Genomic DNA, 144,179 nt, shown 5'->3' on the forward strand with positions numbered 1-144,179 from the left:
AGAAATTTAACATATCATGCGAGGCTTTTATGAACAACTATATGCCACCAAGCTAGAGAACCTGGAAGAAATGGATGATTTCCTAGATACCTACCAACTTCCAAAACTAAGTAAAGAGGAAGTGGATAACCCCATCACAGCTAATGAAATTGAAACAGTTATCAAAAATCTCCCCAAAAATAAAAAGTCCTGGACCAGATGGTTTTACAAGTGAATTCTACAAAACCTTCAAAGAAGAACTAATACCTCTACTTTTAAAAGTCTTCCAGAAGATTGAAGACACTGGAATACTCCCTGCCAGCTTCTATGAAGCCAACATCACCCTGATACCAAAAGCAGACAGGGACACAACCAAAAAAGAAAACCACAGACCAATATCTCTGATGAACATAGATGCTAAAATATTGAACAAAATTCTAGCCAACCGGATACAGCAGTATATCAAAAAGATTGTACATCATGACCAAGTGGTGACTATCCCAGGCATGCAAGGTTGGTTTAATATGTGTAAATCAATCAATGTGATCCACCACATCAACAAAAGCAAGACCAAAAACTACATGGTCATATCAATAGATGCAGAGAAAGCCTTTGACAAAATACAACATCCTTTATGATCAAAACACTACAAAAAATGGGAATAGATGGAAAATTCCTGAAGATAGTGGAGTCTATATATAGCAAACCTACAGGCAACATCATACTCAATGGTGAAAAACTGGAAGCATTTCAACTCAGATCTAGACAGGGCTGCCCACTATCACCATTACTATTCAACATAGTGTTGGAAGTTCTTGCCATAGCAATCAGGCAGGAGCAAGGAATTAAAGAGATATAGATTGGAAGAGAAGAAGTCAAACTCTACTTATTTGCAGATGACATGATAGTATACATGGAAAAACCTAAGGAATCCAGCAAGAAGCTTTTAGAAATCATCAGGCAATACAGTAAGGTGTCAGGCTACAAAATTAACATTCAAAAGTCAGTGGCATTCCTCTATGCAAACACTAAGCTAGAAGAAATTGAAATCCAGAAATCAATTCCTTTTACTATAGCAACAAAAACAATAAAATAGCTAGGAGTAAATCTAACCAAAGAAGTGAGAGACTTGTATACTGAAAATTATGAGTCACTACTCAAAGAAATTGAAAAAGACACAAAGAAGTGGAAAGATATTCCTTGTTCATGAGTTGGAAGAATTAACATCATCAAAATGAATATACTACCCAGAGCCATCTACAAATTTAATGCTATCCCCATCAAGAGCCCAAGCACATTTTTTAGGAGAATAGAACAAATGCTACAAATGTTTATCTGGAACCAGAAAAGACCTAGAATTGCCAAAACAATCTTGAGAAAAAAGAACAGAACTGGAGGCATCACACTCCCAGATCTCAAACTGTATTATAGGGCCATTGTCATCAAAACTGCTTGGTGGTGGAACATGAATAGACACACTGACCAGTGGAATAGAATTGAGAGCCCAGAAGTGAGCCCCCACACCTATGGACATCTAATCTTTGACAAAGGGGCTCAGACTTTTAAGTGGGGAAAGCAGAGTCTCTTCAACAAATGGTGTTGGAAACAATGGGTTGAAACATGCAGAAGAATGAAACTGAACCACTGTATTTCACCAAATACAAATACAAAAGTAAATTCCAAGTGGATCAAGGACTTGGATGTTAGACCACAAACTATCAGATACTTAGAAGAAAATATTGGCAGAACTCTTTTCCGCATAAATTTTAAAGACATCTTCCATGAAACGAATCCAATTACAAAGAAGACTAAGGCAAGTATAAACCTATGGGACTACATCAAATTAAAAACAAGACAACAAATAACCCCATCCAAAAATGGGGGGAGGACTTGGACAGAATATTCACCACAGAAGAGATCCAAAAGGCCAAGAAACACATGAAAAAATGCTCCAAGTCTCTGATTGTCAGAGAAATGCAAATAAAGACAACAATGAGATATCACTTCACTCCCGTGAGAATGTCATACATCAGAAAAGGTAACAGCAGCAAATGCTGGAGAGGGTGTGGGGTCAAAGGAATCCTCCTACACTGCTGGTGGGAATGTCAATTGGTCCAGCCTCTGTGGAGAACAGTCTGGAGAACTCTCAGAAGGCTAGAAATAGACCTACCCTATGACCCTGCAATTCCTCTCCTGGGGATATATCCTAAGGAACTTAACACATCCATCCAAAAATATCTGTGTACACATATGTTCTTGGCAGCACAATTTGTAATAGCCAAAACCTGGAAGCAACCCAGGTGTCCAACAACAGATGAGTGGCTCAGCAAGTTGTGGTATATATACACAATGGAATACTACTCAGCTGTAAAAAATGGTGACTTCACCGTTTTCAGCCGATCTTGGACGGACCTTGAAAAAATCATGTTGAGTGAAATAAGTCAGAAACAGAAGGATGAATATGGGATGATCTCACTCTCAGGCAGAAGTTGAAAAACAAGATCAGAAAAGAAAACACAAGTAGAACCTGAAATGGAATTGGCATATTGCACCCAAGTAAAAGACTCTGGGTTGGGTGGGTGGGGAGAATACAGGTCCATGAAGGATGATAAATGACATAGTGGGGTTGTATTGTTAAATGGGAAACTGGGGAATGTTATGCATGTACAAACTATTGTATTTACTGTTGAATGTAAAACATTATTTCCCCAATAAAGAAATAAATTAAAAATAAATAAATAAAATAAATAAATCCTAGTTGTATTTGGTGAGTTTTAAGGTGATTTTTTAAAATTGTTTTTCCTAGTTTATCAGGAGAATGATGTGCAAAGGCTCCTACTCCATAGCCACACTTCTGGACCATCAGGAGGGTAATATTTATCCTCAGTTATCTGGCCAGTTCTGTGCCCTCGATATTGACAGGTTTTCTCTGCTGCCATTCCAACCTCTGAGGGGCAACAGCAAAGGAGACTAAAGAATCCACACATATAAATTGGTGAGTTTTAGGTGATTTTTTCCTCCTTTTAAAGTCTTTTTGTTGCTAGAATTCAGACCTGGAAGTGGTATGTCTCCTCTGGAAAACTTCCAGACTGGAATTAGCCATTCCTGAGTATGGCCTTTTAGCCCCAGGAATCTCTCCCTCATCCCCTTTTCGTCCATGAGCCACATGGGTTTGTACTCACCTGTGACCTGGTAGGTTTTTAAAGAGATCCTGGTCCTATCTTGTTGACTTTTCAGGTGATCTTAACTGCTTTTCCTAGTTTATCAGGGAAAGCCTAGAACTGATTTCTATATTTCTTCTTCTTATACTTTGGTATTTGCATAGAAGAATGTCACTGATATTTTTATGTTGATTTTGTAGTCTGCTGCCTTACTGTAGTGCTTAATAGTTACCAGTAGTTTCCTACAAGAATCTCTTGAATTTTCTTCTCCTTTTTATTTTATTTTATTAGTAATTTAATAATTATTTCAAAGATTGTGGGATAAGAAGGGTACAATTCCATACAATTTCTACCACCAGAGTTCTATATCCCTCCCCCCCACCAATGGAGGTTTCTCTCTCTGGGAGTATGGACCAAAGATCTTTATGAGGAGCGGAAAATGGAAGGTCTGGCTTCTATAATTGCTTCTCTAGTGTGCATTGGTGTTGGCAGTTTGATATATACCTCCAGTCTCTTTCCATCTTCCCCTAATGAGGTAGGGCTGTTGGGAGATGGGGTTCCAGGACACATTGGTGAGGGCATCTGCCAAAGGAAATCAGGTTGGCATCATAGTAGCATCTGCAAGTTGGTGGCTGAAAAGCAGTAAGATATATAAAACAGAACAAATCAGGAACCCAAAGGTAAGAGTATAACTAATAGACAAAATTTGGGGTCTTCATGTTAGAAGAAGATAGAAAGTCTATTTTAGGCAATTTGTAATAGCCAAAACCTGGAAACAACCCAGGTGTCCAACTATAGATGAGTGGCTAAGGAAGTTATGAAATATACACAATGGAATACTACTCAATATTAAGAATAATGAACTCACCTTCTCTGAGCCAGCTTGGATGGACCTAAAAGGAATTATGCTATGTGAAATAAGCAAAAAAAGAAAGATGAGTATGGGATGATCTCATTCATTAACAGAAGTTGAGAAAGTAGAACAAAAAGGGAAATGCAAAGCAGAATTTGACTGAGTTTGCAGTATTGCACCAAAGGAGGAAGGTAGATTTTCAGCTCCACTGTAGGAAGTTTGGGGTAGGGGACACAGACCCTGGGCACCTGGAATGGTGTCAAAATATAATCCTATTAACTTATAGTCTAATAAACAACTACTTAATCAATATGAGAGGGAAAAAATAGCTTGAATGTCTTAAGCTTTTTACTGCACAGACTTCAGTTCTGAGTATATATTCTTTCAAGCTAAGCACTTAAGATTTCAAATTAGTAAACTGATTGAAGTTTAACATTGAGCTTAAATTGTTAATGCATTTCTAATAATAGTCTTTTGGGTTTTCTATGTATACTGTCATATTATCTGTGAGTAGTGACAGTGTGACTTCTCTTTCAATCTGTATGCCTTTTAATTTCTTTCTCTTGCCTAATTCCTATGGCTGGGACTTCCAAAAATATGTTGAATAGCAATGGAGACAGTGAGCAGCAGCCTTGTGTTGTACCTAACCATAGAGGGAAAGATTTTTGTTTTTTCTCCATTAAGTATGATGTTATCCACTAGTTCGAGGAATTTTTCATCTATCTTCATTCTTTGTAATGTTTTGATCATGAAGGCATATTGGATCTTGTCAAAGGCTTTTTTTTTTTGCATCAATTGAGATATGCAAACTATGATATTTCCATTTGCTGGAAATTTTCATTTCTCTTTTCCAGCTAAAATGTATTCCCTTTTTCTATATACTATCACCTTCTCAGAGCTTCAATTCACAATGGCAAGCTCACTTACATACTTCTCTAGTTAGTCATAGAAGCCATACTTACCACTACCAATAAAAAGTAAATGAACTTGTCCACCTCATCATTTGTTAATTTTAAGTATTTCAGATGTTCTTATGAGGCATTATTTTCACATCCAGTTTTAAAGGAGTTACTGGAGAAATATGGCCAAGAATAACTCCCTTCTTCACAATGATTCATAATCAAGACTTTCTTAGTCCCTTTTAGAGAAACAAAATCAATAATTCATAGTTAATTAGAACTTACTGTTATTCCTTAAGTGTCTCTATTTATTCTGTCATTCTTACATAGTGCCACAAATTTCCCTCCTATGACACAAAAGAATGTTATGGAGAAATACAGAAGATGCTATATAATTTCATATTTTGGCTCTTTAATTCTTGACTTACTGTAGTTTTCTCCTTATTTATATTTGACTTACTGTAGTTTTATATTTGACTTACTGTAGTTTTCTCCTTATTCAGACAAGTGTTACATTTTAAGTATATATTTTCCTAATTTCAAAATATATATACATGTCATAAACTCAGGAAATATGAAAAATTTCTATGAAGAGACATACAATAAATCTTTAAGTTTATTATTAACTAGTTTACACCTTTCTAGCCCCTCTTTTAATTTTTTTATTTCTTAAATTTCTTTATTGGGGAATTAATGTTTTACATTTGACAGTAAATACAATAGTTTGTACATGCATAACATTTCTCAGTTTTCCATACAACAATGCAACCCCCACTAAGGCCCCTCTTTTTACATATGAGCACAATTTGTATCATATTATAGAAACTGTATTTTGTTTATGTTTAACTCATCACTATTGTTTTCTCACAGTAATAAGTATTCTACTATATCAGGATTATTAATGATTGCATAAAGTACAATATTTCTTTTTTTAATTTTTTAATTTATTTTATTGATTCCCTTTTATTGCCCTTGTTGTTTCATTGTTGTAGTTATTGATGTCATCGTTGTTGGATAGGACAGAGAGAAATGGAGAGAGGAGGGGAAAACAGAGAGGGGGAGAGAAAGACAGACACCTGCAGACCTGCTTCACCACCTGTGAAGGGACTCCCCTGCAGGTGGGGGAGCTAGGGGCTCGAACCGGGAACCTTACGCCGGTCCTTGTGCTTTGCGCCACCTGCGCTTAACCCGCTGCGCTACAGCCCAACTCCCAAAGTACAATATTTCTTAAGTTAGTATACCAAATCCCTGATGAAGATACTGATCAAATCATATGGTAAATTGTTTTTAAATATATATGTATATCAAATCATATCACATTGTACATTCTAGTATGTATATATATATTTATTAATTATACCTTAACAAAGTTGAAAGAAGAAAAAGAGCAAAGCAACAAAAGAAACCAAATCCTCTATGTTGGACATCCAGGTTGTTTCCAGAGTATTGACATTACAGAAAGTGCTTCAAGTTGCAGCTCTAACCATGCATTTCTGTTTTCATCATTAGTCTCATCAATCGCACTATTTTACCGTGGTGTCAGATCCATGCTGTCCTTTTAATTGTCCCTATTCTAGCTAGCTGGACACTATTTTGGTACTTAGTATTTATCTTCTTCAAACAAGGCTTGGCTATTTTTGGTCATACCCTCAGGTTTTTTTTAAATAGTCTCCAGGATTTCCTACAAATGTCCCTGACATCTATCTTTATAATTTACTTGTCCAAAATCAGGCAACTAGATGAATTATTTAAGTTTTTGCCTCATTAGAGTTTGATGATCATGATTTAAAAGTGGTTTACTTAGGAAGTCTGCCTACACCAATTCCTGTCAAATATTTAGTTAAGTACAAGATTTGTCTTTTTTACCACATGTTTTCAAATAGCACTTGCACCAGGGGCTATAACATACTCTATCCAAACCTCATGTCCACAGTTTGTATCCATGATTGGCTTTGCCAGTTTGGATGTGAGTTACTGGTCCCAAGCCAATTTTACAGCCTCCTAAATGTCATTAGTGTTTCCAGATCTGTCTTGAAATTTTTACTCACAGGTTTATAGGGTGATATATCTTCATGCATACCCTATTTTTATTGTTTTAGTGTGAAATCTACCTAAGGAAATCCTATAATAATATCATTATCTCACCAGACATCAAGTTTTGACCTTGTACTGTGTACAAAATGCTATGCTCCTTTTTCAGTCTATAAATAAGCTAGTGAAGGGACAGAATATTAAAGATGGCTGTGGTGATACAAGTGTGTACTTAATGTTACTCTGCTTCCAACCGTCTTCTGAACATTAGATTTGCTGAATTTTTGCTCCCTCTCAACTGGTCTTCTACTTCTTTGACAATTAAAGGTGCTTTCTAGTTCCTTCCCCCACTTTTTTATATTAAAAAACATTTTAATATAAAACACTGCTCAGTTATGGCTTGAAGTGATGCTAGGGTTTGAAACTGGAAACTTCAGACATGAAAGTCTATTACATAACCATTACATTATCTCCCTGGTTCTATAGTAGTTTTTTTTTTTAGTTCTTTTTTAAAAAATATTTATTTATTTTCCCTTTTTTGTTGCCCTTGTTGTTTAACACTGTTGTGGTTACTGATGTTGTTGTTGTTGAAAAGGACAGAGAGAAATGGAGAGAGGAAGGGAAGACAAAAAAGGGGAGAGAAAGACAGACACCTGCAGACCTGCTTCACCGCTTGTGAAGTGACTTTTCCTGCAGGTGGGGAGCTGGGCGCTCAAATCGGGATCCCAGTCCTTGCACTTCGCACCACTTGCACTTAACCTGCTGCGCCACTGCCCGACTCCCCTATAGTAGTTCTTAATGTGGATGCATATATCAACTAAGATTTAAAGTATTTAAAAGCCTGGGCCCTCTTTATTATTATTAGCCTATTAAATCAGAAGTTCTAGGAATAAACCCTTGACAGTGTTATTTAAATGCTCTCCAGAAAATTCTGATATTCAGTATTCTGAAGCACTTTGAATCTGTTCCTCCATGGCCACAAAAGAATCACTACCTGGGGCAGGGATAAAGCTCAATGGTAGAGCACAGAATTAGCATTCAACCTCATGCTAACTTTGATCCTTGGCAGCACATATGCCAAAACTAAGTTGTACTTTGGTTTCCCCCTTATAAGAAAAATAAATAAATAAATAAGTAAAAAAAATCAATCAGAGAGATAGCTTGGCTCTGAAACTTTGGTGAAGATTGGAAACAATGGTGAGATTTAATTTTTCATTATTTTAATTAATTTATTTTTTTGCTACTGGAGTAATTACTAGGGCTTGGTACCTGCAGAACTCGACTGTTTCTACTGGAAATTTTTCCTTTGCTTCTGATAAAGGATGAGGGATGGAGAAATGGAGAGAGATAGGAATAGGGAGAGAAAGACACAGAGAAGGAGAGACACCTGCAGTACTGCTCCATCATAAGTAACATTTCCCTTTTGCAAGTGGGAGCCAACCAAGAACTTAAACCTGGGCCCATAGACATGGTAATATGTGTACTCTGCAGTGTATGCCACCATCTGGCCCTGCTTTTAAAAAAAATGATGTCAGAGATCCAAAAGGATAGAAAACACATGAAAAACTGCTCCAGGTCACTGACTGTCAGAGAAATATAAATCAAGACAACACTAAGATACCACCTTACCCCTGTGAGAATGGCATACATCAAAAAGGACAGCAGCAACAAATGCTGGAGAGGCTATGGGGACAAAGGAACCCTTCTACACTGCTGATGGGAAAGTAAATTGGTCCAACCTCTGTGGAGAGCAGTCTGGATAACTCTCACTAGGCTAGACATGAACCTTCCATATGACCCAGTAATTCTTTTCCTAGGGATATACCTCAAGGACTCCGTAACACCCAATCAAAAAGATATGTGTACACCTATGTTTATAGCAGCACAATTAATAGCTACAACCTGGAAGCAACCCAGGTGCCTAACAACAAGTGAATGACTGAGAAAGCTGTGGTATATATACACAATGGATTACTACGCAGCTACGAAGAACAATGAACCCACCTTCTCTGACCCATCTTGGATGGAGGTAGAAGGAATTACGTTAAGTGAGCTAAATCAGAAAGACAAAGACAAGTATGAGATGATCCTATTTATAAACAGAAGTTGAGAAAAAAGAACAGAAAGGGAAACTCATAGCAGGATTTGAATGAGTTTTGAATAGGGCACCAAAGTAAAAATCTATAGGTTGATGGTGAGGGTGGATGTTCAGCTTCACTGGAGAGGGGGTGTGGGGTGGTGGTGGGTGGGACACAGTCTTTTGATGGTGGGAATGGTGTTTATGTACACTCCTATTAACTTGTAGTCATATAAATTACTATTTAATTAATATTAGGGGGAAAATTGATTGTCTAAAACTTTTTTTAAATATTTATTTATTTATTCCCCTTTGTTGCCCTTGTTGTTTTCTTGTTGTAGTTATTGCTGTTCTTGATGTCATCATTGTCAGATAGGACAGAGACAGAGAGAAATGGAGAGAGGAGGGGAAGACAGAGAGAGGGAGAGAAAGACAGACACCTGCAGACCTGCTTCACCACCTGTGAAGCGACTCCCCTGCAGGTGGGGAACCGTTGGCTCTAACCAGGATCCTTACGCTGGTTCTTGCACTTTGCGCCATGTGCGCTTAGTCCACTGCGCTGCCGCCCGACTCTCTGTCTAAAACTTTTTAAAGCACTAACCATAGGCTGAGTCTTTGAAATGCTGACTCTCTTAAAAACTTAGACCAGGGGAGTCCGGCAGTGGCGCAGCGGGTAAAGCACATGTGGCGCAAAGCGGAAAGGCCGGGCTTAAGGATCCAGGTTCAACCCCCCCCCCCCCACTTGCAGAGTGGTTGCTTCACAGACGGTGAAACCCGTCTGCAGGTGTCTGTCTTCCCCTCCTCTCTCCATTTCTCTCTGTCCTATCCAACAATGAGATGACATCAAAAGCAACAATAACAACTACAACAATAAAACAACAAGGGCAACAAAAGTTAATAAATAAATGTTAAAAAATTTTAAAAAAAACAAAAAACTTATACCAGGGAGAACAGAAGCAACTGGAGGCATTACTCTATAAGACACAGCTATATACAAATAATGTCAAAGGACATAAATTATGTTGACGTTGTGTATGATACAACAAATCCTAACAATAAGATTTTCAAAGTTAACTCAACTGACAAATAATTTGATTATAGCAATAGCTATCTATTGCCTTCTTAAACCCTAAGACAGCAGAAACCTCCCGCTTCTTCTATAGAGCCTATATTTCCCCCAGTCCTGGAACCTCTAGTGTGGGTCTCACTTTCCTGCATGTATCTCTCAATTCATACTAAATGATATCACATTTTCTAATCCCAACCTAATCAGTGCAATGAGTACCAGCTCAGCATGCTTTTACTTCAGACTGTCCAGAGACTTCAGCCATGAACTGTCAACACTTCAGCCTTATTACCCAGGTGAGACTTTTTCTTTCATAGGATTCTCTAATTCAATTTCAGGTGGTTTACTTCCTAACAAAGTCCCAAAACCTAGATATAGACCACATCCCTTGAGATAGGGCATATGTTCACATGTATCCATAAAATAAGGCAAAATATATACCTTAGTCAGTATATGCAGCAAGCAAGTAGAAAGACCTAAAAAGACACCATAAAGTTCATAATGAAATACTGTCTACTTAGACTTACATACCCTCCTCATCTACTTCTTGTTATACTTCCCTCAGTCACTCCAAAGCTAACCTTATCAAAGTAAGGACTACAAAAGCTGAATAAGGGCAAGAGACTGGCATACTTTAACAATGACTCTTTGGTCACTATCAGGCCACCCCATCAGCTGGGGCCCTAGTCAGGGAGTCCTGAGATTCCCAAACAGACATGATGGGCCTAGCTCTTGAAAAGATTCCTCTCTCCATTGTTACTGGTCATCTCTATAAGGAACAAAACAATAGACCCTGCTGTGAGCCCCCATAGGACCTTGCCCTCAACATGGATCAACAGTGGTAGATAATGTTCCATCCTCCAAAGAGAGGCTGGACAACATACTCCATGTTCCACCTGAGAAAGATGGGTCCTGAAATTAGGGCAGCTGGGAACATTCCTACTCATGACCACAGAATGTGAGCTCAGATCTACAGGGATGCAGAGGCTCCTAAGCTAAATATGGGTCCCAGATGAGATAAAATTGGGGTTTACAGTCAACAATATTTATATACCTTTCCCATATTTGGGAGCTATTCTCTTCCCTGATCCAGATTTCTGGTCCTTTTTCCAGCCATGACATCATCTCCCCAGACAATAACTTAGATCTACCTGCATATCAGATGTCAGGGTCAGGAAAAAAAAATAATTTGTATAGGTTCTTTGGAATATAACTAAAATATGCCTACTAGCTATCTACAAAATGGAGACACCCCCCCCCCCCCCACTCTTCATCTCCACTATTCCAGCCTTTAGGTTCATGATTAGTCGACAATTTGTTTGGCTTTATATGTTAACTCTTTTTTTCAGCCACCAGATTCCAGATGCTAACATGATGCCAAGTGAACTTCCCTGGGCTGATGACCCCAGCATTGTGTCCTGGAGCCCAGCTTACCCAGAACCCCACCCCACTAGTGAACAAGAGAGACAGGCTGGGAGTATGGATCGACTTGCCAACACCCATGTTCAGCGGGGAAGCAATTACAGAAGCCAGACCTTCCACCTTTTGCACCCCATAATGACCTTGGGTCCAGAGGGATAAAGAATAGGAATGCTATCAGGGGAGGGGATGGGATACAGAGTTCTGGTGGTGGGAATTCTGTGGAGTTGTACCCCTCTTATCCTATGTTTTTTGTCAGTGTTTCCTTTTTATAAATAAAAATTTAAAAAATGCTGTCATACCATACTAAAGTAAAAAATATTTATTTGAGGAGTATCAGTCCCCCAGAGTCTTTTACTTTGGTGCAATACACCAACTAGTTTATCTTTTTAATTCATTTCATTCAAAGAAAAAAAATAACAACAAAACAAGGAGGTCCCAATGATTTGTTTAATAATAGTTTGGGGCCTTTTTAAATGAGTTAGGTATCTCCCTGGCATCCTCTTGACGGTTCCATTGTAAAGTTGTTTTTTTTTTGTTTGTTTGTTTTTTGCTGGTTGTTTACCTCTTTTTTTTTTTTCTGTTTTGCACATGGTTGATGACTACCAGAGTCTAAGGATATCAAAGATGTTCAATAAAGCATCCTTTCTTGTCTTTTTAGTTGATTTAAGGTTTGCCTCAGGCATTTATTGGAATAATTAGTACATAAGTTTGAACATTCTCTTCCATGTCCTTTTATGTTCTGATGAGTTCATTAGGTGAGGCTGGCTTCCTTCTGAAAGTCTAACCCAAGGCCTTTACAAGAAGGTTAGCATATTTCCTTTCCTTGTAAGATAAGAAAACATCAACAGTCACAGCAAAGATAGAAGGCTATCTCTGTCTGAGTTGTGGAAAGGAATTCAGTATCAAACTTCCTAGTAAAAATGACTTCAACACTCACTGACTTAATTCTTCCCAACTGTGATTTACAGCTGAGACAATTTATCCTCAGAGGGGGGAACTGGTCAAGTTCTTCATTTATTTTAAAAAGGGTATTTTTTTGATTGTTTGCTTCAGTAGATAAGACACTGATTGTGGAAGAGAGCCATAGGCATCTCTAAATTTTTTACTTGGATAAAAGTAAAGGTAATGTTTTTCATGTGTTTTCAGGGAAACAACTACTAAAAGAAAGTCTTTCATACATGAAAAGTAAGATATGAGAAAAAGTCAGGGATTGAATTTTGGATATGTTGAGTTTAAGACATCTAATATATCATTCATATATATATATATATATATGATAAAGTTCAGGGAGTTGTCATCATGTACCTAATTTAAGTCCTATGAGAAAGAGAAGATAAAGATGAAAAGTTCTCTATTGCTTTCAACAGAGTCAAATTATTATTATTATTATTATTATTATTGGATTCAGGTTCTTGAACATGTGCACTTTTCAATTTTATCTTTCTAAGGCCCTTTATCATACACAAGACAGAGCCAGAGAAGGAGAGAGAACACAGTACCATAGCTCTCTCTGTTGTCATCATACTTCCTATGTGGTGCAGTGTTAGAACCTGGGCTGTGCATGTATGGTATGGGCCCTATCCATTGAAGTATTTCTCCAACTCAGTGTTCTTTTAAAGACCAGGTTAAAATGCTTTAGGCTTTGGAGATTATATAGATTGTGCTTGAACTACTCAACCATGATTTTTGTAGTAAAAATAGCCACCTTCAATATGGAAAAGAATGGGTGCAGCTCTGCCAGGCTAGTATGGGGGTGCCCTCTTCCCAGGCGTGTACTCTCTGGGTTGGAGAGAACTCGACCGGAGCCAGCCTGGGCTGTTGCTTACTCAGCAACACGGGAGAGAGACCAGAAACTAGTGGCAGAGTGAGAACTCAATGTGTCTTTATTGATCAGAGACAGCACTTTTATAAGATAGAACCGGAAGTGGCAAGTCGGAAAAGGAAATGGCTAGGAAAGGGGATGGAGTAAAGGAAAAAGCTGGCTAAGGTAGAAACTTCCTTAGCAACTGTTGCAAAAGTTTTAACCAGTGGGATTAATGTTACCCTGCAGGCAGGGCGGGTCTCAAGGTAGAAAGAAGATAGATCAAAGGTATGGAATTGGGTGGGGGTCTTTCAGGCAAAACAATGATTATGTAAATAGGCCATAGTATCAGGAATTCAGGGGAGCTGGCTTAATGCCTGACACAACTCTTTTCCAATAAAACTTTATTTATAGAAAACACAATAAATAATAGGACCCAATAAATTTGTCCCATGTGTTATAGCTTTCTGATGCTCAGTTGGGGTTCAGACTTAATATACTCATAAAAAGAAGCCACCAAAAATCTAAAAACTTTCTTTAATCTCTGCAAACAATGCAAATGTGTGTTTGTCATATATATCATATATCTGAGTTAAAAACAAGATAAATATCACTCTGAAGCAGAAACAGAATAAAAACCTAGAGCTATAAAATGAAGCATATGTATTGAAATATACATGCAAAAGGTGACAGAGGCTGCCAGGGTTCTTTAATCATGAGGTGATAAGAGAAGAGAGTTCCCCATACATAATAAAAGACTTAGGCTGGACTTGCAGTACAAAACCAAAGACTGAACAGGACTTTCCTCTGACTTGAATTAACTAAAAGCTATGATGGCAATGACAAACAGAAAATGCTATTCAAATTGCTTAGCATCTGGATAAAATAGCAACTGCTCCTTTTCCTCCTCCTCTCCTCCCCCTCCTCCTCCACCAAAAGACTGCACAGATGTGCCTTATAGAGGTTCAGTGACACTGAACCTGGGACTTTTACAGACATGAAAGTCTTGCATAACCTTTATGTTATCTTTCCATGACCAATCTTTTGATTAAAAACATTCAAAATCTAAAAATCATTCTTAGTGTACAAGCTATATAAAAATAGATGGTGGAAAAGCTTCCAATGGAGGGGATGGCATGTGGAACTCTATTGCTGGGAATGGTGTGGAACTGTACCCTACTATCCAACGGACTTGTCAGTCATTATTAAATCAGATGGGATGCATTGGATCGACCTTCCCGTGGTGCATCCCGTGAGTACCACCCATTCATTGGGGAAACTGACGATCCCTCCTAGCCAATTGAATCCACATGGATCCCAGTCACTTTCAAAGCCAGCAACAAGCAGCTCCTGACAGCTTTCAAGCTGTTGGTCCTGCTCTTCGAGTCCTCCAACTTAATGTTGAGGGGCTGTCCTTTGCCAAACGCGTTCTTATTGGTCAATTGGTGATACAGCATCAGGCAGATGTTATCTGCCTACAAGAAACACATATAGCAGTCGATGAAGCTGCTCGATTCACCATCAGTGGATTAAATTTAATATGCTATAATCTCAATCCAAAACACGGCCGAGCCATCTACGCCAAATCGTGTCTTGCGGACGTTTACCATACGGCCTCTTCGACCTTCTACGACTCCATTACTATTGGAACTATTCAGCTCGTCAACGTATATAAGCCTCCCAGTGCCTCATGGGATAATGAGGTCCTGCCTAGCCCGAATCACCCAGCCGTTTACGTTGGAGACTTTAATAGTCATCACCAAGACTGGGGATATTCCTCCACTCGTGCTGACGGCTCTATCTTAGCCAACTGGGCTTCAGCGAATGACCTCTCCCTATTATACGATCCCAAACAGCCAGGCTCTTTTCACAGTGCTAGACGGAATAAAGACTCGTCACCCGACCTGTGCTGGATTAGCACAGTCAACGGCCAAGCCTTTCCTGCTACGAGACACGTTCTCAAGATCTTCCCGCAGAGTCATCACCGCCCAGCTATCATCCACATTGGTCTCCAGCTCCCACTGATTCTGTGCTCAGAGAAACTAAGATGGAACTTTCAGAAAGCAAACTGGCATCTGTTCAGTGATCTTACCAACAAATCTATTCCTGCAATTCCAATTAACTCTATCCCCTCTAAAGATTCCTACAGGTGCTTCCACCAAGCCATCTTCAAAGAAGCTTCCCAAGCCATTCCTCGTGGGAGACGTGCTAACTATACGCCTTGTCTTGATGCTGAATGCGAGCAACTACTAAAGCAGTATGAAGAGTCGGGCGACCCAGATGTGGCTGACCATCTCATTGCCTCCCTGGATGCAGCACGCCAAGCCCACTGGAAACAACTCAAGGAAAGTCTGAACTTCACCCACTCAAGTAGGAAGGCCTGGAAGCTTCTTCATAGTCTGGGTGCCGGTAGCCAACCCCCTCCCATCTCCCATACTCCTGTATCCCCAAACTCAGTGGCCAGTCACCTAACTCAAGTTGGACGTGCTAAGATCGACCCAGTCTGGAAAAGAGAAATTTCCCATGAGTGGTCATCCCACTTCCGTTTATCTTGTCCATCTCCAAAACTCTCTCCCTTTACACTGTCTGAACTGGAAGATGCTTTGAAGAGGGTTAAACTGGGAACAGCTGCTGGCTATGATAACATCACCCCAGAACTCATTCTTAACCTGGGCCCCGCAGCAAAGAAGTGGCCCGCTTCATTCCTGTCCCACATCTTGGAATTTGAGTCTATGCCCAAAGTTTGGCGTCGTGCGAAGATAATAGCGGTTTTGAAACCAAAGAAAGACCCAACACTGGCCGCCAGCTATAGACCAATTTCTCTCCTTTCCATGTGTTACAAACTCCTTGAGAGGCTGCTTCTGTCACGTATTTCTCCTCGTACAGAGAAATTCCTATCACCTGCCCAAGCTGGTTTCCGCCCAGGAAGATCTACCTGTGAACAAGCCCTGGCCCTCTCAACTTACATTGAAAATGGATTCAAGAAGAATTTAAAGACAGGTGCTGTCTTTGTTGATCTCACAGCAGCCTATGACACGGTCTGGCACCGTGGTCTCCTAGTCAAGATCTCAAGATGCCTACCTCCATGGGTGGCCAACACTATATAGTTTCTTCTCCAAAACAGAAGATTCCAGGTGCATCTGGGTGACAAGTCTAGCAGATGGAGACTTGTCTCAAGTGGCCTCCCCCAGGGCTCTGTTCTGGCTCCTACGCTATTTAATATTTACATCAATGACCTCCTATAAACTTCTTCAAGGAAGTTCATCTACGCCGATGACATCTGCTGTGCAACTCAGGCATCCAAGTTTGACATCCTCGAGGAAACACTCATGAAAGACATGTCTCTGATATCTGATTATTGTAAAAAATGGCGACTAATCCCTAGCACTGCAAAAACGGTATCATCGGTTTTCCGTCTACACCATGCCTCGGCCTCGCGTGAGCTTAATGTGCAGCTTGGCGGTACGAGAATCCGGCATGAAGCCCAGCCAGTCTATCTTGGCGTTACTCTCGATCACACTCTGTCATTTCACAAACATCTCATAAAAACTGCAGCAAAGGTGGGCGCGAGGAATAACATCATTGCAAGACTGGCCAGCTCCTCATGGGGCGCGAGCGCTTCCACACTACGATTGGTCATCATCTCTGGCATTATGCTACTCCACTGCAGAATACTGTGCCCCAGTATGGTTCCGTAGCCCCCATGTCCACTTGGTTGATTCCAAATTATATTCCTCCATGAGGATAATTTCTGGAACCATCCGTTCCACCCCGGTTCCATGGCTGCCAGTTCTTAGCAACATCGCCCTGCCAGATATTCGTCGGGATGCAGCATCATCTAAGTTCATTTCCCATGTCTACACTCGACCAGACCTGTCAATATACGCGGATATCTTCACCTACCCTGTCCAACGCTTGACATCTCGTCACCCAATCTGGTCCCCTACGCCTACACTGAACTTCTCTGTTCCAGACTCTTAGAAACAGAGTTGGCAGTCAGCTGAGGTAAAGAACAAACACCTCATCACAGACCCCTGCAAGCGTCAACCCGGCTTTGACCTAGCACGTTATGATTGGGCCCTCCTCAATCGCTATCGAACAGGCCATGGCCGGTGTGCCACTATGTTCCATCACTGGGGAGCCAGAGACGACCCGAACTTCCCCTGTGGCTACAGACTATGACCCACATAGTCAATGACTGCCACCTCTCCAGATTCAAAGGAGGTCTCGAAACTTTACATCAGGCTCAACCTGACGCTGTTGACTGGCTACGGAAGAAGAATTGCTAGAAGAAGAATTAAATTAGATAAAAATATAATAATAAAAATAGGTAGTGGTGGTCAGCCAGTCCCTCACCTTGTTGAGCGTACATGTTTTTACACATAAGAACCCAGGTTCTAACCCTGGTCCCCACCTAAATGGGGAAGTGTCACAAGCAGTGAAATGGAGCTACAGGTCTCTCTCTCTTCCCCCTACTCTCAATTTATGTCCTATCAAAATTAAATTAAATTAAAAAGAACAACCGATACAGTTATTAAGCACAAGTTGGTCTTCAGACTGTAGTTTTCAGATTAATTTTTTTTTTCTCACTAGATTTATCCCTGGGGCTTGGGGCCTGCCTGACTCTACCATCTTGCTACCATCTGACAAAGGGTGAGAGGCAGAGAGAGATAGGGTTAGAGGGGTCTGGGTGGTGGTACACCTAGTTGAGTGCACATGCTATAATGCAGAAAGACCAGGGTTTGAGTCCCCACCTGCTGGTGGAAAGCTTCATAAGTGGTGAAGCAAGTCTGCAGGTGCCTCTCTGTCTGTCTTCCTCTCTGTTTTCCCCTTCCTCTCAATTTCTGACTGTCTCTATTCAATAAATAAATAAAGATAATAATTTTTTTAAAAGAGAAAGAGAGGGGGGAAGAATGAGTGAGAGAGAGAAGGAAATACAGCTGCAGGACTGTTCTATCATTGCATCCCTCTCACCTACCCTGTAGTTGGGACCAGGAACTTGTACCTGGATCCTTTCACATGGAAATGTGTGAGCCTTACTGTGTGAGCCACCACCCAGTCCCCAGATACTTTTGTAGACAAAAATAACAATAAAAATGGACAGTCTGATGGTTAGAGAAGAGATTACTTAATTGGCTGTTTTTGGAAAATAGAGATGTTAAATATCTGTAACTGCTATTAGAAGAATCTTAAAAGCAGCCACTGAAGTAATAAGAATACAATCTACCACTACAGAATCAGCAGAGAAAAAATAAAAATACATATTTAAAAAAAATTTTATTTATTCCCTTTTTGTTGGGATAGCGTTGAGGGAGGGAGAGATAACTCAGGAACCAAGTTTGTGGCAGTAGCAATACAAATACAAATGTGGGCACCCCAGAGTCCTGCCTGTAGGCACCTGGTTAAAACCATATGGAGCCAAAAACCGCAATGGCCTGCATCCACCTCCCCCTGCATGTCTGCCCTTCTCCTGTGGGGACACGGATGAGAGAAGACAGAAATGGAAGTGGCTTTATAATCATATTTAGGAGAAGGGCAGAGAAAAATGGGAGGGGCTGGAAAGGTAGAACCTCCCTAGCAACTGTTGCCAACATTTTAACTGGTGGGATTAATGTTACCCTGCAGGCAGGGCAGGTCTCAAAGAAGATAGATCAAAGGAATGGAATGGGTGGGGAATCTTTCAGACAAAACAATAATTCTGTAAATAGGCTATAGTATCAGCAATGCAGGGTGGGGCAGGGGGAGTTGGCTTAATGCCGGACACCTTTTGTTGCCCTTGTTGTTTTATTGTTGTAGTTATTATTGATGTCGTTGTTGCTAGATAGGACAGAGAGAAATGGAGAGAAGAGGGGAAGACAGAAACTGGGAGAGAGAGAAAGACACCTGCAGACTTGCTTCACTGCCTGTGAATCGATTCCCCTACAGATGGGGAACTAAGGGCTTGAACCGGGATCCCTAATGCTGATCCTTGCGCTTTGCGCCATGGTCGCTTAACCCACTGCACTACTGCCTGACTCCCCAAAATGCAGATTTTTAAAAAGGTAAGAAATTAGATAAAAAAGACAAAAACATACAGTTGTTGAGATGACTCAAGGGTAGGGTAAAGAACTTGCAGGCATAAAGTTCAAATTTACATCCTAAGTCCTGTGTATGTCCAAGCAGGTATTCTGGACTTCCACCCATCAATAAATAAATAGATATATATAGAGAAATAAATGATTTTTTAAAGTTAAAAGCAGGACTGAGGGAGAGCTTACTACATAGGGTGCATATCTTGCCATGTGTGTAGCCTAAATAAGAGTTCTGACACCACATGAGTATAATAGCATTGGGGGAAATACTGGTGCCATAGTATGTCTTTCTTTGCGTCTTTTTCTCTCTTTGTTTGATTAACAGAAAAAAGCAGCCCAGACTGATGAAATCATTCATGGATGAGGCTCCACCTCCATAAAATAAATAAATAAATAAAAAGGAAAAAAGTGCTTAACCAGTATAGAGAATATAAACAAGGGGAAATGTAGAAGGAAGTACACAATCAAGATAATAATAGAAGTTAATGAGATCACAAAGTCAATCAAGAATAATAAAAGGATAGAAACAAGTAGAGTCAGACAAAAATAACCAACTTAAAGGAATGAAAATGTGGGCATAAGCAACATGTAGTAAAGAGAAAAATATATCAATTTAGAAAACTCCAAAACTTGAATCCAGGAAGTTGGGAAACAAACACTAAACATTTTTTTTCCATTAGAAAACTAAATTATTAGTCTCAGAATGGAATAAGAAAACATATTGACCACAGGTCTTTAAGGACATTTATTATACATAGCATCATGAAATTATCTCAAATAATTATTGTTACATTAAAAAAATAAAGTACTGAATATCATGTAGAGTATTATACTCTAAAGTTGATTTTTAAATGAGATATAATTAACATATACATTTTAGTTTCAGGCGAACAACGTAATAACTCCTTATTTGTACATGTCCTAAAATATTTACAATATATATATATCTGTCACTATATGTATTCAATAGTTATAAAATGTTTTTTGTGATCAGAACTTTTAAGTTTTTCTTTATCAGAGATATTCAAATATGAAATACTTCATTACTATTATTGCCATGTTGCATGTCATATCATGTGACTTATTTTATTACTGGAAGGTTATACCTTTTGATTCCACTCACCATTTTCACCACTGACCCATCCACCACTCACGTCCTTAACAACCAGTCTGTTCTTCGAGTGAGAGGTAGGTGGGTGGGTGGTAAAAATGATGAGTATTGCTTTGCATTGCTCTCAGTTATTTAAAATATTCAGAATTGTATATCTCCCATAGGGTCTAACTCTGACTCCTTTAGCAATGAGAAAATATATAAGTTTCTATTAAAGCAGCTTTTCTCTGCATAACCCTGGTCAAATGTTAACATTCATTCATTCAATTTGTAAGTAGATGTGTCTATGTTACATAATTTAAGCACTTTTCTTTATTTAAAGATAATTCACATTTTCAAACTGAAAGGAAAAATATCTTTACCACAATTACCCACCCCACCCTCTAACCCAGATTCTAAAAATTTTCAATCTATAGATGTGGGGATTGACCTAGAGATTTGAAATTTTTTAACTAACCCAAGCTATTCTGATATACAACCAAGTTTAAGCACTTCTCATAAGATAGTAACTAACTTTCTTCCTGAGTCTGAAATTCATTTGTGCCCTTGCTCCATAGTTTGGGAAGAGTGAGATTTAGGACTATTTTAGGTAAGGGCTAGTGAGAGAAATGCTTTGAAGACTCATATGGACAATAACATTCATCATCTCATTCTGTGGGAGGCACATGGTAAGAGCCAGGCTTGTTTTGCTTTGTTTTTCAGTAGACAAACTTATTATTCCCACAGAGCAGAATTAGGACAATACTTACGCAAAACAATGTTGAAGCAGGTCTATTGATTGTTCTGCACCTTTTTCCTCATAAATAAAGATAATGATATGTGTCCTGCCTACCTCAGAGGGCTACTATGAGAATGTATTTGGGATCACTTTATCAGTTGTAAAGTGCTATGCAACTTAAAAAGTTACAGATGCTTATAATTTCAACAAAACATTTATACACAGATAATTAGAGATTACACTATATATAGGCAGAATTATAAAAGGGGGGAGGTCTTTCCTATCAGCACAGAAGGATATTTGAAAAAAAAAATCTATCAAAACTTGTGAGTCATGAATTGACCTTTAGGTAATAGGTCTGGTCAACTTAAGGATCCAATGTTGTAAACAAGATAGTAATTTATACTGAAATAGAGTTGGGGTCAACTAGAACTGGATGGAAAAACTGTGCTTTTGATGGGAATTGCTCACCATAAGAGTTGGATTGCTCACCATAAGAGTTAAAATTGTTTAAATAGGGGACCCTGAAATTGCTTTGTAGGTCAGATTGACCCAAGAGTTTTTATGAGAAAAAAACAAGTATAAGCCACCATCAAAAAAAAAAAAAAAAAAAAGACTGTATTCACTGAACTCATCTCTATGGTTATCAGCAATCTACTTATTTTCTAGAGACACTTTCTTAGTCTTTGGATCTCATTTTGACTTTCCACTGTAGCTCATAACTCTTTCTCCCTCCTTTGAACTCCAAGCAACACATATGTCATCATTACTCATATGGCCTTTTACTTACATTCCATTATTTATCTATCACAGACATTGCCAGTCCTTATTACATATTTTATTTCATATTCTATAGATGATAAGCAACCTAAGGTAAAGAGCAATGCAGTCAGTATACATTGTAGGATCTCCACTTCAGTATTTCACACAAAAAAACTACAGGCTATGAAAACATCTCTGAATTATGAATCAATTGATCAAGGCTACAGAAACATTCAATCCTGTATTGAGAGTGGATGAAGCTCATATTGTCAAGGTTTATGGCATAGATTGATTTCAAATATTCAATAAAAATTTTAAATTCTAAGAAAATCTTATTACTGATGTAAGTGGATGGACTTTCAAAAACAGTTAAAAAAAAAAGAGAAAAAGTCTAGAGATTCAACAGTCTGGACTGTTATCTCTCTCTTTGTCAGTATTTATAGATGAGAGTGAAAAGAGGAGAGAAAGAGGTCTCAAGTTTAATCCCTGACAGCACAGTTAGCAGAGTGATGTTTGGATGTCTTAAAAAAGACAAATAATATATACTTTAATGTAAAAGTGCACAATGTTTTCAGTGATTACAGCAAGCAAGTAGAAAGACTTAAAAAAAAGACACTTTTTGTATTTAATACCATAAAGTAATTAATTAAACATTTTCTATTTAGACCTAGATACCATCCTTACCTCCTACTTTCTGTTTCACTTCCTTCAATCAGTCCAAGGCTAACTTTGTCAGACAAGGTAAGGACTACAAAAGCTGGATAGGGGAAAGATACTGGCATATTTTTAAAATTTATTTTAATTTTTTATTTTAATGTATTTATTTATAAAATGGAAACACTGAGAAGACCATAGGATAAGAGGGGTACAATTCCCACCACCAGAGCTCCGTATCCCATCCCCTCCCCTGATAGCTTTCCTATTCTTTATTCCTCTGGAAGTATGGACCCAGGGTCATTATGGGGTGCTGAAAGTGGAAGGTCTGTCTGGCTTCTGTAATTGCTTCCATGCTGAACATGGGTGTTGACAGGAGGGTTTCTTTATCCCACAACCTCTTTGATATATGACTTTCTCACAGGGGTGAAGTGGCATCTCACTGTTCTCTCTCTCTCTCTCTCTTTTGCCTCCAAAATTATCCCTGGGGCTCAGTGCCAGAATTACAAATCAGCTGCTCCCAATAGCCATTATAGTTCTCACAAAGTGTTATTGACTATCTTTATACTATATAAGGTAAGTTCTGAAGAAGCTGAGATTTTTATGTTTCATATACTAATGTATCCTGAGCACTTTGAACAATTTCTAATATGTAATAGGTACTTAATGTAATATTTATCTATTTTTTTCTTTCTTTTATTAGACTGGAAAGAGAGATAGAGGGAAGATAGAAAGATAGACACCTGCAGACCTGCTTAACCACTTGTGAAGTGGATTCCTGCAGGTGGGGAACAGGGGCTTGAACTCAGGGTCCTTGAACGTGATAATAGGTTCACTTAACCAGGTGTGCCACCACCTGGACCCCATTAATATTATATTTATTCACAGAGGGAGATGAAAAGAGAAAAAAGGAATGGAAGAAGAAAAAATGTATATGTATAGAAAGCATAAACCTCAAGAATTAGCGCTGTATCAATGTGATTTAAAATTGCTATAAGTGTTGGGTGGGGGAGACAGCATAATGGTTATGCAAACAGACTCTCATGCCTGAGGCTCCTAAGTCCCAGGTTCAATCCCCCGCACCACCATAAGCTAGAGCTGATCAGTGCTCTGGTGTTTCTCTCTCTCTGTGTGTGTGTGTGTCTCTCTCTCTCTACATCTCTCTCAAAAATAAAATTAATTAAAAAATTTTTTAAAAAATTGTTATGAGTGTTATGAAGAAAAAAGGGGGGGCTGGATGGTGGGGCATCTGTTTGAGTGCACATGTTACAATGCACAAGGACCTGGGGTCAAGCCTCCAGTCCCCACTTGCAGGGGAAAAGCTTTACAAGTGGTGAAGCAGCGCTGCAAGTGTCTCTCTATCTTTCTACCTTGCTATCTTCCCCTACCCTCTCGATTGCTTGCTGTCTCTATCCAAAAAGTAAAGATAATAAAAAAAAATTAAAAAGAAATAAAAACACCCAAAAACAAAACACTTGCTAGAATAAGATTTTCTCCAAAACTTGAAATATAGTGATATACTGAAGCAATAAGAAAAAAAAATGTAAAAAAAAATAACTTGGCCATATGAGTGGGCAAAAAAATGGCAAATAAGCTGAATGTAGACTGATGTAAGATGATAACACATTATGGGAAAATGGCACAAATGTGCCTATACGATAATGGTTTCTAACTATCAGATCTGAACCAGGAGAAAAACTGAAGAGTTGCTGAATGAAACCTACTTTATGCCTAGAGGTGACTCTGTGACTTCAATTCAGTGAAAGTAATAAGTACCACATTATTTTAATTATGCATCTCTGGTATTGGGTGGAAAAATGGTTGTAGAAAATAGATTCTTCTCTAATGGTTGTGTCACAATTTTCCCTCCATTCTTCTTATATGCTATGTTCTAGCCTGTTTTCTATGGATGTAGGCCTGTTTCTTTTTAATATGCACAGAATAACATCAGTTCAGGCAACACTCCTTAAGTGCCCACTCTGCAAAGAGGACCACAGCAAAGATTGTTATGGTAGGTTAAACGCTCTGAATAAGATGAATTCATCACTCTCCTGGATAAAGTTAACTAGAGTCTGATCAGCATTTGCTATGCATATTTGCTTACCTATACCCTGTGTGAATCTGGTTTACTTAAAGTTGGCTTGAATAGCTTTCTATATGAAATGTCATATATGAAATGTCAGATAGCAGATGAAAATCTATTTGAAAAGTGAAAAAAAAATCCTTTATCCTGTCCTGAATAAAACTCATTACAAACCAATTCAATTGGTAAAGAGGCTTGGAAGCAGATTTTGGAAAGAACTGAATACTTTACTCAGATTGGAAGCAGTCCCAATTTGAATATGTTTTGGCCTATATCTAGAGAGCCTTTGTTTAGTATTCATTTTTAACTTGGTGAGGTTGGAGAGGAACTCCTGGCCAGTTCTCCCAAATGCTATCTAAACATTAGTGTGGAAAGCAGAATTACTTCTGTGTTAATAGATCTACAAAGCTAGGTCTCTGTATGATTTTATTATTTTACATTGTTGGTTTTTATACTAGTCATGTTTCTCCAGAAAAACAAGCCAAATAAAACAATAGCTACTTTATTTTTCTATCTTGATATAAAGGGATTTGTTATAAGACACTGGCTCATGTGGAGTCTGAGAAATCCCATGATCCAGATCTACAAGCTGAAAACCTAGTAAAATTGATGGTACAGTTGAATATCTGAGAGTCAGAGTGCTGATAGAGCATAAATGTTAGTCCATGTATGAAGGCCTGAGAATCAGGAGTGCAGAGGGCAGGGCAGGAGACTGATGTCCTAACTCTGCCTTTTCACTTTATCCAGAACCTCAGTGGATTAGATGATGTCTACCTACATTGAAGAGAGCCATTTTCTTTATTCAGTTTACCAATTCAAATACTAATCTCCTCTGGAAATACCTTCATAGATACATCCTTAAATAATATTTAACCAGCTATCTAGGTGTTCCTTGACTCTACCACATTGGTATATAAAATTAATCATAGAACCGGGTGGTGGTACAGCTAATTGAGCTTCATGTTATATGTTACAGTGCACAGGGACTGGGGTTTGAGCCCCACATCCCCAAATGCAGGGGAAAAGCTTTGAGAGTGGTGAAGCAGGGCTGCAGGTGTCCTTCTGTCTCTCTTCCTCTCTATTACTCCCTTCCATCTTGATTTCTAGCTGTTTCTACCCAATAAATGAATAAGGATAATTTTTAAAAATTATAAAATTAATCACCATAGTTTTCCTGGTAAATATTTGTTTTTTAAAATATGATATTTCATTTAGCTTAGTTCTGGTCTGTGCAGCTCAGGAATAACAATATAGACTCTAAGAATAAAAAGCAGTCAGAATGACTAGAGGCATTGATAGTCTTCCACACTGATTTTTAAAATTTAAATTAAGTCATAATATAGGAAGCAAATGTTAAAGGACTTGTTATGAAAAGTAATAAAGTAATCATGGTATGTAATTTGTATCTAATGTTAATATATATTTTAATTTATTTAACCCTAATAGTAATAATAATAAGAACAATTATTATTTTAAATATTCATTGCTTCTCACTCTTGAAAATATTTTGATAAGACACACACACACCACCACCACTACCACCACCACTGGCAGCAAAGCACTGCTCAGGTCTTGCTAATGGTGATGCTGGAGACTAAAGTTGGGACCTCAGAGCCTCAGGCATGTAAGTTATTTGCATAACCATTATGCTGTCTCTCCAGCCCCATAAGAACAATTAGTATCCACATTTTACATATGGGAGATAAAGTAATTTGACTAAAACTCCACAGTGGCCAGTCTGGGTTTTGATTCTAGACAGTCTGACACCAGAATTTATGAATTTTAACCACTACAAATTGTCTTTGACATATTTGAAATAAACTCAACTATTGAAATACTTATAAAACTTGAAGAATTCTTTTTACCAACATGTGCCAATGGATACAGTTTTGAATTTATGAATGTTAAATCCATAATGTTACATGAAAGGGTAGCATAATGGGGGTGCTAGACCTAGGCATTCTGGTGAACTGGAAATAAACAAAGTCTTTCTAAACTGCTGAAGAGATTCTCCTTTACATAAACCAAAGAGAAATGTGTAAAATAGGTCTGATCCAGAGCAGAGTTTCATGTTCCAATTACATGTCATAATATGAAAGAAAAAATATTTAATGATGCTTAAAAGTCCTCCTGTAGTCAGTCACTCCCATGGTTGGTGATGAAAAGTACAAAATAGTAGTCAATAGACATGATCCTGGTGATGTTCTCACATATGCACTCATGCTGAACATCTACCCTATACTTCACCTCTTTGCGGAATGAATAGATGTTTGCTCATGTCTCGATTTTTACACATAGATTTATTTATATTTGTCATCTTCATAACAAAAATTAAAATGGTTAAATCTTTTTAAAAAGAACATTTTCTTGATACATCTTATTTGATTGTCAGGTGTGGTGCTCTCATAATACAAAATTAATGGTATATTAGTGGGCCTTATGTATCTCTATATTAAAGGAGCTATCCTACAAATGTGAATGTCCACCACTAAATATAAGTGAGAAATATAAGTGCAGTTAATAATTTTTAAAAACCTCTTTACTCACCCAAATATGTTGATGTAAAACACTAAGAATAAAATCACTAAGGTGTGATTTGGGGGGAAAGAGAGCTATTGGAAAAGATTTCACTCAGTGACTATTAACAATAGAAACAGTTTACGACTTGCTCAAAATATTGGTTCTTAAAGAAGACAGGAGTGGCAAACAAAATAAGCCAACAAATGGAAAAAACAGTGATTTGGCATTAGAAACTATCAAATATTTTTTGTGTGTGTGCATTTGAGAAGAGGGTATTTTCTTGGTGAGAGGGGGCAGCATGGAGATACACAAAATGCAGTGACTTATTTTCTTTCAGAGAATAGAGAGTACTATTTAGATAGGAGGAAAATGAGAGTCTCCTCATCTGCCATATTGTACTTCAACACTCACTGCCACTTCATGGTAAACCTTAAGATTGAGCAAAACTCAGGTAGAGCATATATGTCACCATGGGCAAGGATCTAGTTTCAAGACTCGGACTTCATTTACAAGCTTCACAAGAGGTGAAGCAGTGCTGCAGGTGGCACTTTTTCTCCTTCTGTAACCATCTTCTTCCTATCAATAAAAGAAAGAAAAATTAATAAAAGAAAAACAAGCCACTGAGAGCAGCAGATTAATCGTGCAAGCACTAACAATATATTACCCTGATAGCAATTTAAAAAATCATCATAAACCTCTACTATAAATCTTTCTTTACTTTTTCATTCTACAGAACCACTTTGCAGGCATTCAGTATGTTTGTTGACTGACTTTTTTTTTTTTTTTTACTTATTTTAATAAGTGTAATCACCTCCAATTTCACCCATTTTACTCCAAAGGACAGAATATCTTTTTTTTTTTTTTTACTATAGAGTAGTATTTCCTGAAATATAGGTATCCTATTCTTTAGCCAGTCACCTGTTGATGGGCATTTAGGCCGATTCCACTCTTTGGCTATTGTAAATAATGCAGCTATGAACATAGGTATGTATATGCCACTTCTAATTAGTATTTGAGTGTCCAATGGATAAACACCTAACAGTGATTTTGCTGGATCATAAAGTAATTCCATTTTTACTTGTTCAAAGGGTCTGCATAAAGTCTTCCAAATGAGTTACAACAGTTTGCATTTCCACCAGCAGTGTAGCAATTCCTTTGTCTCCACAACTTCACTAACAACCTGTATTTTCCTGATTCATTGATGGAAGCCATTCTTTCAGGCATAAGATGGTATCTCAGTGTAGTTTTAATTTGCATTCCTCTGATAATAAGTGAAGTGGAGCATTTCTTCATATGTCTGTGGGTCAGATATATCTCTTCTTTACAAAACTGTCTCGACAGATCTTCACATGCCATACATCAGACAAAAGACTAATCACCAAAATATACAAATAGTTCAGCAAACTTAGCACCAAAAGCGCAAATGACCTCATCCAAAAATGGGCAGAGGATATGAACAAGACATTCACTTCAGAGGAGACCCAAAAAGCTAACAAACATATGAAAAACTCCAGGTCACTGATTGTCAGAGAAATGCAAATAAAGACAACATTGAGATCCCACCTCACCCCTGTGAGAATGGCATACATCAAAAAGGACAGCAACAACAAATGCTGGAGAGGCTGTGGGGACAGAGGAAGCCTTCTGCACTGCTGTTGGGAATGTCAATTGGTCCAGCCTCTCTGGAGAGCAGTCTGGAGAACTCTCAGAAGGCTAGACATGGACCTTCCATGTGACCCAGTAATTTCTCTCCTGGGGATATACCCCAAGGACTCCATAACATCCAACCAAAAAGATATGTGTACACCTATGTTCATAGCAGCACAATTCATAATAGCTAAAACCTGGAAGCAACCCAGGTGCCCAACAACAGATGAGTGGCTGAGAAAGCTGTGGTATATATACACAATGGAATAATATGCAGCTATTAAGAACAATGAACCCACCTTCTCTGACCCATCTTGGACAGAGCCAGAAGGAATTATGTTAAGTCAGCTAAGACAGAAAGATAAAGATGAGTATGGGATAATCCCACTCATCAACAGAAGTTGAGAAAGAACAGAAAGGGAAACTAAAAGCAGAATTTGACTAAACTGAGAGTAGGGTACCAAAGTAAAAAGCCTATGGTGAGGGGAAGGGTAGACATTTGGCTTCCCAGGGCAGTGGGGGGTCAGGGGGGTGTTGGTATGGTGAGATGGGACACAGTCTTTGGGTGGTGGGAATGGTGTTTATATACACTCCTATTAAAGTGTAGTCATATAAACCACTATTTAATTAATATGAGAGGGGGAGAAATTGTATGTCTCGAACTTTTTAAAACACAGACTGAGTCTTTTTAATACATAGGCTGAGTCTTTGATATGTGGACTCTCTCAAAAGCCTAGACCAGAGAGAATAGAAGCAACCAGTGGTACAGCTATATGTAAGATGCTGGGTATTATACAGCAAACCCTAACAAAAGGACTTTTCAAAGTTAACCCAATTACCAAATAATGTGATGATAGCAATAACTATCCATTGTCTTCTTAACCCTAAGACAGCAGGAACCTCCCATTTCCACTATAGAGCCTATATTTCCCCCAGTCCTGGAACCTTAGGGTGGGGCCCACTTTCCTGCATGCTTCTCTCAATTCATATCAAATAATATTGCATCCGCCGATCCCAACCTAATCAACACAATGAGTGCTACCTCAACATGCTTCACCTCAGACTGTGTCCAGAGACTTCAGGTGTGGAATGACAACCCTTCAGCTTAATTACTCGGGTGAGACCTTTCCTTTCATAGTATTCTAATTCCATTCCAGATGGTTCACTTGCTAACAAAGTCCCAAAACCTAGATATACACCAGTTTCTGTGAGAGAGAGCATATGTTCACACGTATCCATAAACTAGTGCTAAATGTATGCCTGAAAGCAGAAGTACATGAGAGTCTGCAGTGAGTACCCCCCAACACTTCATCTGCACTGTTCCAGACTTTAGGTCCATAATTGTTCAACAATTTGTTTGGCTTTGTGTGTTAACTCTCTTTTCAGCCACCAGGTTCCAGATGGCAGCATGATGCTGACCAGGCTCCCCTGGACTGAAGACACCACCAATGTGTCCTGGAATTCGCTTCCCCAGAGACCCACCCTACTAGGGATAGAGAGAGGCAGACTGGGAGTATGGATCGACAAGTCAACACCCATATTCATCAGGGAAGTAATCACAGAAGCCAGACCTTCCACCTTCTACAACCCACAATGACCCTGGGTCCATACTCCTAGAGGGATAGAGAATGGGAAAGCTGTCAGGGGAGGGGATGGGATATGGAGATTGGGTGGTGGGAATTGTGTGGAGTTGTACCCCTTCTATCCTTCAGTTTTGTCAGTGTCTCCTTTCTTAAATAAAAAAACCTGTCTCTACAACTTTAGGGGAACTGTGGTGGATTGCAGTGGAGAGAATGAAGATTCAGAACTCTGGTGGTGGGAATGGTGTGGATTCAAACCCCTGTTGACATGTAATTCTGTAATATAAAAGTAAAACATAAATAAAATAAAAAAGAACTGTTTATTCTTTTGGCCCAGTTTTTAAGTTTTTGCTTCTTTTATGTTTATTTATTTATTTTTAATTCATATAATTTTTATTTATAAAATGGAGATATTGACAAGACCATAGGATGAGAGGGGTACAATTATACACAGTTCCCACCAGCAGAATTCTGTATCCACTCCCCTCCCTTGATAGCTTTTCTATTCTTTATCCCTTTGTGAGTATGTGCCCAGGGTCAATATGAGATGCAGAAGGTAGAAGGTCTGGCTTCTATAATTGCTTCCCTGCTGAACATGGGCATTGTCAGGCCAATCCATATTCCCAGCCTGTCTCTCACTTTGATTAGTGGGGCAGGGCTCTGGGGAGGCAGGGTTCCAGGACATATTGGTGGGGTCATCTGCCCAGGGAAGTCATGTTGACATCATGGTAGCATCTGGAACCTGGTCACTGGAAAAGAGTTAAGATATAAAGCAGAACAAATTGTTTACTAATCATGAACCTGAAGGTAAGAATATTGCAGATGAAAATTTGGGATTTCCATTTTAGAAAAAAGCTACTAGGTCTATTTTAGGTATATTCTAAGGGGACCATGACTTTACAAGTTTTTGCCTGAGCATGACATCTGATATGCAGGTGGACCCAAGTTATTGTCTGGGGAGATGGTGTCATAATTGTAAAATGAACTAGAAAGCTGGATCAGGGAAGACAGCAGTTCCTATATATGGGAAAGGTGTATAAATATTGTTAACTGTAAACCCCATTGATTTGATCTGGGGCCCATATTGAGCACAGGAACCTATGTAACTCCTGTATCCCTGTAGGTCTGAACTCACATTCTGTGGTCATGACTAGGAACATTCCAGGCTGCACTAATTTCAGGACCCATCTTCCTCAAGTGGAAGGTAGAATATATTATCCAATCTCCCTTTGGAAAATGGAACAGTCTCTACCATTGCTGATCCACATTGAGGGCAAGGTCCTATGGAGGCCCACAAAGGGGTCCATTATATCATTCCTGATGGCGATGACCAGTGACAGTGGAGACAGGGATCTGTTAGAGGTCTAGGCCCATCACATCTGTGTGGGAATCCCAGGACTCCCAGATTAGGGCCCCAGGTGATGGGGTGGCCTGGTAGTGACTAGTTATGATTAAAGTATGCTGGTCTATTGCCCTTTTTCAGCTTTTGTAGTCCTTACTTTGTCTGACAAGGTTAGCTTTGGAGTGATTGGAGGAAGTATCATAGGAAATAGGTGAGGAGAATATCTGTGTATAAATATAAACTATTTGATCAGATAGTTTATATTGTCTTTTTAGGCTTTTCTACTTGCTTTCTACATTTATTGACTCACTGCAAACTATTGTGCACTTTTGCTTTTTTTGTATTTCTTTCCTTTTTTAAATTTCTTTATTGGGGCATTAATATTTTACAATTCACAATAAATACAATAGTTTGTACATCCATAACATTTCTCAATTTTCCACATAAAAATACAACCCCCACTAGGTCCTCTGTCATCCTTTTCCAGAACATGTACTCACCCCTGCATCCACACCAGAGTCTTTTACTTTGGTTCAATACACCAACTCCAGTTCAGGCTCTGCTGTGTTTTCTCTTCTGATCTTGTTTTTCAACTTCTGCCTGTGAGTGAGATCATCCCATATTTATCCTTCTGTTTCTAACTTGTTCCGTTTACCATGATTTCCTCAAGCTCTATCCAAGATGGGCTGAAAATGGTGAAATCACTGTTTTTTTTGTTTTGTTTTGTTTTATTTTGTTTTGTCTCTGATTTTTTTTTTATTGGGGTATTAATGTTTTACATTCAATAGTAAGTACAATAGTTTGTTCTCATATAACAATACAACCCCCACTAGGTCCTCTGAATCCTTCTTGGACCTGTATTCTCCCCACCCACCCAACCCAGAGTCTTTTACTATGGTGCGATACGCCAATTCCATTTCAGGTTCTACTTCTGTTTTCTTTTCTGATCTTGTTTTTCAACTTCTGCCTGAGAGTGAGATCATCCCATATTCATCCTTCTGTTTCTGACTTATTTCACTTAACATGAATTTTTCAAGTTCCATCCAAGATTGGCTGAAAATGGTGAAGTCACCATTTTTTACAGCTGAGTAGTATTCCATTGTGTATATATACCACAACTTGCTAAGTCACTCATCTGTTGTTGGACACCTGGGTTGCTTCCAGGTTTCGGCTATTACAAACTGTGCTGCTAAGAACATAGTTATGCACAAATCCTTTTGGATGGGTGTGTTGGGTTCTTTAGGATATATCCCCTGGAGAGGAATTACAGGATCACAGGGTAGGTCCATTTCTAGCCTTCTGAGAGTTCTCAAGACTGCTATCCTCAGGGTTTGGACCAATAGACATTTCCACCAGAAGTGCAGAAGGGTTCCTTTGACCCCACAACCTCTCCAGCATTTGTTGTTGTTACCTTTTCATATGTATGACATTCTTACAGAAGTGAAGTGGTATCTCATTGTTGTCTTGATTTGCATTTTTCTGACAATCAAAGATTTGGAGCACTTTTTTCATGTGTTTCTCAGCCTTTTGGGTCTCTTCTGTGGTTAATATTCTGTCCATGTCCTCTCCCCATTTTTGGATGGGGTCATTTATTTTCTTGTTGTTGAGTTTGGTAAGCTCTTTATATATTTTAGTTGCTAGCCTCTTGTCTGATGTTTGGCATGTAAAGATCTTCTCCCATTCTGTGAAGGGTCTCGTTGTTTGGGCAGTGGTTTCTTTTGCTGTGCAGAAGCTTTTTAATTTACTGTAGTGCCATAGGTTTATGCTTGCCTCAGTCTTCTTTGTAATTGTATTCATTTCGTTGAAGATGTCTTTAAAATTTATGCAGAGAAGGGTTCTGCCAATATTATCCTAAAAGTATATGACAGTTTCTAGTCTAACATCCATGTCCTTGATCCACTTGGAATTTACTTTTGTATTTGGTGTAATATAGCGGTTCAGTTTCATTCTTCTGCATGTTTCAACCCATTGTTTCCAACACCATTTGTTGAAGAGACTCTGCTTCCCCCATTTAATAGTCTGGGCACCTTTGTCAAAGATTAGATGTCCATAGGTGTGGGGGGTTACTTCTGGGCTCTCAATTCTATTCCACTGGTCAGTGTGTCTATTAATGTTCCGGTACCAAGCAGTTTTGATGACAATGGCCTTATAATACAATTTGAGATCTGGGAGTGTGATGCCTCCAGTTCTGTTCTTCTCAAGATTGTTTTGGCAATTTTAGGTCTTTTCTGGTTCTAGATAAACATTTGTAGCATTTGTTCTATTCTCCTAAAAAATGTGCTTGGGGTATTGATGGGGATTGAATTAAATTTGTATATGGCTCTGGGTAGTATATTCATTTTGACTATGATAATTCTTCCAACCCATGAACATGGAATACCTCTGCACTTCTTTGTGTCTTTTTCTATTTCCTTGAGTAGTGACTCATAATTTTCAGTATACAAGTCTTTCACTTCTTTGGTTAAGTTTATTCCTATATATTGTATTGTTTTTATTTCTATAGTAAACGGAATTTATTTCTGGATTTCAATTTCTTCTAACTTACTGTTTGCATAGAGGAAAGCCACTGACTTTTAAATGTTAATTTTGTAGCCTGACACCTTACTGTGTTGCCTGATGATTTCCAAATGCTTGATTCTTTAGGTTTTTCTTTTCTTTTTCTTATTTCAAATAAATATCTTTTTTTATTTAAGAAAGGATTAATTAATAAAACCATAGGGTAGGAGGGGTACAACTCCACACAATTCCCACCACACAATCTCCATATCCCACCCCCTCCCCTGATAGCTTTCCCATTCTCCATCCCTCTGGGAGCATGGACCCAGGGTCATTGTGGGTTGCAGAAGGTAGAAGGTCTGGCTTCTGTAATTGCTTCCCCGCTGAACATGGGCGTTGACTGGTTGGTCCATACTCCCAGTCTGCCTCTCTCTTTTCCTAGTAGGGTGTGTCTCTGGGGAAGCTGAGCTCCAGGACACAATGGTGGAGTTTTCAATCCAGGGAAGCCTGGCCAGCATCCTGATGGCATCTGGAACCTGGTGACTAAAAAGAGAGTTAACATATGAAGCCAAACAAATTGTTGAGCAATCATGGACCCAAAGCTTGGAATAGTGGAGAGGAAGTGTTAGGGAGGTACTCACTGCAAACTCTAGTGTACTTCTGCTTTCAGGTATATATTTTGCAGTAGTTTATAGATACGTGTGAAGATATGTTCTCTCTCACAGAAAGTGGTGTATATCTAGGTTTTGGGACTTTGTTAGAAAGTGAACCACCTGAGATGAAATTAGAGTATACTATGAAAGGAAGGTCTCACCTGAGTAATGAAGCTGAAGGGTTGTTATTCCACATGTGAAGTCGCTGGACACAGTCTGAAGTGAAGCATGTTGAGGTGGCAATCGTTGCGTTGGTCAGGTTATGATCAGCAGATGCAATATTATTTGATATGGATGGGAGCGGCATGTGGGAAAATGGGCCCTATCCAAGGGTTCCAGGACTGGGGGAAGTAGGGACTCTATAGTGGAGATGTGAGGTTCCTGCTGTCTTAGGGTTCAAAAAGACAATCAATAATTAATGTTATCATCACATTATTTGGTAATTGGGTTAACTTTGAAAAGTCCTTTTGTTATGGTTTGCTGTACAGTACCCAGTATCTTGAATATAGCTGTGCTATTGGATGCTTCTGATCTACTTGGTCTAGGCTTTTGAGAGAGTCTGCATATCAAATACACAGCCTATATATTAAAAAGATTCAGTTTGTGTTTTGAAAAACTTTGAGACATACAATTGATTTTCCCCCTCTTCTTCTTCTTCTTCTTCTAGCATTTGCCCTTCTTCCGTAGTCAGTCAACAGCATCAGGTTGAGCCTGATGTAATGTTACGAGACCTCCTTTGAATCTGGAGAGGTGGCAGTCATTGACTATATGGGTCATAGTCTGTCTATAGCCACAGGGGCAGTTCGGGTCGTCTCTGGCTCCCCAGCGATGGAACATAGCGGCGCACCGGCCATGGCCTGTTCGATAACGATTGAGGAGGGCCCAATCATAACATGCTAGGTCAAAGCTGGTTGACGCTTGCAGGGGTCTGTGATGAGCTGTTTGTTCTTTACCTCAGCTGACTGCCAACTCTGTTTCCAAGAGTCTGGAACAGAGAAGTTCAGTGTAGGCGTAGGGGACCAGATTGGGTGACGAGACATCAAGCGTTGGACAGGGTGGGTGAAGATATCCGCGTATATTGGTAGGTACGGTCAAGCGTAGACGTGGGAAATGAACTTAGATGATGCCGCATCCCGACGAATATCTGGCGGGGCGATGTTGCTAAGAACTGGCAGCCATGGAACCGGGGTGGAACGGATGGTTCCAGAAATTATCCTCATGGAGGAATATAATTTGGAATCGACCAAGTGGACATGGGGGCTACGGAACCATACTGGGGCACAGTATTCTGCAGTGGAGTAGCATAATGCCAGAGATGATGATCAATCGTAGTTTGGAAGCGCTCGCGCCCCATGAGGAGCTGGCCAGTCTTGCAATGATGTTATTCCTCGCGCCCACCTTTGCTGCAGTTTTTATGAGATGTTTGTGAAATGACAGAGTGCAATCGAGAGTAACGCCAAGATAGACTGGCTGGGCTTCATGCCGGATTCTCGTACCGCCAAGCTGCACATTAAGCTCACGCGAGGCCGAGGCATGGTGTAGACGGAAAACCGATGATACCATTTTTGCAGTGCTAGGGATTTGTCGCCATTTTTTACAGTAATCAGATATCAGAGACATGTCTTTTGTGAGTGTTTCCTCGAGGATGTCAAACTTGGATGCCTGAGTTGCACAGCAGATGTCATCGGCGTAGATGAACTTCCTTGAAGAAGTTTCTGGGAGGTCATTGATGTAAATATTAAATAGCGTAGGAGCCAGAACAGAGCCCTGGGGGAGGCCACTTGAGACAAGTCTCCATCTGCTAGACTTGTCACCCAGATGCACCCGGAATCTTCTGTTTTGGAGAAGAAACGATATAGTGTTGGCCACCCATGGAGGCAGGCATCTTGAGATCTTGACTAGGAGACCACGGTGCCAGACCGTGTCATAGGCTGCTGTGAGATCAACAAAGACAGCACCTGTCTTTAAATTCTTCTTGAATCCATTTTCAATGTAAGTTGAGAGGGCCAGGGCTTGTTCACAGGTAGATCTTCCTGGGCAGAAACCAGCTTGGGCAGGTGATAGGAATTTCTCTGTACGAGGAGAAATACATGACAGAAGCAGCCTCTCAAGGAGTTTGTATCACACGGAAAGGAGAGAAATTGGTCTATAGCTGGCAGCCAGTGTTGGGTCTTTCTTTGGTTTCAAAACCGCTATTATCTTCGCACGACGCCAAACTTTGGGCATAGACTCAAATTCCAAGATGTGGGACAGGAATGAAGCGAGCCACTTCTTTGCTGCTGGGCCCAGGTTAAGAATGAGTTCTGGTGTGATGTTATCATAGCCAGCAGCTGTTCCCGGTTTCCCCCTCTCATATTAGTTAACTAGTGATTTATATGTCTACATTTTGCTAGGAGTGTACATAAACACCATTCCCACCAACAAAAGACTGTGACCTATCCCTCCCATCCACTCCCACCCCCACTATCCCAGGAAGCTGCATGTCTACCCCTCACCACAGGGATTTTACTTTGCTGCCCTACAATTTTATTTATTTTAAAGTCTATCATGTCAGATATGAGAATAGCTGTTTCTGTCTTTTTTTGTGGGCCATTGGCTTGTATGATAATTTTCCACCCTGTCACTTTGAGTCTGTGTTTGCCTTGTTGAGTTAGTTACTGAGTTTCCTGTAGACAACATATGGTTGAGTTGTGTTTTCTGATCCACCTTCCTACTCTGTGCCTTTTAATATCGAATTCAGGCCACTGACATTTATTGAGATCTAAGATTGAAGCTATTTTAACGCCATTCTTGTAGATTTTTATAGTGTTCTGATCTGTGGCATATTTATGACTGTTTATAGGAGACCTTTCAGAACTTCTTTCAGGGCAGGCTTGGTGATAGTTGATTCTTTCAACTGTTGCTTATATAAGAAGGTTTTTATGCCTCCATCTAATCTGAGTGACATCTAGCAGGATACAGTAGTCTTGGTTGAAAGCCTTTCTCATTGAGCACTTGATAGATATCTTGCCATTTTCTTCTGGCCTGTAGTGTTTGTGTGGAGAAGTCTGATGCTAATCTTATGGGTTTTCCTCTGTTGGTGACTCTTTGTTTTTCTCTTGCAGCCTTCAGGATCCTTTCTTTATCCTTATTCCTTTCCATTCTAAATAGGATGTGTCTTGGTGTCTTTGAGTTTGTGTTAATTCTGTTTGGGACCTTCTAGGCTTCTTGAACTTTTATGTCTTTGATGTTGTCTAGACTAGAGAAGTTCTCAGCTATGCAGAATGCTTTCTTCCCCTCCCTCTCTTTCTTCCTCTGATAGGCCAATAATGCATATATTATTTCTTTTGAAATCATCCCATAGGTCTCTGTTGTTGTTTTCAGTATCTCTTAATCTCTTTTTCAGATATCTTGCTTCTTTTTTAGTTGTCTCTAATTTGTCCTTGACCTTTCTGTCTTCAGCCTCATTTATTCTATTCTCTCTTCCCTCTACTGTTTTCTGGAAATCATCTATTTTGTTATCCCGTTCTGATACTGTTTCAGCTTGTTCAGCTAGTTGTGTTCTTAGCTCAGCTATTTCAGCTTTCAGCTCTCTAATGACCTTGAGATAGTGTCTTCTTCCAGAGTCTCATTTGTTGTTTCTGCATTTCTGATGTCAATTCTTTCAAAGGTTTTACTTTCTCCTGTGATTATTTCCTTAAGTAGCATTTGGATTTTGACCTCATTATTCTGTGCTTCAATCTTTTGGGGGGCTTTTAGCTGGACTTTATCCTGGTTCATTTCTCCAATATTTCTTCTTGTTGGTTTAACCATTCTAAATAGTATGTTCTGAGGTTCCTCTCTCAGTACTATACAAATCATTGATCACTCTTGCCTGGATTGACTTGTATCTAAGTAGGATTTCACAGTTGTGGAGATTAACAGTTTTTTCAATATTAATTTAATCTCTGTGTTGGATCAGAGTGGCTGTTAAAACCTCTTTTGTTCTTTTTCTTTCCTCTAGGCTATGGGAGCCTGAAGGCTTTTAAAGTATAAGTAGGCTTCTTAGCTTAATCACTCACTCCTGACCAAGAGATAAAGTAGGACGTGGGAGAGATAATACAGTGATTATATAAAGAGATTCCCACACTACAAGGATCCAAAGCTCTGGGCTCAATTCAGCCTCCCTTCCAAGCCTGGGAGCACTTCTGGGCCCTGTGAGCCTCCAAACAATTCCCATTTATAGTCTGTAGGTTCTGAGGCAATCATTCACCATGTACTCATCAGGAGGAAAATGTGGAAAGGCTTCCACTATACAGCCCCACTGCTAGGCTACTGAGGTGTAACTCTTCTCCTGACTTTGCTGTTCAGTTCTCTGTCTCCAGATGTCAGCACTGCCCCCCCCCTTGCTCCTGCCTCTAAAGGCGGTAGCAATGGAGACTCACAGTTGCATTTGGTGAGTCTTAGGGCAGTCCTCTCCTCCCTTCAGCTGTCTTTTTGTTGGTAAAACAGTTTGGAGGTGATGCCTTAACCAGCAGTAAACTGCTGGACTATTACCAGCTACTCAGTCTCTCCTTAGGCTCCTCAATGTCCATGAGCCACAGGTGTTTTCACTTACTGTGATTTGGTGGGTTCCTGAAGTCATTGTAGTCTTGTCTTGCTGTGGTCCCAGATGATCTCCTTTGGTATTCCTAGTTGTTCCCTGAGAGGAGAGGTGAGAAACACATCTGCTGCTGCTCCATAGCCCTGCCTCTGGAAGTCAGCACCACACTTTTGCTTTCCAGTATATATTTTCCCGTAATTTATGAATACATGTGTACATATGCCCTATTTCATGGGACCTGTCTATATCTAGGCTTTTGGGCTTTGTTAGGAGGTCACCCACCCAAAATGGAATTTAGGAGTCCTATGAGCTAGAAGGGTCTTACCAGAGTAACAACGCTGAAAGGTTGACATCCCATGCCTGATGTCTCTGGACACAGTCCAAAGTGAAATATGCCAAGGTGGTACTCATTGCATTGATAGGTTGGGATCAGCAGAGGCATCCTCAAGGAAACACTCACGAAAGACATGTCTCTGATATCTGATTACTGTAAAAAATGGCGACTAATCCCTAGCACTGCAAAAACGGTATCATCTGTTTTCCATCTACACCATGCCTCGGCCTCGCGTGAGCTTAATGTACAGCTTGACGATACGAGAATCCGGCATAAAGCCCAGCCAGTCTATCTTGGCGTTACTCTCGATCGCACTCTGTCATTTCACAAACATCTCATAAAAACTGCAGCAAAGGTGGGCGCGAGGAATAACATCATTGCAAGACTGGCCAGCTCCTCATGGGGCGCGAGTGCTTCCACACTACGATCGATCATCATCTCTGGCATTATGCTATTCCACTGCAGAATACTCTGCCCCAGTATGGTTCCGTAGCCCCCATGTCCACTTGGTCAATTCCAAATTATATTCCTCCATGAGGATAATTTCTGGAACCATCCGTTCCACCCCGGTTCCATGGCTGCCAGTTCTTAGCAACATCGCCCCGCCAGATATTCGTCGGGATGCGGCATCATCTAAGTTCATTTCCCACGTCTACGCTCGACCGGACCTGCCAATATACGCGGATATCTTCGCCCACCCTGTCCAATGCTTGACATCTCGTCACCCAATCTGGTCCCCTACGCCTACACTGAACTTCTCTGTTCCAGACTCTTGGAAACAGAGTTGGCAGTCAGCTGAGGTAAAGAACAAACACCTCATCACAGACCCCTGCAAGCGTCAACCAGCTTTGACCTAGCACATTATGATTGGGCCCTCCTCAATCGTTATCGAGCAGGCCATGGCCGGTGCGCCGCTATGTTCCATCACTGGGGAGCCAGAGACGACCCGAACTGCCCCTGCGGCTACAGACAGACTATGACCCACATAGTCAACGACTGCCACCTCTCCAGATTCAAAGGAGGTCTCGAAACTTTACATCAGGCTCAACCTGACGCTGTTGACTGGCTACGGAAGAAGGGCAAACGCTAGAAGAAGAAGCAGAGGCAGTTTCAGTTGGTTTGACTTGAGAGAAGCATTCAGGAAAGTGAGCCCCACACTAGAGGTTCCAGGACTGGGAGAAATACATGATTTATAGCGAAAGGGAAAGGTTCCTGGTGTCTTAGTATTTAAGAAGGCAATAGATAGTTACAGCTATAACCAAGTTATTTGGAAATTAGGTTACCTTTGAAAATCCCATTTTTAGGATTTGCTGTATCATATAAGACCTCACCATAATTTATGGTCTTTAATGCTATTTACATATAGCTGTATATTATAAAATAATGTTACCAGTTGCTTCTATTCTCCCTGGTCTAAGCTTTTAGGAGATTTCATAAGTCAAAGACAAAATCACTATTAGAAATGTATTAACAATTTGAGCTCACTGTTCAAATTCAATCTGATTATCAGTTTTTAGTCTCAAGTGCTTAGATTGAAGGAATATATACTCAGATCTATGGTCTAAGCATCAAAAAGTTTGAGAAATTCAATCAATTTTTCCCCTCATATTAACTATATAGTGATTTTTGAGACTATAATAGGAATGTACATGAACACCATTCCCATCACCAAAAGTCTTTTCCCCCTCTCCCCCAGGTTTTCCCTCTTTTGTAATCTTTGCCAATTCTGTATAGATATTTAATATTAGTCACCGATGTAGTGTGTGATGTGCAAATATCTTCTTCCATTTTAGATTGCCTGGTTATCCTTTTGTAGTTTGCTTTCAATGTGTAGAAGCTTTTTAGTTTTGTGTAATACCATTTACTTACTCATTTTCATTTCCCATGCCAAGAGGGTTGAATCGGCAAATACATCTTTAATGTGAAGATCCTGCAAGTTTCACTGACATTTTCTTCTATAAGTTTTAGTTTCTGGTTTAATATCTAGAGTTTTAATCTATTTTGATTTGACCTTGGTGTATATTGTAAGGTAATGGTCTCATTTCAGTTATCTACAAGTGACTATCCAATATTCCTAGCACCATATTTTGAAGAGAATTTCATTACCCCATTAAACGGATTTGCTCACTTTGTCATATATTAGGGGGTTATATATGTGTGGGCTCATTTCTGGGCTGTAAGTTTTGCTCCCTTGATCCAATCATCTATTTTTATTCCAGTGCCTGGCTGTTTTGATTACTATTGCTTTGTAATATAAACTGATGTTAGGAAACATGATACCTCCATGTTTTTCCTTTTTTATTAGAAATGCTTTGGCAATTCATCACTTTTTGTTCTCTACAAATTTTTGGGAAAGTTGTCCAATTTGCTTAAAAAGCACAATTGGGATCTTGGTTGAAATTGCATTGAAACTGTAGATTGGTTTTGGTAGAATGGCCATTTAATAATGTTTATTCTTCCAGTCCAGGAACAAGGAATATTTTTCCACTTCTGTATGACCTCCTCTATTTCTTTTAACAATGTCCTACAGTTTTCTTTGTAATGGTCCTTCTCCTTCATGAAAATCACTCTGAGGTATTTCACCTTTCAGGTCTCATTGTAAATGGGATTGCATTTTTCCTTTCCTCTGACTCCTTTTTTGTATGCATAAATGCCAGAAATTTATGCGTATTGATTTTGTATTCTGCTACTTTACTAAATTTATTAACTATCGCAAGTAGTTTTTTTGTGGAATCTTTGGAGTTTTCTAGGTATATTATCATACCATTAGCAAATAGTGATATTTTGATTTCATTCTTTCCAATCTGCATGCATTTGATATATGTATATGGTTGTCTGATTGCAGTGGTGAAAATCTCAAGGACTATGTTGAATAACAGTGACGATAGTAGACATCCTTGTCTGGTTCTTTATTTTAGGAGAATCTTTCAGCTTTGCCCCACTGAGAATGATGTTAGCTATGGGGTTGTTATAAATGGTCTTTATTCTGTTAAGGAATTGTCCTTCTATTCCTAGTTACTAGAATGTCTTTATCATAAGTGGGTATTGTATCTTGTCAAATGCCATTTTGGCACTAATTGATATGACCATATGATTTTTTTTGTTGATATGATGAATTACATTGATTGACTTGTGGTTAGTTAGCCCTGCTTCCCAGAAATGAATTCCACTTAGTCTTGGTAAATTATTTTCTTGATATGTTATTGCATTTGTTTTGCCAAGATCTTTTTCAGGATCTTTGCATCAATCTTCATCAAGGATACAGATCTATAGTTTTCTTTTCTGATCAAGTCTTTTCCTGCTTTGTGGATCAAAATGATGTTAGCCTCATAGAATATGTTTGGGAGTGACTTCCTCTCTTCAATTCTCTTTTCTTTTTTTTACTATTCCTACCACCAAAGGTCTGTATCCCTACCCACAGCCTCCTATAGTGGAGCTGAAAATCTACCCTCACTCTCCTAGGGCTCAGTACCAGCACTATGAATCCACCACTTCCGGTGGCCATTTTTCTTTTTCTTTTTTCTTTTTTCTAATTTTTATTAAATAGAACAGAAAGAAGTTGAAAGGAGAAGGGAGATAGAAAGAGGGAGAGAAAGATAGGTATCTGCAAACCTGCTTCACTGCTTGTGAAGCAGGTCTCCAACAAGTGGGGAGCAGGAGCTCAAACCTGGGACCTTGAGCTTGGTAATATGTGCACTTAACCAGGATGCACCACTGCCCACCCCACCCCCTTAAATTTCTAGAAGAATTTGAGGATAATCAGTGTTGGTTCTTTTTTGAAAGTCTCATCAAATTTGTTAGTAAAACCATCTGGGCCTGGGTTTTTATTCTTGGGGAGATTTTCATTATTGATTCAATTTTTTAAAAATATTTATTACCTTTTCTTGCCCTAGTTGTTTTATTGTTGTAGTTCTTATTGTTGTCATCGTTGTTGGATAGGACAGAGAAAAATGGAGAGAGGAGGGGAAGACAGAGATGGGGAGAGAAAGACACACACCTGCAGACCTGCTTCACCACCTGTGAAGGGACTCCCCTGTAGGTGGGGAGCTGGGGGCTCAAACCTGGATCCTTACACAGGTCCTTGTGCTTTGCGCCACGTGGGCTTAACCTGCTGCGCTACCACCCGACTCCCACTGATTCAATTTCTATACTGATGATTAGCTTGTTTTAACTACTTCTTCTTGGGCTAGGCTTGGCAGGTGGTATTATTTAAGAAATGCATCCATGTCTTCTAGGTTTTCCAATTTATTTGCATAGAGCTGTTTATAATATTCACTCATGATTCTTTGTATCTCCCCATCTTCAGTTGTAAATTTATCTCTCTGATTCCTGACTTTTTTTTTAAAAAAAGAAGAGAGCTTTCTCTCTTCTTTTTATGAGTCTAACCAGTGGTTTGTCTATTTTATTTATCCTTTTGAAGAACCAACTATTGGTTTCATTAATTGTTTCAATTGTCTTTATAGATTCTATTTCATTAGTAGAAATTAATAGAAGCTCTGATTTTGACTATTTCCTCCCTCCTGCTGACTTTTAGGTCCCTTTGTTGCTTCTTTTCTAGTTGAATCACTTGTGATGTTAGGTAGCTTACCTGAGATATTCACTGCTTGTTATTGCAGGCCTGTATTGCTATAAACTTCTCTCTTAGGATATCATTTGCTGCACCCTACAGGGTCTGGAAGTTTTTCATTTTTTTTATTCTCCAATTAATTTTTAAGTTCTCTTTTGACTTCTTCAGTGACCCAACTGTTATTCAGAAATGTATTGTTCAGTCTCTCTAGTTTGGTTGTATTTCTTTGTTTCTTTTTGTGGTTGGTTTCTGACCTCACTGGATCATGATCAGGAAAGGTAATTATTATGATTTCAATATTCACATATTTCTAAGACTGTTTTTTTTCCCCCAACCCATGGTTGATCCTTAAGAATGTACCATTTGCACTTGATAGAATGTATATTCTTTTTTGGAGGGATGAAAAGTTCGGAATATATGTTAGGTTCATCAAATCTATGACTTCATTTAAGGCTTCTATTTCCTTGTTCATTTTTTGGCCTGATCCATCTTTTGCTGTGAGTGGTGTGTTGGAGACTGTATATATTTTAAGGATTTATTCTATGTAATACATATGAGAGATAGAGTGGGGGAGAGGGAGAGGAAGTGGGCATGGGAGAGGTAGAGAGAGAAAAGGGGAGAAGGAGAGAGACCAGAACATCACTCTGCATATGCCATGCTTGAGCATGAACAGAGAATCTCAGGCATACAAGTCCCATCTTCTACCAGTTGTACTATTTCCATGACCACTGAGCCTATATTTTGTCATTTCTAAGCTGCTAGTTCCAAGCTGAATAAGATTTATCATTTGCACTGCCATTTTTCTCCTTATTTCTCCAGGCAAGAATCTCAAACTCAGATTTATCAAAGGACCACATATATTGTTATGACTATATTTGATGAAATTTCTAAACACAACTAAAGAAAAAACTAAATTAATTCAAGATAGAGCTTATTATTCTTTTAAATTTTTTAAAATATTCCTTTTGTTGTCCTTGTTTTATTGTTATAGTTATTGTTGTTGTTGATGTCCTTGTTGGATAGGACAGAGAGAAATGGAGAGAGGAGGGGAAGACAGAGAGGGGGAGAGAAAGATAGACACCTGCAGACCTGCTTCACCGCTTGTGAAGTAACTCCCCTGTAGGTGGGGAGCCGGGGGCTCAAACCGGGATGCTTATGCCAGTCCTTGCGCTTTGCGCCATCTGTGCTTAACCCGCATCGCTACCGCCCGACTCCCAGGGCTTATTATTCTTAGGTGAAAGATGGAAACATTTTTACTATCTGCATGCACAGGTCTTTAGCAGGATTAGCAAACACAAATGGCTTCAGAGTTAAAGCAGGAACTGTGGATGAGTAAAGTAGCTGAATGTCATGCAGCAATGTAGGTTCAGAGTTATCACATTCATCCCAATATCAAGAGAACACAAAAATCCAGTTGCCTTTTCTAAGTAACCTCCAAACTTCTTAGACCAAATTTTTGTTCCTCCTCTCTCTTTCACCATCAGTTAGGTTTTTATTTTTAAATACAATCTCTTGTCAGTAGCTCCCAACTTTATGTTTACAGTCTTGATAACTTACTTGAACTCTGACTTGCATATCTATCTCTTTGAGAGATAACAGACAAAACTGAACTACTGATCTTTCCTGCAAGTTCACTCTATATTGCTTTTTCACATCACTAAGGCAATTTCATTATCAGAAATGCTGCAGTTTTTTTTTAAATACTTACATTTGATAAGACAGAGAATTGAGAGAAAAGAGGGATAGAGATGGAAAGAGCAAGAGACACCTGCAGCCCTGCACTAGGACTTGTGAAATTTGCCTCATACAGGTAGGGACCAGGGGCTTGGATCTTGGTCCCTCCACATAACAATGTGTGCAGTCATTTATTTAGTGAGATGCTAATTCCCACATTTAATTTATATTTTAGCAGATGTACTTTGTATTTCAATATCTTTAATTCTCTAATTTTGACTAATACTTTTCTTAGATGCTATTGCTTCAAAAATTAATGGCAACAAAAATGTACATAATTTTCTCATTGTAAAGTGTAGTGTTCTGTAGCATTATGTATGCTTACATTGTTCAATACCCAGAACTCTTCATTTTTCAAAACTATACCCATTAAATAACTCCTCTTGCAGCCCCCTAAAGCCACTATTCTTGAGAGCTTGTTTGGAAGTTCTAGCAAGGATGCATAGCTACTTGTATACCCTCAACTGAAAACCAGTCCATCTCTATTCAGGGAAAGACCACTGTTCTCTGTGAATTGGAATTCTCTTATTACCTTGAATAGGTAAAATGTAACAGCATTGTCTTTTTGTAACTAATTTATGCCACATAGAATATGCCACATTGCTGTATATGTCAATTTTTCCTTTTTTAAGGTTGAATAATATTCCACTGTACATATGTGTATATATATGCATATATATACACATCTATTCATTAATCTGTTAATAGACACTTAATTAGGCTATTGCAAATAAAATTGCTGTGAACATGGTATATAAATATCTCTTTAAGAGCCAACTCTCACTTTGAGATACTTACCTTAAAGTGAAAGTTCTGGAGTATATGACAATTCTATTTGTAATATTTTGAGGAAGCTACTGTTTCCATACAGGCTGTATCATTTCACATTTCTATTAACAGTACTGCCTCTAAATCTAATCTAAAAGGCTGTCTCATTGCTTTACTATTTGGCATACTTGCATACTGTGCTTTTCTTTCTTTCTTTTTTTCTTTTTTAATCTATTTATAAAAAGGAAACATTGACTAAACCATAGGATAAGAGAAGTACAACTTCACACAATCCCCACCACCAGAACTCTGTATCCCATCCCCTCCCCTGATAGCTTTCCTATTATTTAACCCTCTGGGAGTATGGACCCAAGGTCATTGTGGGATGCAGAAGGTAGAAGGCCTGGCTTCTGTAATTGCTTCCCTGATGAACATGGGTGTTGACAGGTTGACCCATACTCCCAGCCTGTCTCTCTCTTTCCCTAGTGGAGAAGGGCTCTGAGGAAGCGGAGCTCCAGGATACATTGGTGTGGTTGTCTGTCCAGGGAAGTCTGGTTGATATCCTGAAAGCATCTGAAACCTGGTAGCTGAAAAGAGAGTTAACATACAAAGCCAAACAAATTGTTGAACAATCATGGACCTAAAGGCTGGAATAGTGCAGATGAAGAGTTTAGGGGTCTTCCATTTTGTAGCTAGCTAGTAGGCAAATTTTAGTTATATTCCAAAGGGCCTGTGGCTATATATATATGTATATATTTTCTTTTTTTCCCTGAGCCTGAAATCTCATAGGCCAGTGGATCCACGTTATTGTCTGGGGAGATGATGTCATGGTTAGAAAAAGGATCCAAGACCTAGATATAGACCAGGTCCCATAAGATAGAGCATATGTTCACATGTATCCATAAATTAGGGCAAAATATATACCTGAAAGCAAAAATACCTAATAGTCTGTAGTGAGTATAAAATTCATAATGAAATAGTATCTACTTAGACTTAGATACCCTCCTTACCTACTTTCTATTACACCTCTCTCACTCACTCCAAAGCTAACCTTATCAGAGTAAGGAATTGCAAAAGCTGAATCAGGGCAAGAGGCTGACATACTTTAACGATGACTCTTTAGTCACTATCAGGCCACCCCATCAGCTGGGGCCCTATTCAGGGAGTCCTGAGATTCCCAAACAGACATGATGGGCCTATACCTCGAGTAAATCCCTCTCTCCATTGTTACGGGTCATTTCTATCAGGAACAACAAAATTTTCTTGGCCCCCATAGGACCTTGCCCTCAACTTGGATCAACAATGGTGGAGAATGTTCCATCTTCTGAAGGGAGGCTGGACAAAATATGTCTGGCTATCGTCTTGGGAAAGAGAGATGACCCAGGAACAAAGATGGAGGCAGCAAGGCAATACAAATCTTTATACATGCGAGTATCCCAGAGTCAGGCAGGAGCACACCTCATTAGCTGGTGTCCACCTCCCTGTCTGCACCCTCGCCCTCCCCCAGATTCGAAAGGGCAACCACACCTTGTGGGAGTGGCTTGACAATCCATACATAGTTAGGAGAGGGGTGGAGAAAGGCACCAATCCAGAACAGTTGCTAGGGGTTCAACTTCTAGGATAGCAATACCCTGAGGGGAATTAGGAAGGAGGCCTTTAGTCATTTGTCAGACAAAGCAGAAGATTGATATGTAGATAATAAAGGGATAGGCCATACTAGTATGGAAATAGGGTGGAGCAGGCTTAACAAAGCTGTCAGCCAGGTGGGAAAATGTATTTTGTGGGGGAGGGAAGACTTATATGGCCACCATCCTTCTGAGGTTCATGTATCCCCCTTTTTTGCTCAACACCACTATAGAGAGAGACTTACCAGGTAAATCCACCTCATAGGTTAAACTCTGCCAGGCTTCACCACCTCCCCACAATTTCCCAACAAACATACTCTATGCTACACCTGAGGAAGATGGGTCCTGATATTGGGGCAGCCTGGAATGTTCCTACTCATGACCACAGAATGTGAGCTCAGATCTTCAGGGATGCAGAGGTCACATAGGCTCCTAAGCTAATTATGGGCCCCAGATCATGTCAAATCAATGGGTTTACAGTCAGCAATATTTACACCCCTTTCTCATGTTGGGGAGCTACTCTTTTTCCTGCTCCAGTTTTCTGGTCCTTTTTCCAAGCATATTGTGCTTTTAACCCATCCATGGTATCTCCCTAATCACCATTTTCAATCTGAAGAATTTCAAAAGATTTTTAACTTGTCTTTCTAAATATATCTTTACCATGTCTCTATACTGCAGTCTCTAATATTGTATTTATTTTATTTTAGTGAGAGAGAGATATGTAGAGAAAGACCAGAACACTCTCAACTCTGTCTCATGGTGGTGCTGTGGATAGAAATTAGGACTTTCGAGCCTCAGGCATCAAAGCCTTTTATATAACCGTTATACTATTTCCCCAGCCCTCTATGGCCTTTTTTTTTTTTAACACAGCAATCAGAGTAGTTAATTTCAAATATAAGTTAAATTGTATAACTTTCTGCTCAATTATTATGCTTATCTATTTGCCTAGTAAAAGTGCTTCCAAACAATTGTAAGGTCTTACATTATCTGGGCCTTCACAAATTCCCTCATCTTGTTTCTTACTAACTTTTTACTTGTTCATGCCATTCCAGGGTGAGTGGTCTCATAATTCCTCAAATAAGCAACTCTCCTTCCTAGGAGATTTTTGCCATATTCTTAATTTAAACCATTCCTAGAGTATGTGCTTATTTTGTTGCCTCCTGGAAGTGTTTGTTTAAATTACATTTTCTCAGTGAGGCCTCCAACAATTTCCTTAACTTTCATATAACCCCCATTACCTTTATTTATTTATTTTTCTTTAAAAAAATTTTTTTTATTTAAGAAAGGATTAATTAACAAAACCATAGGGTAGGAGGGGTACAACTCCACACAATTCCCACCACACAATCTCCATATCCCACCCCCTTCCCAATAGCTTTCCCATTCTCTATCCCTCTGGGAGCATGGACCCAGGGTCACTGAGGGCTGCAGAAGGTAGAAGGTCTGGCTTCTGTAATTGCTTCCCCGCTGAACATGGGCTTGACTGGTCGGTCCATACTCCCAGTCTGCCTCTCTCTTTCCCTAGTAGGGTGTGTCTCTGGGGAAGCTGAGCTCCAGGACACATTGGTGGGGTCTTCAATCCAGGGAAGCCTGGCCAGCATCCTGATGGCATCTGGAACCTGGTGATTGAAAAGAAAGTTAACATATGAAGCCAAATAAATTGTTGAGCAATCATGGACCCAAAGCTTGGAATAATGGAGAGGAAGTGTTAGGGAGGTACTCACTGCAAACTCTGGTGTACTTCTGCTTTCAGGTATATATTTTGCAGTAGTTTATGGATACGTGTGAACATAAGCTCTCTCTCACAGAAACTGGTGTATATCTAGGTTTTGGGACTTTGTTAGAAAGTGAACCACCTGAGATGAAATTAGAGTGTACTATAAAAGGAAAGGTATCACCCGAGAAATGAAGCTGAAGGGTTGTCATTCCACACGTGAAGTCTCTGGACACAGTCTGAGGTGAAGCATGTTGAGGTGGCAATCGCTGCATTGGTTAGGTTGTGATTGGTGGATGCAATATTATTTGGTATGGATTGGGAGCGGCATACGGGAAAGTGGGCCCTATCCAAGGGTTCCAGGACTGGGGGAAGTAGGGGCTCTATAGTGGAGATGTGAGGTTCCTGCTGTTATTTATTTATTTTTCTTAACTTTCACATCTTAAGTTATTATATACCAATCATTTATTATGTTGATTATCTTTTGTTGTTTTTGCCTGATAGGTTATATGAATATAAGAGCAGTTTTTGCTTTTCTCCTGTCTGGTTCTTTGATGAATCAAAGACATATCAGTCATATGTCCAATAAATGTACTTGCAGGATATAGTTTCAAAGGATAGTAAATATTTAAACATTGTGTGAGCTAAATGAAATAACTCAGAAGTAAGGTTTCTGAGCAGCTTATTGGTGGACTCTAGCTATAAGAAGAAACACAATTGACACAATTGACACAATCCTCTCTTCTCAATGCCCCTGGTCTATGCAGTCTGCATAAGTATTTCTTTTTTTCTAAATTGTCAGAAGCAGATAACTCGTAACAATGTTAGTACATAGTACTTGTTTCCAGATATGTACCTGGGTTCTTACTGCCTCCTGTTTCTTTCAATGTTTTCTCTAAATTTTCTCAAACCAGGGGACAGTATTGCAGAAATCTGACCTTCAGACAGGAGCACTGGGAGAAACTCAGGAAACTGTTGCATTCTCACTGTGATATCTGTTCACTTTCTTTCACAAATAGTTGAGACTAGAACTGAGTATCAGAGCACTTCCATAAAGGACATCACTTTATTCATATTTTGCAATAACACAGAAATGACATGGCATGGTAAGCTCCTAATCAGGAAGATTGAATTGAGATTCATATTCTTCTTCTCACCGTGGGTACCTGATTCAACCATGCTCAATTATCTATTCCTTGACTGTTAAATTCGAGTCATCACATTTGTTTAAGGAATGAATGGGATAATAAATGTCAAATGCTTGCCATAGACTATGTGTTCAACCAATAATTACTTCTTTTTCTTGCCCTCACCAAACTTAATGATTGCTAGAAACCATTCGAGAAACGTTGGTTCTCCATTCTCCTACCCCAAATCACTTTTAGTATTTTACTTTTTTCTTTATGAACATATCATTTTTCATAATGTGACATGTCTTCAACATATTGTCTACACCTTTATTTTATAGATCTTAATTGTACTAAAATACTTCTCTCCAGAATATTATTTTGTGATCTTGTGTTTCTTTCTCTTGCTAAAAATCAAAAACAAACAGACAAACAAACAAAACGTGCTTTTGCTACATGAAAGTTAACTTCCAGTCTTCACTTTTAAACACTTTCGTGGTTTCGATGTATCTGCTACCTGAGACTTCAGCAGAAAAGCCCATTATATAAATTGGCTAAAATAAAACAAGCGCAGGAGTGACATTTAAAAGTATGTAAAGTTACTTTTTTGAGTTCTTTAAACACAAACTAATTTTTAAAACATTCGCTGCCTCACTTCAAAATGTTTGGTCACTGGTTTTTGTCTAAATGAATTCAGTAGCAACTGACAAGCATGTTCCTATGTGACCTGGAAATTCCCAAGTAATCACTTGTGAGTAGCAGATGTTTAGATAAGCTAACAAGTTCTTAGGGAAATGAATCCTTTTATGATTATTTCAGAAAGGATCTGTATGTTTGTTTCAATAAACTGCATTCTGAACAGGTGAAAATAAATACATGCAGAACCCTGGTTTAAATGAAGAGAGAGAGGGAGAGGGAGAGGGAGGAGAGAGAGAGAGAGAGAGAGAGAGAGACGGAAGGAATCTGGCACCTATTTTCTGGTGACTATATAAAGACAGGCCAAGGGGTTGACCCCAGGATGGGTGTGGGTCAGAAGGGCAGGAAGGGAATCTGCTGGTCTCCTTTAAAGTCTTGTAAGAACAAAATATATGTCATTTTTTTTAAAGGGGATGTGGGAAAGGAAGTATTGTTAAAAAAAAAAAAAAGATAGTGTAATACTTATAACACTTATAAAGGTGATATTATCACGTCCTGTGCAAAACCAAATGGGGAAATACTATCATGTAATATTATCAGTAATATCAGAAAATACTTACTACATATCCTTTGGGGGGGGGAAGCAACAGCAGACCAACATAAAGACACAGGGAGGCTAGTGGTGATGACATATTTAGGTAAATGTGTATAAATTTTATTGTTACTTTGACTTTTATGTTTGGATTTTTTTATTAGTTCTCTGTACTTTCAATTTATATAATAAGAAAACCTTTAAGTCATCAATGTCTTTGGTTAAAAAGACATGCATTAAAAAGACACAGTCTTTTTCCTTCAAACAAAACCAAGTGCTTATGTTTTAGCTCTACACTGTTGATAGTCATAATTTCTCATCATGGTAGGAGGTAAAACCAAAGCCAGAAATCTCAGTGTCTAGAGGTCTCTCCCTCTTTTAGTTTTTCTGCCCTTTCTTCCATTTAGATTTTTCTTTCTTTCTGATGGCCCAGCTTCAGTTTTCACTTCATTTTGAACCATGGTTAAGTATAACCTAATAGTTTCTTTAAAAAGTGGCAAATTCTGTTAATCCCCCATTGGGACCACACAAGCCTATACAATTTTGCCTACATCAGGATAGAGGGCTTTTTTCTTTTTTCCAAAAGTAAAACAAAGCAATAAAAATAAATAAATAAAAATGAAACTCAAATTTCTTTTAACAGATAAACTACAATTGCATTGCAACCAGGATCATAGACCAAGGTTTTCCACATAGTGAGCATATATATTCGGTGATCTGGGGCCCATGGTCAAAAAGACATCGTAGCTCTACACTCTTCAGATCTTTCCAATTAGAACTTGAAAGCCCATTTTCCTCCCAGAGAAATGCCAGATGCATTCTTCTCTAATGAGCTTAGGACCAAGACTGCAATATGATCTCGTTTCAGGTGGAACATGGATAACAACTTAGAAAGAAAGGAGAATGGGGTCTGGAAGAGGATGTAGATTGAAGGATTACCTTAATTAAATGTAAAAGTAGGATCAGAGGTAGAAAGACCTTAAAGAAACACTAGTTCTGTAGTTTGAGAGACAAAACCCAGTAGGGCAGCTGTTTTCATGTTTGGAAAAAAATTAAAGTTTGACTGATTATATAATATTTAAAGAAAATAAGGTGAATATGAAAAACATCACATAGAATATAAGTAACCCAAAACAAAAAACCTAATGAGAATAAAAATCTGACTTTTTTTTGTTTACACCTATATTCTAATTTCATGCATTAAAAATCTAACTCAAAACCATAAATTAGGTTATCTCTTAAATAGTCACTGACTCTATAGGGTCACTAAAATGTCCTGGATTTTTAAATATTCAGGTTAAAAGCAAATGCATATTTTTAGATAGAAGCAGAGAGAGAGAGAAGGACCACATCAAATGTGGTGGGGGTCATGCTTCAATCTGGATCATACTTGTGACAAAGCAGTACATTATCCAAGCGGGCTATTTCACTGACCAACAAATACAAATGTAATTTAATTTTAATACAAATGAAAGAACCAGCTAGCCATGTCATATTTTCAATATTTCTCTTTTTAATTTTTCTTTCTTTCTTTCTTTATTGAATAGAGAGAGAAATTGAGAGAGAGAGAGGAGAGATAAAGAAGAAGAGAGAAAGAGAGATACTTAAAGAACTCCCTCATTGCTCATGAGGCTCTCCCCTTTCAGGTGGGGACCAAGGGCTTGAACCTTGATCCTTGCACATTGTAGCATGTGCACTCAACCAGGTGCACCACCACCCAGCCTTTCAATGATATATCTAAGAATTAATGATCAGGACTCTTAAAAATGCTGCATCTTGGAATAAATAAATTATAATTCATTCAAATATTGATATATTAGAAGACTCTAATAATGGATGAGAAACTCATGTTCTGAGGATTTTTCTTTTTCCTTTTGTAACACCAAGGCTTCTGCATGTCTTATTTCACCACTCCTGGATTGACTTTCATTTCTTTTATTTCAGACAGAGAGGAGAGAGAGAGAGAGAGAGAGAGAGAGAGAGAACAGCATTAAAGTTTCTTCCAGCACTGTGGCATTCCCATGTGGTGCTGGGACTCAAATGGAGGCCAAGCACTTAGCAAAGACATACACCCTACCTGGTGAGCTGTCTTACAAACTCATGTTCTGAGATTTCCTTAAACAAACAAACAAAAAAACCAGTGTGTGTGTGTGTGTGTGTGTGTGTGTCAGGGGGGACACATCTGTGTAGTGGACCTGGTTGAACATGCACCTTACAATGTGCCAGGGCCCATGTTCAAGCCCCTGGTCCCCACTTGAAGAAGAAAAGCTTTGCGATTGGTAAAGCAGTGTTACAGGTGTCTCTCTGTCTCTCTCCCTATCTCTCCCTTCCCTATTGATTTCTGACTGTCTCTATCCAGTAAATAAATAAAGATATATATTTTTTCTCAAAAACAGATAGTGATGGTGGCAGTGTTGGACCTGGCAGAGCACACATATTTTTTAAAATAATTATTTATTTATTTCCTTTGTTGCCCTTGTTGTTTGTATTGTTGTTGTAGTTATTATTGCTATTGATGTCGTCGATGCTGGATAGGACAGAGAGAAATGGAGAGAGGAGGGGAAGACAGAGGGGGGAAAGAAGTATAGCTGCAGACCTGCTTCACCACCTGTGAAGCAACTACCCTGTAGGGGGAGCCGGGGGCTCAAACCGGGTCCTTGTGCTTTGTGCCATGTGTGCTTAACCCGCTGCGCTACTGCTGGACTCCCCAGAGCACATATATTAACAGTATTGGGACCCAGTCTCCAGCTGTGGGGGTAGGGGGGAGAAGCTTCATGAGGTGTTTTTCTTTATGTTTCCCTTTCAGTCTACCCTTTCCCTCTCAACTTATATTTCTATCAAAAATAAACAAAATTTAAGAAGTCTAAGAATATATAGTAAAGAATCTAAGAAATATAGTTTAAAAAAACATATAAGGTTTGGTACTAAGTGAAGATATAAGACAGAGAACAACATGCAGAATACATTGATGTCTGCATAAAATTGAAAACAATATATATGCACATATTTACCTAGATATAAAAAAGAAATATGGGAAGATGACACTGGAGACTATAAATAGTGGCTACTTGAAAGAAAAGTAGATAAAGGATAAATGGATAAAGGATTGGTAGCAGGACAAGGAGGCATTTTTGCTGTAGACATTTTGTATACTGCTAGATACTTGAACTATGTGAAATACAGATACATATATGTATATGCTGGGAAATTGTGCAGACACAGTCACATCTGCCATGTTGTCCCCTCAGGTTATTGCTAGTTTCCACGAGAGTTGGGACATTCTCAGAGCGCCTGTTCCACCATGTTTTGTCCTCAGGGTATTGTCTGTTCCCTGTAATGGTTGCGTGCTCTGGTTGCTCCTCCCCCTTCCCATTCTCGTGAGAGCTGCTCCCATAAAAGCCCTTCTCCTTCCGCACCTCTTGCCAGCACTTCACTTCGGTGTTTAGACATAGGAAAGGTTACTGCGTGAAGGGGCCATTTTCGCTACCTCCACGTGGCCCAACCTGTTTCTCTCTCACCCAACTCTGAGGTGCCAGCGCAAATAAAGATTTGTGTTTCCTCTTCGCTCTGGATCTCCTCTCTCTCTTCTCTGCGGCGCAACCCGACATGTATATGTATGGATAGTGAATCCACAGGGGGCTCTATATTACTGACCTGTTTTATTTGTGGGCTTTGTCGTCTTAAATCTTGCTAATATTGCAAGAGTAAGCTACCAAATACCTACAATTTGACCCCTAGGTAAAAGGAGAGAACAGGAAGCTTCAGGAAACACATCTACCTGATAATCTTCTTAGAAGCATTTAGAACTGTTCAGTGATCCATGAATGTCAAAGCAAAACTCTGATATACCTCTTCCAGGTTCCATATAAATCTCTTTATCTAGGGTAAGCTTTGGGCCAATAAGAGATGGCTGTGATCTTTTTTTTATATTTGTGTTTTGGAGATATTTTCTATATCCTCTTAATAGCTTGAGAAATATATAGCATTTTAGATATCTTTTAATAAAGCAGCATTTTACAGAACCAAACAGTCCAACTCTGTGATACCTTGGTAAAGATAGCACTTTTGTTTTGATTTCCAGCTGTACAGTTATAAAGACTCAGAGATCTTCCCATAAGAATCATTTCAATACCTTCCTCCCCTCCCTGCAACTCCACATTCTCTGACATCACAGTGTAAACTTCAGTGTCATTTGCAAGCTTATACCTCCTGTACCTACATTCTATTCTTTTCTTCAGATGGCAAATTTGTCTCTGAAATTTGCCTGGTGTTTCTTATCACGGGGATTATTAAAGGTACAAGCTGACACAACAAACCACCAATTTGTTATTTTGATCAAAATATTTTTGTATTTCTAGCAGATGGCTAAAAAATATTGTCTTTGTTATGTGCTCTGTGTTGTGACAAAGACAGAAAAAGAGAAAGCAAGCTTTGGCTCATTTTTCCTATGAAACTTAATCTAAAACCAAACAATTTGGCATGTGACTTCTAAGCGTGTTCTATGTTTCATTTCTAGAGCCAATTTCCCTGGCAACCTCCACCCGCTCCCAGCTGTAGAGGTCAACACAATAGACTTGTCACAGGTCTTAAGTCTGGGTAACCACTTTTAATTTGAAGAAATTATTACCCAGGGAGAAAATAGGCTGGTCCTGTACTTCAAAGAAAAAAAATAGAAATCAAGATGCACACAGCCTCCTGAATTGGACCACTCTTAATGTTGCAGTGTGCCTCCTAAGCAGCTGTTCAGATAAGTAGCTGCCTGAGGAAATGTGTATTCAAATACTGCTTGTCATTTGCCTCTCCTAGCTTTACACCTAAAAGCCAGATGCAAGCTTTTCCAGGACTAACAAATAGATGCCTTCTGGTGGTTCATTATGGTAATTACTGACCATATATTACTGCCAAGTGAAAAGGGTTGTGAAGCAGGCCATCCCAGGGGCCTTGACAAGTAGTTTATTTGTGTTGAGCTATTAAGAATCTTCCAGTTATCAGATCAGCTACTGCTCTTTGGGTTTTACAAGCAAGTTGTTCCTTAACAATCTGATCTTTCATCTGCTACCTTTGTGATAATGTTTAAGCACCACTTAAGGACCCAACATGGGGCTTAGCAAAGTTACTTTACCTGTTTACAAAGAGTTTTTCTAGTCCACCACAACTTGTGCACATTTTCTGCATGATTCCCTCCCAACACCTACCCCTGCCCCACCCCACCCCTTCTACCTAGGCTGCATGCTTTCTTCATTCTTTGATCTTCAACAAGGTCGCATACCTCCTTGTTGGCTGCAGATTCCTTCTTGGTGTAAATAAATTTGGATGCAACTGAGCTTTATGGGCTTGGACAACCTCAGAGTCTGTATGAATTACAAGTTGGGGGTAGTCCTCTAACAAAAGAGTAGAAAAATATGTAAATATAAATTGTGTACAAAACAAATATTTGGAATGAGAGACAAACTATGAAGCTTAAATATCTGACAAATTTGCAGGCACTACAAAAATCTAAAGAAAATAGTCACATAACTTAAAATTAGTTGTTGTTTTTTTTTTTTTCCTCTTTTTATTGTGGAGTCTGTAAGGATAGTGATGTTATGACTCTTTATCTCTTTCCTTCCTCCCTTTCTCTCTCTCTCTCTCTTTCTTTCTTCTCTTTCTTATTTCACAGAGCTAGGGCACCATGGATGCACTATAGCTCTGCTCCAAGATTCTTTTTCATTCAGATAGTGAGGCACTGAGAGATTGAAATAAAGAGAATGAGACACCACAACACCAGAGTTTCCCACTATCCCATGTGATGTTGGGACTGGAACCTGAGCGGCATATGACAAGGCCTAGACCATACCTAGTGAGTGATCTTTCTGACCCTTCCTGGTTTTTTGTATATAGAAAAGATGTTAAGTATTTCCCCTAGCTGCAGTGATTGAAAACATTTTATTAGTTTAAGAATTGTGTTCTGGTTACAACTTTTGTTATTGGTACCTTTGTGAAAATTTTTTAAAGTTCTTGTTGGGTTTTGGGGAAATGCTTAGTAAATCTTTTACTATGTGCAGTATAATACATTAATGTTTTTTGCAGTGACTAACCTTAAATGCACTTTGAACTGAAATATTTTCATTAACTATATTCATTATTAATCAGTATTAATTAATTAATTTGTTCTAGATGATACTATTGAAACATTTCTTAATTATTGCTTTTATATTAATCTGGAACTTTTGTCTATATTGTATCTCTGGATCAGAACAATTTCTAATGATTTCACCAGGTAGGCTTAGATGTGGCTTAAATGTGGCTCATCAGTAGGGTGTATGCCTAGCACAAGTGAACCCTATGGTTGGGTCCCTGGCATAGCATAAAATAGTAGAATGATAACTCTGATCTCTTTATCTCTATTAAAATAAACATAAAAAAAACTAAAAATAGTTCAAGCTATTTGCAGATAACAAAAGTGGTACCAATTACAAGAATTCAAATTGGAAAGATACTACATATAGATAAATATTCACTTGCTTTATTGAATTATCCCCAAAACATTTTTGAATTGATTCTCCATGCCAGAATAATATACATATTTAGAAAACAGCATATTTGGAAGGTGCCCATGCAGAGACAAGGCATGAAGCTTAACTTTCTAAAAATTCGTGACAAATCTACCTAGGGCCTCAGAGAGATGACCTAATAGGTGTATGTAACTACATGTGCTGTTCTGAATAGGTCATAACTCATTTCTCTGAGCATCTCAATTCACCACAGTACTTCTAGGATAGCTAAGTACCTGGCTATTTCCAGTTTCAATGTAGCATCAGAAGTCTCCAGATCTTTTTTTGTAGGGTATAGATAAGGAAATCTACCATGTCTCCAGCATCCTCAGGAGATAAAGGATAAAGAATGTAGTGGGAAGGTAGTCTTTGTTGGAAGGCAGAGAAATGAGAATGGTTTCTGGGAACTGTCTTCCTTTTCAGCCTGGTGTCTAGACCAACAAGCTCATTTAGAATGTAACTATAACAGTAAGCAATTGGTTGTTATAGTTGTATGAAGCCTAGGTAAGAGGTGCTTTCTGTTTATATAGCCTATAGTTTTTTGTTTGTTTGTTTTGTTTTATTTTCCTGATAGCATTAGCTTACTGGTTATAGCAAAATTGAAAATAACTTAAATACCTGAAAATCAGCTATTGCTTAAATACATTGTATACATGTAAGCAGCAGATGCAGGCAAGATTAAAAAAATGTTCAGTAGGAGCATACTTATTGACTTAAAAATAATTAGTCATATTTTTGCATGCAACTTCAGATGAAAAGCAATATGCATAATAAGCTCCCCAGTTTTGCTTTAAAGAAATCTCATCTCCATATGTAAATATGATGTGTATTTATCAAGGTATTGACAGTAGTGGATAGTTCTTATTTTAAGACGTGAATAAAAAGTTAAAAAGTACTTGTATCATGAAAATATCCCTAATGAGCATATTTTTATTTTGGTAATAAAATACTATTTAATATAATAATAAAAAACAGTGTATATATGCAGTCCAACATTCATGCTAAAATTCTATTTTCAAGAAGCAGTAGTCTATTGTTCAGAAGGATTACCCTCCAGGATTTGTTAGAGCAGTAAGACACAGGTCAATTTCCCATTTGGCATGCTTGTACCTGTGAATTCCATCCATATGATTAGAGATAGATCAACATAACCCAAAACTAGTTCCAGGTGCTGTAAGAGAAATTATTTTAAATATTTTTAAAATTTCTTTATTTTGGGGGATTAATGGTTTGCAGTCAACAGTAAAACACAATAGTTGGTACATGGGTAACATTTCTCAGTTTTCCACTTAACACAAGTCCCTCCCACCTTGGTCCTCCGCCATCATGTTCCAGAACCTGAACACTCCCCCCATGCCACCCCACAGCCCTTTACTTTGATGCAATACACCAAATCCAGTTCAAGTTCTGCTTTGTATTTTCCCTTCTGTGCTTTTTTTCAAGTTCTATCATTATCCCATATTCCCATATTCATCCTTCTCTTTCTGGCTGATCTCACTTAACATGATTCCTTCAAGCTCCATCCAAGATGAGGTGAAGAAGATGAATTCACCATTTTTAATAGCTGAGTAGTATTCCATTGTGTGTATATACCACCACTTTCTTAGCCACTCCTCTGTTGTTGAACATATAGGTTCTTTACAGGTTTTAGCTATTACAAATTGTGCTGCTATGAGCAGAGGTATACACATGTCTTTTTGGATGGGGGTGTTTGGTTTCTTAGGCTATATCCCCAGGAGAGGAATTGTAGGATAATATGGTAGGTCCACTTCTAGCCTTCTGAGAGTTCTTCAGACTACTCTCCACAGAGGTTGAATCAATTTACATTCCCACCTTCAGTCCAGGAGGGTTTCTTTGTCCCCACAAACTCTCCAGCACTGTTGCTATCTTATCTGATGTATGGCATAAGAGAATATCTTAATATTTAATTGAATTCATATACATGTATGAATTCAATATTACACACTCACATGCATTAAAGACAGAGAGTCAGAGGGAGAGTGAAAGAGACCACAGCAGCCAAACTTCTTCAAGATGGTTGGAACTAGGCTCAAACCTGGGTAATGAGCATAGATAGCGAAGCAGCTCACAACCTGAGTGACCTATTTTGCTGGCTCTATATGGTATGTTTTACATAATGTATCCCTAGCAAATATATATTTATTCCTTCACACTTACATGTGTAAATAGGATAGAATCCTTCTAGAAAGGGCCAGGAAATGGTATAACCAGTTGGGCACACATGTTACAATATACAAGGACTGGGATTTAAGCCCCTGGGCCCCACTTGCAGTGAGAGAAGCTTCACAAGTGGTGAAGCAGTACTACAGATGTCTGTCATGTTCTCTCCCTCTCTATCTCCCCCCTCCCTCTCAATTTCTCTCTGTCTCTATCCAAGAGAGAGAAAAAGAGAGAGAGAGAGCCTCTCTAGAAATTTGGGTTTTGTATAGATGACCTGAATTAATTTGAGTTGTCATCAAATAATATTTATTTATTTTTGTGAATGCAATAAATAAATGAATGAATCATCATTTAGAATCTTGGAAGCTAAGAACACAACCACTCTCTTTCAAAATAATTGTTCTTGACACTCAGTGCACCAAAGAATTAAACACCTAATAAAACTTGGTAAAATGCAGCAGTAAGGTTCCACATTCAGATATTCTTGCTTGATAGATATAAGATAGGATCCAGGAATAGACAATATAAAACCTGGAAAAGGTTCACTTTAAGAAAATGTAGTATTGGTCGGGGTGGGGGGGTAGCATAATGTTTACACAAAGAGATTCTTATGCCTGAGGCTCCAAAGTCCCAGGTTCAATTTCCTGCACCACCATAAGTCCTGGCTAAACTGTACTCTGGTGAAAAAAAATAAGAAAGAGAGAAATAAAGAAAGGGAGAGAGAAAGAAAGAAGGAAGAGAAGGAGGGAGGCAGGGGGAAAGAGAAAGAAAGAAAGAAAAGAAAGAAAGAAAGAAAGAAAGAAAGAAAGAAAGAAAGAAAGGAAGGAAGGAAGGAAGGAAGAAAGAGAAATGTTAGAGGAAGATGACTAGAGGACTCTGAAACACAAATACAGCAGGATCCAGAAAGAAAAAAGGAAAGAGGGAGTCAGGCGGTAGCGCAGTGGGTTAAGCACACATGGCGCAAAGCACAAGGACCAGAGTAAGGATCTGGGTTCGAGCCCCCGGCTCCCCACCTGCAGGTGAGTCACTTCACAGGTGGTGAAGCAGGTCTACAGGTGTCTATCTTTCTCTCCCCCTCTCTGTCTTCCCCTCCTCTCTCTATTTCTCTCTATTGTATCCAACAACAATAACAGCAATAATAATAACCAGAACAACGATGAAACAACAAGGGCAACAAAATGGAAAAAATAGCCTCTAGGAGCAGTGGATTCATGGTGCAGGCACCGAGGATCCCTGGAGGCAAAAGAAAAAGAAAAAAGGAAAGATACTCAGAAGTAGTAATAGGTGTGGGTGTGATTTAGAAAGAGAAGACAAGATGATAGATAAAATGGGCAAAAATATAGATGGATAGACAGATCTTAATAGGAATAATAGTCAGCCCATATCTGTGACCTTGAGAGAACTACTGCAGCTTCCAATGGAGAGAATGGGGACATAGAACTCTGGTGGTGGGAACGGTGTGGAATTGTTCCCTTGTTATCTTGTAATTTAGATTGAATCACTAAGAAAAAATAAAATTAAAAAATTTTTTAAAAAGTGTATTATTTTAAGATTTTTAGTATTTTTTATGTATAGGGTACAGGCAGAAATAAAGAGGGAAGAGAATATATAGATAGGAAGACCTGCAGCACTGCTTCATCACATGCAAAGCTTCTCCCCCCCCACACACACACACAGGTGAGGGCTTGAACCCTGGTCTTTGTGCATTGAACATGTGAGCTCAATGGGGTGCTCCACCACCCACCCCCCAAAACGTGCTATTTTAATACTTAATAGAATTATATGGAAGAGTGAAGGAAAAGCCTGCTCTACATCTCATAAACTCTGATGTCTGAGAAAGAAAGGAGAAATGTTGCCTTATGTCCTAACTGCAGACACCCTGGGCCAACATGCCCCCTGAGTTGTATAATGTGAACCCTTTGACCAAATTAATGAATGCTTCGAAACTGGTCCATTGGCAGTTAAGGAAACCATACTGTGTGCAGAAAACACAATCCTTTTTCCCCCAGAGTAGCTTGAAACCCTGTTAAGATAATGACTGCGACCTCACTTAAAAACCTGCAGCATTCAACCTTCTGAATCTAAAATCCTGCAGATTGCTGCCCCGGCTACCTATGCTTTGTCTCTACTGGTGCTAATGTTTTCCACGTTCTTTTCTAGACACGTGATAGCACAGTGTCACAGTGCTACAGAAAAAAAAAAAAATGCATTCACTTTGCCCAGGAAGAACCTGTATAAATATTCTCAATAAATAAATAACAGTTGTCATTTTCAGAATATGACAATCTCCAGCTGCCTGTGCTTAAAGTGAGCGACATGTCATTTATCCTAATAGATGTGAACGTATGTATTGTACATACCAGTGAGTCACCTAATTCTTATTCACTCCTGCCTTGGTCTCAGTTGGGGGCAAGTGCTTCTAACGAGGTATGGCTGGATCAAATCACAAGCTGAAAAATCTTGGTCAATTATAGAAGCCTGAGGCAAAGGAGGGAGTTGTCTTTTCAGACCCCACAGGCCCCTCCTCTTCACAGGCTTACTGAAGATGCCAGTCAACCTCCCATCTGTGGAATTTCTGGGACTTTTCCTCCCCTCTGTAATTTAATGTGACTCAGTTGTTCTCTGCCCTGATAATACAAGTGGTGAGAAAGTCACTTAATCCTACTGGCATCCCCTCTTGTCAGCACCTCTTTATTTCCCTCTTTAAAGGCTCAACATGTTTTGATTTACAATCCGCACCAAGATAACTGCAGGTGCCCTCTCTAAAAAGCAAGGTTAACTCACCTGAGATGAATTCTTTTATTGCAAACAAAAGCAGCACATGAGCAGGAAATACAATTAATACAGGTGCTTCCCTGAAACTTAGCGAATGCCTGTTGTCTCAAAAAAAGGAGAGGGGGGCTTCATAATGACCCCAGGAGGTTCTTTTCATGCTATTGCAGTGAAGGAAGAATGTGAATCAGGGTTTGTTTGAGAAGACATCTCAAGAAAAGGCCCTGTGCAAGGAGCTGTAAATTGTTTAAGGACTTGTCTTATTCAGAACAGATAAAGTACTAAAAAAAAAAACAAAAAAAACCTAACCTTATTATCATTAAAATAAGTTATAACCAATACAATAAAATTGTTAGCCTCTTATGGTAAGGAATTTCTTCTTGCTGAAAAAACTTTCAAAGTGCTCCAATTAAGGGACTCTCCACAGAACTTGTCACTTGGTTTTACTTGAAAATATATAATGAGATAATGAGTATATTGATTCCCGGAAAACATTTTGAATTCTTTTAGATGGAAGCCTACATGCTAAGTTGAGTTTCAGTTTTCTCAAGGTTCAGAGTTCTTTATTCTTGTTGTGGTTGACAGTTTATTATTTTAAAACTTCAGAAATTAATTGAAAGTCTTTTATCACGAAATGTACCTAAATCTTTTCAGGTGGTGGTAAAGATATTTGCTGTTCCTCTTAAAAACAATCAAAAAGGAAATTAGCCCAAATAAATGCTACAATCCTAGCAAATAGCTTAATTTTGTAAATCTTGTGTAGTTAAAGTAAATTAAGATAAAAAGCCTCAAAAAACAAAAGGGGGAAATGAAAGGTTTAACAAGAACACCTGACAAGTAGTTACAATTAAATTGCCAAGTATTGCATTCTACTTGGCAATACTTGATCATGTCTCTAAACAGGTAATGTGTCTTCGATCTTTAAACTTCTGGTTCTGGCATTCATTAAACTTGGATAGTTACATAAAATAAGGTGTTAATATTTAATCTTGGCTAGGATACTTCCTAATATTAATTTACCTAAGAGGTCACATTTCTTTATTTGAAGCCCGACCATTCAGACAATCTCTTCTGCCCCCAGAACACACACAAAACAAAAGTTTCAACAAATGCTTTTGGCATAGTCACCCTTCCTCAGTGGCAGAACCTATGTGTTCTCCAAATGACAGGATGACAAGGCTGCATGCTCAATTACACCTGCTCTTCTTTTTAAGTAATTGCTTCAGATCTTGCCAAATTATACGCTAGTTTTCCAAGGTACTCTAATTTAAATTACAATGAAGGTGCTAAACTTTTATTAATTACTGTAGTCTGATTGTTTGAAGCAATGCCTTTTGTTTTTCAGAATTTTACTATCTTCTTGACCCAATAAGAAATAGCTAAAAAAAAAAATTTTTTTTTCAATATTGAACCTGAGTGCACACTAACATTAAGATATTCTCTTAGGAATACAATTTTCCTTATATAGGTTTTTATGTGATTAAAAATAGCTATACTTTAAAGAGTTTAAGTAGGGTCACATTTCTTAAGTAAAGATACAACATGCCTGGGTGAATCTGAATTTCAGATAAAGAAATTGCTGGTGTAAGGATGTCTCATTCAGTGTTTCAAATACAATCACATGTAAAAAAAATACATGGTTTATCTGCAACTTAATTTTAACCATGTGCCCTATATTTTGTCTGAGAACCCTAGAATTGAATAAAACCAAAAATTGATTTGTATGTGTATGTCTTCTATTAGCTATATTTTATTGGAAAACAGTGAGTGAGTCTGATTTCAAATTGGGCCCTAGAGATCAATTTAAACAATAGGTTAAACATAATTGGCAACAATATTTTTTGAGATTGTTGGTTGTTTATTATTATTTCTTGTGATGAGCCTGGTATTTCTTATTTTATTGAAAATTAATAGTTCCCAATAAATATTTTTATACGTGGGCAAAAGTCATTAACTTGAATGAGAGTTTCATGCCTTTTTTACACAATCTAGAGAAATATAAACCTTCTCTCTGTTTATAAATATGAAACTCCATTTTTTTGTCTGAGTCAGCATTTGTTGTTTTTGTGCATGGTACTTTGAAATACTTTCTATTATTCAAATCATCTACAGTCACTCAAAATCAGAAAGCCTTTTGAGGATAACAAATGGAAGAGTAGTAATCTGATTAAGATTAGCTCAATTCTAGGAAGGAACTTTCTGCTGTAAATTGGACAGCTGTGAGCAGAAGCAAAATATATATATATATTAGAAAATAAATATTACCAATAACTTTCAAATTCCAGAGAAGAAGTAGTAAATACAGTTTTTTTAAAAGTCATAATCATGGTAGCTATATATTTTAATTTTTCACTTTCATGTATCTTGAGTATTATTAAAAACTTACAAAATCAAGTGAATGTGTTTTCTCTTTATGATTCCTTTTATCACAAATTTTAAAATATAAAACAGTTTCAAATGTATTTATTCATTTTTTTTTTATAGAAACAGAAAACCGAGAGGAGAGGAGAGGAGAGGAGAGGAGAGGAGAGGAGAGGAGAGGAGAGGAGAGGAGAGGAGAGGAGAGGAGAGGAGAGGAGAGGAGAGGAGAGGAGGGGAGAGGAAGAAAGATGGAAGGGGAGAGGGACAGGGAGGGGGAAAAAAGGGAAGAAAGGGAAAAGAGAGAGGATTTGTGTGTGTGTGTGTGTGTGTGTGTGTGTGTCTAGGGTTATCGCTGGGGGAACAACAAATGCCTGTACTACAATCCACTGCTCCTGGAAGCCATTTTCCCCACTTTGTTGCCCTTGTTGTGTTGCTGTTGATAGGACAGAGAGAACTCGAGAGAGGAGGGGAAGACAGAGGGGGGAGAGAGACAGACACCTGTAGACCTGCTTCATCACTTGTGAAATGACCCCCCTGCAGGTGGGAAGCCAGGGGTCAGTCTGTGTGTTTCTTGCCACTTGGGCTTAACCCACTGTGCTACCGCATGGGCCCCCTATGGGCTGTTTTACTGTTTATGGAACCAATCCCCTGAGGGTGGGGAATGGAGGCTTGAATCCGGGTCCTTGTACATTATATATGAGCACTCTACCAGGTATAACACCACCTGGCCCAAAATATTTTTAAGGAGTTGTTAATAAAATATAGAAATGTCCCCACACCTATGGACATCTAATTAAATGGGAAAAGGAGAGTATCTTCAAGAAATGGTGATGGCAAAATTGGGTTAAAATGTGCAGAAGAATGAGACTGGACCACTACATTTCACCAGACACAAAATAAACTCCAAATAGATAAAAGACTTGATGTTAGACAAGAAACTATAAAATACTTAGAGGAAAATATTGGCAGGACTCTTTTCCATCTAAGTTTTTTAATTTTATTTTTATTTATAAAATGGAAACATGAATAAGACCAGAAGAGGGGTATGATTCCACATAATTCCCACCACCAGAACTCCATATCCCATTCCCTCTCCTTATAGATTTCCTATTCTTTTCTTTTTAATTTTCATTTATAAAAAGGAAATACTGACAAAACCACAGGATAAGAGGGGTACAACTCCACACAGTTCCCACCACCAGAACTCCGTATACCACCCCCTCCCCTGATAGCTTTCCTATTCTTTATCCCTCTGGGAGTATGGACCCAGGATCATTATGGGGTGCAGAAAGTGAAACATCTGGCTTCTGTAATTGCTTCCCCGCTGAATATGGGCGTTGGCAGGTCAATCCATACTCCTAGTCTGTCTCTATTTTTCTTTTGTGGGGCAGAGCTTTGGGGAAGTGGTGCTCCAGGACACATTGGTGGGCTCATCTGCCCTGGGAACTCTGGTTGGCATCATGAACCTGGTGGCTGAAAAAGAGTTAACATATAAAGCAGAACAAATTGTTGATTAATCATGAACCTAAAGGCTGGAATATTGTGGATGAAGATTTGGTGGTATCCATCTGGAAAAAGCTACTAGGTCTATTTTAAGTATATTCCAAGGGTCCCATGTCTTTATTAGTTTTTGCCTGCACCTGACATTTAATATGCAGGTGACCTAAGTTATTGTCTGTGGAGATGGTGTCATAGTTGGGAAAAGAACCAGAAAGCTGGATCAGGGAAGAGAGTAGCTCCCAAATATGGGAATAGTATATAAATATTATTGACTGTAAACCTCATTGACTTGATCTGTGGCCCATAGTCAGTACAGGAGCCTATGTAAAACCTCTGCATCCCTGTAAGTCTGAGTTCACATTCTGTGGTCACAGCTAGGAACATTCCAGGCTGTGTCAATTTAGGACCCATTATCCTCGGGTGATAGGCAGAGTGTGCTAGCCAACCTTCCTTCGGAGAATGGAACACTCTCCATCCTTGTTGATCCACATTGAGGGCCAGGTCCTATAGGGGCCCACAAAGGGATTCATCATGTTGTTCCTAATAGAGATGACCAGTGACAGTGGTGAAAGGGATCTGTTAGAGGTCTAGGCCCATCATGTCTGTGTGGGAATCCCAGGACTCCCCTCCTTTATTCCATTTTGGGTGGTACACTTCTTAACGAACCTCAAAATCTAGATATAGACCAGGGTCCATGAGATAGGGCATATGTTCATGTATCCAGAAGTTAGGGGAAAATATATACTTTAGAGCAAAATTGCACAGTAGTTTGCCGTGAGTCAATCAATGTGGCAAGCAAGCAGAAAGACCTAAAAAAGACATCATAAAGTACCTAATTAGTTTCTACTTATACATAGATACCCTCCTCACCTACCTTCTATTGCACATCCTTCAGTCACTCCAAAGCTAACCTTGTCAGACAAAGCAAGGACTGCAAAAGCAAGAGACTGGCATACTTTAATGATGACTCTTTAGTCACTACCAGTCCGTCTAATTTTATAGACATCTTCAGTGACTCAGTCCAATTACAAGGAAGACAAAAACAAATCAATGAGAGTACAGCAAATTGAAAAGCTTCTGCACAGCAAAAGAAACCATCACACAAACAAAACAAAACAAAACAAAACAAAACAAAAAAAGACTCCTTACAGAATGGTAGAATATCTTTATATGCTATACATCAGAACAAAGGCTATTAACCAAAATATATAAATACCTCACCAAACTCAGTAACAATAACACAACTCTATACAAAATTGTGGGGAAAATATGAACAGAATATTCACCAAAGAAGAGATCCAGAAGGCCAACAGACAAACATATGAAAAAATGCTCCAAGTCATTGATTGTCAGAAAAATGCAAATAAAGATAACAATGAGATATCTCTTCACTCCTGTCAGGATGTAATATATCAGAAAGTATTGTAACAACGAGTGCTGGAAAGATTCTGGGGGGAAAGGAACATTATTGCATTGCTGGCAGGAATGTGAATTGGTCCAACCCCTATGGAGAGCAATCTGGAGAGTTCTCAGAAGGCTAGAAATGGACCTACCATTCCTCTCCTGGGGATATATTCTAAGGAATCAAATACACCCAACTAAAAAGTTATGTGTATACCTCTGTATACCTCTGCACTATTTATAATAGCCAAAAACCTAGAAGCAACTTAGTTGTCCAACAACAGATGAATGGCTAAGAAAGTTGTGGTTTGGGGCAGGCAATGACACACTGGGTTAAACGCACATAGTATGAAGCACAAGGATCCTGGTTCAAACTCCTGGACAGGAGTTTGAACCCTCCAAGGTAGGGTGCACTGCCTTGCAAATAGTGAAGCAGATCTGCGGTCGTCTTGTCTTTCTCCTTCTCTATCTTTCCCTTCCCTCTCAATTTCTCTCTGTCCTTGGAAGGGTGGTGGGGAATAGAAAAAATGGCCACAGGAGCAGTGGACTTGTAGAGCCCCAGCAATGACCCTGGAGGCAAAAAAAAAAAAAGTGGTCTATATACACAGTGGAATACTACTCAGATATTAAGAATGAAGAAATCACCTTCATTCATCGTAGAAGGAACTTGAAGGAATCATGTTGAGATAAGCCAAAAAGAGGATGAATATGGGATAATCTCACTCATGAACTGAAACTGAGATATAAATCCAGAAAGGAGAAACACAAAGTAGAACTTGAACTGGGTTTGCTGTGTTGCACCAAAGTAAAGGACTTGATGCCTGTGTGAGAAAGAGGGGGAGGGGTTGCTTCCAGGACCTGGTGCATGATGGTGGAGGAAGACCTAACCTGGACAGTGAGAGTGTTTTGCAGAAAACTGAGAAAGTTTACACATACACAAACAACACAATTTTAGTAAGTACTTACAAACTAAATATAAGTAAGGGCTAATGAAATAAGTCCCTTTTTATCTTCCTTTCCTTATTTTATCTTATTTATATATTTTTAGATAGAATGAGAGAGGAAAGGGGGAGATAGTAGGGAGAGAGAAAGAGATAACTGCAGCACTGCTTCATTACTAACGAAGCTTTCCGCCTGTGGGTAGGGACTGAAGGCTTGAACCCAGGTCCTTGTGCATTATCACATGTTCTCTATGAGTGTGTCACTGCCTACTCCCTGTTTCTTTCTTTTTTGGAGATTCTTTTGTTGCATTACAAGAAAACATGAAGCACCTGTATAATCTCATAAAAAACTTGAGGGGATAACAGATTTGAAGCAATTAAGTGGAATCAGAAGGAAGCTTCACCTATTTCAGTAACATGTTGCTATGACTGAAGCATATCACCCATCCACTGCTTTCATTCCTGAGGGCCATGTGCAGAGAGGTGCCATGGGTTGGAGTAGTCTGGGTAGACTAAAGTCCAGGATGTTACTAGTATCAGATATTAAAGCTACAGAGATGAGAGTTTTACAGATAAGTGATAATTTATCTCATGGAACTCTTACTGTCAGGGGATAATTTTTTTCCCTTTACATCTTTTGTTTGCTTCCATGTCACCATTCTCTTGACCCATTTGGTTTATTCTCTTCAGTATAAGCACCAATTACTTGTGTATGCACACTTATTTCTATCACTTTATCACATGTACAGATTCACCACTATACTTGTGGTACAGAGCTAGAGATTTTATTTTAACTGTTTTTACCTTATAAGAGGAAGTGCTTTTGCTTGTGTGCTTGTTTCTTTTGCCTTAACTCTGTTCACCTCTTTTGGAAGTGCTGGGGAATGAACCTGGGGCCTCTTGTGTGCAAGTGCTGGGCACTACCACTGTGATATATCCCCACCACACAAGGTAGTCTTTTCTTACTATGAAAACGGTTAACATAACTATGAGCATTAGTTAGCTTTAGTAATTATGTTTCAACTTTGACAACTGAAGTAGAAAAAAAAAGTAATTACCTGAGGGCTTTGATATCACAATTTGCGACTTTAGTGGGATTCAGAGTATTTCTTCTATGGCTGCAATGTACTTCCCCCTTTCCTCTGTGAATCTGGTCATCATATGTAAATACTTTGGGAAGTAACTTTACATTCTAATTCAATTCTTCTCTTCTGTCATCATTTCTGATTTCATTGGCAGAAATGTATATGTTTTACAAAAAGCAAAATGTGCTGAAGAAAGAACCAAATGGTGAAACAGATCCCATTTAAAAAGCCATAAACAAGCTTACAGTGGTAAGTGGTGACATGAATAAATTGCTTTTGCAAGAAAATTCAGACTTAATATCATTACTAAGCTACAGCTGAAAGACATTACTATATATCAAGTGGTTGTAATGACTAGCACCACTGGATTAAAAATGATCTCACGATGGCATCATAGTGATTTTCTCATTTTCTAAACACACACACACACACAGAAGAATCTTAAAATTTTCTCATTTTCTAAACACATACACACAAAAACACACAAAAGAATCTTAAAATCCCATCATGGTAGTTAAGCAAATAAAAATTCAGTCATGATATGAACTATTTTATATTCTTTCCTATGCTCTCCTCTGGTCTTTAGTACTAATACATCAAGAGGTAAGTGATTGATTCACATAGTTTTGGTATGACTATGGATCCTAGTTTAGTAGAAGGCATAGTCATGGCATTCATAATTTAACAAATTGTTTTATTTTCAGACTGGTGAATAATCCTTTTTTTAAACCTATAGCATGAATTCTTCACAGTAATTGAAGAACAATGTTTGAAATAGACAAGGCAGGCGGTTACAGTACTCACTGACCATGACAGAAAAGGTGCTGCCTCTGATACCACTGTTGCCATTAATTAGCAACATTTCCCTCAATGTATCACATAAAATAAAATGATCTCCTAAGATGCTCTAGGAAGGGTATTTTACTTTTAAAAAGAGCCTGAAGATAGTCTACTCAGTAGAATGTGCAAGCCTGTGTTTGAGATGTGGATTCCTCTTTGTGTTTTCTTCTCTCAGAGAGAGAGAGAGAGAGAGAGAAAATCAGACCAGGAAAGTGTCTTACAAAACTAGATACTGACATTATGCCTTGGTGCTATGTTAATGAATAAATAAATAAATAAAACCACACACACAATCAAGACATTGCTGTTTTAAAGACATGTCTACTTATAGGTTTACCAGTGCCCTTCCTTTGCATTCCATGAATAGGATTCTTTTTTCTTTAAGTTCTTATCTTAGAAATTTCTTCTAAAGAAATGAAGCTGATAAGATATGTGATAATTTCACACTGGAAGATTTCACAAGGAATTTTGGTTATATAGCTCTAAGTTGACAGTTCTGATCTCTTAGCATTTTGAAGATATTATCCCATCTTCTGGGGGTCTCAATCAAATTATCATTCCTTTTAAGTTCTCCATGTATTTTACTTTCTAACTTCTTTGCAGCACTTCTCTTTGTCATTAGCAATCTGCAATTTCATTAAGTTAGGTGTCTTTTACCTTGTTTTAATTTGTTGGGATTGTGAATTTAAGGATTTGTGTTTCTATGACTCTGCAAAATTCTCAGTCATTTTCATTTTGAATATTACCTTTTCCAATTCCATTATTTCCCTCAGGAGATCTGATTAGATATGGCTTAGACCTCTTCCCTCAACCTTTCATGTTCACTGATCTTTCTTTCTCTATGCCCAATCAAATCTTATAGTCTAAATTGTTATTTACTTAGTAGTTTCAGACTTCCTGATTTGATTCTAAAACCCAAATGGTTCATTTTTTTCCCAATCATTTTTTTCTCCTTTTCAAAAAACTTTATTTTATTTGATAGAACTGTGAAAAATTGAGAGGGAGGGAGAGTTAGAGAGGGAGAGACAAAGAGATACCTCCAGCACTGCTTCACCACTCATGAAGCTTTCTTCCTGCAGGTGGGGACCAGAGCCTTAAACCTGGTTCCTTATGCATGTTAATACTTGCACTTAAACAGATATGCCATCATCTGGTTCCCTATCTCTGATTATTTTTCTTAGCCTTTTGTTTATTTAGTTTTAGCCTTATGTTTCTTTAAGCATATGAAACATACCTATTTTTCAACCCATATGTATTAGTTTCTAGTCTAGTGGATCTAGTGAGCCTAATATAGTAGGACGGACACACACACACACACACACACACACACACACACACACACACACATCTGTTATTCTATTGACACCTGACCATGATGGTTTATTTTCTCATTTAATGTTTATTTTCAGTGTTCTGTGGTGTTTTGACTGGGAGAATTTTTTGAGGCTAAAATTATAGTGTTTCTCTTTAGATATGATTTATTTTTGCTTCTGACAGTCACCTGAGGCATTACTTAGCCAGTTCCAGTTGAAAATTAAATTCTTACCTCTAGGTTTTTCAGGTCACTGAATTCTTTGAAATCTATTCCCAAACCCATGTAAAGACTTGCTTGTGGTTTTGGGTTCTCAAGAAAACATTTAAAATCCCTCTATCTAGGACCAAATCTAAGATTACTAAACTCCTCTTTTGCTGGGCATTTTATTTTATTCTACCATATTTAGTTCATGATTAATAAATAAATAATAATTAATAATATGATATAATAAAGTAGCTTCTTTGCCTACCCCCCAAAAAATTTGCTTTGTAAGGTTCTGGATTTGTTCAGTGTTTTCTGATCCTGGACTTTCCCTTTGGTCTTTAGTCACCTAAATAGATACCATTTATTAAAGTTAAAACTCCAAGCCATTAACAAATATTGGATATTTCCAGAGAAGCTTTCAATAGCACTTCTGTGTTTACTCTTCAAGGAATATATTTCCTCATAAATCGCGGGGTTGGATTTTTTGTCCAGTTTTTCATTTAACAATTCATTTGGGATGGGTGCCTCAGAGGGTAGAAGGTTAAACCCCCCCTGAGTCAAAGACTGAAAGGTTTTAAGCTCCTGTCTCTTTTCTTCCAGCACTAGGAACAATGTTACTTGCTTGCTATGTTAAAAGTGAAACCACCAACATGGTGCAGCTTAGCACCTGCGCTGCCCAGAGCTCTGATTTGACTTTGCTGTTCTTCAACCCATGCCCTTACCCTTTTTTGCTCCAACCACACATCATGAGCACCCACCTGAGGCTGCAGAACTTGCAGCTGTAGATTATGACTTCAGTTAGGTTTCTTGTATTTATTTGTTGTTTTGGGAGGAGAGGTGATTTGGTCCCCAGTTATTCCATGGCCACACCTCCCGGAAGTCCTGGTTTCTCCTCATTAGTTACAAATACTTTAAAAAAATATTTTTTTTAATTAAAAAAAATTCAGTGTTACGTCCATTAGCTCTAATTAATTTATAACAGAAACTTCTAAATAACAGCTTGTCATATAACCTAAAACAAAATTCAGAATATTACTTAAGGTTCTAAGTATTCAGACTTTTAATAAGAACTAGGAATAATAATACAGTCAAATAGCTCAAGTGCTGGAATAAAGGAACAGCACTAGAAAGAAGTGCAAGTTTTTATTTATCATTTATATTGAAAATTTGTGAAAATATGTCTAAAAGTAGAACTAAGCATTATATAAGGTCACATTTATAAAAGCAAGCATTGAAAACTGTAAAAAAATGATGATAAAATTTTCAAAATTCAAAGAGGTAGAGTACATCTTTGTGCCCTAATTTGCTAGAATGAGCAGCAGAGAGCCTGAAGGAATTTTTTTATGGAACATTACCAAGCACTTCAATATAAATTGAACAAGGAGAAGTTACTTTTTTCCCCCTTGTTTTCCTTTTCTCTCTTCCTCCCTCCCTCCTTTTTCTCCTTCCTTCCTTCCTTCCTTCCTTCCTTCCTTCCTTCCTTCCTTCCTTCCTTTCCTTCCTTCCTCTTTTATCTTTAATCACAAATCTTACCAACTAAAAATGTACTTTGTGCAGCACTGACCTTTAGATTATAATGGCTTTCTTGGGACTATTATAACTTACTGAGCAAATGCTTTCCAATATTTCAACCCACAAAGTAAAGGTTACAAAATTTCAGACCACAAAATACCTAACTCTTTACTTGTAAATTCACTTTCCACACCAAAAGCCTACTTCGGAGACTTTTAGTGTATGAGATGGCATTCCTAAAAATCAAATTTATCTCTGAGTAAAAAAAGGGGCCTTTTTCTGTAAAGTATTATAGTCTAGGCTAATGGGTTTGATTGAAACTTTAAAACCCACCAAGTAGAAACCTGGTCTGATCAGGATTCCTGGATTTTTTTCAATCTGACTTTGTAGGGAAAGAAGATGAGTTTTAATTTTGTTTCATCAATCTTACTTTGTAAAAATATACATAAAACTTTGGAGTAAAGTATGATCTGAGATGATTATCAGTGATCTTCCTATTCATATTTTAATGTTGAAATCATAATGTTTATAGTGAAAGTGAAACCTAAGATTTTGGGATATATAAACACAAACAAGGATGAAAAGTGGAATCACCATGTGAAATTTGCTGCCTAACTTATCAGCAAATGTTCCTTATAGTACATTTGTGTATACATGATTAGGTCAGTCAGCAAGTACTTATAAAATTCTAAGAGCTGTGGCATTAAAAGGATATGGAGGTTGTTTTTTTTTCTCTCTCCTGTTAAATTCCAGACATAGATAGTTCAGCACTAGATAGCACCTGTATTTCATAATGTCCTTACAGAACTGACCCTTTCTGCCTTATGATCATTCAAAACTTGACTTCATTGCTTATGTTCTTCACTGATAGAGCTGTAAATTCCAGCTATCACATTCATAGTTGTATTCACATTGACATTTTAGCCAGCAGGATCAAGGAAGGGATAAAGAAAAGAACACAAGAATTTCTAACGCTAAACATGCCATTTCCATTTATTTGGTAATGTTCAGAGTATAGTTTGGTAATGTTCAGAGTATAGGCACATGACTATACAATCCTTTGGAAGAAAATCTAGATAATATAATATTTTTGATGGTCATAGTTGACTGTAAAAACGTATGCTATGTGTCCTGTTTACTAAATCCTGTGATCTTTTTTTAAATGATGCACATCTTGCTGCTTCCACTATGGGGCGGGGGACATTTTTGAGAAATTACTTCAGATGTATAAGACCAATAGATGAATATCAAATTTAAGTTAATAATGCTTAAACAGATGATGTGGTCAGTAGTCTTGAATAGCATAAATAACCAAAATTGACTCTAGACAAATATAATGTCACAAATAACTTTTTAAAAATCTGATTTTGTCATTACCAGTCTTCCTACATCCAAGAAAAGGCATTCACTTCAAAAAGATAATTTTCTCAATTCTCAGATTTTAAATATTCTCTTATAAAAATTGTCTGAAGGGGGCCAGGCAGTGGTGCACCTGGTTAAGCACACACAGGTTCAAGCCCCTGGTCCCCACATGCAGGATGAAAGCTTCATGAGTGATGAAACAGTGCTGCAAGTTTCTTTCTATCTCCCCACCCCTCTCAATTTCTCTCTGTCTCTATCCAATAATAAATAAATAAATATATTTTTAAAAAGTAAAAAAATAGAATTGTATGAAGGACTAGAAAAAGGAGGAAGGAGGGGCCAGGCAGTAGCACAGAGGGTTAAACACACGGGCGCGAAGCACAAGGACCGGTTTAAGGATCCCAGTTCGAGCCCCCGGCTCCCCACCTGCAGGGCTGGGGGTCACTTCATAAGCAGTGAAGCAGGTCTTCAGGTGTCTATATTTCTCTCCTCTTCTCTGTCTTCCCCTCCTCTCTCAATTTCTTTCTGTCTTATCCAAAAACAACAACAGCAATAGCAACAACAACAAGGGAAACAAAATGGGAAAAATGGCCTCCAGGAGCAGTGGATTCGTAGTGCAATGATAACCCTGGAGGCAAAGAGAGAGAGAGAGAGAGAGAGAGAGAGAGAGAGAGAGAGAGAGAGAGGGAGAGAGAGAGAAAGGAAGGAAAGAAGGAAGGAAGGAAGGAAGGAAGGAAGGAAGGAAAGAAGGAAGGAAGGAGGGAAAGAAGGAGGGAAGGAGGGGAGGAAGGAAGGAAGGAAAGAAGGAAGGAAGGAAGGAAGGAAGGAAGGAAGGAAGGAAAGAAGGAAGGAAGAGAAAAAGGAGGAAAGTTCACTCAGATTAGGTGGCAAGTAAGACTTCTGTATAAAAACTTAATAGGGAAACATAACCAAATAAAATCAGAATTGAACTAATTGTGAATTTGGTTTAAACTTATGAAGTACCAGGGAAAAAATTTGAAATATTTGCTGAATTTGGTTGGAATATGTAGATTAATTTAGGCGAGTTTATATGGAAAAGGTGCTATTGACAAATTTTAAGGTTTTTCTCATTCCATTTTGTCCTATTTTACTGCTTTGGAGATTTTATATATCATTGCTTATATATTGGTTAAACTTTTAACATATGTGTGTGTGTGTGTCTGTGTGTCTGTGTGTCTGTGTGTGTCAGTTAAACTTTCATTTTTAAATCACTTCATTGCAAGAAATGATCATTTACAAGGTTGTTGTTATCATATATGTACAGTTGCTTATCTTCTCATAGTAGTATCAACACTATATCCTGGGCCAAACTGTCATCTTCCTCCACCATAGGACACTGAGATATCCATTCCCTATTAACCACTTCCTAAGTTCCCCCTTTAGAGTCCTTAGATCTATTACAATAGATCAAAGTTTTCTCCTGCAGTTGCCCTTTCTTTAAGTTCAAGCTATGATTGTGATCATACAATATTCACCCTTCTCCTTCTAGTTTATCTCAATGTGATTTGTTCAAATTCTATACAAGTTGTAACAAGAGAGATTTCATTTTTTTCTTATACCTGTGTAGTATTCTACTGAGTATATACATCACAAGTTTCTTAACCTCTGTTGGGTATTTTGGTTATTTTCCAATTGTGGTTATTATATATAGTGCTGCCATAAACATAACTGTACACAGATCTCTTTGAATATGTGTTTTTGTACTCTTTTTGGCATATCCCTAGAAAAGTAATTACTAGATCATATGATAGATTCATTTGTAGTATTTTGAAGACTTCCTAGACTGTTTACTACAGGGGTTGAGCCAATTTACATTCCCACCAAACAGAGTAGTAGGGTTCCTTTTTCCATATGTCCTTACCAGTACTTATTATTTCTGTTTATTTTTAAATACATTTGCAGTTTTTAACATAGATATGCAATATGATCTATGTTAATAAGTGAATGTTAGTAAGTGAATTTATTCTATTTTTTAACAGTACAAAAACTTAGAATGCCTTATTTCTAATCACTCCTGTTATAAATGATAGTTGGCAAGAACTTTGTCATAAATTAGAGTCAACTCTTTATAGTGTTTGTTGTTTAATTTTTTAAAAGATACTTAGTGATATTCCTTAAGATAGTTGCACCCAATACCTATAATCTGAGATCCCTTTCTTTGTGTTTGAAAGGTAGATGTTTTAGATTTTAATATAGTGGTAGGTTAATAAGTGGCTTTTTCTTTTAGAGAACAGGTAAAATTTTATAATTTATATCATTGAAAAAGACATTTTAGAAGATATAATGTTTCAAGATGACAGTTAATTTTTTGTTGTTGTAGTTGTTGTTATTGATGTCGTCGTTATTAGATAGGACAGAGAGAAATGGAGAGAGGAGGGAAGACAAAGAGGGGGGAGAAAAAGACACCTGCAGACCTGCTTCACCTCCTGTGAAACGACTCCCCTACAGGTGGGAAGCTGGGGGCTGGAACCGGGATCTTTACGCCTTGCACTTGGCGCCACCTACACTTAACCTGCTGCGTTACCGCCTGACTCCCGATGACAGTTAATTTTAACATATTTAATATAATATTTTACTGTGTTCAGATTCCAATAATATTGAGCTGTCAGTACTTGTTTCAGATTTTGATTTTATGTGGTCTATTATTTTCTTACAGATTTTTCTTATCTTATGTGTCTCACTTCTATTATTTGTTTGTTATGTTTTGAAGTTTATCTATGGTGCATCTAACTGTGTATATAATTTTGTTTGGGATTTAATGGATTTATTGAGCTTAAAAGTGATGTCTTTTCATGGTACTGGAAAATTCACAGTCGTTAACTCAGCAAACAATGTCTTTCTTGCTTTCTGAAATGCCAGTTCAATGTATGTTACACCTCCACAGCTTCTTTGTGCTCCATAATCTATTTTTATATCATTTATTTTTCTGCATTACATTTTGATAATTTATTGAAAATGACTTTCACATTGTTGATTTCTAAAGTGCTTAATGTTTTCATTCAGTTTTTAACTAGGCATTCTTTTTCAATGCTAGAAATCTCATTTATTTTTCATTTTCCCTTTTCTCTAAGGCATTGTATTCCACTGACTTCTTCAGTATATTTTTAAGTTGGTTTAAAATTAAACAGAATGATTTTGTATTCTGTGTCTGACAATGTTAAAGTCTTTCTATATGTATATTTTTCTATTTTCCTACAAATCTTTCCCCATTGAATGTTTATTCCTTTGAATTTTACAATTTTTGCATAAATAACTTATTTAATTTGAGCTTCCAGTGGCGATTCTTAGAATTTTGGTTGAAATTGAGTTCCTCCAAAAAAGACTCAGACACAACTACCTTAATATCAACTTCTTGTCTCTGGTTGTTATTTCTGGGCTTGGGGATGTTCAGCTGTTATTGGTTAGTTTAATTTGTTTGGGTAGTATCTATTTGGGCTATACAACTTTTTGTAACATGAATTCATATTATAATTAAATATATACTTATTGCTACAAAGTCTTAAAAGAAAGCATATTTTCCTCTCCACTTAATGACAAACTCAAGACAGGAATGCTTGCTTGTTTATGTTTGTGTGATTTTGATTATTGTATACTATAATTTTGAGGTGTGCAAATCCCCTCTATATGCAAATCCCTATAAGCTCAAATACTTAGAACTGATAGCAATATTTTGATTATCTCCCAAATTACATATACTTATCACTGGAGACTCAAAGTGTCCAAGGTGTGTCAGAATTCTTCAGAAAAAAAAAAAGACATCTTTGAAATTCACCTATTATGAGGTTTCTGCTCACTTATTCTAGGAATATGAAGATTGCTGTTTTTACACTAGCCCAATATTTCATTTAGAAGTGTTTTAAACTTCCTACTGCCTTGTTTTAAGAAATTAATGTGATTTTAAATTCATTACAGTGGAATTAAATGCCTTTCAATTTTACTCTCTCTAAACTTTGATTCCAGGAATTATATATTATTTATAAGAAAAGTAATAAATTGAATGCCTCAAATCTGTATTTGTATTTATATTAAAACCAAACTGTGTTTGCAAAAAGAAAAGAAAGAAAAAATTGTATTTACTAAACAGTGAACCAAGAGGCCTACTTTATTCTGTATTACAGAAGTAAAAAAGAAACCAATGATGAATGTTCTGTCCTTTCTAGTGAGTAATAACAACACAAATGTACCAGACACAGAAGGATGAATTTTTTTTACTTTTTCCCTTTTATCAAGGGAAAGTGAGTCCCCTCATACTTGTCACCTTTCCATCTATCGCACATCTTTAATGGTTAACATTTTATGTTCCCTTCAACTGAGTATGGAAATGGTTAGTTACTTAAATGGTTCCAAAGCTACTGTTAGGAGAAAATACTTTAATGTGGAGCAGATGTCCAAGTATCAAGGCAATAAAGATATTGTTTAGGACAGCTGAGAAGCAGATAAAAGGATAGGGCAGATCAATTCATGATGGATGAACACCTGCATCCAAATCAACTGCACTGAGAAGTAGAAGGAATCAGAAAGTATGTGTCTCAGTTACTTTGTGAAGGGATCAAGAGTCTCAGTGTGGGGAAAAAGACCTTGAATTTCCTATCCCTGGTTGCCCCAAGATAAATTCAGATCAGACAGGGTGTCCTATTAAAGCAGAAGAAATTTATAGAGTAATATTTACTCAAATTATTCCTCAGAATGTGTAGCAGGGATCCAGTAAGTAGACAAACAGTAGAATCTGATCCCTCACCTTTATCTCCAGTGCTTCTATCTAAGCAGATTTAAGTACTATAGATTGAGTACTATAGATGCTTTGTGTGAAAATTTAGAAATGTATTCTTATTATCTTGAAGAATTAATATAAAAATAAAGCTACAAGAGTTCTACTTGAAAAAAGAGGAATAGAGTAGAGAATTTTCCTTAAATGTACTAGTTCTAAATCTACAAGAAATAAATGATCACATAAAGTTTTAGGACTAAGGGACTCAATCAACTAAAGAGTACACAAACATACTAAACTACATAGGAATTTATTATATGGTAGGATGCTCTCAAATCAACTGTAAAATTTTCATTAAAAACCTTTTTATATTACTGCCATATAGTTTAATGACTTTCTATGAAAAGTAAAATCATATAAATATTTGAATAAAATATGATATGTAAGTTTTTATTATTAATTTGAGATTGAAAAGTTTAGAAAGCTGGACAGGAAACTAAAACCAGAAATCATAGAGAAAATTCCATAATTTTAACAATATAAAAAAGCAAAAATAGGGAGCCAGTTTGTTGCACACCCAGTTAAGTGCACATATTACCAAGAGCAAGGAACCAGATTCAAGCCCCACCCTCCACCTGAAGGAGGTCTGAATCATGAGTAGTGAAGCAGATCTGCAAGTGTCTTATCTTTCTCTCTGTCTCCCAGTCATCTCTCAATATTCTCTATCCTGTCTCCCGATCCTCTCTCAATTTCTCTCTGTCCTAAAAAAATTAGAAAGAGTACCCATTCATTGGGGAAACTGACGATCCTTCCTAGCCGACTGAATCCACATGGATCCCAGTCACTTTCAAAGCCAGCAACAAGCAGCTCCTGACAGCTTTCAACCTGACCTGTTGATTGGCTACGGAAGAAGGGCAAACGCTAGAAGAAGAAGAAGAAGGAGAAGGAGAAGGAGAAGGAGAAGGAGAAGGAGAAGGAGAAGGAGAAGGAGAAGAAGAAGAAGAAGAAGAAGAAGAAGAAGAAGAAGAAGAAGAAGAAGAAGAAGAAGAAGAAGAAGAAGAAGGGGAAAGAAGAAAAAAAAAGGAAAAAAATGGCCACTGGGAGTGGTGGATTCATAGTGTCAGCACTGAGCCCCAATGGTAACCCTGGTGGCAATATAAGTATAAATAGATAAATAAATAAATAAATAAATAAATAAATAACAAAAATGCCCACATGTAAAAGCATTAAAATAATATTGAATGGCAAACGATAGACAAAGAATATATTTTAAATATATAAAAAGAGAAAGATGAGATTCTTGGCATTACAACTACTATTACTTCTATAAAATAAAAAATATATATTTTAAAAGGTGGGGGGAGGGCAGGCAGTGGTGCACCTAGTTAATCACATACACTACAGTGTGCAAGGACACGAGTTCAAGTCCCTGGTCCCCACCTGCAGGGGGAAATCTTCACGAGTGGTATAAAGCAGGTTTGCAGGTGTCTCTCTGTCTCTCTCCCTCTCTATCTCCCCCTTCCCTCTCAATTTCTGTCTTTATCCAATAATAAATTAAAATTATTTTAAAATAAAAGAGCCAAATAGAAAAACATACAGCAAAAATTAATTTTACTTTATGAACAATTCTTATGATCAGTAAATACAGGGGAAAACTCATTAGTAATTTGAAGCATTAATTTTTATATAGTTGATGTGCAATTTGTAAAACACATATAGTAAGAAGAACACTTATATTTTGGATGGCTTAAGAATAGAAGATGCAACTTCTGTGGGGAAGCTATTAGGAGCTATTAAAAGATTAACTGCATATTTTTTTTACCTAGTTTTAATTTTACAAATTTACTCTAAGGCAAATATTAACAAATCTCTCCCCACTACTTTCTGTATGTACTGCAGAATTGCATATAATAATAATGAGGAATTTAAAATAGCTTGTGTATTAACATATGGAATTTTAATCTGAATATTATTACTAGTAAAGAAAAGCTAAAGTATATTGTATAGCAAACAAATATTGAAATAATCATGGAGATTTTAAAGTTTTTAATTTTTCCCTTGTTCATAGAGAGTCCATTTTCTATCTAGTAATCTCCTTATACTACCTCTATCTGAAAAAAAAAAAAAAAAGGCCATTTCTGCACTAAAGAAATGACAAGAAGGGAGCCAAGATGGTGGTCTACCAGTCTATTTTCCTTTGATTTCATAATAACAACAAAGTCACGGTGTATCTATAGAAAACTCCAAATTGAAACAGGTTTGAATCTCAGACCAATTTTCACAACCAAGGACAAAAGCTCAATATATAGGCTGTGACATCACAGAGAGACATTCACCAAAGGTAAAGAATTAGTTCACACCACTCTATCTCATTTCATATAACAAATCACTAGTAGGAAGAGACCCACAACACTCAAAGATTTTTAAATTTTTCTTTTATTTATTTATTCATCTATTTATTTTTGTGATTATAGTAGTTTACACAGTTGTAGGGTTATAGGGCATAGTTCCACACTATACTCACTACTAACATTCTGTGCCCTCATCCGCAATAGTAACTACTATAGTTCTTTTTTTAAAAAAAATTTTATTTATAAAAAGGAAACATTGACAAAACCATAGGATAAGAGGGGTACAGCTTCACACAGTTCCCACCACCAGACCTCCATATACCACCCCTTTCACTGATAGCTTTCCTATTCTTTAACCCTATGGGATTATGGACCCAAGATCATTGTGGGATGCAGAAGGTTGAAGGTCTGGCTTCTGTAATTGCTTCCCTGCTGATCATGGGCATTGACAGATTGATCAACTCACAGCCTGGCTTTCTCTTTCCCTAGTGGGGAAGGGCTGTGGAAGATTGGTCGATACTGGGACAGCATGGAATGTTCCTGCTCATGACCACAGAACGTGAGCTCAGACCTAGAGGGATGTAGAGGTCACACAGGCTCCTAAGCTAATTATGGGCCCCAGATCACATCAAATCAATGGGGTTTACAGTAATATTTATACCCCTTTCCCATATTAGGGAGCTTCTCTCTTCCTTGATTCAGTTTTCTGGCCCTTTTCCCAGCCATGACATCATCTCCCCAGACAATAATTAGGATCCACCTGCATATCAGATTTCAGGCTCAGGCAAAACAAACAAACAAAAAACCACTAGTATAGCTACAGGCCCTTTGAAATATAAATAAAATATGCCCACTAGCTATCTACAAAATGGAGTACCCCCCAACACTTCATCTGCACTATTCTAGCCTTTAGGTCCATGATTGTTCAACAATTTGTTTGGCTTTGTATATTAACTCTCTTTTCAGCCACCAGGTTCTAGGTGCTAGCAGGATGTGACCAGATTTCCCTGGACAGACAACCCCACCAATGTGCACCACTATAGTTCTTACAAGATCTTAGATATAATTGCTTTTTCCCCCCGGCTCCAGGGTCATGTATTCCAGTTTTCTAGATTCCACATATGAGTGAAACAATCCAGTAGTTGTCTTTTACTGCTTTACTTATTTAACTAAACATAATCACAAAGCTTCAATCAAGTGAACCAAGGATAGGCTAAGCCAAAATTCTGGCATACCAATCCTGTTATATCTATTTGCCCATGACTTTACATCAGTGGGAAATAAGAAATAAAAACTATAAACTATGTGGGAGTTGAGTTGCAGTGGTAGCCTTTCAGAGCATTGCAGCAGCTTAGAAGCACACATATTGGAGTTCAGTTTCCATAGTAATAGAACCAGAAACAGAGCTAGGAAGAGACACTATATTTATAATGTACAGGCTACCAGATTCTATTTTCCCATCAATGCACTTGAAATATCCAGCACTGGTTTTGTGCAACCTCAGTGCTATAGCCTTAATTAGATGACTGTGATTATAAACTTCTATCATTGCCCATGTATATATACAAATATAGTCTTCTATATCTCTTTCTAAAGGAGCATCAACCCTAAGTGAAATACAAAGGAAATCACCCACAGTGATGGACCAAGATAGCATCCTGAAGAAAACCCTAAATTCAACAGAACTATATAAACTTCTTTAAAAAAGAATTCAAAGCTATGGCTCTAAAGGTGCTCATCAAAATGAAAAAATTAATGTAAGTTTTAAAATATAAGAAAAAGTCAAGAGACCAGACAGTGATGTGCCTGGTTAAGCATACATATTACATTGTGCAAGGACCCTGGTCCAAGCCTCTGGTCCCCATCTGCAGGGGGAAAGCTTCATGAGTATGAAGCAGTGTTGCAGAGCTCTCTCCCTCCCTCCCTCTCTAACTCTCCCTCTCAGTTTCTCTCTGTCTCTATCCAGTAATAAATAAATTAAAATATTAAATAAAAGAAAAATAGTAAAAAAGAAAAGGTCAATAAAATCAGAAAATGTATGAAAGAAGTCCTAACAGAAATCAGAGAGATAAAAATATTGAAGTAGAGTGGGGAGTTATGCAAATAGACTCTCATGCCTGAAGCTACAAAATCCCAGGTTCAGTCCCCCATACTACCATAAACCAGAGCTGAGCAGTGCTCTGAAAAAAAAAAAAAAAACAGAAGTAACTAGAATAAAAATATAGTAGAGAGGAGTGCCTGCAAAATCAGAGAAGACATAGATCAAAGTGGCAAAGGATAAAGAAAGTGATAATAAAATAAAATAAAAACGGGGAAAAAAACACCAAAAAGAACTAAAAGTAACAAATGTCAGAGAGGGATGAGACCATAGCAAAGTTATGAAGAACAACATTCATATTCATAAGGGTGCCAGGAGAGAAAATGAATACACAATACCCAAGAATTTCTTCAAAATGAAGGACATAGAATCTCAGATCCAGGAAACTTTAGAAGTTCCAAGATAAATAAATCCAAACCTGAGATCACCAAAGCACATCATAATTAAAATGGCAAAGATCCAAGATAAAGAAAGAGGAACTTCTGGCAAGATGGCATCTACATGCAACTGTTAGCTTGCTTCAGAGACCAAGTCCAGTCTGTAACCAAATCTTCAACAAACTTGCAGAGGGCCTCCTCTGGCTCAGAGGAGAACCCAAGAAGCCAGAGAGTAATGATACTAGGCCTAAGGAGGAGAAAGTGGAGGATGGCACAATATACCAACAGCAGGACCTCAGTGAACAAGTACTATCAGGATAGAGAGGCAGAATTGGCCAGGGGAGAGGAAGAAAATCCTGCAGAACAGGACTCCACCACCCTCAGGCTAGTTCTCAATAGACTACACAGTATACACTGATATGTAAGGGGGAACCAGATGAGTACCATTGGGGTTGTTTCTAGATATGATTACAAACAAAGCTGCTAAAAACATTTACATAAAATTGGAAGTGCTGGGCTAGGGAGACAGCATAAAGGTTAGGCAAATGACTTTTATCCCTGAGACTCTGAATCTTTAGATTTAATCTCCAGCACCACCATAAACCAGAGTTGAGCAATGCTCTAGCAATAAATAATTCCAGTAAGTTAACATGCATAGATATTCTTTTATATTTAAGTAAACACTTAGAAGTAGGAATGCTGGGATATATGGTATGAATATATACACTTCTGTAAAATTAAATTCTCATCTTTTTTCTAAAGTGGGTAAACCAAAAAAGAGACAAAAACAAAGTATAGTCATTTAATTTGGGGCCAGAAATCTGAAGTGAAGATGTTGGCAGAGTTGCTTCTTTTCGGATGCTTTGAAAAAGAATCTATCCCCTCACCTAGCTCTAGGAGGATTATAAAAAATCATTGGTGTGGGGGTCGGGCGGTGGCGCAGTGGGTTAAGCGCATGTGGCGCAAAGCGCAGGGACCAGCGTAAGGATCCCGGTTCAAGCCCCCGGCTCCCCACCTGCAGGGGAGTCGCTTCACAGGCGGTGAAGCAGGTCTGCAGGTGTCTATCTTTCTCTCCCCTTCTCTGTCTTCCCCTCCTCTCTCCATTTCTCTCTGTCCTATCCAACAACGAATTGCGTCAACAAGGGCAATAATAATAACCACAACGAAGCTACAACAAGGGCAACAAAAGGGAGAAAAAAAATGGCCTCCAGGAGCGGTGGATTCATGGTGCAGCCACCGAGCCCAGCAATAACCCTGGAGGAGGAAAAAAAAAATCATTGGTGTTAGTTGCCCTATGACTCTAATTCTGCCTTTATATGACAATTTTCCTGAGCCTATGTCTTCTCTTCTTATTAGAACACTTGTCATTTGCTCTAGGGATCATATGTCTATTCCAGAACATGTATAATCTAAATTTTCTCTCATTTATTTTTAAAGTAAATGATTTGTAAATGATAGACTTCTTTCCAGTTGTTAATTACAACTTCTTTCAGTATGCTTCATAATTAATCCTGACATACCAGTGGGTTACAACATCACACTTAAGAATATTGCTGTGTTCATAAGAAAATAGTCTACAAATGCCCAGTAGATGAGTGAGAAAGAAATAAAAAGAACACTTTGTGAATGGACTTATAAACCACTATGCAATCAAAGTAATAAATGCAGTTCAGAAAATATTATTGCACTTCAGTCAGTAACTGTATTTGTCGTTATCGGGTGCTCTATAATATAGTACTTAGCTATTCTAAAGTCATTCAGCTATATTAAACAATTAAATATGAGTCTAGGTAACAGTTTTATTTAACTTTTTTCTTTCTTTTTTTTTTAAATTTAGCTTTTTCAATTTAGAAATATGTTTGGTGTTTTCTTTGCTAAGTCTATGAAGTATTTTCAGGCAGTTTTTTAGAATGTGTATAATAACATATATATAGCATTTATAATATTTACTACATAATATTTTTAAACTTTCCATAATATCATGCTGGGGTTGTTTTAATTGTTAAACAAATGCATTTAAATTCATGCCTTCAAAAAAAAAAACTCACCCAAATTGTGCACCTGCTTTGCTATGCACACGATCCAGATACGAACCTGTCCCTTACTATACTGAAGAAAGCTTAAGTGCTGTGGTATCCTTCATTCTTTACTTCGGTCTGTAACTCTCCTTCCATCTTATAAAAAATAAACTTACATAAGTGAAGATGGAGCCATGAGCAAAACCCCTTAAAATATTTTTCAAGATATTTCCTAGGGCTATATCCTAAAGCATAAATCATGCTCATCCAAATGATATGCAAATATCTATAGCCATAGAAGCATTTTGGCTCTTTATAAGAGCCAAACCTGGAAGCAACCCAGATATCCAACAACTGAAGAGTAGCTGAGAAAGTTGTGGTATATATACACAGTGGAATACTACTTGGTTATTAAGAATGATGAATTCACCTTCTTAACCTCAAGTTGGATGGAGCTTGAAGGAATTACTTTAAGTGAGATAAGCCAGAATTAAAATAGATGAATATGGGATGATCTCAACATGGACAGAAGTTGAAAAATAAGAGCAGAAACAGGAAACACAAAGTAAAATTGGACTAGGCCTGGAGTATTATATCAAAGTAAAAGACTCTGGATAGTGGAGAGCAAGGTTAGCTTTCAGGTCTTGGTACATGATGGTAGAGGAGGACGTAGGCTCAGGGTGGGGGTGAGTGTGAAAGAGTTTTTCAGACAACTGAGAAAAATTTATACATGTACCAACAACTGTATTTACTATAAACCATTAATCCCCAATATAGAACAAACAAAAAAATCCTATTTTTCATATAAATCCAACAGTTTTAATTTCTTCCTCACCTACCTTTCTAAGCACTGATTACTGAAATTCTGAAGCAATCCTATGTGATTATGGTACCTGATGTGCCAGGTCTCCGTTCAAATGCACACACATTTTATTTACAATAGGCCATTCTTTCATTTGTTTAGTTCAGTGAGTATTAGTTGAATGTTAAATAGGTCACAATACTAGTCCATTTGTTGCAAATACTGAAATAAAAAAAAAGTGTATACATGCCCAGAGAGATCATATTTTAGAGGGAGATGGAGGTCAGTAAAATAATACAAACAAATGAAATAGCAGATGTTTCATTTGGTCCTAAATTATCTGAAGTCAATAAAACACAGTTGTGCTCATTAGCAGCCACTAATAAGTAGCAGTCAAATAATAAAGTTCATAAGTAGAGCTCCTCAAACCTTAATGTGCATGCGAATTGCCTGGGGATCTTGTTAAAGTGCAGATTCCGATTCAGTGTTACATCTGGAATATGGCTGTAGCTCCTGTTTCTAACAAGCTTTCAGGTGATGCTGATACTCCTGATTTGGGGGAATCATATTCTAAATATATAATAGGAAAGAAAAATTATGCTTGAAATTATGCTTGGAAGGGAGTGATGAAACTGTTGATCCTATTTAGGGCAAATTAGCTCCAAAATGGTATTTCTTAAGGTTTTTCAGAGGAGTCTGAGTGTTATATGCTAGCTGGGTAAAATAATGAGAGCACTTCAGAGGATAAGGTGGCTTTTCACTTCTTTCTTTCTTCCTTCCTTCCTTCCTTCCTTCCTTCCTTCTCTTTCTTTCTTCCTTTCTCCTTTCTTCCAAAAATATATATAGAAATTGAGAGGGAAGGAAAAGATAGAGAGGGAGAGAGAGAGACACCTGTAGACTTGCTTCACAGTTTGTGAAGCCTGCCTCCCTCTCACGTGGGGACTTGGGGCTCAAACCCTGGCCTTTGCTCATGGCAATATATGCATTTCACTAGGTGCACCACTGCCTGGTTTAAGATGGTTTTTCTTTTCTTTATTTTTTTAAAGATTTATTTAATAATTCATGAAGAATGATAGGCAGAGAAAAAGAACCAGATATCACTGTGGTACATGTGCTGCCAGGGATTGAACCTGGGACCTCATACTTGAGAGTCCAACACTTTATATACTCTTGTCACCTTGCGGACCACCCAAGTTGGTTTTCCAAACAGCAGTAGAATCCATAGTAGATCATTACACGGTATTTAGCAGTTAACATTAAGTCCAGTTGTTATGTTGTTCATTTATTGGCATTTGCTGCATTTGAGCTTCATGTTGAGGCGTTGGGAGTGCTGGTGCAAATTGGGGGGTGACAGTGTTTTCTAGGCAACTATCATGGGACAATGAGAAGCTATACCCATGTATCAACCATACTATAAACCACTAACTATAAGCCCTTCCAATAAAATTATTAAAAGGAAAATCAAAGTTTGATGTTAGAAAGTGAACCAACTTGACAACATATCTCCCCACTTCAATTTTCATGCAATGTAACTTATAAAAAAAATTTATACAAACAATAAGATTGTAAGGGCTACAAGTGAACTGGTTATTGATCTTTCATAGGGTGTGTCTCACAAGCAACTTCCTTTATGACCCTATTTTAACTGAGCTGTGAACAAGAATACTTAGAGCAGCAATGAGTAAGCAAGAATTCCATGTGTATGGAAGATCCAGGCCCTTTGTGGCTCATCAAGGTACCACTTTATAGGTTCCACCATCACATCAGCAGAACCACAACAAGCTCTGCACAAGCTGAAGGGGGAAGCACCATTGTAAAACTGAAGACAGCTGCTTCCATAATAGAACTAATTACACACTGCACCACAGAACTAAATTAGTAGTGAAAACAGTTATAAAAACCGACAGACAGTGAAACATGACTCATTTAGGAGCTTGCTGCCAGTCAATCACATTGTCATTGGCCACTGTTCAAAAACCCACACCTGCGTTTTTTGAATTGTAAACATATAATATGTAATTACTAGGAAAACATATGCCACTTTTCAAATGTGACAATGCTGTGTTTTTTTCCTTCCCCATTGGGACTGTGAGTGGAATAGGACTAAACTGACCCTTGTACATATTTACTCTCAGTAGCCTTAGCAGATGAAGTAAAGCATAGCCAAAGACTTACTGGCCCTGATTCATACATAAAAGACTATCTTAAATTGTTCAGAGAGATCTGTTTTGCTGACAAATTTCCTAAATATCTTCTGGACAGTGTGTCAAGGAAAAAAAGTAAAAACAATAATATTGAGCTTTAAGAAACATCCTCACTACTGTCAACAATATTTATACCCTTTCCCATATTAGGGAGCTATTCTCTTCCCTGATCCAGCTTTCTGTTCCTTTTCCAGCCATGACACCATCTGCCCAGACAATAACTTGGATCCACCTGCATATCAGATTTCAGGCTTAGGGAAAAAAAAAAAAAAAAAACTAGTATAGCCACAGGCCCTTTGGAATTTAATGAAAATATGCCTACTAGCTAGCTACAAAATGGAGGACCCCGCCCCCCAACACTTCATCTGCACTATTCCAGCCTTTAAGTTCATGATTGTTCAACAATTTCTTTGGATTTGTATGTTAACTCTCTTTTCAGCCACCAGGTTCCAGATGCTAGCAGGATGCCGACCAGACTTCCCTGGACAGACAACCCCACCAGTGTGTCCTGGATCTCCGCTTCCTCTGAGCCCCACCCTAATAGGAAAAGAGAGAGGCAGGCTGGAAGTATGGATCAACCTGTCAACGCCCATGTTCAGTGGGAAAGCAATTACAGAAGCCAGACCTTTCACCTTCTGCCTCCCACAATGACCTTGGGTTCATACTCCCAGAGGGTTAAAGACTAGGAAAGCTATCAGGCGAGGGGATGGGATATGGAGATCTGGTGGTGGGAATTGTGTGGAGTTTTCCCTCTTTTTTAAAAAAATAATTATTTATTTCCTTTTCTTGCCCTTGTTTTTATTGTTGTTGTTATTATTGTTGTTGATGTCGTCGTTGTTGGATAGGACAGAGGGAAATGGAGAGAGGAGGGGAAGACAGAGAGGGGAAGAGAAAGACAGACACCTGCAGACCTGCTTCACCACCTGTAAAGCGACTCCCCTGAAGGTGGGTTTGAACCTGGATCCTTAGGCTAGTCCTTGCGCTTTGTGCCACCTGCGCTTAACCCACTGCTCTACCACCCCGACTCCCATTGTACCCCTCTTATCCTATGGTTTTGTCAGTGCTTCCTTTTTATAAATAAATAAATAATTAAATATATAAATAAAAAAAGAAACATCTATACTAGAATGCATGTGAATGTGTGACTCAGCATAAATATTCAAACTTCAAAAGTTGGGGTATCTTCCTTGACTTCCCTTACAGATACATAGTAACTGTTGTCTCGATGAAAATCAGATGTTCAGAGAAGATTTCATTTGTTCTTGTAGATTAAACTCATATTTCTGTTTTCTTTGCTTCAATTTGTTTTGGAGAATTTGTGGGTTTCCCATATACTACATATATACTTTATGGCAGGCACAATTGAAAGAATGTTCCCTCCTATACAGCTATCAAGAACAATGAACCCACCTTCTCTGACCCATCTTGGACAGAGCTAGAAGGAATTATGTTAAGTGAGATAAGTCAGAAAGATAAAGATGAGTATGGAATGATCCCACTCATCAACAGAAGTTGAGAAAGTAGATCTGAAAGGGAAACTAAAAGCAGGATCAGACTAAATTGAAAATAGGGCACCAAAGTAAAAATCCTGTGGTGAGGGGAAGACATGCAGCTTCCTGGGCTTCTGGGGGGTGGGGGTGGATGGGTGGGATGGGACACAGTCTTTTGGTGGTGGGAATGGTGTTTATGTACACTCCTAGTAAAGTGTAGTCATATAAATCACTAGTTAATTAATATCAGAGGGGGAAAATTAATTCTATGTCTTGAAGTTTTAAAAACACAGACTTAGTCTTTTTAATATATAGGCTGTGTATTTGATATGCAGACTCTCTCAAAAGCCTAGACCAAGTAGATCAGAAGCAACCAATAGCACAGCTATACACAAGATACAGCAAACCCTAACAAAAGGACTTTTCAAAGTTAACCCAATTGCCAAATAATGTGATGATAGCATTAACTATCCATTGTCTTTTTGAACCCTAAGACAGCAGGAACCTCACATCTCCACTATAGAGCCTATATTTCCCCTAGTCCTGGAGCCTTAGGATAGGGCCCACTTTTCCACATACCTCTCCCAATCCATATCAAATAATATTGCATCTGCCGATTGCAACCTAATCAACACAACGAGTGCCACCTCAACATGCTTCAGCTCAGACTGTGTCCAGAGACGTCAGATGTAGAATGACAACCTGTCAGCTTCAATACTCGGGTGAGACCCTTTCTTTCATAGTATTCTCTAATTCTATCCCAGGTGGTTCACTTTCTAACAAAGTCCCAAAACCTAGATATAGACCAGGTTCTGTGACAGAGAGCATATGTTCACACGTATCCATAAACTACTGCACAATATATACCTGAAAGCAGAAGTACACTAGAGTTTGCAGTAAGTATCCCCCTAACATTTCCTCTATTATTCTTCCACTATTCCAAGCTTTGGGTCCATGATTGCTCAACAATTTGTTTGGCTTTGTATGTTAACTCTCTTTTCAGCCACCAGGTTCCACATGCCATCAGGATGCTGGCCAGGCTTCCCTGGACTGAAGACCCCACCAATGTGTCCTGGAGCTCCGCTTCCCAGAGACCCACCCTACTAGGGAAAGAGAGAGGCAGACTGGGAATATGGACCTACCAGTCAATGCCCATGTTCAGCGGGGAAGCAATTACAGAAGCCAGACCTTCCACCTTCTGCAACCCACAACAACCCTGGGTCCATGCTCCCAGAGGGATAAAGAATGGGAAAGCTATCAGGGGAGGGGATGGGATATGGAGACTGGGTGGTGGGAATTGTGTGGAGTTGTACCCTTCCTACCCTATGGTTTTGTTAATTTATCCTTTCTTAAATAAAAAATAAATTAAAAAAAAAGAATGTTCCCTCCTGTTGGGTAAGTGGTTACTACTGATAGCAGATCAAGGAAGTGGAGCATAAAGGCTACTGAAGAAATGTACTTTGGGTTAGGCCATGGGCGTTTTTCCCTTAAAGGATGGCTCACACCCGTGCCTGTTGTTTGAAAAATCAGATTTATCGGCAAAGGAGGGTGCTTAGAACTTTATCCTCAAACAAATCACAAAACAAAGCCTGTTCAATGTCCACGTGAAGATGGTGTCTGAGGAATGTTCCACCAGCTGTCAATGGAGCCCTGGAGTTGCTGAGTAGTTGTAAAACTTCATAGTGACTAATCCTTCTTTTGCCTGCTTGATTAATTAGTCAGACCTAAACATAAATCCAGAAACACTTGAGAGAACTCTGCTGGGTTTTGTCAGTGCATAAGAGGCAAGTACTAAACACAGTCAGCATTTTATTCCTGCAAATGATGCCAAAGAGTTATATAAATATTTTGCGAACGTCATATTACTTCACAAGTTCTAGAGGTGTTTGTATAAGAGGAGAAATGTGACAGTTGGTTTGAGAGTGTGTGAAGAATTTATATTCACTTATATATGAAGAGGAAATTGTATGTAGCATTTATAACTTGTATTACAATTGTTTACTGATTTGCTTTCCTGGAATAAAGAACTTCATGAAGGCAGTAGCCATTTTTTTTGTTTCTTTCTTTGTTTAACATGTATGACAATGAACTGACTCCTATAGAGAAGAAAAAAAAAACCCAGGGAAGTATAGTATACCCTTGAACTAATCATTGTATATAAAACCCTTCATACCGATTTCTGTGACCTATAACATATTTCCTCCACTTCCTATTACCAAATCCTATACTCCGATTTTCTTTATTTAGTGTGTTGTCTGAGTATAGCATTTGTACAGTATCATTGCTCACAGCCAAACACTTTTATTCTTTATTTTCGATAAAGAGGTGGAGAGGGAAAGGGAGAGGAAGGGGGAGGGGGAGAGGGGGGTGTTAAGAGAGAGAGAGAGAGAGACTGAAACATCATACCAATATTCATGGAAATATTTCCCTGGGTGCTTTGTTGTCAGCTTCAAACCTAGGATCCTCACACTTGGTATAGTTCCACACTGTACCCAACACCAAAGTTCTGTGTCCCACCTCCATTCCCCAACCACCATCATTCTCACAAGATCTGAGAGATGGCTTGGTTATGTTTTTTTTTAATTTATTTTTTATTTAAGAAAGGATAAATTAACAAAACCATAGGGAAGGAGGGGTACAACTCCACACAATTCCCACCACCCAATCTCCATATCCCATCCCCTCCCCTGATAGCTTTCCCAATCTCTATCCCTCTGGGAGCATGGACCCAGGGCCGTTGTGGGTTGCAGAAGGTAGAAGGTCTGGCTTCTGTAATTGCTTCGCCGCTGAACATGGACCTTGACTGGTTGGTCCAGATTCCCAGTCCGCCTCTCTCTTTCCCTAGTAGGGTGGGTCTCTGGGAAGCGGAGCTCCAGGACACATTGGTGGGGTCTTCAGTCCAGGGAAGCCTGGCCAGCATCCTGATGGCATGTGGAACCTGGTGGCTAAAAAGAGAGTTAACATACAAAGCCAAACAAATTGTTGAGCAATCATGGACCCAAAGCTTGGAATAGTGGAGAGGTAGTGTTGGGGGCGGGGGATACTCACTGCGAACTCTATTGTACTTCTGCTTTCAGATATATATTTTGCAGTAGTTTATGGATACATGTGAACATATACTCTCTGTCACAGAACCTGGTCTATATCTAGGTTTTGGGACTTTGTTAGAAAGTGAACCACCTGGGATAGAATTAGAGAATACTATGAAAGAAAAGGTCTCACCCGAGTAATGAAGCTGACAGGTGGTCATTCCACACCTGAAGTGTCTGGAGACTGTCTGAGCTGAAGCATGTTGAGGTGGCAATCGTTGCGTTGATTAGGTTGCAATCAGCAGATGCAATATCATTTGATATGGATTGGGAGAGGCATGTGGAAAAGTGGGCCCTATCCTAAGGTTCCAGGACTCGGGGAAATATAGGCTCTATAGTGGAGATGTAAGGTTCCTGCTGTCTTAGGGTTCAAAAAGACAATGGACAGTTAATGTTATCATCACATTATTTGGCAATTGGGTTAACTTTGAAAAGTCCTTTTGTTAGGGTTTGCTGTATAGTACCTAGTAACTTATATAGCTGTGCCACTGGTTGCTTCTGATCTACTTGGTCTAGGCTTTTGAGAGAGTCTGCCTATCAAATACACAGCCTATATATTAAAAAGACTCAGTCTGTGTTTTAAAAAACTTCAAGACATAGAATTAATTTGCCCCTCTGATATTAATTAACTAGTGATTTATATGACTACACTTTACTAGGAGTGTACATAAACACCATTTCCACCAAAAATGACTGTGTCCCATCCTACCCACCCCCCCACCACCACCAGCCCAGGAAGCCACATGTCCACCCTCCCCCTAACCACAGGGTTTTTACTTTGGTGCCCTACTCTACCTTTAGTCAGATCCTGCTTTTAGTTTCCCTTTCAGATCTTCTTTCTCAACTTCTGTTGATGAGTGGGATCAGCCCATACTCATCTTTTTCTTCCTGACTTAGCTCACTTAACATAATTCCTTCTAGTTCTGTCAAAGATGGGTCAGAGAAGGTGGGTTCATTGTTCTTGATAACTGTATAGTATTCCATTGTGTATATATACCACAGCTTTCTCAGCCACTCATCTGTTGTTGGGCACCTGGGTTGTTTCCAGGTTTTAGCTATTATGAATTGTGCTGCTATGAACATAGGAGTACACACCTCTTTTTGGTTGGGTGTTATGGAGTTCTTGGGGTATAACCCCAGGAGAGGAATTACTGGATCATATGGAAGGTCCATGTCTAGCCTTCTGAGAGTTCTCCAGATTGCTCTCCAGAGAGGCTCGACCATTTGACATTCCCACCAGCAGTTCAGAAGGCTTCCTCTGTCCCCACAGCCACTCTAGCATTTGTTGCTGCTGTCCTTTTTGATGTATGCCATTCTTACAGGAGTGAGGTGGTATCTCAGTGCTGTCTTAATTTGCATTTCTCTGACAATCAGTGACCTAGAGCAGTTTTTCATATGTTTGTTAGCCTTTTGGATCTCCTCTAAAGTGAATGTTTTGTTTATATCCTCTGCCCAGTTTTAGATGGGGTCATTTGCTTTTTTGGTGCTAAGTTTGCTGAGCTCTTTATATATTTTGGTGATTAGTTTCTTGTCTGATGTATAGCATGTAAATATATTCTCCCATTCTGTGAGGGGACTCTTTGTTTGCTTAATAGTTTCTTTGGATGTGCAGAAGCTTTTCAATTTGATGTAGTCCCATTGGTTTTTTTCTGCTTTAGTCTTTCTTGCAGTTGGGTTTATTCCATCAAAGATGTCCTTGAGGTGTAGGTAGGAAAGTGTTTTACCAATGTTTTCCTCTAAGTATTTGATTGTTTCTGGTCTATCATCCAGGTCTTTGATCCACTTGGAGTTGATTTTTGTTTCTGGTGAGATAAAGTGGTTCAATTTCATTCTTCTGCATGTTACAACCCTGTTTTCCCAGCACCATTTATTGAAGAGAGCCTCCTTCTTCCATTTAATGCTTTGGGCCCCCTTATCAAGGACCAAATGTCAGTAGGTGTGGGGATTCATTTCTGGGCTTTCAATTCTGTTCCACTGGTCTGTGTGCCTATTTTTGTTCCAGTACCATGCTGTTTTGATGATGATGGCTTTATAATATAGTTTGAGATCTGGGGATGTGATGCCTCCATTTCTGTTTCTTTTCCTCAAGATATTTCTTTTTTGTAGGTGTTCTCAGGTTCCAGATAAATGATTGTAGTGTTTGTTCTATTCTCTTAAAGAAGCTTGGTGGAACTTTGATGGGTATTGCATTAAATTTGTATAAGTCTCTGGGGAGAATATTCATTTTGATGATATTTACTCCTCCAATCCATGAGCATGGGATGTCTTTCCATTTCTTGGTATCATTTTCTCATTTTCTATTTCCTTGAGTAGTGACTCAATGTTATTTGATATGAATTGAGAGAAGCATACAGGAAAGTGTGCCCCACCCTAAGGTTCCAGGACTGGGAGAAATATAGGCTCTATAGTGAAAATGTGAGGTTCCTGTTCCCTTAAGATTAAGAAGACAAACTTTCAGGAAACAGTACCCATACTTCTTAAGCTTTTCCATAAGATTGAAGAAACATGAATACTCCCTTCCACCTTCTATGAAGCCAACATCACCCTGATACCAAAAGCAGATAGGGACACAACAAAAAAGGAAAACTACAGACCAATATCTCTGATGAACATAGATGCCAAAATATTAAACAAGATCTTGGCCAACCAGACACAGCAGCATATCAAAAAAATTGTTCATCATGACCAAGTGTGATTCATCCCAGGAATGCAAGGCTGGTTCAACATCCGTATGTCAATCAATGTCATTTACCAAAGCAAAGCCAAAAACCACATGATTATCTCAATAGATGCAGAGAAAACCTTTGATAAAATTCTATACCCATTCATGCTCAAAACTCTACAAAAAATGGGAATAGATGGGAAATTCCTCAAGGTAGTGGAATCCATATATAGCAAACCTACAGCCAACATCATACTCAATGGACAGAAGCTGAAAGCATTCCCCCTCAGATTGGGGACTAGACAGGGCTGTCCACTGTCACCATTACTCTTTAACATAGTATTGGAAGTTCTTGCCATAGCAATCAGGCAAGAGAAAGAAGTCAAAGGAATACAGATTGGAAGGTAAGAAGTCTGTGTTTTAAAAAGTTTGAGACATACAATCAATTTTTCCCCTCTCATATTAATTAAATAGTGATTTATATGACTAAAATTTAATAGAAGTGTATATAGACACCACTCCCACACACCAAAAGACTGTGTCCACACCTGTCACTTGCAGTGGCGGGATGCAGAAAAAGGAGGTTTGGAGCAGAAAGGAAACTCAATCCTTTATTTGCACTGGAACCTCAGAGTTGGGTGAGAGAGCAGCAGTTTGGGCCATGTGGAGGTAGCAAAAATGGCCACCTCACGCAGCAACCTTCCCTGCATCTAATCACTGAAGTGAAAGGCAGGCAAGAGAGCAAGGGGCAGAAGAAGAAGGGCTTTTATGGGAATAGCTCTCATGAGAATGGGAAGGGGGAGGAGTAGCCATAGCACTCCAGGGTAGGATAATAACTCTCGTGAGAATGGGGAGGGAGAGGAGTAACCAAAGCACTCCAACTATAGCGGGGAATTGACAATGACCTGAGGGCACAACATGGCGGAACAGGTGCTCCAAGAATGTCCCAAGTCTCACGGGAACTATAGCCTGAGGGGACAACATGGCAGATGTGACTGCATCGGCACAATTTCCCAGCATCTCCCCCTTTCCTTATATCTAATGGCCACAGTATAGGAAATTTAGAGTGGAGCAGGCTTAAATGTTTTTAAGGAATGCCATGCTCAGGTGGGAAGATGTAGGATGTTTTTGTGGGGGAGGGAAGACTTACATGGCTGCCAACCTTGTGAGATTTATGTCCCCCCTGTGCTCAACCCCTCTGTAGAGAGAGACTTACCTGGAGGGACTCATCTCATAGGTTAAGTTCTGCCAGGCTCCACCATCTCCTCACAATTTTTCTACATCTTTCCCTATCTTTCTATCTAGTCATTGCACTAAGATGGGTCAATATCTGTAAAAGACTCCACATGTGACAGAGAAATAGTAGTTTAGGGGTGAGCAGAAAACTTTTGGGCATAAATCTGAATGATATAACAAAACAGGAAGGAACAATTAGGGGAGCAGTAAGAGCCAGTGTGATGTCAAGGGAAGGCTTAGTGTGCAAAGGAATGTTCCCTGTCTCGAGGGGGGCAAGGGTTCGTAATGAGGGGGTGTTTCCTGTCTCAAAGGGCAGGACCTGTAGGTGGGAGGGCATGGCTCGCCAGGCGGAGGGGCTATTTGGCATTGTATAGTCCTCAAGGCAACAGTCTGCAAAGTCTATGAACTACTCAGGGTCAATCTTTGAAAAGCCAGCAGCGTGAATGGAAAGAAGCTGCTGTAAAATTGTGTAAAGTGTCCAGAGGGTAAACCAGCAAGTCCAATAGAAGTGTCATTCCAAAGTAGGCGACTAGGGGGAGAAATGGCAGGGGATGAAACGCTGCATGAGGAAGGTCAGCCGCTGGAATTCCGCTTTTCTGTAGAGAGTGAGCTGGAACCACCAAAACATGACTGGCAAAGCAAAAGCAGGAAGGGAAGACAGGCAGTAAGAAAGTTCTGTCCTTAGAGTCTGCGAATCAGGTTATTAGATCGCGTCAGGTGGCATCTAGGGTTTCAGAGGTTGTGCCACTGTAGTCTTGCCATCTAGTGTGTGATGTCAGAGTGTGCAGAGGTCCAGGTGGTTTTTCCTGGGATACCTGTGAAAGAAACACAATCTTCTTCTCGTGGTTAGCAGGGCATCTGATTTGAATTTTTTATAGAAGAAGAGGTTTGGTGCCTTAGCCAACTGAGTATTGGGGGATGTATCTTCCCTATTTATTACTATTATTATTTTTTTTTTTTTACTTAATTGAGCCTAGGCATTTGGCGGGCCTTCTCAACAGCCGTTTGTCTTTGGGGGTAGTAAGAGATGTCTGTGGCATGGGTGATGTTATAAAGGGAAATATCTTTAAATTGTTGACTGACAAAGGCAGGCCTATAGTGGCAAGATGAGATACATCAGTTAAGTGTAGAAGAATATGTGAATGTTGTTAAGTCACATAAGTTGTATATGGAGGAACTTTTTATAGTTTAATACCTTACCATATGAACAAATCATTCTTCATATGAAAGCTTGATAGCTGTAATCACTTACTTGTGAAAAAAAAACTTGTAACAAGTTAGAGGTTTACTATAATTGATACCTCGATGATTATAATTGGTTTAAATATCTTAATATGATTTTGTTTAATGGTCATCTAATGTTACCTCTGTAGCAGGATCTTCAGACCAATTTTTGTTAAAATATGTATTTTTATTTTTTAACTATTTTTACTTTGGACTATAAACAGACTCAGGTTACTTACAGAGTTAACGCATGTTAGTGACAATGGTTTTAACATTTACAGTGCCAGATAGATGCCAGATCTGTTGTGGATTAATTTCCACAAGATAGTTTACAGGGCACTTTGGGGGGCCCTCCAAAGGTGCCCTGTATAGAGAATTTGCATTTTAGTTTTGGGGATATATTGTCACATAAATATTTAGACTTTACCTTAAATAGTTAGTTACTTTTAACAAATGAATTTTACCTTGTCTGGTAGTAATGTAGCTTCAAGATTACACTTTTAACCGTTAAGATAGTGTTTAACAAACATGAAACATACCTATAAACATTTAGTTATAACACACAGGAGGAGAAAAACTTTTGTTATAAGAACATATCATTTTAAAAACAAATTTAGATCCGTATTTACTCACAAAGTTTAAGACTAAGCACTTTACATATATACCAAGACTTACATATAAAAAATCAAAAGAAAGGAAAAAAATTTTTTTGGAATGTTTCTGGACATCTCCAAAAACTTTGGCTGCATCCAACATTTTTATATAAAGCCAATTACCTTTTAGAGTACTCTGAGCAGATGGGTCATGCAAAAAAATTTTTTGTCATTCAACACACTCACTCACAAAACACAACTGACCAGTCATAACATAAGATATCCAGAGAATGGATAGGAGAGAGGGCTCTGTGAGCCAGATTTTCCAGATTCCGTCATGTCGTATTATGGATCCTGGGATGTAGCCTGCATCTAGTCCTCTTGTAGTATTTCTTGTTCTTCAGAGATAGCAGTGCCATAATGCGGGTATTGTCGGACATGACGGGCAGGAACCCAGACAGGTTTGGAGTAATTCTGTGGGAAAACACATGTGAAACCCCTCCCCATGGTCAATAGGGGGTCAGGCCCTTTCCAAATTTTATCGAGTGGGTCTTTCCATTTGACCTTAATAGCTGGGAGGGTAGATGGTGTTTTCCAGTAAAGAATAATAGGAGGTAGGTCCGAGTTATTGTAAATATTAAAGAGATTTAATGTAGTTAAGGCTTTTGCTAGCTGGGTATTGGGGGGGTACATTCCTCCTTTATATTTATTTAATTGAGCCTTAAGGGTTTGATGGGCCCTCTCGACAATGCCTTGTCCCTGTGGATTATAGGGAATGCCCGTGGTATGAGTAATGTTCCAGAGGGAACAAAAATCTTTAAATTGTTTACTGGTAAACATAGTCTAATTGTCAGTTTTCAGTTGAAGAGGTAAGCCCATTACAACAAAACAGGAGAATATATGGCTTATAAGCTTTTTAGAGCTTTCTCCCAATGGAGCTGTTGCCCACATAAATTTAGAAAAGATATCAATTGAAACAAACACATATTTTTGTTTGCCCAAGTTTGGTATGTGGGTGACATCGATTTGCCAAAGAGCATTGGCTTTTAAGCTTAGGGGGTTAACCCCAAGAGTTTGAATAGCAGGTGTTTTTATGAGACTTGCACAGGAAGAGCATGTAGCAAGGATATGTTTCAACTGTGGTAAAGGAACATCAGGAAATCAAGCTCAAAGGCCTTTAAGATTAACATGGGCTAGGGAATGAAAGTCAGCAGGATCAGAGACAGAGACTAGGAGAGTTCCTGTGGAGGCAAGGTGGTCAGCTACAGCATTCCCTTTGGACAGGGAACCAGGAAGAGGGCTGTGGGAACAAAGGTGTTGAACATACAGTGGTTGGGTTCAGAGCATAAAGGCAATCTGAATCAAGAGAGGGGAAAGTGGGTTGTCATCAATTTTCACATAAGAACAAGCAAGCCATGGAAGTAAGTTAACAGTATACACACTGTCAGAAAAAAGGTTGAAGGATTCTGGTACAGCTTTTAATGCAAGGAAAACAGCATAAAGTTCTTTGTACTGAGGGGAATTATCAGGAAGCTCAGTAAAGAGAGGTTTAGGGGATTGCTTGTCTGGGTAATATATAAGGGCAGCAGCTCCCTTTATTCCACCATCAGTGAAGACTGTAGGAGCAGAGGGGATGGGATCTCGAGAGAAAAGTTTAGTTACTAGTAGAGGCAAAAGAGGTAAAGAAGCTATCAATTCATTAGAAGGAAAATGGTTATCTATTTGTCCTGGAAACCCCACGAAGCTTATGGCAAAACTGGAATGATGGCGTATGAGCCACTCTGTATCTGTGAGAGAAAAAGGAAGAATAATTAAATCCTGTTCTTTCCCTAAGAGCTGCACAGACCAATTTCTTCCTTGGTGAACCATGAATGCTAACACATCTATCTCAGTGAGGAGTCTTGGAGCTCCGCCTACTGGCATGTGAAGCCACTCAAGAACCCCATGGTTCTGCCACAGTGCCCCCACTACTGGGGGGTGGAGTTAAAGATTGGAAGGTTTACCGGATAGGAGGGGGGGAATCAAACAAGGTGCATGTCCTGGAGGGCCTGGTTAACCCTTTCCAGTGCCAAGGAGGCCTCAGGAGTTAACATACATTTTGAGGAGGGTTGTTTGTTTCCTTTTAACAGGTCAAACATTGGTTGGAGGAAGAGTAGGCAGATAAAGATACTGCGTAAGCCAATTTAAATTTCCAAGAAAACTTTGTAAAAAAGCAAGAGTAAGGTTAGAAGGAAAAGTAACACTAGGTTTTAAGGGACAAATTTGTGTTAGAGAAATCTCTGAACCTAAGAAAGATATTGGAGGAATTAGCTGTATCTTCTCAGGAGCTACATTAAGGCCACTTTTCTTTAAGGCAGGAATGAGAAAATCACATATGGCACAGAGATCTGTATCTAATTCTCCCCATATTAAGATGTCATCCATGTAGTGAAAAACATTAAGGCCCTTATGAATATATGGGGAAAGGGCAGATTTAACAGCCTCTTGACAAATTGTAGGACTATTGGCCATGCCCATTCAAATCTATTGGCAGGGCTGGCATTATTAATAGAAGGAACAGAGAAGGCAAAACGTTTACAGCCTTGCGGATGCAAGGGAATAGAGAAAAAACAATCTTGTATATCAATTGCTATGATTGGAATTCCCATGGGAATTGCAGAAGCAAGAGGCAAACCCCTTTGGGGGGAGCCCCAGACCTGCATGGTTTTATTTACCGCACAGAGATCTTGGAGGAGGCGCCATTTTCCTGAGTGCTTTTTAATCACAAAGACAGGAGTATTCCATGGGCTTTGAGAATGACGAATGTGGCCCAAGGACAACTGCTCTTGGATGAGCTCTTTTAAAATTTATAGCTTATCCCTAGGCAAAGGCCACTGTTCCACCCAGACAGGCTCATTAGAAAGCTAGTCTAAGCAGGGAGTTTGGTTATGAACAGTGGCAGTTAGTATTGGGGGTGCTGATTAGATCTAGTCTTGCAGGAGCAGGTGTTACGCTCTGCAGAGGCATCTGTGGATATCCTAACATCAAGACATTCCAGAAGATCCCTTCCCAGTAGGTTGGTGCTAATATCAGCTACCAAATCGTGGAAGTGTCCAGTAGTCCCTTCAGGGTCTTCCCACATTAGTGAATCTCGTGAGAAAGGCTTGGGTCAACCCTCCAACTCTGTGTAAACGGGGTCCTGGGAGGAGTTCCCAATTTTGGGGAACCTCTGCTTGCCTTAAAATTGACGTTTCTGCCCCCGTGTCAATCAAACACTTAAAAGGAATGTTGCCAATCCTTAATGTCATAGGAGGGTAATCTCATTCTAAAACAGGAGTGGTCCACAAAATCTCAAGCCCCAAATTTGTACCATTCAGGAGCATGCCATCTTTATGAGGCTTGGACCAACAATCTCTCCTCCAATGAAAACCTTTCTGACATCTAGGACAAGGTGTTCGTGGCCTCTGGCTCCCTGACTGAAGCCAGGCTTGCCCTGACTGGAGGCGTGGTTGTCCTAACAGGAGGCGGGGTTGTGGCTTATCTGGACATTGGTTACGCCAATGCCCTTGGCGACCACACTGAAAGCAGGCCCCGTTTTAATTATGTGGGGTAACTGCATAAGCCTGTGTCATAATGGGTGCCCCATAAGAGCCTGGTCTAAGTTCCTGCGTCACTAAAATCCAATTATCTGGGTGTTGGTGTTTAAGACTGAGGCATGCCTGATGGAATTCTGGAATCATGCCATCCCAGACAATAGAACGCAGGAGGAGAGAACGGACTTCAGGATTATAAATCTTTCTTTCTAAGGTTGACCACACCCAGGCAATGAAGTTAGCTAGGGATTCATCGGTTTCTTGGTGAAGGGAGTTAATGGGGACTGAGGCCTCTCCTGTGAATGGGGTTAACATCTCCCATGCTTGTGTTGTGCAGATGCATATCCTGTTCAAAATAACCAGTTGGAAACTTGGCTTCTGCCTGCTGAATTCCAGTTTCAAATTCTCCCTCTCCAAACAATGCATCAAAGTTCTATTCTAGCTGTTTGTGACTATTTTTCTGGTATTGTTTTGAGCATTCATCATGAAAGCATGCCTCCCATTGCAGGTAGAGGGGGTCTGGGTGCGCAGCAAGAGCTAAGTCCCTCCAATCTTGGGGGGTATTAAGGTGCTGGAAAAAGCATCATAAAATGGACTTGGTCCATGGGGCATGAATTCCATCCTCCTTCACTGCCTGCCTGAGTTCTCTGAGTTATTTGGAGGAGTATGGATGCCACACCTGAGGGTTTTGTTTATTGGGGCCACATTTACCGGGAAGGTATGGACTTGGTTTGATGACAGGTATCAGTGGGGGAAGAAGTCACAGAAGTGGAAACGTCTGGGGAAGTGGCTGCCAGAGAAACCAAACAGGTGTCTACCAAAACAGAAGTCTTGGGGCAAACTGCAGAAGGCTTAGAGTGTTTAAGCGCTGAGTGTTGCTGAGGAGTTATTCTGATGCAGTCTCCGCCCCCAGGTTTTACTATGCCCCGCGAAATCCTAGCAGTGCCCCCTTCAACCAATCCTGGCCCCACACGTCACCCCTGGTTGTCGCCCAATAAAAATCCCCCTCACCCCCCCCCATCTCTCTGGGCTCTCAGCTCCCCCTCTCTCAGATCTCGCCCCCTTCTCTCCCCCCGTGGTCAGGTAGTGGGGACAGCCATTGCCGGCTGGCCCCACGTGGTCTGAACCAACCCCCCCCATCCTATAATAAATATTTGTGTACCCCTTTGCTCTGGATGTCCACTCTCTTCTCCGCGGTGCAGCCTGACACCAGACCGCCACAACAACAGACGAGAACATATCCTTTAACTCTTGTACCTCAGCCTCAAAGTCTCTTAATAATGAGGTATCAGAGGGGGGAGGAGTCACGGAAGTGGAATACTGTGGCCATTAGATATAAGGAAAGGGGGAGATGCTGGGAAATTGTGCCAATGCAGTCACATCTGCCATGTTGTCCCCTCAGGCTATTGCTAGTTCCCGTGAGACTTGGGACATTCTCGGAGCACCTGTTCGCCATATTGTGCCCTCAGGTCATTGTCAATTCCCCGCTATAGTTGGAGTGTTTTGGTTACTCCTCTCCCTCCCCATTCTCACGAGAGTTATTATCCTACCCTGGAGTGCTATGGCTACTCCTCCCCCTTCCCATTCTCACGAGAGCTATTCCCATAAAAGCCCTTCTTCTTCTGCCCCTTGCTGTCTTGCCCGCCTTTCACTTCAGTGATTAGACGCAGGGAAGGTTGCTGTGTGAGGCAGCCATTTTTTCTACCTCCACATGGCTCAAACTGCTGCTTTCTGACCCAACTCTGAGGTGCCAGTGCAAATAAAGGATTGAGTTTCCTTTCTGCTCCAAACCTCTTTTTCTGCATCCCACCTCTACGAGTGACACCTGCCATGTGTCCCTGGTCATCTGTTACCTGCTTGTGAAGCCATCCCGGTAAAAACAACACACTCCCACCCCCCAGCCCCCTCCCCCGCCACCCCAGGAAGCCAAATGTCCATTCTTCCCCTCACCACAGGGTTTTTACTTTGGTGCCCTACTCTAGATTTAGTCAGATCCTGCTTTTAGTTTCCCTTTCAGATCTTCTTTCTCAACTTCTGTTGATGAGTGGGATCATCCCATACTCATCTTTATCTTTCTGACTTAGCTCACTTAACATAATTCCTTCTAGCTCTGTCCAAGATGGGTCAGAGAAGGTGGGTTCATTGTTCTTAACAGCTTCATATTATTCCATTGTGTATATATACCACAATTTTCTGTCACTCATCTGTTGTTGTGCACCTGGGTTGTTTCCAGGTTTTAGCTATTATGAATTGTGCTGCTATGAACACAGGTGTACATATATCTTTTTGGCTGAGTGTTATGGAGTCCTTGGGGTATAACCCCAGGAGAATAATTACTGGGTCATATGGAAGGTCCATGTCTAGTCTTCTGAGAGTTCTCCACACTGCTCTCCAGGGAGGCTGGACCAATTGACATTCCCATCAGCAGTGCAGAAGGCTTCCTCTGTCCCCACAACCTCTCTAGCATTTGTTGCTGCTGTCTTTTTGATGTATGCCATTCTCACAGGGGTGAGGTGGTATCTCAGTGTTGTCTTTATTTGCATTTCTCTGACAATCAGTGACCTAGAGCAGTTTTTCATATGTTTGTTAGCCTTTTGGATCTCCTCTGAGGTGAATGTTTTTTTCATATCCTCTGCCCATTTTTGGATGGGGTCATTTGCTTTTATGGTGCTAAGTTTGCTGAGCTCTTTATATATTTTGGTGATTAATCTGTTGTCTGATGTATGGCATGTGAAGATCTTCTCCCATTCTGTGAGGGGTCTCTTTGTTTGTGTGATAGTTTCTTTGGCTGTGCTGAAGCTTTTCAATTTGATGTAGCCCCATTGGTTTGTTTCTGCTTTAGTCCTTCTTGTAATTGGGTTTGTTTCATCAAAGATGTCCTTGAGGTTTAGGTGGGAAAGTGTTTCACTAATGTTTTCCTCTAAGTATTTAATAGTTTCTGGTCTAACATCTAGGTCCTTGATCCATTTGGAGTTGATTTTTGTTTCTGGTGAGATAAAGTGGTTCAGTTTCATTCTTCTACATCTTTCAACCCTGTTTTCCCAGCACCATTTATTGAAGAGAGCCTCCTTCTTCCATTTAATGCTTTGAGCCCCCTTATCAAAGATTAGATGTCCATAGGTGTGGTGGGCAATGAGAACTCTTATAGTCTCTTGGCAGTTTATAAATATATAACATATTACTGTTAACTATGATAAGTCCATTACATCCCTAGGATTTCATATGTACTATCTGGAACTTTGTAACCTTTGACACCTTGATTCATTTGCCTTCAGTTATTTCTCATTTCATGAATCGAATACCCAGCATTTAGTTATAACAATCAACCTTGACATTTGTAAAATCCTCCTTATCAGAATATGGCTATTTGGTTGCACCAAGAATGAATTTGATTAATAGGTTTGGCTAAGGAGTAAATTCCTGCCCTGAAAGCCAATGGAAACTGCTTTTTCTTTGTAGTAAAAGAGAAGTCTACAGAGCAGCTGCTCATCGTATAGGCTGAATTAATGAATAATACTCAGTGTTTGGTGGTGGGTGTGGTGTGGAACTATTATAATCTTACAGTCTTGTAGCATACTATTAATAACAAAAAAATTTTTTTTTTAATTCAATGGTTAAGTTAGTTAGATTCTTAGGTCTTAAGTTTCATGCTTTGGGGGAACTTTTTTGAAGGAAATAGGAAGAATATGTATTAGGATAAAATATTTCATGGATCAATAATATTGCTAAACCAATTATTGAGATGTAAGCAAGATAATGAAGACCCCAAGTATCTCCTCAACTATGTCACTTGTAAAGTCAAAGTGTTAAAGAGAGAATATGAATTTATCTACTCTTCTTATCTGCATAAGCTCAATAAAGTGAGACGTGGAAACATGTAACTACTAAGGAATGAAAGGGAGACATGCATAACTAAGATGCGTATTTAAGGAGCCTAAATTTCTGAAAATCTTTAGAATTAAAATTCAAAACACTAAGAAGCAAATGATTTTCTTTCTCTCCCCTCTCTTCCCCCCTCTCTTTCTTTCTCTCCTTATTATTGGATAGAAACAGAAATTGAGAAAGGAGGGGAAGATAGATAGGGAAAGAGATAGAGAGAGGTACCTGCAGCCCTACTTTATCACTCATAAAGCACAAAGCTTTCCCTCTGTAGGTGGGAACCAGAAGATTGAACCTGGGTCCTTGTGCACTGAACTGTATGTATCTAGCTAAATACACTAATGCCTGGCCCCCTAGAAGCCAGTGTATTTTCTTGTCTTTCTTTTTTTAAATTTCTTTATTGGGGTATTAATGGTTTACACTCAACAGTAAAATACAATAGTTTGTACATGTATAAAATTTCCACATAACAGTACAACCCCACTAGGTCCTCCGCTGCCATCATGTTTAAGGACCTGAACCCTCCCTCCTATCCCAGAGTCTTTTACTTTGGTGCAATATACCAAATCCAGTCCAAGTTCTGCTTAGAGTTTTCCCTTCTGATCTTGTTTTTCAACTTCCCCTCTAAGAGTAAGATAATCTAATATTCATACTTTTGCTTCTGAATTATCTCACTTTACATGATATCTTCAAGCTCCATCCAAGTTGGGGTAAAGAAGATGAATTTACCATGAACCAGAGACTTTGGAGCCTCAGGAATACGAGTCTTTTTGCATAACCATTATGCCATCTACCCCTGCTCACATTTCTTAGTATTCCACATAACAGTTCAGCGTCACTTTAGGTCCTCCTTTCCTACTCTGCCATTATGTTCCAGGAATTGAGCCCCCACCTCCACCCCAGAATATTTTACTTTGGTGTAATACACCAGACCCAGTACAAGTTCTCCTTTGTGTTTATTGTTCAACACTTTTTTTATTTATTCCCTTTTGTTGTTCTTGTTGTTTTATTGTTGTAGTTACTGTTGTTGTTGTTATTAATGTTGTTGTTGGATAGGACAGAGAAAAATGGAGAGAGGAGGGAAAGACAGAGAGGGGAGAGAAAGACAGACATCTGCAGACCTGCTTCACTGCCTGTGAAGGGACTCCCCTGAAGGTGGGGATCCGGGGCCTGGAACCGGGACCCCTATGCCAGTTCTTGCACTTTGTGCCATGTGCACTTAACCCACTGCATTACCGCCCGACTCCCTGTTCAACATTTTAAAAAAAAATTTGAATTTGTTTCATTGAAGATGCCTTTAAAATTTAGATGGAAAAGAGTTCTGCCAATATCTTCTTATAAGTTTTTGGTAGTTTCTGGTCTTAACATTCCACTGTGGTCTGAGAAGATGCTTGGGATTATTTCAATGCTCTTGAATTTGATGATGCTGTCTTTGTGGCCTAAAATATTGTCCATCCTTGAGAATGACCCATGTGGACTTGAGTAAAATATGTATTCCAGTTTCTTGGGATGAATGACTCTGAAAATGTCCAACAGTTCTACTTTATCTATCTCCTCATTTAGCTCCTTCATTTCTTTATTGATTTTCTGAGAGTGGGGTTTTGAAGTCCCCTATTATGACTGTGTTGCTGTTAATATATTGCTGTAGCTCTTTCAGTAGATGTCTGATATACTTAGATGGCTTCTCATTGTGTGCATAGATGTTAATAATAATTGCTAAGTCCTCTTGATTGACTGATCCTCTGAGCATTTAGTGTCCATCCCTATCTTTTTAAATTTTATTTATTTTAAAGTCTATCATGTCGGATATGAGAATAGCTGTTCCTGCCCTTTTTTGTGGGACATTGGCTTATATCATAGTTTTCCATCCTTTCACTTTGAGTCTGTTTGTCTTATTGAGTTAGGTGGTGTTGGGACTATGTGTAAGCTTGATACAGCTTAGGGAGAACTACCCCCATCCTTGGATGGATGTCTGAGAAGATACCCTCTTGGTGGGTCTCTCTCAACCAAGGTGAGCAAAAGGGGAGAAACTCAGACTTAGTTTTTTCCTTCTTGACTCTCAGACCCACAGAATTCCCAATACTTCTCCCCATTAACTGCAGGCCACATGGCTGCCTACTTTAAGATTCACTTATTCAAAGTCACTTTCTGATCACAGAAGAACACACCTTATCACACATTCCATCATACACCTCAGACCCCAGACAAGAGAAATTCCAAACTATATGGCCTTTTGATATCCATCTTCTCTCTGTCTCACCCTACTGGTTTAACCCCTGTGCTTCTATCAAATACCTTTGGATAATTAAGTTGCTTGCATCATGGAGAATAACTGTCTTGTATCTCATCAATTCCTGTCATAAAAGCCCCCTACCATAAGGGCAAGCCGACGTTTAAGAAACCTGTAGTTTCTGATATATTTCAATAATAATTCACTTTGTTTGGTTTTCTATTTAACTCATGTCCACCTGCTAATAAATGAGATCTGAGCACACTGCAACTTTCCCCGGTGTCTTTTACTTCATGTCAAGCGAGAAAGAATCGGTCTGTTACCTTTCCCCTGGAGATAACCCCACCAGAGACCCCAACAAGGTGGGTTTTCTGTAGACAGCATATTGTTGGGTTGTGTTTTCTGATCCATCTTCCTACTTTGTGGCTTTTAGTAGGTGAATTCAGGTGATTGACATTTATTGAGATGAAAGATTGAAGCTATTTAAATGTCATTCTTATAGAGTTTTAGAGTGTTATGATAGATGGCATATTTATGGTGGTCTGACTGTTTATGGGAGAACTTGCAGAATTTCTTTCAGGGCAGGCTTGGTGATAGTTAATTCTTTCAATTGTTGCTTATCTGAGAAGGTTTTTATGTGCCCATCTAATCAGAATAACATCTAGCAGGATACAGTAGTCTTGGTTGAAAGCCTTTCTCATTGAGCACTCAATAGATACCTTGCCATTCTCTTCTGGCCTGTAGTGTTTGTGTGGAGAAGGCTGCTGCTAATCTTATGGGTTTTCCTCTGTAAGTGACTCTTTGTTTTTCTTTTGCAGCCTTCAGGATCCTTTCTTTATCCTTATTCCTTTCCATTCTAAATATGATGTGTCTTGGTGTCTTTAAGTCTGGGTTAATTCTGTTTGGGACCCTCTTTGCTTCCTGAATCTTTATGTCTTTGATGTTGTGTAGACTAGAGAAGTTTTCAGCTATTATGGCCTGAAGAATGCTTTCTTCCTCTCCCTCTCTTTCTTCCTCTGGTAAGCCAATGATGCGTATATTACTACTTTTGAATTCATTCCATAGCTTTCTGTTGTTGTTTTCAGTATCTCTTAATCTCTTTTTGAGAACTCTTACTTCTTTTTTAGTTGTCTCTAATTTGTTATTCATCTTGCTAATTCTGTTCTCAGCTTCATTTTTTCTATTCTCTCTTCCCTCTACTGTTTTCTGGAGTTCATCTATTTTATTACCCTGTTCTGATACTGTTTTAGCTTGTTCAGCTAGTTGTGTTCTTAACTAAGCTCTTTCAGCTTTCAGCTCTCTAATAACCTTGAGGTAATTAGTGTTTTCTTCCAGGGTCTCATTCATTGTTTCTGTATTTGTGATGACAATTCTTTCAAACTCTTTACTCACTCCTGTGATTATTTCCTTAACTAGTGTTTGGATGTTGACCTCATTATTTTGTGCTTCACCCTTTGGGGGGCTTTTAGCTAGACTCTTGTCCTCATTCATTTCTCCAATATTTCTTCTTGTTGGTTTAACTATTTTATATAGTGTGTTATGAGGTCCCTCTCTCAGTATTTTTCAAATTACTGATCATTCTTGCCTGCACTGACGTGTGTCTAAGTAAGGTAATTAAAGAGTTCATAGTTGTGAAAATTTACAGTTGTTTCAATAGTATTTTAATCCCTGATTTGGAGCTCAGTGGCTTAAAAGCCTCTTTTCTGCTTTTTCTTCCCTGTAGGCTATGGGAGCCTGAGAGCTTTTCAACTATAAGTAGCCTCTTAGCTTAATCACTGACTGCTGACAAAGAGATAAAGCAGGAAGGGGCAGAGATAATCCAGTGGTTATGCAAAGAGACTCTCACAGACCCACTGCTAGGCCACCAAGGTATAGATCTTCTCCTGAGTTTCCTGGGTAGTTCTCTGTCCCCTGGTGTCAGCACAGGGCACCCCCGCAGCTGCCCCAGATTCTGAGGGCAGTAGCAATGGAGACTCACAGTTGCATTTTGTGAGTCTTAGAGGAGTCCCCTCCTCCCTTCAGCCGTCTTTTTGTTGGTACAACAGACTGGAGGTGGTGTCTCAACTGGTAAACTGCTGGACTGTTACCATCCACTTAATCTCTCCCTAGGCTTCTCTCTGACCATGAGCCACATATGTTTGCAATCACTGGTGATTTGGGGGGTTCCTGAAATTGTTGTTGCAGTCCCAGGTGGTCTCCTTTGGTATTCCTAGTAGATCCGAAAGAGGAGAGGAGAGAAACACAGCTGCTACTGCTCTGTAGCCCCGCCTCTGGAAGTAGAAGTCCACCATTATTATACAACATAGTGTTGGAAGATATTGCCATACCAATCAAACAGGAGCAAGGAATTAAAGGGATACAGATTGGAAGAGAAGAAGTCAAAATCTCCCTATTTGCAGATGGCATGATACTATACATAGAAAAACCTAAGAAATCCAGCAATAAGCTTTTGGAAACCATCAGGCAATACAGTAAGGTATCAGGCTACAAAATTAACATTCAAAAGTCAGTGGCATTCCTCTGTGCAAACACTAAGGTAGGAGAAGTTGAAATCCAGAAATCAATTCCTTTTAGTATAGCAACAAAAATAATAAAATATCTAGGAATAAATCTAACAAAAGAAGTGAAAGACTCTTATGCTAAAAATAATGAGTACTACAGAAACTAAAAAAGACGCAAAGAATTGGAAAGATATTTCATGTTCATGGGTGGGAAGAATTAACATCATCAAAATGAATATACTACCCAGAGCCATATACAAATTTAATTCTATCCCCATCAATACCCCAAGCATATTTTTTAGGAGAATAGAACAAATGCTACAAATGTTTATCTGGAACCAGAAAAGACCTAGAATTGCCAAAACAATCTTGAGAAGAAAGAACAGAACTGGAGGTATCACACTCCCAGATCTCAAACTGTATTATAGGGTCATTGTCATCAATATTGCTTGGTAGTGGAACATGAATAGACACACTGACCAGTGGAATAGAATTGAGAGCCCAGAAGTAAGAACCCACACTTATGGACATCTAATCTTTGACAAAGGTGCCCAGACTATTAAATGGGGAAAGCAGAGTCTCTTCAACAAATGGTGTTGGAAATATGGGTTGAAACATGCAGAATGAAACTGAATGACTACATTCCACCAAATAAAAAGGTAAATTCCAAGTGGATCAAGGACTTGGATGTTAGACCAGAAACTATCAGATACTTAGAGGAAAATATTGGCAGAACTATTTTCCACATGAATATTAAAGACACTGTCAATTAAATGAATCTAATTACAAAGAAGACTAAAGCAAGTATAAACCTATGGGACTACATCAAAATCTTCTGCACAGCAAAAGAAATCATTACCCAAACCAAGAGACCCCTCACTGAAAGAGACAAGATCTTTGCATGCCGTACATCAGACTAGAGTTTAACAACCAAAAAATATAAAGAGCTTGCCAAACTCAACAACAAGAAAACAAATGACCCCATCCAAAAATGGGGAGAGGACATGAACAGAATATTCACCACAGAAGAGATACAAAAGGCCGAGAAACACATGAAAAAATGCTCCAAGTCTCTGATTGTCAGAGAAATGCAAATCAAGATAACAATGAGATACTACTTCACTCCTGTGAGAATGCCATACATCAGAAAAGGTAACAGCAGCAAATGCCAGAGAGGTTGTGAGGTCAAAGGAACCCTCCTGTAGTGCTGGTGGGAATGTAAATTGGTCCAACCTCTGTGGAGAGCAGTCTGGAGAACTCTCAGAAGGCTATAAATGGGCCTACCCTATGATCCTGCAATTCCTCTGCTGGGGATATATCCTACAGAACCCAACACACCCATCCAAAAAGATTTGTGTACACATATATTCTTAGCAGCACAATTTGTAATAACCAAAACCTGGAAGCAACCCCAGTATCTAACAGAAGATGAGTGACTTAGCAAGTTGTGGTAGATATATACACAATAGAATACTACTCAGTTGTAAAAAAACAGTGAGAACAGTTTTCAGCCAATCTTGGACCTCGAAAAATTCATGTTAAGTGAAATTAGTCAGAAACAGAAGGATGAATATAGGATGATCTGCCTCTTAAGCAGAAGTTGAAAAACAAGATCAGAAGAGAAAACACAAGTAGAACCTGAACTGGAATTGGCAAATTGCACCAAAGTAACAGACCCTGGGATGGGTGGGTGAGGGTTGGGGGCAATACAGGTCCAAAAATGATGACAGAGGACCAATTGGGTTTATACTGTTATATGGAAAACTGGGAAATGTTATGCATGTACAAACTATTGTATTTACTGTGTAATGTATAACATTAATTCCCTAGTAAAGAAATCTTTTAAAAATCCCAGAAAAAACTTAATGTCTTATCAGTCATTGATGCATGCTGAAAGAAATGTTAAAAGGAAATTCTTTAGGAAAAAATAAAATTACAAATGTTTTTAAAAAGCAACTATATTAAAAATTAATTAACTAAGTGTAATACTGAGTAAGAGAAATCAATAGCAAGAATATCACAATTAGCAGTAAAAAGAGATCAGATATAGTCTAAGATACCTGCTTCAAAGATTTCTTTGATTTTGAATGTATCTGTTGTAAATTCTAAGAATTATAGAAGTAATGCTAACACTGAAATTCTTTTTTTTTAGGGTTCTTTTTTATATTTATTTTTATTTAAGAAAGGACAAATTAACAAAACCAGAGGGTAGAAGGGGTACAACTCCACAAATTCCCACCAACCAATCTCCATATCCCATCCCATCCCATGATAGCTTTCCCACTCTCTATCCCTCTGGGAGCATGGACCCAGGGTCATTGTGGGTTGTAGAAGGTGGAAGGTCTGGCTTCTGTAGTTGCTTCCCTGCTGAACATGGGCATTGACTGGTAGGTCCATACTCCCAGTCTGCCTCTGTCTTTCCCTAGTAGGGTGGGTCTCTGGGGAAGCGGAGCTCCAGGACACATTGGTGGGGTCTTCAGTCCAGGGAAGCCTGGCCAGCATCCTGATGACATCTGGAACCTGGTGACTGAAAAGAGAGTTAACATACAAAGCCAAACAAATTGTTGAGCAATCATGGACCCAAAGCTTGGAATAGTGGAGAGGAAGTGTTAGGGGGATACTCGCTGCAAATTCTAGTGTACTTCTGCTTTCAGGTATATATTGTGCAGTAGTTTATGCATACGTGTGAACATATGCTCTCTCTCTCACAGAAACTGGTGTATATCTAGGTTTTGGGACTTTGTTAGAAAGTGAACCACCTGAGATGGAATTAGAGTATACTATGAAAGGAAAGGTCTCACCTGAATAATGAAGCTGAAGGGTTGTCATTCCACACGTGATGTCTCTGGACACAGTCTGAAGTGAAGCATGTTGAGGTGGCAATCGTTGAGTTGATTAGGTTGTGATCAGCAGATGCAATATTATTTGATATGGATTGGGAAAGGCATACGGTAAAGTGGCCCCTATCCAAGGGTTCCAGAACTGGGGGAAGTAGAGGCTCTATAGTGGAGATGTGAGGGTCCTGCTGTCTTAGGGTTCAAAAAGACAATCGATAGTTAATGTTATCATAACATTATTTGGTAATTGGGTTAACACTGAAAAGTCCTTTTGTTAGGGTTTGCTGCACAGTACCCAGTATCTTGTATATAGCTGTGCTATTGGTTGCTTCTGATCTACTTGGTCTAGGCTTTTGAGAGAGTCTGCATATCAAATACACAGCCTATATATTAAAAAGATTCAGTCTGTGTTTTAAAAAACTTCGAGACATACAATTAATTTTCCCCCTCTCATATTAATTAACTACTGATTTATATGACTACATTTTACTAGGAGTGTATATAAACACCATTCCCACCACCAAAAGACTGTGATCCATCCCTCCCACCCACTCCCACCCCCCACTGGCCCAGGAGCTGCATGTCTACTCCTCACCACAGGGTTTTTACTTTGGTGCCCTACTTACAATTTGATCAGGTCCTGCTTTTAGTTTCCCTTTCAGATCTTCTTACTCAACTTCTGTTCATGAGTGGGATCATCCCATACTCATCTTTATCTTTCTGACTTAGCTCACTTAACATAATTCCTTCTAGCTCTGCCCAAGATGGGTCAGAGAAGGTGGGTTCATTGTTCTTGATAGCTGCATAGTATTCCATTGTGTATATATACCACAGCTTTCTCAGCCACTCATCTGGTGTTGGGCACCTGGGTTGCTTCCAGGTTTTAGCTATTATGAATTGTGCTGCTAACAACATAGGAGTACACACCTCTTTTTGGTTGGGTGTTATGGAGTCCTTGGGGTATACAGGAGAGGAATTACTGGATCATATGGAAGGCCCATGTCTAGCCTTCTGAGAGTATTCTAGACTGCTCTCCACAGAGGCTGTACCAACTTACATTCCCACCAGCAAGGTAAAAGGGTTCCTCTGTCCCCACAACCTCTCCAGCATTTGTTGCTGCTGTCCTTTTTAATGTATGCCATTCTTACAGGAGTGAGGTGGTATATTAGTGTTGTCTTAATTTGCATTTCTCTGACAATCAGTGACCTAGAGCAGTTTTTCATGTTTGTTAGCCTTATGTATCTACTCTGTAGTGAATGTTTTGTTCATATCCTCTGCCCATTTTTGGATGGGGTCATTTGCTTTTTTGGTGCTAAGTTTGCTGAGCTCTTTATATATTCTGGTGATTAGTCTCTCGTCTGATGTATGGCATGTGAAGATCTTCTCCCCTCTGTGAGGGGTCTCTTTGTTTGTTTAATAGTTTCTTTGGAAAACGGCATGGTACGGGAACAAAAATAGGCACACAGACCAGTGGAACAGAATTGAAAGCCCAGAAATAAATCCCTACACCTATGGACATCTAATCTTTGATAAGGGGGCTCAAAGCATTAAATGGAAGAAGGAGGCTGTCTTCAATAAATGGTGCTGGGAAAACTGGGTTGTAACATGCAAAAGAATGAAATTGAACCACTTTATCTCACCAGAAACAAAAATCAACTGGAAATGGATCAAAGACCTGGATGTCAGAACAGAAACAATCAAATACTTAGAGGAAAACATTGGTAAAACAGTTTCCCACCTACACCTCAAGGATATCTTTGATGAATCAAACCCAATTGCAAGGAAGACTAAAGCAGAAACAAACCAATGGGACTACATCAAATTGAAAAGCTTTTGCACATCCAAAGAAACTATTAAACAAAGAGTCCCCTGTGTGCCTATTTTTGTTCCAGTACCGTGCCGTTTTGATGATGATGGCTTTATAATATAGTTTAAGGTCTGGGAGTCTGATGCCTCCATTTCTGTTCCTTTTCCACAAGATGGTTTTGGCAATTCTAGGTGTTTTCAGGTTCCAGATAAATGATTGCAGTGTTTGTTCTATTCTCTTAAAGAAGCTTCGTGGAACTTTGATGGGTATTGCATTAAATTTGTATATGGCTCTGGGGAGAATTTCCATTTTGATATTTATTGTTCCAATCCATGAGCATGGGATATCTTTCCATTTCTTGGTATCAGTTTCTATTTCCTTGAGTAAAGTCTCATAGTTTTCAGCATACAAGTCTTTCAGTTCTTTGGTCAACTTTATTCCTAGGTATTTGATTGATTTTTCTGAAACAGTAAATGGGAGTGATTTCTGGATGTCTTCTTCTTCAGATTTAGTGTTTGCATAAAGAAATGCCACTGATTTTTGTACATTGATTTTGTAGCCTGATACCTTGCTATATTGCCTAATAACTTCCAGTAATTTTATGCTGGATTCTTTAGGTCTTTCTATGTATACTATCATATCATCTGCAAATAGTGAGAGCTTGACTTCTTCCCTTCCAATCTGTATTCCTTTGATTTCTTTCTCTTGCCTGATTGCTATGGCAAGAACTTCCAGTACTATGTTGAAGAGTAATGGTGACAGTGATTGTCAGAGAAATGCAAATTAAGACAGCACTGAGATACCACCTCACTCCTGTAAGAATGGCATACATTAAAAAGGACAGCAGCAACAAATGCTGGAGAGGATGAGGGGATGGAGGAACCCTTTTACATTGCTGGTGGGAATGTAAATTGGTACAGCCTCTGTGGAGAGCATTCTGGAAAACTCTCAGAAGGCTAGACATGGACCTTCCATATGATCCAGTAACTCCTCTCCTGGGGTTATACCCCAAGGACTCCATAACACCCAACCAAAAAGAGGTGTGTACTCCTATGTTGTTAGCAGCACAATTCATAATAGCTAAAACCTGGAAGCAACCCAGGTGCCCAACACCAGATGAGTGGCTGAGAAAGCTGTGGTATATATACACAATGGAATACTATGCAGCTATCAAGAACAATGAACCCACCTTCTCTGACCCAACTTGGACAGAGCTAGAAGGAATTATGTTAAGTGAGCTAAGTCAGAAAGATAAAGATGAGTATGGGATGATCCCACTCATCAACAGAAGTTGAGTAAGAAGATCTGAAATAAAAACTAAAAGCAGGACCTGACCAAATTGTAAGTAGGGCACCAAAGTAAAAACCCTGTGGTGAGGAGTAGACATGCAGCTCCTGGGCCAGTGGGGGGTGGGAGTGGGTGGGAGGGATGGGTCACAGTCTTTTGGTGGTGGGAATAGTGTTTATATACACTCCTAGTAAAATGTACTCATATAAATCAGTAGTTAATTAATATGAGAGGGGGAAAATTAATTGTATGTCTCGAAGTTTTTTAAAACACAGACTGAATCTTTTTAATATATAGGCTGTGTATTTGATATGCAGACTCTCTCAAAAGCCTAGACCAAGTAGATCAGAAGCAACCAATAGCACAGCTATATACAAGATACTGGGTACTGTGATAGTGGACAGCCCTGTCTAGTCCCCGATCTGAGGGGGAATGCTTTCAGCTTCTTTCCATTGAGTATGATGTTGGCTGTAGGTTTGCTATATATAGACTCCACTATCTTGAGGAATTTCCCATATTTTCCCATATTCCCATTTTTTTGAAGAGTTTTGAGCATGAATGGGGGTTGGATCTTGTCAATGGCTTTTTCTACATCTATTGAGATAATCATGTGGTTTTTGCCTTTGCTTTTATTGATGTGGTGAATGACATTGATTGACTTATGGATGTTTAACCAGCCTTGCATTCCTGGGATGAATCCCACTTGGTCGTGATGAACAATCTTTTTGATATGTTGCTGTATCCGGTTGGCCAAGATCTTGTTTAATATTTTGGCATCTATGTTCATCAGTGATATTGGTCTGTAGTTTTCCTTTTTTGTTCTGTCCCTATCAGCTTTTGGTATCAGGGTGATGTTGGCTTCATAGAAGGTGGAAGGGAGTATTCCTGTTTCTTCAATCTTATGGAATAGCTTAAGAAGTATGGGTACTAACTGTTTCCTGAAAGTTTTGTAGAATTCGTTTGTGAAGCCATCTGGTGCAGGACATTTGTTGTTGGGGAGATTCTTAATAATGGTTTCAATTACTTTGTCTGTGATTGTTGCATTTAGATTTTGTAGTTCTTCTTGGTTCAGTTTTGGAAGGGCATATGCTTCTAGGAATTGTTCCATTTCTTCCAGATTCTCTTGCTTGGTGGCGTATAGTTCTTTATTAAAGTTTCGCAGGATTCTCTGGATTTCTGTGGTGTCAGTTGTGATATCTCCTGCATCGTTTACAATTCTATTAATTTGAGTCTTCTCTCTTTTTTGTTTGGTGAGTCTGGCTAGGGGTTTGTCAATTTTGTTTAATCTTTCAAAGAACCAACATTTGGCTTCATTGATCTTTTGTATGGTTCTTTTATTTTCGATGTTGTTTACTTCTGCTCTAACTTTATTGATTTCTGTCCTTCTGGATGCTTTATGGTTCCTTTGTTCCTATTCCTCTAAGTCCTTGAGGTGTGCAGTAAGGTCTTTCATTTGAGCTTCTTCTTGGTGTTTAATATGTGATTGTATGGCTATAAGTTTCCCTCTCAGTACTGCTTTAGCTGTGTCCCAAATATTTTGATAGGTTGTGTCTTCATTTTCATTTGTTTCCAGCAACATTGGAATTTCCTCTTGAATGAGTCTCTGACCCAGTGGTTCTTAAAGGAGTATGTTGTTTAGTTTCCAAATTCTGTGACTTTTAATAATTTTCTGTTTGTTGTTAAATGTTAGTTTTACTCCACTGTGGTCTCAGAAGATACTTGGGATGATTTTGATGCTCTTGAATTTATTGATATTGTCTTTGTGGCCTAACATGTGGTCTATCCTTGAGTATGTGTTATGTGGATTTGAAAAGAAGGTGTATTCCAGTTTTTTGGGGTGAAGGACTCTGAAAATGTCCAAGAGGTATAGTCTGTCAATCTCTTCATTCAATTCTCTTGTATCTTTGTTGGTTCTCTGATTTGTTGATCTGTTTAAGTGTGAGAGTGGGGTATTGAAGTCTTCCACTATTATTGTATTGCTATTGATGTATTTTTGAAATTCTTTCAGTAAGTGCTTGACGTATTTAGATAGTCCGTCATTGGGTGCATAGATGTTAATAATTGTTAAGTCTTTTTGACTGATTGATCCTCATTATGTCATGTCCTTGCCTATCTTTTATTGCTTTATTTAATTTATGTAATTTAAAATCTATCGTGTCTGAGATGAGAATGGCTGTTCCTGCCCTTTTTTGTGGTCTGTTAGCCTGTATGACAGTTTTCCATCCTTTCACTTTCAGTCTGTGTTTATCTTGTTGTGACAGATGGGATTCTTGCAAGCAGCATATGGTTGGGTTATATTTTCTGATCCATCCCCCCACTCTGTGCCTTTTGATGGGTGAGTTTAAGCCATTGATATTATGGATTTAATGTATTGTAGTGCCATTGTTCAAAAAAAATTTTTGTTTGCTCTGATATTTTGCAAGTATTATAATGATGTTCTTGTTTATAAGAGGTCTTTTAGAACCTCTTTTAGGGCCGGTTTGGTGATGGTTGCTTCCTTTAAGTGTTGTTTGTCTAAGAAGGTTTTGATCCCTCCATCTAGTTTGAATGAAAGCCTAGCAGGATGTATTATCCTTGATTGAAACCCTTTTTCATTCAGGGCTTGATAGATATCTTGCCATTCTCTTCTGGCTTTTAGAGTTTGAGTGGTGAAGTCTGCAGATAATCTTATGGGTTTTCCCCTGTATGTGACTTTTTGTTTCTCTCTTGTAGCCTTTAGGATCCTTTCTTTATCCTTACTCCTTTTCATTGTGACTATGATGTCTTGGTGTCTTCAGGTCTGGGTTGATTCTGTTTGGAACTCTCAGGGCCTCTTGAATCTTGATGTCCTTTCTGTTATTCAGGTCTGGGAAGTTTTCTTCTATTATTTCCTCTAGAATGTTTCCTTCCCCTTCCTCTCTTTCTTTCTTTGCCAGGCCAATTATATGAATGTTACTTCTTTTGAGTTCATCCCATATGTCTCTGTTGTTGTTTTCAGTGTGTCTCAATCTCTTTTTAAGCTCTTTCACCTCTTTCTTCGTTTTCTCTAACTCATCCTCTGTCTGACTAATTCTGTTTTCTGCTTCCGTTAGTCTGCTTTCCCTTACCTCAGCTTCTTTCTTCATTACAGCTATTTCAGCTTTCAGTTCTCTAATTGCCTCAAGATAATCAGTATTTTCCTTGGGGGTCTCAACTGTTGTTTCCCTAACACTGCCATTCCTTTTTCCAATGTTGTTTTCATTTCTGTGATTAATAAGTTTATTATTGCTTGCATACTTTTCTTATCTATGGTTACTTCTGGCTGATTTGTAGTTTCTTCTGGGCTCTTGTCTTCATTCATTGGAGTAGCAGTTTTATTTGTTTTTGATCTACCCATTTTTTTAATTTATGTGTTTCTTTTTTTTATGCTCTGTTGTTCCTCAATTGTTGTGTCTTGAGTTCAAGCCACACTGTACTAAATACCTTTATGACAATTGCACTCACCAATCTCAGGAATTACAATAGCAACTGAAGCAAGTATTGAAGCAGTTTAATCACTACCAGTTAGCCAAACAATTTCTCCAGTCCGTGAAAGAATAGTAACCAAATTCCAGTGAATAAGAAAGAGAAAAGAAAGAAGGGATAGCAAGAACAGACAGTTATGCAAATCTACTATCCACTGTATATTCTATGCGTAACAAGAGGGGAGAGGGAAGCAGAGCAGAGATACACACATTGAGAGTCCACTCTGAGTCAGATTTATTCCCCAAAATATTTCCTAAATTCAGAAACACAAAGAAGAAGGAAGGAAGAAGTGTATGACAATATAAAAAAAAAAGAAAAGAAACAAGAGAGAGAACAGAGGAAAGATAAGAACAAGAGGTGTAATTAAAGAGCAGTGAAAGGAAAGTTTTTTTTTATTACTTTATTTTTAATTTAGTTTAATTGTATTTTATTTTTTTTAATTAGCTAGGAGGAGGAGGAAGGGGAAGGTCTATATAGGAGGTAGGAGTAACGAGACAAGTTCCTCCCACAATAGATAAGATGCCCACTACCCTAGCAATGAAAGATACCCTAAGAGTTAATTCTGATCAACCTAAAGGAGGGGGGGGAGATATATGCCTTTATATAATATTAATAATAAAATAGAGCAGGGTACAAAAATAACCCTGTCCCAGATTACTTCAAACCTCATGAGCAGTGGCAGCTGATTGTTAAGAAAGAAAAAAAAACAAACAACCTCAGGACTAGACAAGGATAGCTGAAATAGACAGTTATGCAAATCTACATGCAAATCTACATGCAAATCTACAAATCTATCCCCTGTATATTCTTGGGGTAGCTAAAGGAGGAAGGGAAGTTGAGCAGAGATATTTGCAGTGAGAGTCCCTCTGAGTCAGAATTCTTCCCCCAAATAATTCCCAAACATGTATCAGTGAAAGCACACTGTTTGGTAGTGTGGTGGATGGGGCCTGTGGCTTTGGAAGCTGTAGGATTAAGGAAGAAAGGATGACAAGAATGAGAAGAAGAAAAAATAATAAAGAGAGAAAAAAGAAAAAGATAAGAAAAAGAACAGTAATAAAAGAGCGGTGGAAGGAAAGAGTTTTTTATTTAAAATATTTATAAAATTATTTAATTAGCTATGTGGGGGGGGTTAGCTACTTAGAAAGAAAAAAGGCCAGAGGTTTCATAAGGGACTAGACTTAGAATGAATTATACCCCCTGGTGGGATGGGAATCCTGGTAAAGAAAGAAGCTCAGCAGGGGAGCCTGCTAGGAGCTGGTCCCCAGGGACTGGTTATGGAGTGGAGGGGAGAGGGAGGAGGTATGCTTTGGAGATAATAATTTAAAAGAAAAAAATTTTTTTCTCTTTTTTTTCTACTCTATTTTTTAACCCAAATTAAGTTATAGTCACCTCCTTGGTGTCATCGCTAGGACCCCTTATTGACTGGCCTACAAAAGGCAGAAAATCCTACCGTTTCCAGAGGATGTGGTCAGAGCTTAAGCCACTAGCAGCTTCTCAGTCCGCCATCTTCCGGGAACCCCCCAACACTAAAATTCTTAGAAATCTTTTCTTTTTTAAAATGCTTAAACATTTTATTTACTTATTTCATAGGACAAAGAGAAAATGAAGTGGGAGGGGAGTTAGGGAATAAGAGAGACACTTTCAGCCCTGCTTCACTGTTAGTGAAGCTTCTACTTCTGCAGGTTGGGAGGGCAACATGAACCCAGGTCCTTGCACACTAAAAGGTATGTGCTCAAATGGGTGAGTCACTGCCTGGTTTCAACAGATTGATTCAGTAAACAGTTAATTGTATTTACATACTTTCTTCAAGTTTGGGAGCTACTCTCTGCCCCAATCCCACTTTCTATTCTATTCTCATCTGTGACACCATTGTTTCAGACATTTTTTTTTTTAGTCCACATGCATGTTAACCGTCAAGTTCAGGCAAAAATTACAGAAATCATGGGCTCCATGGAATATACCTAAAATAGACTTCCTAGTTTCTTTCCACCCTAGGATCCTTAGTGTCATCTTCTCTATTCCTACTTTTTTGGTTCATGTTTATTTTAAACACTTTTCCCAGCTTTATATTTTATCACCTTTCAGCCACCGAGTTGCAGATACTACTATGATGTCATCCTGAATGTGTCCTGGAACCTCACCTCTCCAGAGCCCTACCCCACAGGGAATGTGGGTATGAATCAACCTGCCAACACCCGAGTCCAGCATAGAAGCAATTACTTAATCTGAAACTCCCACCTTCTGCAACCCATAAAGAACTTTGATCCATACTCCAGAGGGAGAGAAATGTTAAGGAATGATGACCAAAGGGCTCTGAAATCCAATTCTATCAGGACCGGGAGAAAGAAGAGGAGTAAAGAAGGACATTCAGAATTAGTACTAGGTATAGTTGTGACTTAGAAAGGAAGAGAAAGCAGGACCATAGGAAAAAAAAAGGGCAAATATATGTAAATATAGACAGGTAGTCATAGAAATAATAGTAAACACACATTGTGACCTTGGGAAAACTACTGCAGTTTCCAGTAGAGGGAATGGGGACACAGAGCTCTAGTGGTGGCAATGGAGTGAAATTATACCCCTGTTGTTCCATAATTTTGTAAATCAATATTTTATCACTAATAAAAAAAGATAATTAGAACAGTAAAATATCACAACTATCTTGTTAATCATTATTTCCCCCCAACAAAACTGTTTTTAAAAAGAAAAAAAAAAGCTATATTGATACACTAAGAAGTGAAATAAAATGGAATTACATAAAATTCTGAATTAAAGCCCCAAGTTTTAGGAAATGAGAGATTAAAAATAAATAGAAGAGAAAATCAGGATTAAATATAAAACACAAAAAGCTGTAAATATAATATGTACAGGGGGCTGGGTGGTGGTGCACCCAATTGAGCTCATATATTACCATGTACAATTCCCTACTCTTCATCTGCAGGTGGGAAACTTCAGGAGTAGTGAAATAGATTGAAAAAAAAAAAGTAGTGAAGCAGGTATACTGGTGTCTGTCTCACTCCTCTGTCTCTTCCATCACTCTCAGTTTCTCTCTGTCTTATCTAATTAAAAAAAAAGAAAAGAAAAAAATGGCTGTCAGGAGCAGTGGATTCATTACGTAGGCACTGAGCCTCAGTGAATACCCTGGAAAAAAGTATCTATATAGAATATATTAATCCTACTACTTAAAGAACCATCTTAAATTTGCTTAACTGCCCCAACTAAAAGACTAATATAGGTATAATCAATTAAAAAACCAGGACCAGCTCTATAGTCTATAAGAAATTAACTTTAAGTAGAAAGACACAAATAGGTTAAAAGAAAAGGGATACAAAGAAGATATGCCATATGTAGATTAACCAAAAGAAAGTTATATTAATATTAATTTCAGACAAAGTTGGGACAGGGAAAGTAATGAGATAGCAAAAGATAATATATTGATAAAAGTGTCAATTCTCTAAGATGAAATAGTTTTTAATGCATACACATAATGAAAGAACATCACTATGCATAAGATAAAAACTACAGAAATGTAAAAGGAAATGGAAAATTGTACTTTTGTAATAGAGAACTTCTATTAATGTCCTACTAATAAATATTTGGAAAGTAAATAATAATAATAAAATAAATAAAAATAAATAATAATAATAAAATAAATAATAATAATAAATAAATAATAATAAATAATAAATAAATAATAAATAATAATAAAATAAATAATAATAAAATAAATAAAATAAATAAAAATAAATAATAAAAAAATTAAATCTTCCAGATGGCCAATAGATGTGAAAAAATGCTCAAAATCACTGATTACTAGAGAAATACAAATAAACAAAATGTTACTTAGTATTACTTCACACCTGTGAGAATGTCAGGACAAAAGACAAGTACTGGCAACGAACACTTCTACATTGCTGGTGGGAATGTAAATTGATTCAATCCCTGTGAATGACAGTGTGGAAGCACCTCAGAACATTAGAAATGGTCCTACACTTCAGGAACTATTTGGTGTCATACTAGTTGAGCACATATATTACAGTGTTCAAAGACCCTGGCTGGCACCCCTGATCCCCAGCTGAAAGAGGGAAGCTTCAAGAGTAGTAAAACAGTGTTACAAATATCGCTCTATCTCTCTTCCTTACTATCATCCCCTTTCACCCCTGTCTGTCTCCAATAAATGAATAAATAAACAAAATAATAATAAATTAGAAATGGACCTTGTAATCCCTTTCCTAGGGATACATTCAAAGAAAAAAAAAACTATCCAAAAATATCTATGTATATCTATTTTCACAGAAGTACTATTTACAATAGGCCAAATATAGAAGCAACCCTGAAGCCCAGTGGTAGATGAGTAGCTAAAACATTTATAGCATGTATACATAATAGAAAGTATTCATCTGGGAGTCGGTCGGTAGTGCAGCAGGTTAAGCGCAGGTGACACAAAGCACAAGGATCCCAGTTCCAGCCTTGGGCTCCCCACCTGCAGGGGAGTCGCTTCACAAGAGGTGAAGCAGGTCTTCAGGTGTCTATCTTTCTCTCCCCCTTTGTCTTCCCCTCCTCTCTCCATTTCTTTCTATCCTATCCAATAATGACAGTAATAATAACTACAACAATAAAATAACACGGGCAGAGGAAGATGGCGGACTGAGAAGTCGCTAACAGCGAGCGCTCTGATCGCATGGCAATGGTAGGATTTTCTGCCTTTAGCAGGCCAGTCAATAAGGGGTGACACCAAAAAGTGAGTACAATTTAATTTGGGTTAAGAATTAGAGTAAAGGTGACACAGACTAGCGGGGCCCCAGAATTCCCAGGGCGCCGGGCAAGGCGAGTGCGCCGGGCATTGTCCTCCGCCCGCCCAGGAAGGCGGCTCCTCCGCCGGTTGCAGAGCACGGCGGGCAGAGGACCCGGAGAGAGCACTTTAGCTCGGGGGCTTTCTCTTGGGAGTCTCCAGGGTCCACCGCGACCCTGAGAGCGGATCCAAAGACTTCTTGAGTTTAGCTCTCATTGGATCAAAGGATTTGGAGCTAGTTTTCATTTTTGAGAAATCCTTTAAAAAAGTCTGGAGGGGGGGGTTTCCCGGAAGATGGCGGACTGAGAAGCGGCTAGCCTTTGAGCTCCGGACACATCTCGTGTAAACAATAGGATTTTCTGCCTTTAGCAGGCCAGCCAATAAGGGGCCATAGCGGTGACACCAAGGAGGTGTCTATAACTTAATTTGGGTTAAGAATTAGAATAGGGGAAAAAAATTCTTTTTTCTTCCTTTTAATTTTCAAGCATACATCCTTCCTGCCGCCCCCCCTCCATAAGCAGTGCCTGGGACCAGCTACTAGCAGGATACCCCATACCACCAAACAGGGTTTTTTTTTTTTTTAAACTCACTGATACACATTTGGGAAGTTCGTCGCACTGCTCTTTAATTACAACCCTTCTTCTTATCTTCTCCCTTTTCTCTCTCTTATCTCTCACTATCTCGTTTTTTTTTTTAATCTTGTCATACACTTCTTTCTTCTTTGCCTTTCTGAATTTGTGAATTACTTTGGGGAAGAAATCTGACCCAGAGTGGACTCTCTATGTGTGTATCTCTGCTCTAGTTCCCTTTACACTCTTGTTACCCCTAGAATATACACTGGATAGTAGATTTGCATAACTGTCTATTCTTGCTATCCTCTCTTTCTTTTCTCTTTCTTCACTGGGATTTGGTTACTATTTTTTCACGGACTGGAGAAATTTTTTGGCTAACTGGTAACGATTAAACTCCTTCAATACTTACTTCAGTTGCTACTGTAATTCCAGAGGTTGGTGAGTGCAATTGTCATAAAGGTATTTAGTACAGTGTTACTTGTGCTCAAAACACAACAACTGAGGAACAACAGAGCATTAAAAAAAAGAGAGAAACACATAAATAAAAACAAATGGGTAGATTAAAAACAAATAAAACTGCTACCCCAATGAATGAAGACAAGAGCCCAGAAGAAACTACAAATCAGCCAGAAGTAACCATAGATAAGAAAAGTATGCAAGCAATAATAAACTTATTAATCACAGAAATGAAAAAACATTGGAGGAAAGGAATGGCAGTATTAGGGAAACAACAGTTGAGACCCCCAAGGAAAATACTGATTATCTTGAGACAATTAGAGAACTGAAAGCTGAAATAGCTGTAATGAAGAAAGAAGCTGAGGCAAGGGAAAGCAGACTAACAGAAACAGAAAACAGAATTAGTCAGACAGAGGATGAGTTAGAGAAAACGAAGAAAGAGGTGAAAGAGCTTTAAAAGAGATTGAGAGACACTGAAAACAACAACAGAGACATATGGGATGATCTCAAAAGAAGTAACATTCGTATAATTGGCCTGCCAGAGGAAGAAAGAGAGGAAGGGGAAGCAAACATTCTAGAGGAAATAATACAAGAAAATTTTCCAGACCTGAATAACAGAAAGGATATCAAGTTGCAAGAGGCCCAGAGAGTACCAAACAGAATCAACCCAGACCTGAAAACACCAAGACACATCATAGTCACAATGAGAAGAAGTAAGGATAAAGAAAGGATCCTAAAGGCTGCAAGAGAGAAACAAAAAGTCACATACAGGGGAAAACCCATAAGACTTTCTGCAGATTTCTCAACTCAAACTCTAAAAGCCAGAAGGGAGTGGCAAGATATCTATCAAGCCCTGAATGAAAAAGGATTTCAACCAAGGATAATATATCCTGCTAGACTTTCATTCAAGCTAGATGGAGGGATCAAAACCTTCTTAGACAAACAACAGTTAAAGGAGGAAACTATCACCAAGCCGGCCCTGAAAGAGGTACTAAAAGACCTCTTATAAACAAGAACATCACTATAATACTTGTAATATATCAGAGTAAACAAATTGTTTTTTAGAACAATGGCACTACAATACATTAAATCCATAATATCAATACATGTCAATGGCTTAAACTCACCCATCAAAAGGCACAGGGTGGGGGGATGGATCAGAAAACATAACCCAACCATATGCTGCTTGCAAGAATCCCATCTGTCACAACAAGATAAACACAGACTTAAAGTGAAAGGATGGAAAACTATCATACAGGCTAACGGACCACAAAAAAGGGCAGGTACAGCCATTCTCATCTCAGACATGATAGATTTTAAATTAAATAAAGTAATAAAAGATAGGCAAGGACATTACATAATGATTAGAGGATCAATCAGCCAAGAAGACTTAACAATTATTAACATCTATGCACCCACTGAGGGACCCTCTAAATATGTCAAGCACTTACTGAAAGATTTTCAAAAATACATCAATAGTAATACAATAATAGTGGGAGACTTCAACACCCCACTCTCACACTTAGACAGATCAACAAAGCAGAGAACCAATAAAGATACAAGAGAATTGAATGAAGAGATTGACAGACTAGACCTCTTGGATATTTTGAGACTCCTCCACCCCAAAAAACTGGAATACACTTTCTTTTCAAATCCACACAACACATACTCAAGGATAGACCACATGTTAGGCCACAAAGACAGCATCAATAAATTCAAGAGCATTGAAATCATCCCAAGTATCTTCTCAGACCACAGTGGAGTAAAACTAACATTTAACAACAAACGGAAAATTATTAAAAGACATAGAATTTGGAAACTAAACAACATGCTCCTTAAGAACCACTGGGTCAGAGACTCACTCAAACAGGAAATTCAAATGTTCCTGGAAACTAATGAAAACGAAGACACAACCTATCAAAATATTTGGGACACAGCGAAAGCAGTACTGAGAGGGAAACTTATAGCCATACAATCACATATTAAACACCAAGAAGAAGCCCAAATAAACGACCTTACTACACACCTCAAGGACTTAGAGGAAGAGGAACAAAGGAACCCTAAAGCAACCAGAAGGACAGAAATCACTAAAGTTAGAGCAGAAATAAACAACATCGAAAATAAAAGAACCATACAAAAGATCAATGAAGCCAAATGTTGGTTCTTTGAAAGATTAAACAAAATTGACAAACCCCTAGCCAGACTCACCAAACAAAAAAGAGAGAAGACGCAAATTAATAGAATTGTAAACGATGCAGGAGATATCACAACTGACACCACAGAAATCCAGAGAATTCTGCGAAACTTCTATAAAGAACTATATGCCACCAAGCTAGAGAATCTGGAAGAAATGGAACAATTCCTAGAAACCTATGCACTTCCAAAACTGAACCAAGAAGAACTACAAAATCTAAATGCACCAATCACAGACAAAGAAATTGAAACCGTTATTAAGAATCTCCCCAACAACAAAAGTCCTGGACCAGATGGCTTCACAAATGAATTCTACAAAACTTTTAGGAAACAGTTAATACCCATACTTCTTAAGCTATTCCATAAGATTGAAGAAACAGGAATACTCCCTTCCACCTTTTATGAAGCCAACATCACCCTGATACCAAAAGCTGATAGGGACAGAACAAAAAAGGAAAACTACAGACCAATATCTCTGATGAACATAGATGCCAAAATATTAAACAAGATCTTGGCCAACCGGATACAGCAACACATCAAAAAGATTGTTCATCATGACCAAGTGGGATTCATCCCAGGAATGCAAGGCTGGTTCAACATCCGTAAATCAATCAATGTCATTCATCACATCAATAAAAGCAAAGCCAAAAACCACATGATTATCTCAATAGATGCAGAGAAAGCCTTTGACAAAATCCAACACCCATTCATGCTCAAAACTCTACAAAAAATGGGAATAGATGGGAAATTCCTCAAGATAGTGGAGTCTATATATAGCAAACCTACAGCCAACATCATACTCAATGGACAGAAGCTGAAAGCATTCCCCCTCAGATCGGGGACTAGACAGGGATGTCCACTGTCACCGTTACTCTTCAACATAGTATTGGAAGTTCTTGCCATAGCAATCAGGCAAGAGAAAGAAATCAAAGGGATACAGATTGGAAGGGAAGAAGTCAAGCTCTCACTATTTGCAAATGATATGATAGTATACATAGAAAGACCTAAAGAATCCAGTAGAAAATTACTGGAAGTTGTTAGGCAATATAGCAAGGTATCAGGCTACAAAATCAATGTACAAAAATCAGTGGCATTTCTTTATGCAAACACTAAATCTGAAGAAGAAGACATCCAGAAATCACTCCCATTTACTGTTTCAGCAAAATCAATCAAATACCTAGGAATAAAGTTGACCAAAGAAGTGAAAGACTTGTATACTGAAAACTATGAGTCGCTACTCAAGGAGATAGAAACTGATACCAAGAAATGGAAAGATATCCCATGCTCATGGATTGGAAGAATAAATATCATCAAAATGAATATTCTCCCCAGAGCCATATACAAATTTAATGCAATACCCATCAAAGTTCCACCAGGCTTCTTTAAGAGAATAGAACAAACACTACAATCATTTATCTGGAACCTGAAAACACCTAGAATTGCCAAAACCATCTTAAGGAAAAGAAACAGAAATGGAGGCATCAAATTCCCAGACCTTAAACTATATTATAAAGCCATCATCGTCAAAACAGCATGGTACTGGAACAAAAATAGGCATACAGACCAGTGGAACAGAATTGAAAGCCCAGAAGTAAATCCCAACACCTATGGGCATCTAATCTTTGATAAGGGGGCCCAAAGGATTAAATGGAAAAAGCAGGCTCTCTTCAATAAATGGTGCTGGGAAAACTGGGTTGAAACATGCAGAAGAATGAAATTGAACCACTTTATCTCACCAGAAACAAAAATCAACTCCAAATGGATCAAAGACCTAGATGTCAGACCAGAAACAATCAAATACTTAGAGGAAAACATTGGTAAAACACTTTCCCACATACACCTCAAGGACATCTTTGATGAATCAAACCCAATTGCAAGGAAGACTAAAGCAGAAACAAACCAATGGGACTACATCAAATTGAAAAGCTTCTGCACATCCAAAGAAACTATTAAACAAACAGAGAGACCCCTCACAGAATGGGAGAAGATCTTCACATGCCAGACATCAGACAAGAAACTAATCACCAAAATATATAAAGAGCTCAGCAAACTTAGCCGCAAAAAAGCAAATGACCCCATCCAAAAATAGGCAGAGGAAATGAACAAAACATTCACCACCATTGGAGATCCAAAAGGCTAACAAACATATGAAAAACTGCTCTAGGTCACTGATTATCAGAGAAATGCAAATTAAGACAACACTAAGATACCACCTCACTCCTGTAAGAATGGCATACATCAAAAAGGACAGCAGCAACAAATGCTGGAGAGGATGTGGGGACAGAGGAACCCTTTTACATTGCTGTTGGGAATGTAAATTGGTACAGCCTCTGTGGAGAGCAGTCTGGAAAACTCTCAGAAGGCTAGACATGGACCTTCCATATGACCCAATAATTCTTCTCCTGGGGTTATACCCCAAGGACTCCATAACACCCAACCAAAAAGAGGTGTGTACTCCTATGTTCATAGCAGCACAATTCATAATAGCTAAAACCTGGAAGCAACCCAGGTGCCCAACAACAGATGAGTGGCTGAGAAAGCTGTGGTATATATACACAATGGAATACTATGCAGCTATCAAGAACAATGAACCCACCTTCTCTGACCCATCTTGGACAGAGCTAGAAGGAATTATGTTAAGTGAGCTAAGTCAGAAAGATAAAGATGAGTATGGGATGATCCCACTCATCAACAGAAGCTGACTAAGAAGATCTGAAAGGGAAACTAAAAGCAGGACCTGATCAAACTGTAAGTAGGGCACCAAAGTAAAAACCCTGTGGTGAGGGGTAGGCATGTAGCTTCCTGGGCCAGAGGGGGGTGGGAGTGGGCGGGAGGGATGGGTCACAGTCCTTTGGTGGTGGGAATGGTGTTTATGTACAATCCTAGCAAAATGTAGACATATAAATCAGTAGTTAATTAATATGAGAGGGGGAAATCAATTGTATGTCTCAAAGTTTCTCAAAAGACAAACTGAATCTTTTTAATATATAGGCTATGTATTTGATATGCGGACTCTCTCAAAAGCCTAGACCAAGTAGATTAGAAGCTTCCAATAGCACAGCTATATACAAGATACTGGGTACTGTCCAGCAAACCATAACAAAGGGACTTTCCAAAGTTAACCCAATTAACAAATAATGTGATGATAATATTAACTATTGATTGTCTTTTTGAACCCTAAGACAGCAGAAACCTCACATCTTCACTATAGAGCCCCTACTTCCCCCAGTCCTGGAACCCTTGGATAGGGCCCACTTTCCCATATGCATCTCCCAATCCAAACCAAATAACATTGCATCTGCCGATCACAACCTAACCAAAGCAACGATTGCTACCTCAACATGCTTCACCTCAGATTGTATCCAGAGACTTCATGTGTGGAATGACAACCCTTCAGCTTCATTACTCGGGTGAGACCTTTCCTTTAATAGTACACTCTAATTTCATCTCAGGTAGTTCACTTTCTAACAAAGTCCCATAACCTAGATATACACCAGTTTCTGTGAGAGAGAGCTTATGTGCACACGTATCCATAAACTACTGCAAAATATATACCTGAAATCAGGACTACACTAGAGTTTGCAGTGAGTACCTCCCTAACACTTCCTCTCCACTATTCCAAGCTTGGGATCCATGATTGCTCAACAAATTGTTTGGCTTCATATGTTAACTCTCTTTTCAATCACAGGTTCCAGATGCCACCAGGATGCGGGCTAGGCTTCCCTGGATTGAAGACCCCACCAATATATCCTGGAGCTCTGCTTCCCCAGAGTCACACCCTACTAGGGAAAGAGAGAGGCAGACTGGGGGTATGGACCGACCAGTCCACGCCCATGTTCAGGGGGAAGCAATTACAGAAGCCAGACCTTCTACCTTCTGCAACCCTCAACGACCCTGGGTCCATGCTCCCAGAGGGATAGAGAATGGGAAAGCTACCATGGGAGGGGGTGGGTTATGGGGATTGGGTGTTGGGAATTGTGTGGAGTTGTACCCCTCCTACCTTATGCTTTTGTTCACTAATCCTTTCTTAAATAAAAAATTTTAAAAAAATAAAAAAAAAAAATAACACGGGCAACAAAAGGGAATAAATATTTTATAAAAAGATTCATTATAAATGACGTTGTGATTTAATAAAAAAAAAACATAAAAAAAAGAGTGTTCATCTATCAGACAATCATGAAATTATCTCCATTGCCTCATTGTGGAAAGAACTGTAGGATCTAAACTGGTGGTGGGATCATTTTGCAGACACCTATGATGGAAAGATAAGAAACTGTACGCTCATGAACTCACTTGCCTTATACATCATTATTTCCACAATAAAACATTATTTAAAAAAATCATAATTTCTCAAGGTTTTGGTCTTAGAATCCCTTGGCACTCTTAAAAAATATTGATAACCTCAAAGAAATTGTATTACATCGGCTTATCTACTGGTGTGTAGAATATCAGAAATAACTAGAAATATAAAATAATAATTAATAAATTATTAAATAAAAACATAAAATCTACATTTTCGTATAGTTAATACATTTTAACACTAGACAGCTATGTTTTCTTTTTTTTTTTTTGGACAGCTATGTTTTCAAAACAAACATTTAATATAAACATGTTAGTGTTTTTATTTTTGTGTTATTTCTCCAACATCTGCCTTTAAGTAGACTTTCCCATCTGCTTCCACATTCAATCTGCTGTTTTATGTTGTTTTAATTGAATTATGTGGAGAAAATCCAGATATGAAAAATCCTTATACAGATATGTGATTAGAAAAATGAGGAATATGTAATAGCCTTACTGAGTAATTTTGATTATTCCTTGGTTCTACTCCAAAACTCAACAAGTGTCAATTTCTTGAAGTATTACTACAATGTGAAATCTGAAACCATATTAATGAGCTTTCCCTGTCCTTTATACTAGATCATTATGTTAAAATGAATAGGCTTATTTTACATTGTGAATGTGTCTTTCACTGATACCTCATTTTGTGACATCATGCATCGGTCATTTGGGGAAAAAAAGTTGTTTCATTCACACTTTTTAATTTTGACATATTTTACAATACAGTATCAACAAATCACATTCATTAGTATCACTCAGGTTTTTTTCTTTTATCAGAAAAAAAATTCTCTAAGTATTGTGGGAAATTGTCAGACTCACAGTGGCAGAAACAACTTTTTCAAAATTCAATTTTTTTATTTGATAGCTCAAAATTTGTCAGCAATAAATACTGTCAGTTGTTTTCCTTGAAGTGACATGCTCATTTTGTTCATTTTTGACAAAATGTCTGCCAAATACCCATGATTGAATAACCATAGTTTGTCAGTCATTCAAATAAAAATGGCATTCTATAAAAAAAAAAAACTAGTTTAGCACTGAGCTCAAATATCTGCATAGACACTTACCCTACTTCAGCTGCAAACTGCTTTTGTTCCCTTGAAAAGAAATATATTCAAGGAATGGAATCTAGTAGAAATAATTATCTTTACTGCTTAATTAAAGACAGCCTTAAATGACACTTTTTTCCCCAACAGTGCAAGTTGGTGAAAAATATGACTATGAAAAACATGAACTAAGACTACAGAATATTTTTTTATTTATAAAACTGAGATATTGGCAAGACTATAGGATAAGAGGGGTATAATTCTACACAATTCCCACCACCAGAATTCCTTGTCCCATCTGCCCCCCCTCCCCCCTTGAAAGCTCTCCTACTCTTTTTTTTTAAATTTTTTATTTATAAAAAGGAAACATTGACAAAACCATAGGATAAGAAGGGTACAACTTCTCACAGTTCCCACCACCAGACCTCCGTATCCCATCCTCTCTCCAGATAGCTTTCCTAGTCTTTAACCCTCTGGGAGTATGGACCCAAGATCATTGTGGGATGCAGAAGGTGGAAGGTCTGGCTTCTTTAATCGCTTCCCCGCTGAACATGGGCGTTGACAGATCGATCTATACTTCCAGCCTGTCTCTCTTTTTCTCTAGTGAGGAAGTGCTCTGGGGAAGCAGAGCTCCAAGGCACATTATTGGGGTTGTCTGTCCAGGGAAGTCTGTTTGGCATCCTGCTAGCATCTGGAACCTGATGGCTGAAAAGAGAGTTAATATACAAAGCCAAATTGTTGAACAATCATGGACCTAAAGGCTGGAATAGTGCAGATGAAGTGTTGGGGGGGTCCTCCATTTTGTAGATAGCTAGTAGGCATATTTTATTTATATTTCAACGGGCCTGTAGCTATACTAGTGGGGTTTTTTTGTTTTGTTTTGTTTCGCCTGAGCCTGAAATATGATATGCAGGTGGATCCTAATTATTGTCTGGGGAGATGATGTCATGGCTGGGAAAAGGACCAGAAAGCTGGATCAGGGTAGAGAGTAGCTCCCTAATATGGGAAAGGGGTATAAATATTGTTGACTATAAACCCCAATGATTTGAGCTCTCCTATTCTTTAACCCTCTGGGAGTATGGACCCAGGGTCATTATGGGATGCAGAAGTTGGAAGGTCTGGCTTCTATAATTGCTTTCCCTCTTAACATGGGCATTGACAGGTCGATCCATACTCCCAGCTTGTCTCTCTCTCTTCCCTAGTGGGGCAGGGCTCTGGAGAGGTAGGGCTCCAGGACACATTGATGGGAAATCAGGTTGGCATCATGGTAGCATCTGGAATCTGGTGGCTGAAAAGAGTTAAGATATAAAGCAGAACAAATTTTTGACTAATCATGAACCTAAAGGAAAGAATATTGCAGATGAAGACTTAGGGTCTCCATTTTTGAAAAAGCTAATAGTTCTATTTTAGGTATATTCCAAGGAACCCTGATTTTACTAGTTTTGTCTGAGTCTGACAGCTAATATGCTGGTAGACTCAAAGTATTGTCTGGGGAAATGATGTCATGGCTGGAAAAAAGAATAGAAACCTGGATCAGGGAAGAGAGTAGCCCCCTAATATGGGAAAAGTATATAAATATTAACTGTAAAACCCATTGATTTGATCTGGGGCCCGTATTCAGCAAAGGAGCCTATATAGCCTTTGTATCCCTGAAGGTCTGAGCTTTCGTTCTGAGGTCATGACTAGGAACATTCCATGCTGCACTAATTTCATGACCCACCTTCCTTGGGTGGTAGATAGAGTATATTGTCCAACCTCCCTTCAGAGAATGGAACATTCCTTTCCACTGTTAATCCACGTTGAGGGCCAGGTCCTGTAGTGGCCCACAAAGGTATTGCAGTATTTTTACTCATTATTGCTTTAGTACCATCAGTTCAACACAGTGATCCTAGTACAAAAGGCAGGCAATGCTTTAGTAATTTTATGAGAATAGTTTTGACTTTATGATTTTCTTGTACTTTGGGACATCTAGGAGATCTAGAACCCTTGAAATTGGTTGTTTCTCTATACTTTAAGGCTACATGAAGGAAATATAAAGGAGTTAGGGTCATTCATGTCACTAATGGCCAGAAAAGTCATTATCTGTTGTGTCTGACACTATCATAAAGATGTGATGATCTTCCAAAGTAGCACCTGTAGGCATGATAGAATGGAGATACTAAGGAAAAGTGCATGCATGGGTTTTTTCCCCAAAATTTTTAGGGGGAAAATCATTAGTAATGTAAATAAGTATAGAAAACAAAATAGAGAGACAGGATCACAGCACAGTGTGGAAATTTTGCAGGTGATTATTGTAGAAGATAGAAGCAGGTAATGATATTTTACTATTGTAGACTGATGGAAATAGCAGGGGCGGGGAGGAAACTACGTTTAGGGGGAAATACAAGAAAGATAAGATAGCAATGGAACTGAGGCATGAACAAATCCTGTCATTCCTAAATATACACAAGGCTGGTGGTTATGGAAAAACTGGGCACAATTTCATTTTGAGGGAAAAGAGGAAGAGCATGTTTCAGTTGACAAGACAGTGTTAAGAATGTGGTTTGTACTCACTGCAAACTCTAGTGTACTTCTGCTTTCAGGTGTATATTTTGCAGTAATTTATGGATACGTGTGAACATAAGCTCTCTCTCACAGAAACTGGTGTATATTTAAGTTATGGGACTTTGTTAGAAAGTGAACCACCTGAGATGAAATTAGAGTGTACTATTAAAGGAAAGGTCTCACCCGAGTAATGAAGCTGAAGGGTTGTCATTCCACACGTGAAGTCTCTGGACACAGTCTGAAGTGAAGCATGTTGAGGTGGCAATTGTTGCGTTGGTTAGGTTGTGATCGGCGGATGCAATATTATTTGGTATGGATTGGGAGATGCATACGGGAAAGTGGGCCCTATCCAAGGGTTCCAGGACTGGGGGAAGTATGGGCTCTATAGTGGAGATGTGAGGTTCCTGCTGTCTTAGGGTTCAAAAAGATAATCGATAGTTAATGTTATCATCACATTATTTGGTAATTGGGTTAACTTTGAAAAGTCCTTTTGTTATGGTTTGCTGTACAGTATCCAGTATCTTGTATATAGCTGTGCTATTGGATGCTTCTAATCTACTTGGTCTAGGCTTTTGAGAGAGTCCACATATCAAATACACAGCCTATATATTAAAAATATTCAGTTTGTGTTTTGAAAAACTTTGAGACATACAATTGATTTTCCCCCCTCTCATATTAATTAACTACTGAGTTATATGACTACATTTTGCTAGGAGTGTACATAAACACCATTCCCACCACCAAAAGACTGTGACCCATCCCTCCCACCCACTCCCACCCCCCACTGGCCCAGGAAGCTGCATGTCTACCCCTCACCACAGGGTTTTTACTTTGGTGCCCTACTTACAATTTGGTCAGGTCCTGCTTTTAGTTTCCCTTTCAGATCTTCTTACTCAACTTCTGTTCATGAGTGGGATCATCCCATACTCATCTTTATCTTTCTGACTTAGCTCACTTAACATAATTCCTTCTAGCTCTGTCCAAGATGGGTCAGAGAAGGTGGGTTCATTGTTCTTGATAGCTGCATAGTATTCCGTTGTGTATATATACCACAGCTTTCTCAGCCACTCATCTGTTGTTGGGCACCTGGGTTGCTTCCAGGTTTTAGCTATTATGAATTGTGCTGCTAACAACATAGGAGTACACACCTCTTTTTGGTTGGGTGTTATGGAGTCCTTGGGGTATAACCCCAGGAGAGGAATTACTGGATCATATGGAAGGTCCATGTCTAGCCTTCTGAGAGTATTCCAGACTGCTCTCCACAGAGGCTGTACCAACTTACATTCCCACCAGCAAGGTAAAAGGGTTCCTCTGTCCCCACAACCTCTCCAGCATTTGTTGCTGCTGTCCTTTTTAATGTATGCCATTCTTACAGGAGTGAGGTGGTATCTTAGTGTTGTCTTAATTTGCATTTCTCTGACAATCAGTGACCTAGAGCAGTGAGTTTGCAGTGAGTACCTCCCTAACACTTCCTCTCCATTATTCCAAGCTTTGGATCCATGATTGCTCAACAGTTTGTTTGGCTTTGTATGTTAACTCTCTTTTCAATCACCAGGTTCCAGATGCCACCAGGATGCTGGCCAGGCTTCCCTGGATTGAAGACCCCACCAATGTGTCCTGGAGCCCAGCTTCCCCAGAGACACACCCTACTTTGGAAAGAGAGAGGAAGACTGGGAGTATGGACCGACCAGTCAACGCCCATGTTCAGCGGGGAAGCAATTACAGAAGCCAGACCTTCTACCTTCTGCAACCCTCAATGACCCTGGGTCCATGCTCCCAGAGGGCTAGAGAATGGGAAAGCTATCAGGGGAGGGGGTGGGTTATGGAGATTGTGTGGTGGGAATTGTGTGGAGTTGTACCCCTCCTACCTTATGGTTTTGTTCATTAATCCTTTCTTAAATAAAAAAAAAAAAGTAAAAATAAAAAAATAAAAAATAAAAAAAAAGAATGTGGTTTGTTCACATATTGTGGTTTGGAGTATCAGTTTGCTGTGCCTTTCTAGTCATGTTTATGTGTCTGTGAGAAACATAACGTCCACTCAGGCAATGGTGAAATAAAAGCAAGTGAAAAACATTTGTGCATTCTGGATGTTTGAGGAGTCCATTAGAACAAGCAATGATATCAATTTATACCAGAAATAAGGAGCCCTATATTATTAACAAAATTATATTAGCAAATACTACAACCTCTTCAGTCAACTCCTTTAATTCTTTCATTTTTATGGGAAGAAAGTCTGGGGCTGAAGTAAAAGTAGAAGTGGATGTAAACAAAATTTAAAAAGTCAGCTTTTCAGGCTGTATCTATAATAAGCTTTCAGCTGAAATGAAATATAATTAGCAAGCGGGATAATACAGTTTGCTTCGTTTAGCTCTTCAGTGGGTTTATAAACAAATTCTGCCAGTTAACTTGCAAAGCAGATGTACCCACTACACTCTTGCTAAACATGCTTGAGAGTGGAGCCTCACACAGGTGCAAGGAATACAGTGGGGTCATCCATTTATGTATTTACCAATTGAGAAAGTTGACAACAATGAACATGCACCATTTTGAAATGCAGGTTAAGAAATATTCCATCTAAAGGATTCAGACAGAAAAGCTGGGGGACAACACAGTTTGTCAAGGTAAACATCAGTGTTTACTTTGTAGTGCTCCTATGAAATCAATGTCAAGTATCATTTGAGGGTTGAGCATACATTTAGTAATTGAATGCTGGTTATACTTACCAAAAGACTAGTAGTAAATGTGAGTTAGAATCATAATTTTCCCCAAATGTTTTTTTGTTATTTTTATATTTTACTCTTTCTGCTTTTATAGTAGAAAACAAATTTAACTGAACACATGAATAAAAATATAACTTTGGACTCATCCCAGAAAAAAAATTAAAGCTACTGAAGGGAAGTCTCCTTTTAGTAAGGACAATTGTTCATTTTAAAAATGAAAATGGAAAATACCTTCTTTTAAAAATGCATTTTATGGGGGCCAGGCACACCAGGTTAAGCGCGCATGGCACAAAGTGAAAGGATGGGCAGAAGAATCCCGGTTCAAGCCCCTGGCTCCCCACCTGCATGGGTGTCGCTTCACAAGTGGTGAAGCAGGTCTGCAGGTGTCTATCTTTCCCTTCCCCTTTCTGTTTCCTCTCCTCTCTTGATTTCTCTCTATCCTATACAATAGCAATAACAACAAAAAGGGTAACAAAAATGGGGGAAATGGCCTTTAGGAGTAGTGGATTCATAGTGCAGGCACCAAGCCCCAGTGATAACCCTGGAGGAAATAAATAAATAAATGTATTTTATTAATTATGTCAAGATTATAAAATTATAGTTCTATACCACACCCACCACTAGAATGCCTGTGTCCTTTAGCCCCACTGATAATCAGAAAATATTTTTAAAATACTAATGAATTATTCTTCTAAATTTAGCTTACTGGATTCGAAAATATTAGTTTCTGTCAGATGAGGATAGTGTCATTGAAAACAAAATAGTTTTACTTTAAGTTTAAACTAGTCCTACCTTAAATTTCTATTTCCAATTACAGTGGTATTACCAGCATACATGGCTAAGAAGAGAAGAAATTACAGCTTTCCTATGTTAGAAATCAGTGTTTTCATTTGTATAAATAAACTGAGAAATCAGTGCATCAAAGAGCAGAGTTGAAGCTATTTTATGCCAAAAAAAAATATCAAGATTTCTCAAGAGAATATTTTTCTCCCCAGTGAAACAGTTAGGAAATGTGGCTAGCCTAGAAGAAAAACTATTCCGTTTTTATTTTGTCCAGACTCTCAAAGTTAGGTCAGATTCTTTCTTCAATAAAACTTTCATCAATTCTCATTCTCACCTTCTCCACTAAAATTCTACAGCTTTTAAAAATATTTATTTATTGTTCATTTCATAGGAAAGAGAGAGAGAGAGAGAGAAAGAGAGAGGAGAGAGGGAGGAACAAATTTTTGTTCTGGCATATGTGCTCAGACCCCAACTCTCACACATGTAAGCCTCAAACTCTACTACTGAGCCATCTACCCAGCCACTTGTGATTCTTTTTGTCTGTACTATTTCCAGTCCTGGCTTGACTCTGCTATTCTATTTATAAGCCTGTCCTATCCCCAAAACAAGATAGAACTGAGGGTATAGCATTATCTCTTTGACATTCTTACTATGCTCTTATCATAGGGAATTGGCAGGTGGCAATACTGTAATAAGAGAAGCAACTGTATCTGTATCTGTCGAGGTACTCAGAGACATGAAAATAGTTTTTGACAGCGAACTTTTTTACAAAAAATTCACAACAAACTGGGCACTAAAACTCAGATCATATCTCTTTGTTTCCATGAATTAAGTCCTAGTGGTGGCTATGAAATAGCAAATATTTAGTAATGATAGTTTGTACTCACGTAAAATCCTTCAACTAATATGGTTGGTGGAAGAAAACCCAATAAGAGAAAACATGACTCCTTATGATGCCAACTTGAAAAGAAATCTTCTATTTGAAATAACTATTACTGTTTTTAAGGTTTTATTGAACTAACTTTAACCTACAAAGTAGTCTCCATGACTCCCTTTGAGTTTATAAAATAATCCTGTCCATCTCTTTTATAAATTGCTACTGTGGAAATTCATAAATTTATCAAAATTGCATTTATTTTCTCTAGTGAACAAAACAAAATATTTAAAAAGTTTTATATATTGTTTTACTACTAGTGATTTAACAGTGACTCACAAAATTATAAGATTCAAGGGTATATTATGACATCCACACATGTATGTGTGCAACTCACCACACCCACCATCAAAATCCTATGCAAGCCCTCTCTGATAATCACTATAGCTCTCACAAAGTTCAAAAGACACTTTGACCATTATTTATTTTGCAAGTTTGCATTTGTGCAAAACCTACTTCTCTTTCACCTCTTCATTTCACTTAACATCATTTTGTTTTGTTCCAAATGACATAATTTCACCTATTTTTAACTTCAGAGTAGTATTTTATTATATACCCAATAACCTCTTTATCCAGTCACCTATTGATGGGAATTTAGGTTGCTTCCATATTTGGACTATTATAAACAGTGCATCTATGAACATAAGAATGTTTATATCCTTTAGAATCAGTGTTTTTATGTCCTTTGGACAAACTTTTTTTAAAAAACACATTATTTTTCCTTAACACATGTATGCAACAAATAAG

This window comes from Erinaceus europaeus, chromosome 8 (genome assembly GCF_950295315.1).
Source record: "Erinaceus europaeus chromosome 8, mEriEur2.1, whole genome shotgun sequence".
NCBI lineage: Eukaryota > Metazoa > Chordata > Mammalia > Eulipotyphla > Erinaceidae > Erinaceus > Erinaceus europaeus.